This window comes from Triturus cristatus, chromosome 6 (assembly GCF_964204655.1).
Source record: "Triturus cristatus chromosome 6, aTriCri1.1, whole genome shotgun sequence".
NCBI lineage: Eukaryota > Metazoa > Chordata > Amphibia > Caudata > Salamandridae > Triturus > Triturus cristatus.
Window position 1 is genome coordinate 1,896,070,270 of NC_140589.1, and position 144,179 is coordinate 1,896,214,448.

At 47.3% G+C, this 144,179-nt stretch overlaps 1 protein-coding gene across 1 annotated transcript; it reads left to right on the forward strand.

Moving 5' to 3' along the window:
• The first annotated feature begins 25,061 nt into the window (after window positions 1–25,061).
• LOC146822345 (uncharacterized) lies at window positions 25,062–88,112 on the forward strand. The gene is made up of 2 exons (XM_085613430.1): window positions 25,062–25,183; window positions 84,624–88,112. The coding sequence occupies exon 2, from the start codon at window positions 85,039–85,041 to the stop codon at window positions 86,560–86,562; it is 1,524 nt and encodes a 507-aa protein (XP_085469556.1). The 5' UTR covers window positions 25,062–25,183; window positions 84,624–85,038; the 3' UTR covers window positions 86,563–88,112.
• The last annotated feature ends 56,067 nt before the right edge of the window (window positions 88,113–144,179 follow it).

Genomic DNA, 144,179 nt, shown 5'->3' on the forward strand with positions numbered 1-144,179 from the left:
GATTTTCTCTCCACATTGTGTATCCTATTTATTCACGATAAGAAACCCTTTTAATGGGGATTTTAGATTCCATGTACTGGTCTTTATGAATGTTTTTTACTTGTATAGCCTTGAGGAAGTCGTGGGACCACAATCCCTATACGACGAAACACGTGTTGGCTGTGGAGCTTCTTGAATAAAAGAAAAGAAGAAGACTTGACTCATGACTCTTCGACTTGTTTGGCTTGCTATGATTTTCATTAACAGACAAAGACTTTGATGTTTTTATATTCACGTGTGCTGGGGAATTAGAATAATTTGTGCTACCTTTGCTTCCCTCTGTAGAGTTTGTGGTTCTCTACACCTTACAGCACCGTCATAGAAGTAGAGAACAGGAAACTAGAGTGTAAACCTTTTAGCGGCGCCAACATACCTATGAACAATACCACGTTGCAATTTGTAAGTGTCTCCGGAGGGTTTGCATTTTTCCATTTCTTAGTTAGTAAACGTTTTGCCATGATTAGACCTAAATCTCGGAACCTCGAGATGACCCTATTCTTTTTGGATAATGGCAGCGACGTGTCTGTGCATAAAGCTAGAACTATGACTACCTCCTGCCAGTAATTCTGAAGGGATGTGCAAGCCCACAGCATATGAAGTAGGTCAGCGTCAGGGTGTTGGCAGTGTTGGCATGCAGAGGCAGCAGTGTGGAAATATCTATTTATCATGTCATGTGAGAGATATGCCTGCTGTATGATATATGTTTGTATGAGTTTGAACCTAGAATTCCTTGGTATGTATTTGGCGCCCGCTAGTATGACTTCCCATTCCTTGTCAGTCCAGGGCCGGCCTCTATCTGTCTCCCATCTTACTCGGAGACGTTGCATCGGCTTCAATGTATGTATGAGTAGTGCGTCCACCAGCTAGTGTACCATGTGCGATCCCGCTCCCATTACATGTAAGTATTGTATTAAGAGGTGCATCGGCAGCTCAGTGGTCAGACTCCCCCAAGCGGCCGTCAAAGCCTTCAGGATGGAAGTGTGTAAGAGGAATTGTCCCGCTGGTAATTTAGAGTCTTCAACCAGTGTTTCAAATGGTAATAATGCGCCGTCTCTGTATAAGTGTCTAGCTACGCAGCATTCCAGGTCGCCAGGGCTGCCTCCGATGTGCCTAGTGTACCCCTTGGTGTCCCCATCAATGGCAAAATCGGGGCGTATAGAAGTGTCGTGCGAGTAAGATATAAACTTCTTTTTGTAACAGTAATGAGCTAATCCTAAATGTAAATGCAGCGGTCGCGGAAGTTTGGCGACGAGATGGAACAAATGACAAATTTGAGAATGGGTTCAGGGTGGGTGCGTAGTCGCCGTTTCTTCCAGACACCGGCTGTCTAGCTATTTCGTCGCCCATTGTAACTGGGCAGCTAGGTAGTACAACTCCATATGAGGGACAGCCAGGGAGCATGTATTTTCCACAAAGCAACTTGCGGTCTCCCCTTGTTCCATATTAACTCTCGAAATAGCCTTTCCAGTTCTCTGAAAGTCTTGGGTGGAATATAAAGTGGATGGTTCGAGAAATAATACAAGAGTTTGGGAAGTACGATAATTTTTAGCAAGGTAACGCGACTCATTACGTTCAACTGAAGTGTTTTCCAAAATTGCATTAGAGCCCGTATAGCCGAAATTGCTCTCACCAAATTGCCCTCTAATAAGTCATTGGGCGATCGATATATAAAGATGCCAAGATATCTGAATGTGGTAGGATACCACGTGAGTGGCACGCCATTTAAGAACACATCTTCGTCAAATGTGTCTGCGTTAAATGAATAAATCCCTGATTTGGCCCATTGACCAGGATCTCAGAATTTTTCTCAAAGATTGTGAGTATAGCCGCAATGGATGTCGGAATTGCAGTGACATCTCGGAGATATAACAGCAAATCGTTGGCATACAAGGAAACAGTATGTAGCCCGTCTCCCAGCCGTATCCCCCACTCCTCTCCATCTTTCCGAAGCAGCATGGCCAAAGGCTCCATGGCTAAGGAGAACAATAGCGGGGATAATGGACAGCCCTGACGTTTCCCCCGCCGCACACTAATGCAGTCCGAAACTAGCCTGCCAGTACGGACCCGGAAAGTGGGTCGTTGATACAATAAACGGACCATGTTTAAATAGTGTTCCCCTAGTTTGCATTTGCCTAGCACAGATGCCAAATAGGGCCACTCCAAGGAATCGAAGGCTTTCTCCAAGTTCAATACTAGGCAGCCTGATTGAGGCCATCTATGCATTGTGCACTGTTGCACTCGAAAAAACCTGTGTATCTTGAGAGAGGTGCAGCGTGTGGGAACAAAACCGTTCTGATCAGGGTGTACCAATGATTTCACTAGGGTTGAAAGACGTCTGGCTAGAAGCGATGCAAAGATTTTGTAGCCCGTGTTAAGAAACGCAAGCGGGCGGTAGGAACCCAAGAGGTCGGGGTTTTTATTAGGTTTGAGGAGGGAAACCAACAGGGCCTTGTTCTACGTGGTAGTGAGAATAGATTCGAGTGTGGTCTCGTACACCTTCAGCAACTGCGGTACTAACATATGCGTATATGCCTTATAAAATTCAGCCGGCAGCCCATCCGGTCCTGGCGACTTCCCATTGGACAGTGAAAAGATACTGTCTTGAAGTTCCTCAAGATGAAGAGTGGCATTTAAGTCTTCACTTTGGGCGCGTCTGGGTCGCGGCAGATCTAGGTCTTCCAGGTATGTCTGTAACGCTAGTAGCGTGGCTTGTGCGCGGGATATATAGATATATAATGCCTTGCTGTGTATACGCAACCTCCCCATTTGCCTTTCTCATCGAAACTATGGGTGTTGATGTCTCATTCTGTCGGATGAGCCACGTTAGCAGCTTGCCTGCCTTGTCGCCAATATGAAGTGCTTTCGCCGAGTGAGCAGCATTGTTAAGACATCTCAGCCGCTCTAGCAAATTCGCATGTTCTTCCTTGAGGCGGCCCAGCTGCCCCTGGGCACCAACTGCATCTTCCTGTTCAATGGCGGCCAATCTCCACTCTAAAATGGTGAGCTCCTTTTCCAGCTGCGCCCGCATGCCCACCTGTGTCCCCAAGCAGTGCCCCCTAACAACCACCTTAAGGGCGACCCATTTCACCAAAGGTGATGTGGCAGTGCCCACATTATCTTCAAAATATTGCGCCACAGTGGTGGTCAATAAGTCCCGGAAAGGCACATCCAGGAGAACATCTGGCTGGAGGCGCCATATCGGGATCGGCGGCAGCTCCGTCTCTCACTGTAGCTCAATGACGTGTGGGTTGTGGTCAGAGTGTGTGCGCCCCATGTAGTTGGAGTCAGGAATACATGGCAAGAGGTCAGTCAACACCATGAAGCAGTCCAGGCATACGTCGAGTCCGTGGGCCCCAGAATAATAGGAATACACCCTGTCTAGTGGGTTTCTGTGTCACTGCATGGCCCAATGCGCCAACGCTTTCGCAGCTGTGTGTGTAGCAGTGCCAGGTAGGGGGGCAAAGGAGTGGTCTAAGGAGACGTCCAGCACACAGTTATAGTCTCGCCTAAGATCAGAGGGGTGTCGTCCCATGTGGATAGTTTTTGTGATATCCGGTCTAAGAAAGCCACCTGTTGAGTATTGGGTGCGTAAAGTGAGGCCATTACCACCTGTTTGCCATCAAGTATCCCTTTGACAATGACGTATCTACCCTCCTCATCTACTTTTGTGTCCACCACACGAAACGGGGTGCCTGGTCAGACCCACACTAAGACCCCCTGAGCATATGCAGAGTAGTTTGTCGCATACAATTGCCCCCTCCAGAGTCTCAGGAGGTGTGTGGCTTCTACCTGGGTTAAATGAGTCTCCTGGAGCAAAGCTATTTGTATGCGATGACGTTTTAAATATGAGTATATAAGATAACGATGTTCCGCGCCATGAATGCCTCACACGTTCCTTGTACCTATCCTAATGGGCGCCATAACCAGTGAGTGTCAGGGACATAAATGGAGCCACCCAGTCAAGTGGTGAGAATGGCTGACGGCAGGTGTGTGGAGGTCTCTCCAGTGTGTGTTATCCTGTGTAGTCCGATGCTGCAACAATCAGACCCTAGTCAAAAAATGATGGCATAGAAAACAAATACACAACTTACAATCAAAAATACCATGAGTGCAATGTTGCAACAAGCAAGTGCCCAAACTTAAAGTGCAATGGAACACAACTAAGGTCTGGGGGAGACTATTATGCACAGCAATCTAGAGACTTAACAAAAGAAAAGGAGGAAACCATTGTGTGCGGCTAAGCCTACCTCTGGCCATACATTTGTGGGTCAGAGCCGCTGCCCACTCATTATGCATGAAATTCCCATACATTAAAAAAGCTACCAAGTAGGATATGTCGGTGTGGCCAGGATCCGCCCCGTAGAAGCGACATCTAAATGAATGTCCATCGTAAACATTACAGTTCAAAGACAGCGAGTAGAGTCTTGTATACTTGCGTGACCGTAGAGGTCGTGCAGTTCTCAGCCTACGTGGGAGAGGAAAAGCAATCAGTTGACATACACATGTTCAAGCAATATTGTTAGAAGTCTGCGGAGTGACATGCGGCAACACACAGGAGTCCTGAGAGACAGGAAGATTGTCCGATAGTTCCTAGTCACTGTGTGGACCCCGTTGATCAGAGTCCGAACTGGATTCCCCCTCCGGCGAGCCACTGATGTTCGCCACTGCTTGTACTGCCTCAAGTTGTTCACTTAGTATCAACTCTGGTGTTAAGCCAGAGGCCTGGGGGTTCGAGGACTGCGATTTCCTCCGCCTTCTTCGGCGACGTCGCAGGGTGGCCCCTGATCGTGTCTCCCGTCGGCCAGTCGGTGATGAATTGTAAGAGTCCAGCCATTCCTCCACACTTTCTGGAGTGATGAAGAAATGGGTCTTGCCATTTGCGACGACTCTCAGCTTTGCAGGAAACAACAGGGACTACTTAAGATCACACTGCAGCAAACACCTCTTCACCGCCAAATAGGAGTGTCTCTGTTTCTGGACTTGGAAAGTGTAGCCCGGGAAGATCATAACTTTGTGATTGTCCACTTGTATGTCCTGCAATTTACGAGTTTCTTGGAGAATGGCATCTCTCTCTCTGTAGTTTAGTAAGCGGATTAAAAACGGCCTTGGGTTCGAGCCCGGAGGTGGGGGCTTGGCAGGCACCCTGTGCGCTCTTTCAACCACGAAATGTGGAGACAGGGCTTCACCACGCAGCAGCGATCGGATCCAGTCCTAAGCATAGCCCACTGCATTTCTTCCTTCCACTCCCTACGGAAGGCCCACGACGCGTACATTATTGCGGCGGGCCCTGCCCTCAGCATCTTCTACCCTGTCTTCCAGGAATTCCACTTGATTCAATAGGTCACGAATGTTCTTCTCGGCAGTGGACACTCGCAGTGCGACCTCTGTGATTTCCCCTTCCGTGGCAGTAGTGCGATCTGCAAGTTTCCGGTGATCCGCGTGCAGCAGCGTGAGATCAAGTGCCACTTTGTCTATTTTGCCTTTCAGAGAAGTGCGGATTTGATATATCGTCTCTCCAAGCTTCTCGACCGCCGCCAGCACTGCATCTAGTTTATTCGAAATGGGGTCTGCCGTCTCCACCTCTGCCATCCTGTCCGCTTGTGCATGAGTCTGAGAGTGAGGGGCCGCCGCATCCTCAGTGGCAACCTTCGTTCAACCCCCATGTGACATGGGGCAACAGGCAGTGAGCTCCAAGCCGGGCGTCACATGTCTCAGGCACCTCTGGAGCAGTCCCCAGGATCCTCACCCACTGTTCGCAATAGTCAGAGCCCAATATCGAGCAGTCAGGGTGTATGCGTCGCGCCCACCCTGTTCGTGACTTATGCCGCAAGAGCCGAGATACAAAAGCAGCTAGGCGGGTTCCACTACCTCTGAGCCTAGCGCCACTGTCAGGGGAGGCAGGGTGCGCCAGGCGCATAGGCCTCAAGGCGCAGTCAGTCACCAATCCACGAAATCACCAGCAGGAAGACACCCGGGGAGAAGAGCACACAGCGAAGCAGATCACGTAAAACAGGACGCACGCTTACAGGGTAACAACAGCATAACTCACCCTGTACTCCTCTGAGCGATCCCACATACTCCGTCTCTCCCTATGCACACTGTGTCCCAGACCGCTTCAGCAGGGTCGACCGTCACAGTTTAGACAGTGCTTAGCAGGGTGACCAAGCGGTCACGCCACAGGCCGCAGGCGCTGATGGGGGCAAAGCGTGTGCCGCCACCACTCAAGGTCATGAAGGTGTTTCTTTACAGTCTCGCTCAGGGTAGAGCAGTCGCGGTAAAGGACTCCAATTCAGCTGCCCAGTCACAGGGGCAGGGCAGTCGCCGGTGTCAGGTGGATCACGAGTCCCAGCACCTCTCCGTCACTCTGCGCGGCAACAGGATAGCATGTCGGTTCAGTCACTGGATGGCAGCTCCTCCACCACACGCCTCCACAGCAGGGTCTCCCCAGTGCAGTTAGGGCCCTCGCAGCATGTCGCAGTCTCCACGTCGATGCATCCGCACTTCCCCAGGTGAGGTCTAATGGGCGGAGTCAAACCCCGGCTTAACATGAAGCGCCTCAGCCGGTCCAACCGTGTAGCGTCTGGTAGTCCAGTAGGCGGCGGGGACTCACCCCAGTATCAGGCAGGGTGCTCACTGTACCGCCTCCTGGTTTCCTCCGCATCGACTCTGGGCCATCAGTTGCTGGAATTAGTTGGCGTAGCGAGACGAGCCACAGCGGGCACTGCAGCCTAGGGAGAGGAGTCAGTCCCCAGCTTCACGTACCACGCCGCGCCCGATGCCCTGGAGCCACCCACGGCAGGAACGCAGGTAGGAAGGTCCACCTCGGTTTTCTCCGGCAGCTATCTTTCCATTGCTTCACCGGGACGTCAGGGTCATCTCCGGAATAGTTTTGGTTGGCAGTGGCCCCTCTAATTCAGGCATATACAGATTAATGAGGCCAGAGCAGGGAGCCGGTGACGGAGCTTCACAGCAACACGTCCGACTCCATTGCTGGCTAAGCCACGCCCCCAAGTTTATCAGAATCTTATGAAAAGCACCGCGGTTGTCTGACATAGATATGTAAGTATATCAGAAAACTATGGAAATCACTGCTGGTGTTTAACGTAGATACGTCAATATATCAGGGGCCTAAGACAGCACCACAGGTGTCTGACATAGATGCGTAAGTAGATCAGAACCCTATGGAAAGCATTGCAGGTGTCAGACGTAGATATATAAGTATATCAGAACCCTATGGAAAGCACCGCAGGTGTCTGACATAGCTATTTAAGTATATCACAACTCTATGGAAAGCACTGTAAGTGTCTAACGTAGATATGTAAGAATATCAGGTTTCTGAGGGGGGCGTGGCTTGGTCGCGGACCAAGATGGCCGTACTTTAGCAGAGCTCCCGCTTGAGCCCATCAATCCTACCAAAACCCGGAGTACTAGCTGTCCCTATTCCATGGCACGGGAAGAATAAAGAGCAGCGAAGGTGCCTGGCACCCAACGTTCAGCAAAAACGGCCCTCAGGCGTGTAAATAGCAAAAATAAAGCTTGACACGGCTGGGGTGGAGCCAGGGCAGTGCGCTGTTGGGCCTGAACGCGAGACACTGCTGGGTGGACTGGGGTCTCGATTACGTGGGGCAGACCGAAGCGGAAACGCAACGCTACCTGACCAGAGTAGGAAATAGAGGTGCAAGAGGGAGCCCTCTGGGAAATTAAGCAACGAATGCTGACCAAAAGCCCCAGCGCATGGAAGTGCGGAGTAACAACAGCAGCCCTGCGGCCATAATGAGGTGAGGTGAAGACGACAAGCAGAGGGCGGATCAGCATTGTGGGCCAAAGTATCAGGCAGCACAAAAGATGGTGAAAACAGGAGCGGCGACTCAGGTACGAGCGAGGGCTAAAAGCACAACCACCACCCATAAAGTGCCCGCATCTGAAAGAGGGGAGGCCCGTCCCCGCGAGCTCGCGGAATGAGTGCCATACCAGGAAAAACCCTCAAGAAATAGAGCCACTGTAGTGCAGGGGCGGACCCTGCGGCCTAGTTTGGGTCAATAAACAGCACATCATTGAACGCGACGGACCCAAATGGGGGGCCGCACAGCATACACCTCCGAAGGGAGTGACGACACTGGCAGGAGCAAGGCGTGAAACATTGTGCCCAAGCAAATAGCTCAGCAAAGTCACACATCGGCGCTTATTAGGAGCCACGAGTGGCCAACTGCATGGCAGGGTGAGCGTGTCGTGATGGACTAGGAAAGACTTTTGGTGGCAGAGGCTGGCGGCGGAGGTAAAAGGGGAGAGTGCGTGTAGACAGCAATTAGAGCCAGAGTGGCGTGGGCCACATTGGGCCTCCACCCCATGGTGGAGCAGCTTGAGGTGAGAACGTGTTCACTCTCCTCAAAGGAGGAAGAAGTATCAACAAGGACACAGTGATAAGGGTGGGGACGTCATACACCACCCTGTAGCTTCCCCCATGGGGCGATCCACAGAGCCTCGGCAGATAGGCGGCTAGAAGCACACCCTCACAAATTGACAGCGGTCGGATACGACATCGCGAATCGTATAGAGGAAGGCCAGATCCATAGCACTTCCACCTAATCAGCAAGGAAGCGAACAGCGAGGGTCAACGAAGCAGGACACTGGTCCATGGGCTTTGGCTTGCAAGCAGAGGTACCCTTGCGGAGAGCTATATGGAAGACTAAAGGAGAGGGTCCGATCCAATCGAACAAGATGGACAACTATGCAATCGCCAAAGCACCGGACCACTCCACGGAAGTCATCGAGGAAGAGGAATTGTCTCTAGCGGAAATCATCGCAGCGATACGTGACGTTAAAGGTTCTTTGGAGCCCAAGATAGACACAGTCTCGGTGGAGGTCACACTGATCAGAGCTAACCTCTCAAAACTCAATGAGAAGGTAGCCGCGGCCGAAGCCAACATTACGCAATTCCAGTCTCAGGTGAAGCGGCTGGACGGCCAAGTCTCCACCCTCACGCAACAAGCGGCACAAATGGCGGTACACTTAGAAGACCAGGAGGGAAGGGCGAGACACAACAACATACGTGTGGTGAGAGTGCAAGAGGAAGAGGAGGGACAGATTGTTGGCCTGTTCCTCGAGGATCTGATCATCAACAAGCTGCGCCCACTCGCCTGTCAAAATTCTTCTCTATAGAAAGGGCCCATAGAATGCTGGGGCCTAGCCCAAAGCCAGGACAACCGCCTCGCACAATAATAGCAAGAGTGTTGACCCTGCTCTCAGGCAGGTCGCTCCCCATGCTGCTGTGTTGCTCTGTTCTGTACTTGCCTATTTGCACTGCTGCTGTATCGTTTTTGGGTTGTGCTTGTCTGTTGTGATTTGCCTTACTTTGCTTTCTTCCCCTCCTGCTACAGTTTTTATCTTCTGTGTCCTGTCTCTGCCTTCTGTTCCCCCGCCGTCCTCACCCGTTCTTTCCCCCTGCTGCATCCCTGCGGCCCGCCCCCCCCTTCTCGCCCCGTCGCCGCCCGCTTCTGCCTCCCAGCTGCTCCTCCCTCACACCTCCCCTTATATGGAGGCCGCGCAGTGGCCATGCAGCGGGCGAGCCGCTGGCGCGCCCGAAGGCATGCATAAGGCAAGCCTGTCTGCACCCGTCCACGCCTGGACCGCGTCCAGCGCCAGGACCCCTGGCCCCCGCGAACGCCACGACGCCCGCTTCCGCTACAACTCCATCACCCTCCACGCACTTAACGCCGGACGATCACACACCTGCTTCCTGGCTGCCCTGAAGCACACCCAAGAACCCTTCTCCTGCCGTAACTACAGCTTCACCAGCATCAGGCCCGCCAACACACCGACCAGGAAAGAACCCAAGTACCTCAGATGCATTCTTCGCAACACCCGCTCCGCACACAAACACGACGTTGAACTCTGGGACCTACTCGACTCAACCACCCCAGACATCGCCTTCCTGTCGGAGACCTGGCTGAACCCCTCCTCGGTACCCGACATCGCCATGGCCATCCCGGAATGCTACAAGATCACCCGTAGGGACCGCATCAATGGAGTAGGAGGAGGAATCGCCATCGTCCAAAGGAACACTCTCAGAGCCTTTACCAACACCGACGACACCCTCAGCACCACCGAACACCTGCACTTCCAGATCCAGACCGACCCCAACACCACCCTCAGAGGAACCCTCGTCTACAGACCCCCCGGACCCCGACCACAGTTCAGCGACTCCATTGCTGACTTCGTCAGCACACACGCCCTCGCCTCCACAGACTACATCCTACTCGGGGACCTGAACTTCCACCTCGAGAACAACACCGACACCAACTCCACCATCCTGATCGACAACCTAGCCAACCTCAGACTCAGACAACTCGTCACAACACCCACCCATTCTGCCGGCTACAAGCTCGACCCCATCTTCTCCGCAAGGCCCCAAGTCTTCTTCAACCACACCACTAAACTCCACTGGACCGACCATCACTGCATCCACTTCACCTTCCGGAAACCCAGCACGCACCACCGCACCCAACAGATGCCTCGCCGCTGCTGGAGCAAAGTCAGTGAAGACCAGTTAACCACCACCCTCGCCCAGATTCCACCCGCTGACCTCACCGGCCCTGACACCCCCACCGGCAACCTCAGACAGTGGATCAACGACTGCGCCAACACCCTCACCCCGTACAAGAAACCCTTCAACAGCCACACCAGCAAGAAAGCCAGCTGGTTCACTGAAGACCTTCAGGCCTCCAAGCAAACCTGCCGGAAGCTAGAGAAGAACTGGCTCCGGGAACGAACACCCACAAGAACGCCACCAGCAGACACCATCACCTCATCAGAGCCGCCAAAAGAGCCTCCGTCAAAGACCTCCCAGACAACAACGCACACAACAGCAAAGAGCTCTTCAACATCGTGAAGGAACTCTCCAACCCCAGCTCCAACACCAACGACATCCCACCCTCGCAGGACCTGTGTGACTCGCTGGCCACTTTCTTCCATCGCAAGATCGCAGACATCCATGACAGCTTCAACGCCATGACCGCCCCGACTACCACTGAGACCTCTGCCCCCACAACCACCCTCCACACCAACCACCTGCTCTCCTGGACCAACATCAACGACACCATCAAGATCATGAACACCATCCACTCCGGATCTCCGTCAGACCCATGCCCTCACCACATCTTCAACAAAGCCAGCACCACCATCGCACCCCATCTCTGGAAAGCCATCAACATTTCCTTCGAGACACCTACCTTCCCGGAGAGCTGGAAGCACGCCGAGATCAACGCCTTAATCAAGAAAACCAAGGCGGACCCCAAGGACCTCAAAAACTTCTGGCCCATCTCCCTGCTCCCGTTCCCGGCGAAGGTCATCGAGAAGACCGTCAACAAACAACTGACCCGCTACCTTGAGGAGAACAGTATCCTGGATCTGTCCCAGTCCGGGTTCCGCAGCAACCACTGCACCGAATTGCCCTCATCACCGCCACCGATGACATCAGGACCATGCTAGACAACAGAGAAACCACAGCCCTCATCCTCCTAGACCTATCAGCCACCTTCGACGCGGTCTGCCAGCGCACACTACGCACACGCCTCCACGATGCCGGGAACCAAAAGAAGGCCCTGGACTGGACCACGTCCTTCCTCTCCGGCAGAACACAGAGCGTCCGCCTCCCCGCCTTCCGCTCCGAAGCCACAGAGATCATCTGCAGCGTACCCCAGGGCTCATCCCAACGCTGTTTAACATCTACATGGCACCACTCGCCCACGTCGCCTGACTGCACGACCTCAACATCATCTCTTATGCCGATGACACCCAGCTGATCCTCTCCCTAACCAAGGACCCCCCACACCGCCAACACCAACCTCCACAAAGGAATGAAGGACGTCGCCGAATGGATTAGGAACAGCCGACTGAAGCTGAACTCGGACAAGACGGAGATCCTCATCCTCGGACCCACCCCTTCGGCCTGGGACGACTCCTGGTGGCTGACCGCACTGGGAACAGCTCCAACACCCACCGACCACGCACGCAACCTAGGGGTCATCCTCGACTCCACCCTCTCCATGATTAAGCAGGTCAACGCCATCTCTTCCTCCTGCTTCAACACCCTCCACATGCTCCGCAAGATCTACAAGTGGATCCCCACCGAAACAAGAAGAACGGTCACCCAAGCCCTCGTCAGCAGCAGGTTGGACAACGGTAATGCCCTCTACGCAGGAGCCTCGGCCAAACTCCTGAAACGGCTTCAACGCATCCAGAACACCTCTGCACGCCTGATCCTCGACATCCCTCACCGCAGCCACATCACACCCCACCTGAGAGACCTGCACTGGCTCCCCGTCAACAAGAGGATCACCTTCAAGCTCCTCACCCATGCACACAAGGCACTCCACAACACCGGACCAGTGTACCTCAGCAGACGACTCAGCTTCTTCACCCCCACCCGCCAGATCCGCTCTGCCGACCTCGCCCTTGCCACAGATCGTTCTCCCACCTCGCTGCCAAGACCTGGAACACCCTCCCCATCCACCTATGGCAGACCCAAGACCTGCTGACCTTCAGAATACTCCTCAAGACCTGGCTTTTTGAGCAGTAGCAGCACCTCCTACCCCCAGCACCTTGAGACCCTCACGGGTAAGTAGTGCGCTTTACAAATGCTATGATTGATTGATTGATTGACTTCAGAGACAGTGATACAATACTCCAAACGGCCAGAGTAAAGGGAGACCTCCCATATGAGAACACCGTGATCAAGTTCTTTCCAGGCTTCACGTTGCAGGTACAGAGGCAAAGACGTAGTTTTGATCATATCAAAAAGGAGTTGTGCTCAAGAGAACTGAAGTACATGATGTTTTCCCCGCCATATTGAGGGTCATAGCGGAAGGGAAAACATGGCATTTCACAAATCCGGAGGAAGCGGGGGAGTGGCTAGATGGATGGCGCACTACCAGACCAAGGCAAGAACGATACACTAGACGTGGGAGTGGACCTCACAAGGACAGAGAGGGCGCCACCAACAGAATTAGAACTGCACACTGCCTCCTCCGAGTCTACTGCCTTCATCCAGGTGTGAAATAAATGACAAATGGTCTCCGGAAGAACCAAACGGAGGTAAGACTGTACCATGTTGGGTAAGAGGGTGCACGCAGTGAACTTCGAGAGACAATAGAGGAAACTAAAAGTAATGGCCTACACACAATGGGCCACGTGCAGCGGAACAATGGACATAATGCATAGTGCCAGGACTCTTACAGGACATTGATGCAACTTTCTGGGGCACGGTGGGGGGTGAGGGCATGTACCAAATTGTTTCTATGTCCCGCTAGATCAAGCACCCCTCTGATTATTAGTTAGCACTGTTATGCAGGTTTTGGGGCATCAGGCGCTCTGCAGGTTGGAAAGTTGGGGCTTCCTTAACCTTAGAAGCAGGGTAGCAGGGAGGGGGTTGGGGGTGTGGGATAGGGGTAGTATAAATGTTATGGTGTGTTTAGAACTCAATTTGAGTAATGAGAGCAGTTGGGCAACACAGTGGAAACCATATGTAGAGTGGGAAACCCTCCAAAGAATTGGGCGCCTGGACGACCCTCCATATTAATTCACAGTTAGCGCTGGAAATATGGTCCTGGAAAGTAAACAGCTTAAATGGGAAGATCAAAAGAACGACGGTGCTGCAGTTTATTAAACGATATGCCCCAGATATTATTCCGCTACAAGAAACGCACCTTCGGGGAAATCATTTTAAAGCCCCGGATAGATATGGCCATATCCTCAGGCCGCACGCCGGCTACACTTCTGGTTCTAGAGGAGTGGGTATATTGATTAAACTGGCTTGTCCATTCATAGATCACGGTCTGTAGGAGGATGATTAAGGCCGATACATAGCCATCAGTGGACAGTGGGATGGGAAACAAATCAACTAATGCTCGGTCTATTCGCCCCCCCGGGCTGCAGTCGGCCACCCTCGAGGCACTGGGAAAGAAGTTGCTACAATTGCCCAAGGGCAGGTTAGTATTGGGTGGGGACATGAACGATATTCTCTTGGCAGAGCTAGACGTACTGGGTAGGGGCATTCTAGGTGCAGGTACCCATCGGCAATGGGGCCCACTACAGGGATTCCTGGACGCACTGGGGTTGGGTGATGTCTGGAGGCTTTGGCACCCTGGGGTGAAACAATACGCTTATTTATCGGCGGCAACGGGTAGCCACGCCAGGCTTGACTATATTTATAACACAAACGTCCTACATGAGAGAATTTAGAGATGCTACGCATGTTACAAGGGGCATTTCTGATCACTCCACAGTGGAAGTGAGGCCAGCGGGCCCAACAAAAGACTTAATGCTCCCGCCGAGAATAGACTCTTGGTATTTAAAAGATGAACAACTCAGTGAACAACTGAGGGAAGAGGCTGAAAGATACTTTGAAGAAAATCAGGGGTCAGTGGATTCAGCAGTTACCCTTTGGGAGGCCTTCAATCTGTTATGAGGGGTCAGGCCCAAGCTAGAATAGGCGTCACTAAAAAAGAAACATATCTCAAATGTAAAACCTTGGAGAAGGAAATAGTCTGTCTTGAGACACAGGTAGTAGAAGGGGAAACGGAAGATGCCAATGGTAGACACCGGTTGAGACTCAGACGAAAAGAACTTAAGGAACGATCGGAAGATAGTGCTAGGGCACATGCGCTTGCATCACATCACAGAGTGTATGAAATTGGTGATGAGGCCAACAAATGATTGGCATGGCTAGAGAGAAGGCAGACGAGGGGGGTTCAATCCCCGCTTGATAGACAAAGAAGGGAACAAGAATGAAACAGGAGCAGAAATCGCGGGATAATTCGGGAAATATTATGAGGATATTTACTCCCCTCATGCTGAGCCTTTTAGCAAATGAGTGTAGAGACATTCTGAGGGATATCAAAATGGCTCGCCTCTCTGAAGAAAATAGAGAGCATCTCGAGGAAGACTTAACGAGTGAAGAGGTATGAGCTGGGGCACAAGCGCTCCAATCCGGGAACGCTGCGGGCCCCAACGGCCTGCCAGCCGAATTATATAAAGCACATAGATGACATGGTATCCGAACATATGCTAAATATGTTTAGCCAGGCGTTGAATGATGGAATATTACCGGTGGATCAAAGAACCGCAGTGATAGCGGTAATTCCGAAGTCGGGGAAGGACCCCTCTTACTGCGGCTCATACAGGCCAATTTCCCTCCTAAATTTTGAAATAAAGGTGCTTGTATAGCTCCTGGCTACGAGGCTGGCAAACGTTATAGAGTCCCTTATACATCCGGACCAGTCGGGCTTCATGCCACATCGGAGCACGAGGCTAAATCTCCGCCGGCTTTTTGGAATCCTTCACATGAAGCAGATGCAGACACAAGAGCAGACCGCACTACTATCGTTAGACGCGAGCTCGCGCAATAATCAGTCCACGCAAGGTACTTTAGCGTAAAAGGCCATTTTATTAGGACAGGGTTGGACAACCATAACCAGAAACATAACACAAATCCCCAACAATCCCCAACAACAACATTCCTCACTACCCATACTCTCCAAGACTCCAACTACTCCATCCCCACTTCACACCGCAACCTTCTCCCTTCCATTCGCTTCCTCACTTCTCTTCCAAAACTCCACCATCATCTCCATTCGTCGTCCACTGCTCTGACGCACCCCCACGTTTCCCCAGTATCCCCCTCCCCGGAAGGGTGAGTATGCCCGTCATGGACTCCTCCCCCCTCCCCAATCCGCCAACCAGGGAACCCCCGGAGGGCGGTTACCTGCCCCACCCCACACAAGTGCACCTTTCGCCCTCACCTCCTCCTACACCAGATCGACTCATTCCACAGCCCACTGATAAAATCCCTCATCTCCATCATATAGTAAGCGTTTCCCATGTGCGAAAGGTGCACTCCATCGGCCCTAAAAAGCAAGGGCTCTTCGAGCCGCAGACCAGGATGCGCCAGCACCTTGATCCCACAGTCCTCACAAAAAACTCTCATCGCCCTATTTAATTTTCTGCGAGCGCGCTCCACCGCAGCGGGCTTCAACGCCCCCCTCCAAACCCTTCTGGGAATGAACTCTGTCCACACAATACAAGCGCCAGCCAGATTGCGTTTGATCGCTGCCAAGTCCCGCTGCATCAAATAAATCAATGACACCGCTGATTGCCGCACCAGATCGTTCTCTCCCAGGTGAATGACAAGCAGATCCGGACATCCTTGCTGCGAGACCTTCTTCGTGAGCCAAGGCAAAAGTTCCCCCCAGCGCATTCCACTCCTACCCCACCAGAACACCTCATGACTGCAGCTTCTCAGGCCCAGGCTACGCCCGTACACCTGCCTGTCAGAAAACTTGGCAGCCCAATGCACAAATGAATGTCCCACTATCCAGGTAACCGTCTTGGCTCCAGGACCCCCAACACAACCTACGAAGAAAAAAGGAGCATTAGAAACGAGAAAGGTCGCGCCAAACGCTCACACAGCCGCCGCGCACCCCTCCGCCCAACTTCCTAACGTACCGCTCGCAGCAGCGCGAACGCCATCTACCAATCTTCCTGATCTTATCCCAGGACCAACCCAGCCGTGCCGCCGCCGTCGCCGCGCCGATCCGAAAGGAATGAGTCCCATACCCCGCCGGGTCCCTACCTAAGCGCCGCAACGCCATGCGCATCACCGCCAGTAGTTGGTAAGCCGTGACCCTTTTCCCAGAAGCATGACAGGAAATCTCCCCCACCAGACGGCCGCACTGCCCGCAAAAACTGCTCCACTCCCGCACCGGGCACACTGCCAACTCCCCAGACTCACACAGCCACACCCACGTGCCTCTGCCAACCTGATCCGTCTTGGAACGCCTCAACCATATCCCCAGGCGCCCCCCATCCAAACGTACATCCTCGAACCTCATCCCCATCCCCCCCTTACCCCCCAGCAACTCCGAAACCCGGAAAGCCCCAAAGAACATCCACGTCATACATAGGCGGAACAACGCCAACTCATACCGATCGTAACACAGAAAACCCAACTCCCCCAACACATCCACCAACAGGTCAAAAGTGATCGCCTCACGCAACGGCGCTCCCCCCCGCCCTCCCCGCTCCCTGGTCCAGCCCTTCAGCATCTTGCTCAGCAACTCATCCTTGGCCGGATCAAAACCCAGATAGAGCTTCCCATAGAAGGAAATCCCCGCCAGTTTACCTGCAATCGTCACTGACGACAATCCTCTGTCCATGCAGTGCAACACATAACGCACGACACCCGCCTCACACTCACCCTGAGACATCCGCCACTCCCCCCGCGACCAACCCAAGAACACACACAACTCCACCCATGCCATACGATACTTCCGCCGCGTGGACTCGGCAACGGACTGCTCCACCAGATTCACCACTCTCACTCCCCCCAGCTCCAGATACCCTCCGGCACCTTGGTCTTGGCAAAGTCCGCTCCGGGCGCCAACCTTCGGAAACGCTGCCACTGCGAACGAGACAATGCATCCGCGATGTCATTGCTAACGCCCGGCACATGTTTCGCGCGAAACAGCACATTCAAGCGCAAGCACAGCAGCATGAAACTTCGCAGCAAGCGCAGCACTCGCAGGTCCCTCGCCCTCTGATGGTTCACCAAATCCACCACCGTCCTGTTGTCCACATGAAAAAGCACCGAACGGTTCCGGAATTCCTGTCCCCACACCTGCAGCGCCACCAGCAGCGGAAAGAACTCCAGAAACGCAATGCTCCTGCCCTGTGCCAACCAGTGCGCCGGCCACTGCTCCGCACACCACCGACCATCCCAGAAAACTCCAAAGCCGCGCGCCCCAGCCGCATCCGAAAAAATCTGCACCTGCCACACCATGTTGTCATCTGCAAAGTCCAAGGAGACCCCATTGAAGTCACTCAAGAACCCCTGCCACACTCGCAGATCCGCCCGGACACCCACCGAAATCCGCACCCTGTGATGGGGCAACACTGCCCCTGACATGGCCAGCCCCAGCCGCCTGCAAAACGTCCTGCCCGCCCGCACCACTCGGCACGCAAAGTTCAGCAAGCCCAACAAACGCTGGACGGACCTCAAATCGATCTTCCGTTGCACCACAACTTGGCTCAGACAGTCCTGTATCTCCAATACCTTCTGCTGGGGGAGGCGCGCCATCCACTCCACCGAATCCAATTCAATCCCCAGAAACGCCAGACAACAACCGGGCCCAGCCGTCTTCTCCGGCGCCAACGGCACACCAAAATCCCCCGCCATCCTCTGAAAGTGGCCCAAAGCTGCCCCACACTCCCCCGACTGACCTCGGCCTACAAACAAGAAATCATCCAAGTAGTGGGACACCAGCCGGTGCCCCGCCCTGTCAGTGAAGGCCCATTGCAAAAAGGAACTGAAAGTCTCGAAAAGCGCGCAGGAGATCGCGCACCCCATGGGCAAAACCTTGTCCACAAAGATGGCCCCCCCGAACTGCATGCCCAGCAACGAGAAATCCTCCGGATGAATCGGCAGAAGGCGAAACGCCGACTTGATGTCACACTTGGCCAATTCCGCCCCCCGCCCACACAGCCTCACCAACCCGATCGCATCATCCACCGACGCATACAGCACCCGGGAATCCTCCTCCGCGATGAAATCATTCACCGACCGTCCCTCAGGCCATGACAAATGGTGAATCAAACGAAACTCGCCAGGTTCCTTTTTTGGAACCACCCCCAAAGGGGATATGATGAGTTCAGGTAGCGGCCACGTGTCAAACGGGCCGGCCCCGCGACCTTCCAACACCTCCTTGCGCAATTTAGCCTCCACCACCCCCGGCAACTCCTTCGCCGACCGCAAATTCTCTGCCCACCTGCACTCCCGCGGCCCCTGGTACCCCACTCGAAACCCTTCTGTGAATCCCCAAAACAACCGCAGCGCCGCCGCCCGATCAGGGTAGCGGGAGAGCCACGGACCCATGGCCTCCACACTAACTGGTGTAGGAGCCCTTTGGCCCAACCTGCCCCCTTCCCTTTGTGACCCGCCATTGCTCGGACGGGGTGGCCAATGTGAAACACTGCGTGACCGGGTGCTTGCCTCCACACTTAGAGCACTCATGTTTAAATCTGCAGGGGTGGCGGGTGCAGAACCCCTTGTTGAAATTCCAACAAGCCCCAGTGGTGGCTCCCCCACTCTTAGCAGGCTGTCCTGTTGCGCCGGCAGCGGCAGCCTGCCCACCTGCTCCCCCAGCTCCACTTGTTCCCCCACCCGCCCCCCCCGAGGCGGGACGGGACTGAAAAGGCCGATAAGCCACCGGAAGGCCACTCGCAGTATGTGTTGCCGCAGAGGACTGCGTGGAGGCCATCCATTGCACCCACAGCTCCTGATCTACCTCTCCCCAGGGCTTGTCAGGGTTGACGCTGACCCGCGCCCGAAATTCCTCATCGTAACTGAGCCAGGCGAAACCCCCAAAATGCATCTGCGCTTTTCTGATGATATCCATGTATTTAAACAACGCAATCGCCCTATCCTGATGCTTCTCGCAATAAATACTGGCATAAATCAGGAAGGCCGACGTCCAATTTTCCATATTTACCGGCACCCGCGGCCGCCGCGTCAACTCCCACTCCTCCTCTTTAGACCCCTCTTTCGCCTGAATCTCCCGATGCAACAATTTAAAGACATCCACATACTCGTGTTTCCAAATCCTGCCCCTCGTCTTTTCTGACAGATGGGACCCCAAGGGCATCGCCAACCCCATATAAGGCAGCTTCTTCTTATGTTTCTCTCCCCCTTCCTCCTTCTCATCTGCCACCTTCTCCGTCTGAACACCAGCTCCCACCATCCGCTTCTCATCCCCCTCTGGGGCCGCCGCCTTAGCCGGCACCTTTGGCTGCGCCGTCTCTCCCACCACCCTCACCGACCCATCCCCCACCCCCACCGACCTACAAGACTTCTTACGCCCCCGCCCGATCCCTTCATCCCACGCCCCCCACCATGTGCTCTCACCTGTCAAAGTGCGTGGCACCTCCTGCGCCCGTCCGCTGGGACCCGGGGCTGACACCCTCGCCGCTGGCGCCTTGCTGCAGCTGGCTTTGTTGTCCTGGAAAACACCAAACTTCCACGTTGCCACCGGCCCCATCACCTCACGCACCTCGCCTTCTTCCAACTCCTCACTTTCCGACTCGTAATCCAGCTCTTCGACCACCACAGGCTCACTGGGCTCCATGCGCACCTCACGCACTACACGCTTCATTCCTTTTCCTTTCTCTCCTTGGGCAAACTCATACTCCGGCGCCGATGATGCGCACTCCCTCGATGGAGGGCAGGCCGCCGCGGACCCCCCTACTGCTTCGCCCCGGCGTCTGGAGGCCGTCGTGCGCCCCGCCGGCCCACCCCGGCCTCTACCAGTAATCTGCGCTGGCTTGGATACCCCCCCCCCTCGTGACCGGCATAGTCCGAGGGGGCCCCAGCGCCACCAGGTCTCTGCGACATCAAGTCCGTCCCTGCCTCATCCAGCCACACCCAGCGCCCACGCCCCCCCGCCGGCCCCACACTCCCCCCGTGCGCCACCACCTGGACCCCCGCCCGCTCCCCCTCCCTGGCCGCGCACATCTCCTCCCAACGCCGCTCCGTCTCCTCGATCAGCCGCCGCTGTTCCCGGATACGCTCTTCCAGAGACATCTCCGCCCAACTGTCCTCCCACCGCCCCTCCCCCGCGGCCCGTGCCCCACGACCGCGGCCCGCACCCCCAGAGGGGGCAGGCGTCCCAGGCCCCGATCCCCGGCCCCCCACAACCCTGGCCGGACCCTTGCCCTTGCCCCCCCGCCCCCCACCCTTCCCCTTGCCCCCAACCACTGAATCCCGAGCCTGGTCCCCCCACCCACCACCCTCCCCCCCCGCCTACTCACTCCCCGAAAGATATAGGGCGAAATCATCCCCCACCCGGTCCTCTACCTCCTCCTCCAGCTCGCTATCCCCACTGTAATCCACCAAAAACGGGTCCCCCCCCGCTGCCCCCAGCCCCCCCCGGCCCCCCCCGGCCCGGCCGCGCCCCCACAGCACCCCCTGCATCACTACACCCCCCCCCCCGCCCCCCCCTACAGGCACCTCCGCCGTCGTCCCCAAGGCCGGGAGGCTCGGACGCCTTTCTCCAGGCTTCCCCACAGGCCCCGCCTTCCTTCCCCCCCCTCGCGCCCCAGCCGCGTGCTTCTTTGAAGGCGGTTCCTCCATACAGGCCGCCACAGCCGCCGCCACCCCCGCGGACGCCGAACGCGTTGGCCTCGACATCCCCACCCACGCCTGCTCTAACACGCCCGGCCGCAGCAGATCCGCCCTCCCCGCGCGGCCTAAAAGCTGGAGCGCAGCCCGAACCGCCGCATCGTCCGGTGCCTGAGCCCCCCCCGCCTCCATACCTGCTCACGCTCCGCCGCACAACCGCCTCTGCCCACGCGGACCCGCAACCACGCCCCACACAGGCCGCCCACCATCGCCAGATGAGGCCGCCACAAACCGCTCCACCAACCACAACCGCCGCTCACCGTTAGCAATTCCCGCCGATACCAGGACCTCCAAGGACAACTTCAAATCTCGCACCACAAACCGACGATCCCAACACCCCCAACGATCCACTAACTATCCCTCCCTGAGGCGCTGGGGAAAGGAAGAGGAAGGACTTCCTCTTCCTCCCCCTTTTAATCCCTACCTGCGACCCCACCCCTTATCCCACCCCTTCCTCCCCTGTCCTTCCCTTGCGCGAACTCCCCGGGGGAAGACTAGACCGCTGGTCTTACTTCCCCCGGGGGCCTCCATGGCGTTTGACAGTGTGGAGTGGCAATACCTATACACGGCCCCTGAACATCGCGGTCTCAGACCCAAATACATTGGCTGGATCAGGCTTTTGTAAAACCAACCCCTTTTTCAGAGTAAGGGTCAATGCACTAGTCTCACGAAGTTTTGTTCTGCAGAGAGGAACATGGCAGGGATGCCCACTCTCCTCAATCCTTTTCGTGCTGGCCATGAAGCCACTGGCGGCATGGGTGAGGCAAGACCCATTGATCTGGGGAATACCAATTGGGGAGGAGGGGGAAGGCCGGATATCACTCCATGCTGACGATGTTTTGCTGTATGTTAGGAAACCAAGACAATCAGTCGACCGTATACTGCAGATCTTCCGGATGTTCTGGGAATATTCTGGATATCGGAAAAACTGGGGTGAATCCCTGCTTTTCCCTCTGACTGTAGAGTCCCTGACTTTAACATCAAGATGCAACGTGCCCATCCAGGAGAATGGCTTTAAATATTTGGGGATATATTATACCCGTGATCCAGCGGAATTCTATACCCAAAACTTGGTGCGTCAAGTAGACCGGCTTATAAATGACGTAAAACATTGGCGCACGCTCCCACTGACATTCATGGGGTGGGCGGCATTGTTTAAGATGATGGCTCTCCCCGCTTGCTCTATGTACTTCAAAACTCACTGTATGAGGTCCCTCCCTCCCTTGTTCACAGAATAGACTCAGAAGTCCGATCCTTGATATGGAGTGGGGCTGCCCCTAGAATTGCGTTGAGTAAGCTACAAAGGGGGGGGTAATTGAGGGTGGACTGGCGATACCAGATGTACAAGGATATTACTGGGCAGCTCAAGTAACAAATGTAAATGGCTGGATGTTCGATGACAGGGCGGAGCCAGCATACAGGATGGATAGACTAACTCTGGGGACGTAGGGCCCACTTGGACTATTATACACAAAACGGATAGGCAAACAACTCCCCTCACATACCAAAACAGTAGTGAAAATATGGAAGACAGCCACGAAGTACTTGGGATGAGACAAGAGACTATCGGGGATGACCCCATTATGGGTGGGTGACTGCCTGGGAGAAGTCTGTAAATTGAAGGGCTTTGCTAGAGGGGAGCTCATAGGCTTGAAGAAATTGGGAGATATCTGGAGAGGGAGAGCGTATTTAGAATTAAAAAATTTAGAGAGAGACTACGAGATGGGAAAAGGAGAATGGCTGAGATATATCCAGCTGGGACATGCAATTCCAAAATATTTGACTGAAGGTGACACACTGCCGGAAGCCTCGCCACTAGAAGATAGGGTCATGACTGAACAGATCAGGGACAAAACCATTTCCCTATTCTACAAAAAGATAATCATTAACGCCCCAGACTCCACTGCCGCGCTCAGAGCGGCTTGGGAGCAAGATGTAGGTGCACTCGAGGAGATCAATGGGCAGAAGTGCTGCAGAGTCCAAGGGAGGTGGCGATCCGGGCACGGTTCCGCCTGATACAACTCAAGATACTCCACAGAGTGTATTAACCGAGGTCGGCAACGTTCATAATGGGACGCTGTGATAACTCTAGGTGTCACAGGGGTTGTGGGGGGGAGGGGTCTTCTTCCACTTGCTTTGGGAATGCCCGGCTCTTCAGCTTTACTGGACAGAGATAGCCCGCAGAATGACAGAGGTAGTGGGCATGGAGGTGCCGGCTGATCCAAAATGGCTTCTTCTGGTAACAGTGGCAAATGAAGGCTGGCCACGGCACACACAGCAATGGCTATCTCTGGCCGCGGTGGTAGCAAAACGTAACATAGCCAGAACGTGGGGAGCGAGTATGCCCCCAACAGTGAGAGACTGGGAAAAGGATTTAGATTGATGCTGGCAAGCGGAGTTAACAATCTATAAAAGCCGAGGCTGCCCCAAAAAAGGAGAGAAAATATGAGGGGCATGGCAGGCGTACCGGGGTCTGTAAAGGAGGACACAAAGAAAATTTGGTTGGGGCCACTTGGTCTAATAGTAGCAATCATTATCAAAGGTGTAGTAGACGAGGTTATTACCAAAGTAACAAGATTATCTGTGATTGTACCGTTGATGCTCTTTGTTGTACAGATGTTTTATGTTTCAATAAAAAAAGATTATACAAAAAAAAGAATATCAGAACTCTATGGAAAGTACTGCAGATGTCTGACATAGATATGTAAGTATATAAGAAATCTATGGAAAACACTGTGGATGTCTGACGTATATATCTAACTATATCAGAACCCTATGAAAAGCACCGTAGGCATCTGACGTAGATATGTACGTATTTCAGAATATACGGACAGCACTGCAGATGTCTGACGTAGATATGTATGTCTATCAGAACCCTATGGAAAGCAGTGCGGGTGCCTGATGTAGATATGTAAGAATATTAGGGTTCTATGAAAAGCACTGAAAGTGTCTGACACAGATATGTAAGTATATCAGAATCTATGGACAGCACTGCAGGTGCCTGACATAGATATGTACATACAACAAAACCCGATGGACATCACTGCAGGTGTCTGATGTGGATATGTAAGTATATCAGAACCCGATGGACATCACTGCAGGTGTCTGATGTGGATATGCAAGTATATCAGAACCCTATGAACAGCACTGCAGGTGTCTGACGTAGATATGTAAGAATATTAGGGTTCTATGAAAAGCACTGAAAGTGTCTGACACAGATATGTAAGTATATCAGAATCTATGGACAGCACTGCAGGTGCCTGACATAGATATGTACATACAACAAAACCCGATGGACATCACTGCAGGTGTCTGATGTGGATATGTAAGTATATCAGAACCCGATGGACATCACTGCAGGTGTCTGATGTGGATATGCAAGTATATCAGAACCCGATGGACATCACTGCAGGTGTCTGATGTGGATATGCAAGTATATCAGAACCCGATGGACATCACTGCAGGTGTCTGATGTGGATATGCAAGTATATCAGAACCCGATGGACATCACTGCGGGTGTCTGATGTGGATATGTAAGTATATCAAAACCATCTGCAGGGCACTGTCCTCAAATAACACCATGTACCGTTGTGCATGCGGGTAGGTACAGCTTTGGTATGCCGCCCTCCCTCCCCCCGGAAAGCCACATCTGTTTCCTACTGTAGCTAGTTTCAGCTTCGTGTATTGTAACAGGAAGCAGAGACTGACAAGCAGACACTGACACCCCCTCGTGTCTTGTACAGGAACCCCCCCCCCCTCCCCTTCGTGTCTTGTAACAGGAAGCAGAGAGTAAGTAGCAGAGTTCTCATTCTCCACTTCAAGAACAGCCTGGGAGGGACCCGGACTCTACAACACACACCTCGGAGCAGAAAGGAGCAGGAGACGCCGCAGCAAATGAAGAGGGAGCGTCCCTTGAAGGTCAGTCACTTTTCACTCTCATAATAGGCTCGCGCATTGAATAACACTTTGAATTTTGTTTTTAGCAGTTACCTTTCAAATGACGCACTGCTTTGCTCTCAGTGGGAACTGTCACTGTTTCCAGACAGTTTGAATCTTTATTTTAGATTGAACACTGGGGTCACTGCTGGCCTCTGTTTTAACTTCTCCGCGCAGTGCATGCGTGAAGTTTGCAATAGCAGACAAATGAACCGAAGAAACAGGACCTCGGACACGGAGTTTATTGTGTACATGGAGGTAACAACGAGGCGGGAAATACACAACCCGTCACATCAAACGCATCTCTTTTGTGCATGTGTGTAGCGAAGGCTGCAGGATTCGCCATAAGGGGTATTATTTAAAGTCTAAGTAAATACAAGTATTTGCGGCAGAATACTGTTCTTTAAATACGTCACTCGAGTGTCACAACGTCACTTCCTGTATCTCATGCTAATGCTATGCGTTCTTCAGAGCGGGCCAAGTACCCTGTTTCTCCTTACGACCTCACATATATGATGTATTGATTATATGGCACCTGCTAGTGTGGCTTCCTCCTTATGTGGCACCTGCTAGTGTGGCTTGCTCATTATAAGACACCTGCTAGTGTGGCTTGCTCAATATAGAACACCTGCTAGTGTGTCTTGCTCAATATAGAACACCTGCTAGTGTGGCTTGCTCAATATAGAACACCTGCTAGTGTGGCTTGCTCAATATAGAACACCTGCTAGTGTGGCTTGCTCAATATAGAACACCTGCTAGTGTGTCTTGCTCATTATATGGCACCTGCTAGTGTGGCTTGCTCATTATATGGCACCTGCTAGTGTGGCATGCTTATTATAGGTTACCTGTTAGTGTGGCTTGTTCATTATATGACACCTGCTAGTGTGGCTTGCCAGTGTCATAATGAAAGGTGAGGGGGCCGCCTGCAAGGTACACGGAGGGGCCCCAGCTCCGGATTTAATCCGGAGCACTTGATACATGCCCCCTGCATTCAGAAACCTCACCGGGAGGTGTTCTAGTGCTCAATTGTCTAGCTCCTCAACTTAGTGTTGGCAAGATGAACGTTTTTCCTGAAGACTGTGCTCCAAGCATAGAATGGAATGGTCAAAACACAGCAAACTCTGCTGATGGAGCGGAGTTCATCCCTAGAATACACCCTGGTTTTTAGGCTGATGTCTTATGCTTGTATGCTCAAAGCAAGGAAAGATATAGACTTCTTGTCCAGTGTTATAGTGAATCTTAAGAATTAATCCATCTGGAAATTTCTGAGGCTTCTGCTTCATTCCCCTTCCAGAGACAAAAATTTAAACAATATATTGTTTCCAGATTTTTATATTAGTATTGAATGGGTTGTCACTATTAAAGATATGTATGGTTTCAAAAAAGTGTACCTAGGGACATGCTATGCTTGGGGTGAAGGTGCTACCCATTGATGTCTCATATGTCTGTAGGTAGAATTGTTCCTCAAATTGAAAGTAGTTTCGGGTAAGGGCCATATGTGCACAATTGAGCACAAAGTGTATGGGTGGGATGGAGTCCAATGGTACCTTCTTTACTAAAGTCTCTAAAACCTTTAGTGATGTCTCCCGAGGAATTCTTGTATACTTGGCCTCAACATCTAGAATCCTGAGTAAATCGGAATTCGGATCAAAATCAATCTCTTGAATAATTTTTAATATGTCTTTAGTGTCCTTTGCATACTTTTCTTGATCTTGCTGAGGGGACCACAATCTTAGGGTCCACCTTTGGGTTAGAATAGATACTGCCTTCTTCCTTCTACCGACTCTCAGGGGTGATTACTTCCTCCAGTTGAGCCTGCTTCCTTCTGGCTTCTTCCCAGGCTCTCAGGGCTTTCTCCAGCTCCTCCTTCTTGGCAGAAGGACGTGGAAAATGTTCCGTTCCTTTCACAGTGCTCTTAGATTATTGATCCTGTATGTTGACAAGGTGGCCAAGTCCTTTCCATTCTCCATCTTCATCTTTGAAGACTTTTGGCAAAAACATTTTGCAATTTTTGTAACTTTTTCTCTTGGAAAGCAGGTGCCTTGTAACAGAACTTGCAAAATGATTTTATGAACGGAATGCTGAAACAATCTAAAAAATGTACTCCCAGTACAGAGATCTGGGCCTAAATTCATAGTTTTTTTGCACACCATGCCATTCCAGTTTAGACCAGTTTAGACCCACCCATATGCATATCAGTTTTGACCCAGCTCCCCGTTCAAACAGTCCAGCCCAAACTGCTATGTTTGCCCTAAGTGGCCAAGGGTATGGCCCGATGTGGGTCCCTTGCTCACTGTGCCACTGGTTTCAAGCTGGTTTCAAGCTAACCTTGCTGATGAGGGGTGAAACTCAGAAACCGGTCTAAAGTTGTGGTCCAGGAAGGACCTGGTGTGGTATTTTAGGCTGAACTATTCTCATGAAGAGAGGGGCCAAAATTGATTTGCATATGGCTGGGTCCAAACTGGGGTGACATAGTGAGCAAAAGAACGATAGATTCAACCCAGATCTGTGACTGGGGGTGAATGGTTGAAATAATTCACCACTCCGTCCATCATCTTGTTGTGTTTGCTATGTTCACCCTAAGTATCTAAGGGTATGCCCAGAAGTGGGTCCCTTGCTAGCTGTGCCAATGGATTCAAGGTAGCCTGGCTAATGAGGAGTGAAACCCCGAAACCGGTCCCAGGATGCTTGTTTCCAGTCCAGGGAGGACCTGGCATGGCAGTTTGGGCTGGACTGTTTCCATGAGGAGCAGGGTCAAGACTGGTTTGCAGAGAACGATGGATTAAACACAGATCTGTGACTGAGGGTGAGTTGTTGAAAAGTTTCACCACTCCGTCCATCATCTTCTGTTTGTAACAGAACTTGGCATTCTCAGAAAAACCTTTTCTCCATGTAGACTTGGATCTTTTCTTTAGTGGCCACTCATTAATTGTAAGGTACAGCTAAACACAAGTTCTGGATCCCACCGCTGCCACCAATCTGAGGATTTGGGTGTAATATATGATATGGCTGTGGGGCTCTATCGTGCATTAAACGCACAAATATCATCTTGGGTCCAGTCAGATTTGTTTACTTTACTTCAAGCACAACCCTGGATAGCTGCAGCTGCATGCAGTAATGCTTAGCAAAGGAACTATGTATAAAACATTTAACAGCACCAAACAACGTAATAAAGTAACAACACATGAAAGAAAGTAGATAAAAATGTATAAAAATAGATTATATTTTTATGAATTTTTAGAGACCTTGATGAATGAAATCCACTGGTGAGTTCGAGAGATACAGATTTGAAAAGATATCATCACTCTTAGAGGCAAGTGCAAACAAGCATTACTCAACATAAACGTTTTTTTCTTTGTTTTTTTTCATTATGATTTTTATTCATATCTCAGGCCTAAACCTGTACAGTAAACCAAAGAGCAAACCAGAGTCTCTAGCATAGCATCCCGGCACACATTTATAAAGAAATTATAAATATTGTCATTGTTCCTCCCATCCACCGACCTTCCCCCACATTGCACAGGAGATACAATCTGGTGAGTGACTCTATTCTGCATTTGTGGACAGCATATAGGCTACATATGTTGCCTAAAGGTCTCTTGGTCTGGATGCTGGAGGTAGCTCTTCAGTGTATCTTTCCAGTTGAGCCTTACAGTATGCTAAATCATATAACCAGTCAGCTTGCCTTAGCACTCTCCTCCCTCCCCAACACATTGACACTGCGTTTGGCTATTAGCAGTGACACCACTACTAGTGTGCGTATCGTTGGCAAGGACAATTTAATAAGGCCCAAAAGACACATTGTGAGATTGCAATCTATCTGCGTCCCTGCCATTTTGCGTAACCTTCCTCCAGTTCTGGAACACCGGGCCACAGGTCCACCCTAGGTGCAAGAAGTCCGCTTCAGCAGACTCGCACTGCACACACGTCGGCTTTGTTCACAACCCACATTTATGAAGCCTGAGGGGGGAGTAATAGGCGTGCAGCAAATCTTTAAAATGTATTATCTTGAAATTACAGTTTGGTGTAAGCTTGTCCAGTAGGACACAGCAGAACTCTCAGTCTGCCTGTATTATTGGGGTGTCCAGAATGGCATCCCATCTCTCCTTGGCCTTGTCTTTGGGTCCACCTCTCTTTCCCTGGGAGGAGCTGTATAATTTGGTAATACATTTTTCCGATTGGCACATGAGAGCAGAGCCTGTAGTGAGTACAGCGTAGGTGGTTCTTGAGGAGCTTTCATTGCTGCCCTTAGTCTATAGTACACAAAGCTATGCAATGGGATGCACTCCTGCCTCCCCCAAAACTCTGTGAGCATGAGAAAAGATCCAGCAGGGAAAGCATCATCCATAGTCCTCACCCCGTCCCCCGCTATATGGTTAGTGCCCCTGCCTCCTTCGTGATTGATATGGATGGGTGGTGTATTAGTAGTAGTGACGTTGCATACAGTGGAGTATTGTGTGCACGTGTAGCGAGTGTCTACCATGCTCTAGTTGTGCTGTACACTGGGCCAATAGACTTAAGAGTGTTCGACGGCCGCACATGCAGCACTATCATGTAAGGAGGAGCGGGTGGGCTTCATCGTTTCAACAGGGGCGTGTGCCATGTACTGTTGGAGGGATACCAGTAGTGAGTGAAATGGGCCTGAGCACACAAGTTATACAGATAAAATTCTGGAGCTGCGAAACCTCCTCGGAGATAAGGACGTGTGAGCGTCTGCCATCTGATTCTTGGCTGTTTTCCAGCCCATGTGAGAGTTGTCATGCAAGATTGTGATGTTGTGTTAATGGGATTGGGATGTTGACAAACAAATAGAACAAGCATTGGCATAGCCAATAGGTTTCGCCTTTGGGACCTTATAAGTGTTTAGCCATGCAACAGTTGCATAACTAAATACTTATAAGGTCCCAAAAGCGAGACCTATTGGCTATGCTAAGCGGTGAAAGTGAAAGTGATCGCGATCGCGATCAAACATCAAAGCGGCCGTGTGGTCGCGGAAGTGAAAGTGATCGCGATCAAACATCAAAGCGGCCGTGCGGCCGCGAAAGTGAAAGTAATCGCGGCGTGCACGCCCGCGCACATGCACTGTAGCTCTAGGCTGGCCTGGTAACACTTTTTGGAGCCCTCTCAATAAGTCTCGCCCGAACAGCGCATGCGCTGGGTCGGGCGAGACCTAAAAACTTGGGTAGCCCGACCATCTTAATGATTGCTAGCCTGTCAGCTAGTGAGAAGGGAAGATTAATCCAGCGAGTTATCTGATGTATCCAGAACCCTGTTATTTTAGGGGTTCTGTACACCATTCAGTGGGTGCTCTAGCACATGCGGAGTCATGGCGGAGATCAGCAGAAAGACGACCGATTTGGTACAATTGATGATTAGACCAGAGTACCATTTGTACTTGACAAACTCCCTCACTGTCGGATGTAGGTTTACACCAGGTTCCCACACATACACCACCATATCGCTGGCGTATAGTGAGATGGCTAGGGGATGTTGGCAGAAGCGCAAAGCCACAGATGAGTGCTTTTGTCTGATAATGCATGCAACGGGCTTCAGTGTCAAGGCAAAAAAATAGGGGAGAGTGAGCAGCCCTGCCGCGTTCCACTGTATATTCGCAGGGGGTCGGAGGTTGCGCCGTTTATGCGACACATGCGATGGGGTGTGCGCACAGCAATCGAATCCAGATAGGGAAGCTGATAGCATCCCCATTCGGACCAGCACAGTGAACTTGTATGACCATTGTATGGAGTTGAACACCTTAGGGGCGTCCAGGAAAACTGCAGCAGCCAGCATATATAACAGCAAAGAGGGTGCGAACATTATGATGAATACAGGCCCCAGCTAGGCCCGCAGGACACAAGGGTTCGCTCTCCTGTAATGGAATCTATAAGGAAGTTGGCACGGAAACTGCAAAGTACAAAGACAGCATTTATTAACCCTTAAGGGTGGTCCTACAATCCACACAACACTCTTCAGTATTGCATAGAGTAGCACAAAGAACTTGCGTACACAGTCCCCTTTTATACACAACAGAGGGGCTCATAAGTGGGTGGATACAACATGAGGCTGAAGAACATTACCATTTATGGTCATTTTCGATACTGAATCAATATGTGGGCGGAGCTAACACACTCCTTGAGCCCGCGAAAACATGGTCAAGCAAGACTAACTGATAACAGATGCGGTCAAGTCTGGGCATGTGCCAGATGGACAAAGGAGCTATTTATAGACTGTTACTAGGCAGATTACAAGAGCAACTAACACAGAGGTTGGACTCTTCTCGTGGGGAACACGTGGAAGCATGACAATACAAAATGGAGTCCGAACTTCGGTCAACATAACAGAGAAAACATGATCTATAAGAGGGGAATTAATGTCTTTAGTAAATGCTTAATCACATCGTTGTTTCACTTTACAACAGACGACCCTTTCAGCATTTACTGAAGACATCCGGCTTGTTAGAATAATCATCATATATATCAATTATCATCATCTCTTCTACTTCCTTAGCTAAACGTTTCTGATAAGTGACATTGGCAATAGCTTTCTTATCGGGGATACAAAATGATACACATAATGAGCAGAGTAAAGGACCACACTGAACGCAGATACAGCATGAAAACAGAACCGCTACAATAATGCAGAGACCAGTTAGAACCTTCCATCCCCAGGCAGTAATTAACGCCCAAAACCATCCAGAAAAGGACCAAGTGCCGTTTTCCGTATGGATCTCAGCTGCAATCTTATGCAGTTTATTGATGGCATTATAAACTGATGGCGTATGATCAGGAATAAACACACAACAGCTACTTCCAATAATTTTACATGCTCCTCCTCTGTCAGCTAGCATAACATCTAATACCATACGATTCTGCAATGCAACAATTCTAGTGATCTGTAATTCCTCCGTAAGATTCCCAAGAGCAGCAGCAGTCTGATTTGTCACAGCTTCTACCACTCTTGTTAATCTTCGGATCTTCCTACTGTTCAGGGCAGCTCCAACATAGAAAAACAGTCCCAAGTTAAAATCAATATACTGTTGCAGACTGGTGTCAGTCTGATCTACATCATCAATTGATAAAGTACGTTTATACCTATTTACAGTCACATTATTTAATAATTTCAAATCCTTATGATAAGATGCGGGAGCTAAGAATACTGGAGGTAATAGAAATGATACATAGCATACCCCAGACCACCCAGCCGGCAGACGGTAATAACCTTTATTTCCACACACAAAGTACGTATTATGGGAGGCTAAGAAGGTACTATTGTTCAACCCATCAATATTCAAAACAGTAGTGCAATCACTAACGCCAACAGGAATAAAACCCACACTCTGGACACACAGGTCCGCTTGAGCTTGTGCTACTTGAATTACAAACTTGTCCTTTCCCACAGTGTCTCTTGTGTTCGTAAAGATGTAGGGAATGGATTCATTGTCTGGTCGGTACTCTTCCCACTCCCAAATTGTCCCATTCGCTTGTGGATACCCATTTTTGTCTTGATGGCATTCTTTATTGAGTCTGAAGAGCAATCGTCCCACTGTTGGTTTCCGAGTAGCAAAAAGCAAGGTATACCATGCTCTACAAGAGCCATTATGAGAGAAAGGAAGTGGTATAAATGGCGTTCCTCCTTTCTTCTGATGAGCTGGCATCATCCCACATATCCAACAGTTCGTAGCATTCGTAGCAACGTGGGTATGATGCAGCATCTGGATGAAAGTGTTATTCAAGTAAGATTGTCGATGCTTCAACTCTTGATACGGTAATGTATAAAAGTAGTGCTCCTCAGGCACCGGAGTTGTCAACACAAGAATCTTCCGAGCGGGAGTTACATCCTCCACGAACCATGTGGTTATCCCAACAATGGCTACTGTCAACATGAACCCTAATGCGCAAAGTATTTTCTTTTTCTCCATATCAAAGCAAAAATAAAACCCAATATCTTCCTGAAACTAGAAGTCTGTCAGAACTCTTCCCCTTGGGCAGTGGTTGATTTCTTCACCAGCGGGCCAAGACGGGTGTCACTACACTAATGCAGGGCTGATCCCCCCCCCTTGCCTCATCGGCTCTCCGTTTCACTAACCCAAGGGCCGTTCTGACAGTATGTCCCGGTACTGGAAAACTCACTTCCTTGGTCGAAGATGATATCGCCTTCCTCCAGGAGTCGCGTGGTCCGGAAAGAGCTCCTCAGTGGCGTTGGGCTCCGCAGCACGGCCTGTCTCTGCAGCCAAAATTTCTCGTTGATCGGTCAGCACGGCAGGTTCCACCAATCCGGGCGGCACCTTCCTACAATGCAGAGAGTGGATCCAATTATTTCGGTTGGAGACTCGCACAGCCGTCCTCGTTGCGAGGAGGACCTGCTCAGGGCCCACCCATCTCGGTTCCAAGCTGTTCGTCCTGTCGAAAACTTTCACCATGACATGGTCACCAGGCCGGAGACCATGTCCTTCACCGGTAGACCGATCAGGGAGCGCCTCTCAGACCTGTTGATGAATAGAAACCAAGTTATCCGTTAACTGTGCCAGATAATCGTTCATCATTACACAAGGTACATCATACACAGCTTTAGGTTTTGGTGGACCCCAAATATTCATTGGGCGTCCAAAAACAATTTCGTAAGGTGTAAGGCCAGTTCGAGAGTGTGGTACCGATCTAATTGACAATAACGCCAGTGGCAGAGCGTCTGGCCAAGTCAAAGACGTCGAAGCTTGAATTTTGGCGATCTTAAGCTTCAGTGTACCATTATACTTCTCAACTAGGCCTGCAGACTGAGGGTGAAACACGGCGTGGAACTTCTGAGTGATGCCTAGACCCTTCAAGACATACTTTATAACGTCCGCTACAAAGTGAGGGCCATTATCGCTCCACAGAAGTCTACAAACACCATATCGGGGGAAAAACTCCTTCAGCAGCAGCTTCGCAGTAGTCATCGCAGTATTGTCTTTCGTAGGGTACGCTTCAACCCATTTGCTGAAAGCGCAGACCACTACTAGAACATACTTCAGATTATTACAGCGCTCAAGCTGGATGTAATCCATCTGCAGAACCTCAAAGGGTGCAGTAGGTGTCACAAATCCTCCTGCTGGAGTTCGAGTACCCTTTCCTGGGTTGTACCTCAGGCAGATCATACAGGTCTGCACCACCCTCTTCGCTGTGCTAGCAATCTCTGGATGCTCCCAGACTTGGGTAAGCAATTTCACAATTGCGGAAGCTCCAACATGTGCTAGCCCATGTGCCATCTGAACCATAGGCTGTACAAAAGCCGTAGGTAATTTCCATCTATCCATCTGCTTATTTCTCCAGCAACCCTCATCATCCAATTCTCCCTCAGTAGCCCATTGTTCCCGCTCTTTGTCAGAAGCGGTCCTTTGCATTTCTCGCACTTCCTCCTTCGCATCATGCCATCTTTCCACCTGTGACTTCACTACATACACGGCAGTAGTACCGGGCTGCATCGCAGTTTCCCGTGCTACTCGATCTGCCAACGCATTCCCTTCTCCAACTTTGTCAACTACTTTCCTATGGGCGCTACACTTAACGATAGCAATTTTCTTTGGGTATGTCAATGCAGTTAAAAGGTTATGAACTAACTCTCCATGCATTATCTGTACTCCATGTGACGTCAAAAACCCTCTCTCCTTCCAGAGTAGGCCGAAGTCATGCGCTACTCCGAAGGCATAGCGGCTATCTGTATAAACATTCACACATAGTCCTGTACTGAGCTCACATGCTCGTGTTAATGCTATCAGTTCCGCTGCTTGAGCTGATTTCTGTGGTATGCGTGCTGTCTCCACTATCGTTTGCAATGTGGTAATCGCATACGCTGCTGAAGCCGTACCATCTGGCAGCTTCAGACAGGATCCATCCACCCACAGTTCCCCATCTACATCTGGAAAGGGCGTATCCTGGAGATCAATACGACCCTTTGTTTGTTCCTCAGTCACGAGAATACAATCATGCGCTTTCCGCGCCTCAGGCTGGGTTTCGGGGTATGGCAACAATGTTGCCGGGTTTAACGTTACGCACCTTTTTAACGTAATATGAGGAGCCAGAAGTGTCAACTCATATCCTGTTAAACGGGCGCTGGTCAAATGCTGCGTCTTCGTTTGATTGAGTAGGGCATCGACAGCATGGGGGACTAATACCAACAACTTATGAGATAACACAATTCCCTCACTTTGGCGTATTGACACAGCTGTCGCCGCAACCGAGCGAAAACACCCTGGTAATGCTCGGGCAACAGGATCAAGTACAGCCGAAAAATATGCACATGGACGCTGCTTATCGCCGTGCATCTGCACTAAAACTGACAATGCACATCCATCTTTCTCATGCACATACAACGAAAAGGGTTTTGCATAATCAGGGGTTCCTAACACTGGTGCTGAACAAAGGGCCTGTCGTAGTTGCTGAAAAGCAGTATCACACTCATCTGACCAAGGGATTGGGATAGGCGTGTCCTTTGTCAAAAGGGCTAACAATGGCTCAGCTATGTGCGAAAACCCCAATATCCACTGTCTGCAAAAAGAAACAAGGCCCAAAAATGCACGCACATCCTTCTGTGTGGATGGTCTCGGTGTATCCAAAATTACTTGGATACGATCCGGTGTGAGTGCACGTCCCTCCTTAGACAAAAGGTGACCCAAATAAGTCACCTTTGGTCTACAGAATTGCAATTTCTTCCTAGATACCTTATGATTGTGGGACGCTAAAAAGGAAAGTAAGGATAACGTACTTTTTTCACACAACTCCAGGGTGTCAGCCGCCAGCAAGATGTCATCGACATATTGAATGAGGGCGACCCCCTCGAGCAGAGCAAAAGAATCCAATTGTCGTTTCAAAGCCTGACTGTAAATGCTAGGGCTTTCTGTATAGCCCTGGGGAATCCTACAGAAACGATAAGATCTATTATTTAATGTAAACCCAAAAAGATATCGGCTATCAGGGTGAATGGGAATGGAAAAGAAGGCATTCTTCAAATCAATCACTGAGAACATGGTCGCCGTAGGCGGGACCAAGGTAAGCAACGTCGTGATATCGGAAACCACTGGGTATTGAGGTATCACGATCTTGTTCACTTCTCTCAAATCAATTATGAACCGATAAACTCTGGCATCCGTATCCTTTTTCAGTATAGGAAGAATCGGACTGTTACAAATGTTGTAGGGGACTTCCTCGACTACCCCAACCGTTATCAAATCCTGCACTATCTGTATGAGAGCCTCCTCACCCTCCTGGGAAATACGGTACTGTGGGAGGCGAGGTAACACCGCCCCCTCCTGGACGCTGATGTGGACCGGTGGAATCACCATCTGTCCTACATCAGTATCCGAAGTTGCCCACAAAGCACGAGGGAGGGTAGCTAACAGCGCATCCTCTGACATCGTACACATTCGTTCTGATCGGGGGTAATTGTCATTCAATATTACCCGTACACCAGCAGGGGAGCAACGGATCGTAGCCCTAAAATGCTTTAACATATCAAGACCCATAATGTTGTCCGGTGTGTACGGGGCAAGCAGAAACGGACAGGGTGCAGAAAAAGAATCAACCTTAAACATGAGGGGCTGTGAAAGAGGGCTTCGGGAGAGTGTACCATCGAACCCTACCGATGTGACCATTAAGCCGGATGGGGGAGCCCCCGGAACCAATTGCTTAGATAGCGCACTACGTGTCGCTCCTGTATCCACTAGGAACTGATCAGTAGAGCCCAAAACCTCAGCCGATACATAAGGGCCCTTCTGATCGACCGGCACCTCAACTGATTCTAACCCCCATCCAACGCAATCCTATGCATGCTGAGAGTCATGGTACCCCGACCGGTCAATTCCTGATGCTTGATACTGATGCTGGCGATCGAAAACATTTGATCTATCTCGGTGCTGCCCAGCAGAGTCAAAACGAGCCTGTTCGTTAGAATTCCCTCGAAAGTTCGAGAAACTCCCTCTACCTCGCGGGCCACCAGAGGTATGCCCCTGACGCGATGCATGCAACACCGGGCAGTCCCTAGCCCAATGACCCGATTGCTTACAATACGCACATTGGTTCCTATTTAAATCAGATCGGCCCAAGGGAGGACCATAAGATCCTCCCCTACCTCTATTACTACCCCGTCGGGGCGGGCCATAGACTTGTGCCAACATCACCTTTGTTTTCAAATCTTTCGATTTCTTTTCCTCCTGGCCCTTTGCTTCTTGCTCCTGACGCTCATAATACTGGGCGATAGTCAGGAGGGCCGTCGGTGTAGCGGAGGACCAAGAACTGTCGCTCGCTTTTAGACGGGCCGCAACTGCCGGCAGCAGATTAGCCACATATTTATCCGCAAAAAGGTGGCGACCCGTATCGTCAGTAAGCGACTGGCCACTAAAATCATGAAACGTCTCCTCAAAGCGCGTAAAAAAGTCCGCAACTGACTCGTCAACTTTCTGTTTACATGCAGCTAACATATTCCAGTCAATCTTTTTAGGGGGGATAATTGTCTTCAACTTAGTCACAATAGCAGCAGGGAGATCTAAAATACTCTGGGGCGGTTTCTGCGCAGGCTTCCGCTCCCTATCCTCATCTTCCAATTCAGACCATCGAGCCTTAAAAGTGGCAACATCATCTACCTTCCGCACAGATCGCCACATGTCTGGTGGTAGAATAAGCCCAAAGAACAAATCTATGTCTGCTAAAGTCATGACGCAAGAATTCAAGGCCCCCTCGACTTCTTCATAGAAGGCCGCTGGATTCTTGCGGGGGTCGGGCAGCGCATTCTTCAATGCCATAACATCAGCCCTATGCCATGGAGTGTAAACCCAATTATACACAAAATATCCCTTAGCATCGGCGGAGGTAATGTCCGAGCTAGTCCCCGCTCCTTTAGGAGGAACATACAAAGGCGCCGCCTCGCGCATTGGCTTAGCATGCACTAGATCGCTCTTATCTGATTGAGAGGTGGATGAGTGGCCTTCTGCAGTACACGAATCCGACTGCGTCTCCTCCCCTGCTCGTTGGCGCGCTTTTTCTCTATGGGCCAGCACCGCGTCCCGCAAGGCGAATAGCCGCCAAGCCGTATCAGGAGCCTTAGAGGGAGAAAAAACACCATCATGCAATGCTTTGGCATCCGATGTCACTTCTTCAGGCTCAAAGACACTAGAATATTTCCGAAAAGCAGCAATCACTTCCTCAGCGAAATGGTTCAAAAAATACAATCTCTCTCTATCCTGCCACGACCCCCAAGTATGGAACAATTCATCCACGGACACCTTACCCTTAAGTGCACGGAAGGAAATTTGCCGAAGCTCAGCCATATGCTCAGCCGATAACATGGACCGCGTATCTACCTTACCCGGACCCGGGACAGAATCTTGTGGCCTCGGAGCAGATGCGCCAACATAAGGGGGCGGAGAGCGATCTAGTAAATAAAAATCATCATCAAGATTATTAAGGACAGGATAAAGTGGCTGCCGAACAGCGTATTGACCCGAAACTTGTAGCCTACGCTCCTTCTCTTGCCTGTCCGTCTGCTCTCTGTCCTCCCGACGCTTCGCTTCCTGTGCTCGCACATGATCATTCTTCCGTTGTTCTTTATCAAACAGCGCTTTCTCACGCTTCTCTCGCTCACGCACCTCCTTCACCCACAACCGCACACACTCAAACATATCCTGACGAGCACGCCGCTTACACATACACTGTTCCACGTACTCAATCTTACGTATATCAAACGATCCATACAAAGGCCATCGTAACTCAGGATCTTTTTTTGTATATTTCCTCCATACTGTGCTGTACATTATGGAAGAAAGACCATGCTTCACATACATATCCCTATTAGGAGTCCCCTCTGGGGGAGCTGGAGCAGATTCCTCGAGGTTCAACCGGTTTCCGAAACAGCAGCACCACTTACGGAGTGCGCTGAAAGCAGGCATGCTCAGAAATAATGCAAAATATGCAATATTATAGAAAAATGGCACTTAATCGTTGCGCCGTTCAAAGTTACACAGCTCCGGAGAAATCTCTCCACATTACCTGCCTATATGTGTTGCAACGCATATATATTCACAAAGACAAATTCAAAATATGACTAGTCATCACAAATCAAACTCAAATAGCCAGATCAGGCTTCAAAAACTCGGAGCAAGTACCGTACACCGGTTCTTACCAATCAAGAGTCCAGATTCCAACTGCCAAGCTCCACAATCGCCCAAACGGCTTTCACGGCAAGACCGACAGAAGAGGTCTCAGTCGAGGACCGGCGCCACCCAGACGGTCAGCTCGGAAGGGAAGGAAGAAAAACCTCGGGATGCCAGGGCTAAGACGCCGCGGGCAGTGATCACGTCCCCGGTCAAATTCCTCACCTTCGTCGCGACCAGTCCTTCGGGCATCCGAGTCGCCGATGAGCCCCACGTGACGGGCGCCAATTGATGAATACAGGCCCCAGCTAGGCCCGCAGGACACAAGGGTTCGCTCTCCTGTAATGGAATCTATAAGGAAGTTGGCACGGAAACTGCAAAGTACAAAGACAGCATTTATTAACCCTTAAGGGTGGTCCTACAATCCACACAACACTCTTCAGTATTGCATAGAGTAGCACAAAGAACTTGCGTACACAGTCCCCTTTTATACACAACAGAGGGGCTCATAAGTGGGTGGATACAACATGAGGCTGAAGAACATTACCATTTATGGTCATTTTCGATACTGAATCAATATGTGGGCGGAGCTAACACACTCCTTGAGCCCGCGAAAACATGGTCAAGCAAGACTAACTGATAACAGATGCGGTCAAGTCTGGGCATGTGCCAGATGGACAAAGGAGCTATTTATAGACTGTTACTAGGCAGATTACAAGAGCAACTAACACAGAGGTTGGACTCTTCTCGTGGGGAACACGTGGAAGCATGACAATACAAAATGGAGTCCGAACTTCGGTCAACATAACAGAGAAAACATGATCTATAAGAGGGGAATTAATGTCTTTAGTAAATGCTTAATCACATCGTTGTTTCACTTTACAACAATTATGAGCAGTGGACCTAGAGGGAATAAACCCCACTTGGCCCGGCAATACCAGAGACAGTTGCAACGGCTGCAGCCGGTATGCAATGATTTTCGCTAATATTTTAACGTCAGTGTTGATTAATGACAACGGGCGATATTAGTGCGCTTTCTCAGGTGGTTTCCCTGGTTTCAATGGCATGATTAACAGCACCCCCCGGAGGTTGGGGGGTGGAGATTGCCTGTCAAATGCCTCTTGGAAAATTTCAAGAAGGTGAGGTGTTAGCAGGTCTGAGCACGTCATGTAAAACTCACCTGGGAGACCGTCGCCCCCAGGTGATTTCCTGTTTGGATCGAGCGGATGGCCTCGCCCACCACCTCTTCCGTCATCGGCTAGACCAGATACTCCCTCTGACCCGGCGATAGTCGCGATAGTGCGATGTCATTTAGATATGCGTCTGTATCACGTGGAGACGCAGAGGGGCGCTCGCTGTAGAGTTTGGCGTAGAAGTCTACGAAACATTTCAGAATTGCTCGGGAGTCGTGATGTCGCGTCCCTTCCTGAGTGGTGATACTAAGGTATTTGTGGGAGGCCTCGAGGCCCCCTTATCTTGGTTGCCAAGCTGCCCCCAGGTCGGCCTCCCTCTCCACATGCCTGTGCGGACCAGTGATTCGACAAATGACAAATCTCTTGATCTGCTACCTCGGCGTGTTTGGGAAGGGGCGTTCTTATGTCGGCCTGTGTCTTGGGCTCTTGAGTGACTTCGTACGACCTCTAGAGAGACTGCAGTGCGTATTCAAGGTATTTCAAGTGAGAGCGTATAGACTGTAGCACTCCAGCCCGGAGTCCGAGGCATGTCCCATGAATCATGACTTTAAACGCCTCCCACAATGTCCCGGCTTTATCAACCGAGCCCTTATTTTCAGCAAAGTACTGCACGAAGGCTGTCCCAACATCGTCCCTGAAACCCGCGTCCGATAAAGCAGAGGCCTGAAGCCTCCATTGAAAGAGTCGGGGGCCCCAGTCGGCAGCGCCAGAGACAGCAGCACTGGGGAGTGGTCCGCCAGTGTCCTGGGTGGGTAACATACATCTTGCACCCATGTGTTAGCCTCCTTGGTCATCAGCCAGTAATCCAGATGTCACCACATTCAATTCAATTCAATAGTTCTTTATTCGATGGTTAAAAATCATCATAAAAGAGTACACATTTATGCAATTAAAACAGTATTAAATCAATATACAGAACATTGAATGACGCTATATATGTACAAATAATTCATTGCTCACGTACAATCCTCATGGGTGGGGTTCCTAGATCTAACCAATTAACAATTCTACAATCATCCAGATTAGTGCTGCCCTCTGGAGACTCTAAGTCTAAATGCGAATTTTAAAAAACTTGTCACTGCACATAAAGTTAACGGGTCACTGGCCCTTTGTAAAAAAATCAATGCCTCCTTGGCTCTAGTAAATCTTTCCTTTTTAAGAATGCCTTTTAAAAATCTGCGGCTGGGGAGACTGTAAATAGGACATAATAATACAAAATGAAGGGTGTCCTGCGGAGACCTATTGTCGCAGCCGCAGGCACCCTTTTGCTCAATTGACATACTAAAACCAGCTGGATCAGCTAATAAATAAGGTAAAAAATTGAGCCTAAAACGTACCATTAAAAACCTCTCTTGGGCATTATAAAGAACACAGAGGTACGGTTCCATCCCACCAGTCGTTTCAAGCCTACTGTGGGTGCTCACCGACGGTTTGCTCCCTTCTAGTGTACTCCTAGCCGCTACTCTTGATTCCAGGAAGCTTCTCTTTAATTTTAGCTTATCCTGTGCTGTAAACGATAGAGGGTTGAGAAACATCTCTAGGTGACCCATATTTTCCAAAGTGTTCTTAATATAGTTGATCCATGGGATTTTCAGGTGTTTGTCTCTTCCCAAGCAGTCTTGTATGATCAACCTACTCAGTGCAGCTTCAGGGTTCGTCCATAATTGAGGCCAGGCCAAGATTGGTCTAAACTTAATCAAATCCTCTATGTAGGGTCTTCCAAGTTCTTTGTGGGCAATAATAGCTGGCGTGCAATTGGGAACGTTCAGTATTGAGCGAAATATTTTGCTTTCTTCCCTTTGCAGTCCATCCAGATTTATGAATCCCCATACTTCTGATCCATACATAGTTTTTGGGCAACACATCGAGCCATACAAATTTATTGTTTGTTCTGGGCACCAACGGCCAACTTTCCTCCCATAGCCAGAGATTGCACCAAAAGATGCCACCAGTTTTCCACCTCTTTCTTGCACAAGGGATGTAAATTTTAAAGATTCGTCAAATATCACCCCTAGATATGAAAATGTTTGCACCCTTTCAAGAATGTGGGTGCCAATTCTATAGGTGAAACCGGTCAATGGCCCATGGCCTGCTGTCATTACATATGATTTTTTTAAGTTGACAGACAGGTCAATTGTCTCCATAAATTTAACGAACCCATCAATAAGAATCTGCAGACTATTGGGGGTCCGTGCCAGCAGGACCGCATCGTCTGCGTACAGCAGCACTGGAATGTTGCGGGTCCCAACCCTTGGGCAATCTGCTTTTAAGTTATTGAGGCATTGTTCCAAATTATTAATATACAACGAGAACAAGAAAGGGGCTAAGATACATCCCTGCCTCACTCCACTTGTGCAACTAAAAGATTCTGTCAGTCCCCCATCTTTGTTATACCGTACCCTAGCCGAGGTTTCGCTATGTAATTCCCTCAGTATATGAATTAACCCGGGGTCAATTCCGAGCTGGTTCATCATTGCCCATAACTTGTTCCTGTTGACATGATCAAATGCAGCGGCCAAGTCCATGAACCCCAAATACATAGCTTCGTTGCTGGTTTTAGTGTACTGTGCTACCAGCATGTATAGGTTCAGGCATTGGTCACTGGTAGACCTGCCAGTCCGGAAGCCATACTGGACATCTGAGATGATATTATTGTCCTCGGCCCACTCAGTCAGGCGGTTCAAAATTACCCTACCCAAAATTTTGGCAGTGACATCTATCAAAGAGATAGGCCGATAACATTGAGGGTCATCTTTATTGCCTTTTTTGAAAATAGGGACTATAATGGCCGTTGACCATGATCGTGGCAAACCGGCCATTATAGCTGCGTTTAGCACTCTGGTTACAATAGGAGCCCAAAGATCCACTTGGCTCAGAAATAGGTCTGGGGGGATCCCATCTGGGCCCGGGGCTTTGTTCTAAGTAAGTCCCTCGATACCCAATATGATCTCTTCCAGGGAGAATACCACTTGATTACTCACCGAGTTCGTCCCCTTCTCCTTTAATAAAATCTCCTTCCCATGATTATATAGACCCTCAAAGTGAGCGATCCACTGTTCGGGTAGGATATTTGAGGCGATCTCCGGGGCATTATTGTCTTGAAAACAAGGGGAGTTTATTAATCTCCAAAATTCAGTGATATCCCTGTTTTCAGATGCCTCCCTCAGGGACGCCCATGCTTCTACCTGCAGCGTGACTTTCCGTCTTTTTAACTCCTTCCTGTATGCTGATCTACATATTTTTACTACAGCCTGTTCCCTCGGGTTGCCACTCAGGGCCAATTTTAGATTCTTCAGTGCTCGAGTACATCCCCTATCAAACCATTTTGGTGAGTTTGAGTGAGATTTCTTAGGGGCCTTGGCCAACAATAGTCCGTCCACCAAACACGTTATTTGGTCAAACACTTTTATAAGGCGAGCCCCTACCACCGACGGGTCTAAGCACTCATCAATGAGAGACTTGCCTTTTTCCATCAGGGCTTTGTAAAATCTGGGCCCGTCTATTTTTGCCCACTTGAGCCTTCTACCCTGGGCCGTCACACATTCCATGATAGTGCCATCCACTGGCTTAATTTTTTGCCTTCCTTGATACAGGAGCTCCATGACCAAAGGGTTATGATCACTAAATGGGCTCCACTCAATATCTGCCTTGGAAATGCGATTTTTTAAACCTCTTGAGACAAGTATATAATCTAAATATGACGAGCACCCTCTCCCCTTAAAAGTGGGGGGGAGAGTGCCGTCCGGTCCCAGAGTAATCATATCAATTGTGTGCTCAAGGTCGTAGGAGTAAGTCAACTTGCCCCATTCCATGCCTCTAAAAGAGTGACTAAAATGGGGACCCTTTTCTATGGGGCATTTAGACCAATTAGCACTGATTGGGAACAGCCCCGGGCATAAGTGACAGTTCAAGTCACCCATAACTACTAACAAAGGGGCCGAAACGCCCTGAACTGGGACAAGTTCTTGTTTCAGCCTGACATCCAGTTCCTTCAGAATAGTGGAGTCATTTTCCGAGGCAAGGGCATTATACACATTGAACAAAACAAGACCGAACCCTTTATTTCTAAACCTCAGGGCCTGTATGTTCCATGTGAACCAATCCACCTTAGACCACTTGCCTTCTATGTTTAAATCAATGTATGTTAGCAGGCCACCCTTAGCCCTGCCCGAGGAGGTTTTCTGTGCAGGTGTGAAGAAACATTTATAGCCGGCAATTTGGAAGTGAGTGTTATCTGTGGCCCAAGTCTCTTGCAGGCAGATTATATTGAAAGAGGCCATGAACTGTCGCCATTCCTTGTTGTTAAATTTCCCTGCAATACCTGCTATATTCCACGAGATAATTCTCAAGCCCTCTTTCTCAATGGTAACGGGCCCTACCGCTTCCAATTCTTGACTGATGTTAATTCGCCCCCCTGTTTCCTTTCCGAGGGATTGTATCTGTGTGTCACAATCCTGTTTTCTTCGTTTAATGGCTATAGTAACTAGCTCGGGGGGTGTTTGTGCGCAACCCACACCAAGAGTATCTAGGACTCCTCGGGTTTTAACTAAGGTCATGGGCCTGTCCCCCCCTGGTGCTGGATACCCATCTTCAGTGGGAAAACCATGTCCCAGAGAAACTTCCTCTAACGGGTCTACCAGATCAATTATTGTGAGGTCCATATCAGCCTGTACTAAGGAAGAGGGAGAGTCAAATAGTCAATCAATCTCCTCTAGTGACCTTAATGGGGTGAACCTATTTACCCAACACGAGTGTCCCCCATCCCATAACCCAGTTGCTTGTTGCAAGAGATTTGGGCCTCTATTTGAGCCAGAGTGTCGTCCCTCCACACGTCTCCAAACGCTTTGCTGTCCCTCTTTTAGTACCTGTTGCCTTGAATAAAAATAACTAAGTGACAGGGGCCTTATACTTGTCATGCATCCCGGGGGTCCCGGTCTCAGAATATGCTCGACCACCCTGCTGTCCCTGAAATTTGCTATGATGCAGTTTCCCTCGATATTTTTCGGGCTCCTCCCTATCCAGTTCACACGTCTGACCAAAAGAATTTCCCCATCCTGGTTGTTAGAAATTGGTCTATTCTGGTTAAGCCAGAAGATGAGTTTATTTTTTAACTCCTCATGGGATTCTTTCTGAGCCTCTTTTAGTTCTGGAACCCCTGCAAACACAACAACCAACGGGCACGCCTCAGGGGGAAGGTTTATCGTGGGGAATCGCTTATGTGTGGGGAAGGGCCTCTCTTCGTGGGCAGCTTCCTCATTTAAAGGGCCAGCCGGGGGTCGAGACTGTGCATCTAACTTCTGTTTGCCTAGTCCATTATCCGGGCGCCGTTTGCTCTCACTAGAGGTGTTTTTACTCGCCACTTGTCCATGAGGGATCGGAGGGTCATGTATTTGTGCTGAAATTATGTGTGTGTTCCTACTATCATTAAAATTATTCACCCTTTGAGTTACTGGATGGGTCTCTAAGTGACTAATAATGGTACTTGAGGCACCTAATGGGCTGTCTTTTGAAGCTCTATTCTTTAACTCACTTAAAATTTTATCCAGTCTGCTTGTCACCGGCTTTAATTGATTTATGATTAGTAATTCTACCTGGGCCTGAAGATCTAACATGATCTTATTTAACCAGCTTGGGGCCTCTGTTTGGGAATTTGTCTGTGTAGCTCGCTCAATCCCACTGGGGTTTCTATTAGTTGGGTTAGTAAAGGTGGCTAAGCTATTAATAATCCTACGCTTTTTAGGAGCACATTTCTTTTTTATGCGTGTGGTGGCACGTTTGGTAGGGCCTAGATCCTTCTCGTGACTAATTAACATGGGTTGGGCACATGGAATGTCCCTCTCACTAGTTTCCGGGGGGCTAGGGGGTGAGATGAGCAGAATCTCCTGCTCCTGGTCCTGTATACTTGCGACGGGGTCAGGGTCAGGGGTTAAGGAGAGGCGCCTCTCTGTGTGCTCAATTTCACTAGATACAGCCCCTAGCGCTCTTTTTAACATGCGGTCAATGGCTGTGGGCTGCATTATAACTGGGAATACCGAGCTGATATCCTCTTTCTGTGCCTGGGAAACCTTGGCAATACCTCGCTTGGCTCTTAACGAGCATGTCTGTGTTTTGCCAGCCATATTTCCCCCAGCTGCGGGTCAGTATCTATACAACTACCGTGGATTGTTTTAATCACCCACCTTCTGCGACGCTGTCACTATGACTCACATAGAGTTAATAAACCCAACATCCACATCAAGTCCAATAAAAAGTCACGGGAAAGAAAATTAGGCTATAGTCTCAATTTCCACAATGTCTCAACTGGCGTTACTCACATGTAGAGGTCCAAAACGATTGGTCAATAGAGTGGCCCAGCCCAGCCTCCTGCAGCCCCTGTCGGCCACAGACGGCCCGCCCTCTGCCCGGGCTCAGCCCGGCGGCGCCCGCGCGCGTCCCGCGACGCGGAGGGAGCCTCGGTAGATATAGAGCCTCCGGGCGCGTTTTCCGGCGGCAATGGGCGGAGCAAGGGAGGATGCTGGGGCCTGTAGTTTCCCCCTACTGCGGCCTCGGATGACAGAAGGCGGCAGGGGAAACAAACAACCACGAAGGATTTGGGGCTGCAGACTCCTCACGGGTGCACAGGATGGCAGGTAGGTGGAGCGCTATGCTCAGGATGGTAGACTTCGCAGCAAGTGCCCATTTAAAGCACCGCCTGCCTCCGCATACAGCAATTTCCTATAATTACAGACAAAAGGAGTACGCAAGCGGGGGGGATAACAGGCAACGAATTTCAATCACAAAAACGTCCATGGAATTATGGATGGCTGCTCTCCATAGATAAACTACATAGCCAGCTGCGTGATTGGCCGAGTCAGCAAAAACAGACGCCTTCGCTCAATCATAGAACCGTAAAAGTTTAGTGGCGTTATTTGGAACGTGTGTGCTGGAGGAAACACGTCGGAGCAGTTGCCTCCCCGTTTCCAAGCTGTTCTGCTAGCTGCTCGTGCATCACAGCGCAGAACGTCAAGGTTACGAGCACATACGTCAGGCCATCTTTAGAGTCAATTTCAGTTAGGTCTTAGAGCTCTCTTTAGTCATTGGCAGGTCTTTCTAGCTCTCTGCTTGTACACATCGCCTCATCTCCTGCTCTCTGTTTTCTCTTTCCTTTGCAGTCCTCTGCTCTTTTCAATTGACTCTGTAAACTGCACTTCATTACTTTCCCACTCACATATTGTGTGCCATGGAGATGAGCGTGCCTTCTCGGTCCTCCGGGTGACGAATACGCCATAGATTTGTAAGTTCGTAGTCCGCCAGACCCTCCAGAAGCGCCCTGCTCGCCTGTTTGATCTGTCCAGGCGGCCCTGTAGATCTGTCCATGCTTGGGCCTAATGAAAAGTTAGAATCCCCCCCCCAGATAACTGTAGAGGGTTGTAGCTTATATATCTAGGTATAGAGAGTGGTGTAGAATTTGGGATCGTCGGTGCCGGGGCCTTATACATTATCTGGGTATAGAGAGTGGTGTAGAATTTGGGATCTTCGGTGTCGGGGCCTTATACATTGATTAGGGTTAGTGTTGTGTCCCTGCATATCCCCTGCCCTATGACATACCTTCCCTGATCATATATTTCAGAGAGCAATGTGGTAGAGGGGGTTCCTCTACAGACCAAAATGAGGAGCCCTTTGGAGTGGGAGGAGTAGGAGGAGGCCTGTTTCATGTGTGCCCATCGCGTCCTTATGCTAATCGCCGTCTGCGCGGTAAGGTGCATTTATTGTATGGTGACGGTCCAAGTATGCAAATACCTGCCTAACCTTTCTAGGGTTATTCAACCCAAGCATGTTCCATGTGAGTAGGTTATAGTTACCTGTCACTGCACACATGAGACTATCATTTTATGCTATAACAATGTATGTGGGGTCGCATGGTGAGAGGCCCATCTGTGTGGTTGTGTGTCAGATGGCATACAGTCAGACTCAACAGCAAAACAACAATAACATACCCTCCTCCCACCCACTTCAGCGCTGCCAACTTGTCGAAGCAATGCCCAGTACAGTACACAAATACAATTTGATCGTACAAAGCATTCTGGTCCTGGGGAACCGAAACATTTACACATTTGCTCCCAGTGGGTTTTACCCTCTTGGAGGCCGCGAGATGCCATCAGCCCTCCGTTCCAACAGAGGTGGCTAGGAGGACACTAAATGGTTCCTGGCCAGTAGATGATATAGATTAAGGGGTACACAGCTTCCATCATCCGCTAAACACTAGTATGGTGTTGTGTGGAGCGCCTTTACGCAGAGGGTCCTAGTATGAACGCATCTGCCAACCCGTCAGATAGCCGCACTAAATTGCTTACAGCTCCTGACTGTTTCTTCTATAACTGTGCAACACATATCTAGTACAAGAACCCCCCCCCAGTTCCAAGTCATTCGTCAAAAGACTTATCTGTGCAAGCTTCCTCTAGGGGCATATCAGCAACAACCGGCGATAATTATCGCTAAGCGCACTTAGTGCTAGGATAATTATCGCCGACTAACGTGGATTTTTATCGCTGAAATAGCGTGCTATTAGCAACGCTTCTCTCAAAAGCGATAAAAATCCTAGCGCTAACTGCCAAATGTGAGATTATCGCTGGAAACCCAGCGATAATCTCACGAAGGTTGGCGTTAGCTTGATGATAGGGCCTCACATACTTAGCCATGATATCCACCTTCCATAGGATATCATGGCTAAGTCAGTTTCAAAGCAGGTGTAAGGAAAGTAGCGATAACAGGGGTTATCGCTACTTTTCTTGCCGCTATGCTTCATAGCATGGGGCTTGATGATAGAAGAAATGTCGCTTAGCGACATTTCTCCAGTCATGTCACATCAGGAACACCCACTTTGCATCTCATTAGAGATGCAAAGCTGGGCGTTAAGAATCTGGGCGCTAAAGCAAGGTTTCACGCGACAGCGTGACCTTGCTAACTAGGCGATAAAATTATCGGCGCTTTTTGCCCGAAAACGGACGCAAAAGCGGCGATAATTTTATATCGCCTCGTTGCTGATATGCCCCCTTGTTCGAGTCTAAATCATTGATCCCTGGCGTCAGCCGTTGCCGCATCGCCACTCGGGGGTGTATGGCGGGGATGCCCCACAGTCCTAATGAAGTCCATAGCTGCCTTGGGGGAGGCAAGCATAGTTTGACGACCTCGTGGTCTACTCTCAGATGAGCTGGATACAGCGCGGCATATTTGAGGCCCAGGGTCTGTAGTTTTTTTCATCGCTGGGGCGAACTCCCTTCGCGCCGCCTGGACCACGGCAGTATAGTCGGAGAAAAAAGGACACTTCATTTGCCTGATACTGTGTGACACCTTTTTCACATGAGAGGCGCAGGGCCGTGTCCTTGTAATTCAGGAGTTTGGCAATAATCGGCCTTGGGGGTGCCTGAGAGGTGGGCTTGCTTTCAGGGATCTGTGGGCTCGTTCCACTATTAGTACAGCCGACAGCTCTTCACTTCCGAATACACCTTTTCTTCCATGTATTTTTCTAGACGGGCTGTATTTGCGGACTCCCAGACACACATTATGTGTAAATTATTGTGACGTGAGCGTGCCTCCAAGTCCTCGTTTTTGGCTCGAATGACAGCCAAGATCTTGTCCATGTTCAGTTGTTTCCGGGTGATCTTGAATATCATCTTCAGATCCAGAAAGGCATTGCTCCGCCGTAGTGAGACAGATAGCTTGTTTATCTAATTTAGAGGCCATGCTGTCCATGCGTCTATTCAAGACGTCGATCTTACCGTCTTTTGACTGCAGGCTCTGCTGCATGGCCAGCAGAGTAGCTTCCTGGACCTTCCTGGGCTGTGGAGGCGGATCCCGTTCGGAGTCGGAGCGCTCATGTTGTGTAGGCCGAGGTGCTTTCTTAGCCTCAAAGATGAGGCAGGATTGTTGTCTGTCCGTTTTCCCCATTGCATTCGCTTGGTGAATTTTACACTTGCACTTGGCAGGTTGCCTTCTGCCCCTCGCCAGGGGCCAGCTATCGGCTGGTCTCCGCATTGCTGTTGTCTGCTCAGGACTGCTGTATGGTGCTTGAGCGAAAACACGAGCCCCACATGTCATGTACTCGGTGGGCGGGTTCTGATATGAATGGTCCTTACTCAGGGACTCGCTGGGAGCAAACCATGTGCCTGGCCTGCGATGCCCCAGGATCGCAATGTAGGATTCAGTATTTTCGGCCCTGTGGTGTGCCCCTCGACGGTGGCAGCCTCTGTGATCTGGGTCTTGTGAATAGGGATCATCCCTGAGAGCCGCAGCCTCAGCGGTGTTTGTGCTGCAATGACTGAGCAGCTGCACCACAGACCCCACACTCAGCAGGGGGGAGTCTGATAGTTATGGTCCTTACTCGGGCACTCGCGGGGAGCACACCAAGAGTCTGGTCCGTGATGCCCCAGGGCCACAATGAAGGATTCAGTTATTTCGGGCCTGTGGGGCGCCCCTCGGCAACGACAGCCACTGTGCTTGGGGCCTTGTGAATGGGAGCTGTCCCCATGAGCCGCAGCTTCAGCTGTGTTCGCTCTGCAATGAGTGAGCATCAGTGTTTTCACAGTACCTCAGCAGTCATGGCCCCACCTCCAGGGGATCAGCAGAGTGACTTTGGCTGGCCAGTGCATCCTACCGTTGTCCATCGGTCCAGCAGGCTCACCTTCTCACCCATGGACGCCCTGTGCTTGGCAGCGATTGTGTCACAGGGTCAGTGCGGGCCGCCAGCGTCACCGCAGTCCAGCGCTTCCGCCCCACTTGCTGGGTCAGTTCTCTCTTTTCCATGCTGCTACTGACCTCGGCCGCGCGCAGCCATTTTAGAATGCAGTGCCGTTCACTCACTGCTGTTCGTTTCCACATCCATTCGGGCGCCCCGCAGTCGGATTTCACATGGGGATGCAGGTACGGGGGTTTGGAGTGTTTGCCCCCAGTTCAGAGATGAAGATGGCTCATTATTGCCCGGATACTTGGGGGATTTGGGTCCCGGCTGGCAGAGCTGCACTAAGGTGTGGCCATCTTGCAGTGGGCTCTCTAGCACCCCCCTGGTCAATAAAAACTTTTAAAACGTTTGAAAAGTTGGAAACAGTTAGTTCGGCTACTCTGTCCCAGGTTCAGCAACCGATTCTAGCCAGACAGAGGTCTAGGGGCCAGAGTGGACACTTTGGACAGTTACCTGGCCACCTGGGCATTTATGTAGCAAAATCCAAACTTTATGTGACAACTGCCATAGACCTCAATGGAGTAGTTCTAATGCTGAGGGATGCTCAAAGGATGCTCCGATTGTGATGCGGTCAGCGATGTGTCTTTGTGTATGCTTCTTGGTCCACGGGTGGAGTGGGGTGAACTTGGCCATAGAGATCATGGTCCCTTGAAGACCTCTATTTTGAAGTAGCAGGCCAGCTGATGCTGGGCAAGTGGTCAGTCTGTACCGCAGTTGGGGAAACATCCTTAGGTGGGGGCTATTGTCCCTTGGAAGAGACAAATCCGAACTTGGATAGCACTTCTTGGTCAGACAGACTCTGGTGCAACTTTTGGTTACCTCGGATTTGTCCTCTTGAGTGATCGGTGGCTGGTAACAGTGAAACATCTGCAATGGCTACCAACTTGTCTGTTTGGGCTACTTCACCTATTGTGTCCCTGGAGCTGGTCCAGGGAGATCAGTCGACTAATCTTTGGACTCACTGCTGAAGGTTGGAGCTGGGAATCTAATTTTCCCTGAACCAGGAGCTGCAGGCACAGTCCAATCTTTGCTAGCTCAAAGTGCAGCAGGTACAGTCCTTCTGACGGTGAAGCCTCTCTTTGTGCGAGTCCAAGGGCAGCTGGACAGTCATTCTTCAGTCCTCCATCCACATCCAGCATGATCTGAGGATCAGAGTGCCTTGGGTGCCATATTTGTCCCAGGAAATTGCCCTGAGGGGGCCATGCACTCACTAGCCAATGGGCTACTGGGTCCCCTCCTACCTAGTAATGAAGTTCCTGTGATGTTTGGCATCTGGCTATCCCAGAGTGCCACATTCTTGTCCCTTTCAAAATGGCACAACCCTTCCTTGGTTGTTAGGCGCTTGGTAGCCCTCCCTAGGTTTGTGGCTACCAGAGGTCCACATGCCCACGGTAGAACCAGTTTGGAGACCAGTTTTCCCTCCTTGACCCTGCCTCCACTTTGTCTGCAGGAGCCAAAGGCATCCTGCTCTGGGGTTTTGGCTCTACTTCCCTCACAAAGGTAGCTTTACCATTGAAGCTCGCCTTTTGGCTAACACCCTGAGTGGCCATCCTAGGAGAGGAGGTGACGCCTCACTCTGCAGCTACTGCCTTTGTTCCTTTGTTGGGGAGTTGTTCGCACATCTCCCCAGGCAGTCAGAAAGCGGTCTGTGCACCTGGAAATTTGTGAGGCCTCTGTACTATCCGGAGTACAGAGTGGCAACTTTCTAAAAGTTGCTTAACTTTAACCCCTTCGCTGCTAGGCCTTTCCCCCCCTGTGCTAAGCCTTTTTTTGGCTATTTGGGGTAGTGCGCACTTAGGCCTCTGTAACTTTTTGACCACATAAGGTATCCACGCCAAATTTGGGTTCTTTTCTTCCAACATCATGGGGATTTTAAAGGTACCCAGGGTTTGTGGATTGCCCTGGAGGGGTCCCAGAAATTAGCCAAAATACAGCTAAATTTTGGTTTTGTGGGGAACAATTGGAAAAAAGGGCTTCCAATGAAAGCGTCTGGCTTTTTCCCTGCAAATGGTATCAAAAAAGGGTTTATGGGGCTGAAATCACCATTTTCCCAGCATTTAGGGAATGACAGACTTTTGTCAGAAAACCAATTTTTTACACACTTTTGGCATTTTTCTGGGACATAGCCTATTTCTGCTATTTTTTGTGCTTTCAACTGCCTTCCAGTTAATGGTAGAAATGGGTATGAAAGCAATAATGGATCCTGGAAAGCTATACATTTTAGACAAGTAGACAAAATTCTGAATTCAGCAAGGGGTCATTTGTGTAGATCCTTCAAGGTTTCTTTATAGAAACTAACAGTTAAATATAGGAAAAATTGAAAATTAGATGAAAAAAACAGCCTTTTGTGTCAACGTTTTCACCTGTAACTTCTTCTAATTATGACAGCTCTTCAAAAGCAATTAACCATTACATCCGCTGGACCTTTTTGGTTGTGGGGATATATAGGACTTGTAGGTTCACCAAGAACCCGACGAACCCAGAGTCAAAAACTGAGCAGGAGTTTGCAATGGCTTTTTATTATGTACCGGGTATATAGCAATTATTGTGGGAAAATGTATACATGGAAAAATCGGTATGAAAGACAACTATGTATTTCTGAAATGGGAACAAATTATAGAGTTTAGAAACAGTAGATATTTGTACATTTTCGAAATTGGGAATACTCATACTAGCTTGAGAATTATCGGTCATTTTTCAAAATGACCTATTTTTTACACAATATCTTTCATTTGGAAGGCAGAAATGCATCAAAAGTCAATAGGTAATAACAGTTGCTTTACAAATCTGAATTACCCTAAGTCTCCGGATTAAAATGGTACCTCACTTGTGTGGGTAGGCAAAGTGCCCACGACAGGAAATGGCTCAAAACCCAACGTGAGCACACCACATTTTCACAATGAAAAATTACCCTTTTTTTGCAAAGTACCTAGCTGTAGTTTTTGAACCCTAGCTCTACTGGCACCTAGGGAAACCTAGCAAACCTATAAAGTTTTATACACTAGACACCCAGGGGAATCCAGGATGGGGTGACTTGACTGCCTCCCACCAGGTTCTGTTACTCAGAATCCCTTGCAAACCTAAAAAATTGTCCAAAACAACACATTTTCCCCATATTTCTGTGGTGGAAAGTTCTGGAATCTGCTTGGATCCACAAATTTCCACTCACCCCGCGTTCCCCAAAGCCTTCCAAGAAAAATGGTACCTCACTTGTGTGGGTCGGCCTAGTGCCCGAGACAGGAAACGGCACAAAACGCAACGTGGTCACACCTCAATTTCGCAGTGAAAAATGACCCTTTTATGGCAAAGTGCCTAGCTGTAGTTTTTGAACCCTAGCTCTGCTGACACCTAGGGAGACCTAGCAAACTTATACATTTTTGAAAACTAGACACCCAGGGGATTCTAGGGAGGTATGGCTTGAGTGGATCCCCCCACTTTTCCTTACCCAGAATCCCCTACAAACCTCCATTTTAGCTGAAAAATCCACTTTTTTCACACATTTTTGTGTTGGAAAGTTGTGGCATCACAGGGCTGACTCAAATTTGCACTCTGCCCCTCCTTACCATTCGAGTTCGTAGATCCAACGTGTGCTTCTGCACTCCTGCTCCTTCCCCTTTTCGGTTAAGTCGTAGCCCATACGGGGTACCTTGCGGTCCCCGTATGCTGGAAGAACCCAATGATGAAGCATGTCACCCTCGGGTGAGTGAGGGTTTTCGTCCATAATAGGCATATGCCCAAAGAAATGGTTTGTTCTTAGTTCTAAGTGCGCTACCCTATATCATATGTGAGATTTATTTATTTGGGAAGATATATAGGACAACATCTGTTGGAAGTAGCCTAGTCCTTCCTTTAACCCTTCTTTGTGTGAGATACAAATTTCCTACCACCCAGCATTCCCCCGGGTCTCCCGATAAAAATGGTGCCTCACTCGTGTGGTAGGTCCAAGTACCCGCGACAGGCAAGGGCACAAAACATAGTGAGGCAACATCAAAATTGCCTATAACAAAACAACCTGGTTTTGCAAGGGGGTCACCTGGGTTTTTGGCCCGTGCTCGGCGGCCATCTATTGAAACCTACCAAACCCACATCTTTCTGAAAACTAGACACCCGGGGGCTTTCAGGGAGGTATGGCTTGCGTGGATCCCCCAACGTTTCCTTACCCAGAATCCTTTGCAAACCTCAATTTTAACTGAACAAAATCACTTTTTTCACACATTTTTGTGTGGGAAAGTTGTGGCTTCACCGGGCTGACACAAATTTCCTACCACCCAGCAATGCTCTGGGTCTCCTATACATTTTTAAACACTAGACACCCAGGGGAATCCAGGATGGGGTGACTTGACTGCCTACCACCAGGTTCTGTTACCCAGAATCCCTTGCAAACCTAAAACATTATAAAAAAAACAAATTTTCCCCACATTTCTGTGGTGGAAAGTTCTGGAATCTGCGTGGATCCACAAATTTCCTTCCACCCCGCGTTCCCCAAAGTCTTCTGAGAAAAATGGTACCTCACTTGTGTGGGTTGGCCTAGTGCCCGCGACAGGAAACCCGCGCAAAACGCACCGTGGACACACCTCAGTTTTGTAGTGAAAAATGACCCTTTTTTGGCAAAGTGCCTAGCTGTAGTTTTTTGAACCACAGCTCTGTCAGCACCCAGGGAAACCTAGCAAATCTATACATTTTTGAAAACTAGACACCCAGGGGAATCCAGGATGGGGTGACTTGACTGCCTCCCATCAGGTTCTGTTACCCAGAATCCCTTGCAAACATAAAACATTATAAAAAAAACACATTTTCCCCATATTTCTGTGGTGGAAAGTTCTGGAATCTGCGTGGATCCACAAATTTCCACCCACTCCGCGTTCCCCAAAGTCGTCTGAGAAAAATGGTACCTCACTTGTGTGGGTTGGCCTAGTGTCCGCGACAGGAAACGGCGCAACACTCACCGTGGACACACCTCAGTTTCGCAGTGGAAAATGACCCTTTTTGGGCAAAGTGCCTAGCTATAGTTTTTGAACCATAGCTCTGCCGGCACCTAGGGAAGCCTAGCAAACCTATACATTTTTGAAAACTACACACCCAGAGGAATCCAGGATGGGGTGACTTAACTGCCTCCCACCAGGTTCTGTTACCCAGAATCACTTGCAAACCTAAAAAATTGTCCAAAAAACACATATTCCCCACATTTCTGTGATGGAAAGTTCTGGAATCTGCGTGGATCCACAAATTTCCACCCACCCCATGTTCCCCAAAGTCTTCTGAGAAAAAAGGTACCTCACTTCTGTGGGTCGGCCTAGTGCCCGCGACAGGAAAACGTGCAAAACGCAACGTCGACACACTTCATTTTCACAGTGAAAAATGACCATTTTTTGGCAAAGTTCCTAGCTGTAGTTTTTTAACCATAGCTCTGCCGGCACCTAGGGAAACCTAGCAAAACTATACATTTTTAAAAACTAGACACCCAGGGGAATCCAGGATGTGGTGGCTTGACTGTCTCCCACCAGTTTCTGTTACCCAGAATCCCTTGCAAACCTAAAACATTAACATTGTAAAAAAAACACATTTTGCCCACATTTCTGTGGGGGAAAGTTTTGTAATCCGCGTGGATCCACAAATATCCACCCACCCCGCATTCCCCAAAGTCTTCCAAGAAAAATGGTACCTCACTTGTGTGGGTCGGCCTAGTACCCACGATAGGAAACGGAGCAAAATGCAATGTGGACACACCTCAATTTCGCAGTGAAAAATGACCCTTTTTTGGCAAAAAGCCTAGCTGTAGTTTTTGAACCCTAGCTCTGCCGGTACCTAGGGAAACCTAACAAACCCACACATTTCTGAAAACTAGACACCCAGGGGATTCTAGGAAGGTATGGCTTGCATGGATCCCCCAACGTTTCCTTACCCAGAATCACCTACAAACCTCAATTTTAGCTGAAAAATCCACTTTTTTCACACATTTTTGTGTTGTAAAGTTGTGGCATCATAGGGCTGACACAAATTTCCTACCACCCAGCATTCCCCCGGGTCTCCTGATAAAAATGGGGCCTCATTCGTGTGGGAGTCCCAAGTACCCGCGACTGGCAAGGGCACAAAACATAGTGAGGCGACATCAACATTGCCTATCACTAAACAACCTGGTTTTGCAAGGGGGTAACCTAGGTTTTTCGCCCGTGCTCGGCGGCCATCTATTGAAACCTACCAAACCCACATCTTTCTGAAAACTAGACACCCGGGGGCTTTCAGGGAGGTATGGTTTGTGTGGATCCCCCAACGTTTCCTTACCCAGAATCCCCTGCAAACCTCAATTTTAACTGTAAAAATCACTTTTTTCACACATTTTTGTGTGGGAAAGTGGTGGCATCACCGGGCTGACACAAATTTCCTACCACCCAGCAATCCTCTGCGTCTCCTATATGTTTTTGAAAACTAGACACCCAGGGGAATCCAGGATGGGGTGACTTGACTGCCTCCCACCAGGTTCTGTTACCCAGAATCCCTTGCAAACCTAAAACATTATAAAAGAAACACATTTTCCCCACATTTCTGTGGTGGAAAGTTCTGGAATCTGCGTGGATCCAGACATTTCCACCCACCCCGCGTTCCCTGAAGTCTTCTGAGAAAAATGGTACCTCACTTGTGTGGGTTGGCCTAGTGCCCGCGACAGGAAAACGTGCAAAACGCAACGTCGACACACTTCATTTTCGCAGTGAAAAATGACCCTTTTTGGGCAAAGTGCCTAGCTATAGTTTTTGAACCATAGCTCTGCCGGCACCTAGGGAAGCCTAGCAAACCTATACAGTTTTGAAAACTAGACACCCAGGGGAATCTAGGAGGGGGTGACTTGACTGCCTCCCACCAGGTTCTGTTACCCAGAATCCCTTGCAAACCTAAAACATTGTCCCAAAAAACATATTTTCCCCACATTTCTGTGGTGGAAAGTTCTGGAATCTATGTGGATCCACAAATTTCCACACACCCAGCGTTCCCCAAAGTCTTCCGAGAAAAATTGTATCTCACTTGTGTGGGTAGTCCTAGTGCCCACGATAGGAAACGGTGCAAAATGCAATGTGGACACACCTCAATTTCGCAGTGAAAAATGACCCTTTTTTGGCAAAGAGCCTAGCTGTAGTTTTTGAACCCTAGCTCTGCCGGTACCTAGGGACACCTACCAAACCCACACATTTGTGAAAACTAGACCCCCAGGGGATTCTAGGGAGGTATGGCTTGCGTGGATCCCTCAACGTTTCCTTACCCAGAATCCCCTACAAACCTCAATTTTAGCTGAAAAATCCACTTTTTTCACATATTTTTGTGTTGGAAAGTTGTGGCATCACAGGGCTGACACAAATTTCCTACCACCCAGCGTTCCCCCGGGTCTCCCGATAAAAATGTTGCCTCACTCGTGTGGGAGGCCCAAGTACCCGCGACAGGCAAGGGCACAAAACATAGTGAGGCAACATCAAAATTGCCTATAACAAAACAACCTGGTTTTGCAAGGGGGTCACCTGGGTTTTTGGCCCGTGCTCAGCGGCCATCTATTGAAACCTACCAAACCCACATCTTTCTGAAAACTAGACACCCGGGGGATTCCAGGTAGGTATGGCTTGCATGGATCCCCCAACATTTTCTTACACAGAATCCCCTGCAAACCTCAATTTTAACTGAAAAAATCACTTTTTTCACACATTTTTGTGTAGGAAAGTTGTGGCATCATCGGGCTGACACATATTTCCTACCACCCAGCAATCCTCTGGATCTCCCGATAAAAACGGTGCCTCACTCGTGTGGTAGACCCAAGTACCTGCGACATAGGCAAGGGCCCAAAACGTATTGAGGCGACATCAAAATTGCCTATCACCAAACAACCTGGTTTTGCAAGGGGGGTCCCCTGGGTTTTTGGCCCCATGCTCGGCGGCCATCTAAGGAAACCTACCAGACCCACACATTTATGAAAACTAGACACCCGGGGCATTGCACATAGGTATGGCTTGCGTGGATTCCCCAAGGTTTCCGTACCCAGAATCCCCTGCAAACCTCAATTTTAGCTTAAAAAAATCACTTTTTTCACACATTTTTGTGTGGGAAGGTTGTGGCATCACCGGGCTGACACAAATTTCCTACCACCCAGCATTCCCCAGGGTCTCCCGATAAAAACGGTGCCTCACACGTGTGGGAGGCCCAACTACCCGCGACAGGTAAGGGCACAGAACGTGGTGAGGCAACATCAAAATTGCCTATCAAAAAACAACCTGGTTTTGCAAGGGGGGTCACCTGGGTTTTTGGCCCCGTGCTCGGCGGCCATCTAGGGAAACCTACCAAACCCACACATTTCTGAAAACTAGACACCCGGGGGCTTTCAGGGAGGTATGGCTTGCATGGATCCCCCAACATTTCCTTACCCAGAATCCCCTGCAAACTTCAATTTTAGCTAAACAAAATCACTTTTTTCACACATTTTTGTTTGGGAAAGTTGTGGCATCACCGGGCTGACACAAATTTCCTACCACCCAGCATTCCACCAAGTCTTCCGATAAAAACAGTGCCTCACTCGTGTGGGAGGCCCAAGTACCCGCGACAGGCAAGGGCCCAAAACGTATTGAGGCGACATCAAAATTGCCTATCACCAAACAACCTGGTTTTGCAAGGGGGGTCACCTGGGTTTTTGGCCCCGTGCTCGGCAGCCATCTAGGGAAACCTACCAAACCCACACATTTATGAAAACTAGACACCCGGGGGATTCCAGGTAGGTATGGCTTGTGTGGATTCCCCAACGTTCCCTTACCCAGAATCCCCTGCAAACCTAAATTTTAGCTGAAAAAGACACTTTTTTCACACGTTTTTGTGTGGGAATGTTGTAGCATCACCGGGCTGCAACAAATTTCCTACCGCCCAGCGTTCCCCCAGGTCTCCCAATAAAAACAGTGCCTCACACGTCTAGTTTTCAGAAATGCGTGGGTTTGGTAGCTTTCCCTAGGTGCCGGCAGAGCTAGGGTTAAAAATCTACAGCTAGGCACTTTGCCAGCGTAATCGTTGGCGTCTAGTGGGCTTTTTGCCCCCCGTTGGGGCAGATTGGGGGCTACTGCTCCATCTTCCCCCCGGGGGGTATAAATGCTGTAATGGGTGGGGGTGGGGGCATTGGCATGCCCGTTTTGGGCAGCCCCCACCCTAATTAAAAATTGCCAAAAAAATCCCAGGTGTCTACTGGGCTTTTTGCCCCCCCGGGGGGCATATGGGGGGCTTATGCCCCCATCTGCCCCCCAGGGGTGGCTGGAAGGCTGTAATTTTTGCAGGGGAGTGGGTGGGGGCATGGGCATGCCTGTTTTGGGCAGTCCCCACCCTAATTCAAATTTGCCCCAAATAAATTCCTGGTGACTAGTGGGCTTTTTGCCCCCCAGGGGTACAGATTGTGGGATAATCCCCCCATCTGCCCCCCCAGGGGGGGCTGAAAGCCTACTAGACACCAGGGAGTTTTTTGGGCAAATTTTAATTAGGGTGGGGGTTGCCAAAAACGGGTATGCCAATGCCCCCACCCTAATTTTCTCAAATTAAACCCTGGCGTCTAGTGGGCTTTTTGCCCCCCCCCCGGAGGGGCAGATTGGGGGCTACTGCCCCATCTGCTCCCCAGGGGGGCAGATAGGCTGCAATTTTTGCGGGGGAGGGTGTGGGGGCATGGGCATGCCTGTTTTGGGCAGCCCCCACCCTAATTCAAATTTGCACAAAAAAATCCCTGCGACTTGTGGGCTTTTTTCCCACCTGGGGGTGTAGATTGGGGCTAATGCCCCCATCTGCCCCCCAGGGGGGCAGAAAGCCTACTAGACACCAGAGCAAATTTTAATTAGGGTGGGGGTTGCCAAAAACGGGCATGCCAATGGCCCCACCCTAATAAAAATTTGCCCAAAAAAATCCATGGCGTTTAGTGGGATTTTTGCCCCCCCCAGGGGGGGGCAGATTGGGGGCTACTGCCCCATCTGCCCCCCGGGGGGCAGGAAGGCTGTAATTTTTGCAGGGGTGGGGGCAAGGGTATGCCCGTTTTGGACTGCCCCACTCTAATTAAAATTTGCCCCCCAAAAAAAACTGGCATCTAGAGGGCTTTTTGCCCCCCCGGGGGGCAGATTGGGGACTACTGCCCCATCTGACCCCCAGGGGGGGCTAAAAGTCCACAAGACGTCAGGGAGTTTTGTGGGCAAATTTTAATTAGGGTGGGGGCTGCCCAAAATGGGCATGCCAATGCCCCCACCCGAATTAAAATTTGCCCAAATAATCCCTGGAGTCTACTGGGCTTTTTGCCCCCCGGGGGGCAGATTGGGGGCTAATGCTCCCATCTGCCCCCCAGGGAGGGCAGAAGGGCTGTACTTTTTGTGGGGGAGGGGTGAGGGCATTGGCATTCCCATTTTGGGCAGCCCCCACCCTAATTCAGATTTGCCCCAAATTATCCCTGACGTCTAGTGGGCTTTTTGCCACCCCCGGGGGGGAGGATTGGGGGCTACTGCCCCCATCTGCCCCCATGGGGGGCAGAAAGACTGGAATGGTGGTGGGGGGTGGGGGCATTGGCATTGAGATTCTCCCCTTTCCAATGATACCTCTCCCGTCTTTCTACGTGCCCGGGGGGCAGAGATAGCCCCCTGAGCACATAGAAAGTGAAACTGAAATGAGCCTAAAGGCTCATTTCAGTTTCGATTTCTGTGCAATGAAGACAGGGCGATGTGCGCGCTGATCGTCATTGCACAGAAACCAAGGAGGGGGCCTCGGGAGCTGGGGAAGCTCTTTCCCAGCTCCCAAGGTCACAGGGGTTAAATAGAAATCCCTCTGCTTTCGTGCCCCTGGCCTCATGACGGAATGGTTCCGTCATGAGCACAGGGGCACCGATGCTCATGACGGAATCATTCCGTCATGAGCATCGAAGGGGATAATAGTTGTATTGAATTTGACTTGGGCATCAGGTCGGTTTTAATGCCACAATTAATTTGACACCTTACACAACCCAGTTACGTAGTCTAATTCAGAAGTTAGCCGGGCTGGAGGTGCCAACTGCTAATCCTGAGTTAGCCAATGAGGCTACGAACTTGATCCACAGCAAAATGACAATTTGGAAGTGCTGTTGTTAAAACATATTAAACATATATGTCTTACTTAACAAAATAAAACTCTGTGCAAAAGAGCTCTACAGGCCTTCTTTAGGGATGACTTGTATGCAGTGTTAAGGAATAGGATGGCTTTCCCATTGGTGTGAATGTTTTATATGTGAGTCCAGCCACTCACCTGAAACCAGGTCCATCTGCAGGGATGATGACAGTTCCTCAACCCCCCCCAAACACCTCTCAGTGTTGCTGACCAAAAACAGAAGCCCTGGCAGGTGCCCAAAGAGGGAAGGGGATTTGAGATGAGAGACAAGAAAGAGAGACTGCTACTCTTCACGCTTTGCCAAGAAGAGGGTGTGTGCCGTCTGCGCCAGCCAGGTTCTGGAATTTGACACGGCGACCCACTCGTAACTTTTCCTAAAATATACAGAGGTAGAAAAACACAGAAAGCCCTAAAAACTCTTTAGACTACTAGCAATACCAACATTACGTCTTCTACTACTTCTGATTACCTTTTAGGCGTGATGGCGCTTCAAACAGTTTGTCTCTCAATAAGCATTTAAGAAATGTATTTACAGGTTTCTATGAACATAAAACAGGAATTTGTATTAGACTGTGTATTCTATGTTATGGATTCACGTAGTATATTTGTTCTTTTGTAATACCTTATGATCTCACCTGATTGTGCATAAGACTTTTCCAAAGACGTTTCCAAATATATTTCCAGAGTCCAATCCAAGCCTGTTTTAAAACACACTAAGCAACTGTGCCTTAAAATGCTGCCCAAAATATCCAGCAACTTTAAGAATGGCGCACTAAAACGCAATTGCGCACAACAATATCAGAAAAGGCGCACTTTACATATAGTCCTTGGCACTTTACAATGTTATTAAATGTCCCCTTACTACTGCCAAAGAAGTGCACAACCAAAATCAGTCAATTTCAAAATACAAGGAGAGTTGTTGTCCAAACACAACCAGAAAACGTATGCATCAAGCATCAGAAAGCTTCAAAAACACCAGGAAGAATTGTTGCCCATTTTACAATCAAACACATGTGCAACAATATCAGCCGGTTTTCCAAATTGCATTCAAAAGCAATACTATTAATTTAAAAGCCAAGTTCTTCACAATACAATAACAACAAAAAATGTAAAGCTTCAATTGAACACTTAGCTCTTGATCATTTACAATAACAATAAAAAATGTATAGCTTCAATTGAACACTTAGCTCTGAAGCGCTTTTAAAATAAGTCCAGAACTGTTCTTATCTCAGTCCTGAGCTGGCTCAAAGACAGGGAGAATTTCTGCTGGCAGAGGTCACAAGGTGAAATCCTTATCTTTAGCTGAGGCTCCAATGACATGAGGCTCCAGGGAATGCCTGTGGCAGGAAACAGAAAGCCAAGCAACAGGTGTCTGCAGATCGAGGCTATTTATAGCCAAGATCTTGGGCGTTGCTCGGCGTGTTCAATCCATGTGCTCAGTACAGTTACAGCTCACGTGTTAAACCCACTGCAAGCAGCTGTACCTGTGCCCCCTGATCCTCAGATATCTAACAAGAATTGGCAAGGTCTATACAAAAAGAATAAACATTGGCAAAAGCAAATACATTAAAGAAAAAACAAACATTGGTCAAAGTATTTATTGTAGGAACACTGCAATATGATTGATATTCCCACCATATGGGTGTAGACAAACAATGCAGGGGACTCTGTGGATGGCGTTATGGGGGTTCCTGACAGAATGGCAAAGTCGAACCGGCAGTGAAAACACTGTCCTTCCAGTCTGCAATGGCAGGCTGGGAGCGATTTTGGACCTTGTCACACACAGTGTGTGAAGTGCTGAAGCCCTGAGTGGACACTGCCTTACATGCCCTGGGTACCATGCACTAGGGACTTATAGTAAGTCAGTCCTTGCTGTATTGTCTTATGAGTTTTTATAACAGCACCATTTTGGCTCCAACCAGACTCCATAGAGCTAAGTCGTAGGTGTTAGAATGGAATGCAATGAAAGCTTGGTTTGGAATGTTGAGTTTGCAGTAACACGCAGAAGAATAAAGATGTGTAATATTAAGCTCTGTAATTGGTGTCGTCATTGGTAGGTTTCCAGGCTGGGGAGGACACTACAACTGGCGACGAGATAAGTGATAAGTAACCTGAAGATAGACCGTGCTCTGCCAGAAAGTTTTGCCGTCGTCCAGGAAGACTGCTCGTGAAAACCATGTGTGTCACTGTCGAAGTACAGAATCAACTCTTCATGCATGTGGAGTCAAAGAGCAGCTCCAGCCTCAGTGAAACAGTTGAAGACTATGAAAACTATGCAAAAAAAATACACGTCATTGACTGAGAACCTGATGGTTCGACCATAATTAAAGGTACCCCGCTGGCATGCAAGATAGAATTGCACCTTATATGGAGTTTTGCCACTGAATGCAGATTCAACCAGGTTTACAAAGCACACTTGCGAACAATCATAACCTGCCTAAAAACGCTGTTATTGACAGATGCTTGTCAGATTCCTTCAGACAATGGATGCTGAGAGAAACTCTTAGTCTGGAGCAAGTGCTGATGGCTGCCAGAGAAAGAAAAGCTACTGACATAGAGGTGGGAGGTCCCCTGAACAAACAGTCATGAGTGTTAAAAGTAAGCCAAAGAAAAAGACGGAAGGAAACAAAGTGACGTCGACACGTAAAAAAAAGTTATGTTTTAGATGTGGATTTTCATTTCCATACTTAGATAAATGTCCTGCCATTGGACAGATATGTAATGGCTGTGGGAAAGAGAACTATTTTGTGACAGTTTGCAAAGTGAAGCAAACATTAAATGCATCACGGCGTGAAGACAAAATGGCTGCCAGGACCTTCCAAATGCAAGGTTTGGCGCACACCCTCAAGGCAGTGACATCAGTTGAAGTAAACCTACACAAAACAAAGACAATCAGCATCTAAATCTTCAAACTGTTAGTCAGCCTAAATATTGAGTGAAAGTGAAGATGGTTGTGCCATGTGGATGTTTACCTCAGAGAAACGTGCATGTTGGACTGTCTGCATGTGAGGAAAAATGTCAGTCGAGGAAAAGTGGACCTGACAAAAAACAGAACTCATACAAACATTGTTCAAAGATTACATTGAAAACAAATGGATGTTTGATACCCTTTATCATCGACAGTGGTGCGTCAATAAACATAATGCCTGAAGAGAAATGGGCTGCTGGAATTATGTAGCAGGAGAGGGACAAATTATGTGGCATGGTTGAGTAAATTATGCAACAAGAAAACGCAAATTATCTGACATTATGCAGCACATTTTGTAATAGCATTACTTCATTTTTCATAATTTTTAAACTTAGTAAAACTCTGTTGGCATCGGTTGCACAAGTTTAACATCCACATATATATTAATAGAGCAACAGAATGGTGATTAGTCCAGCTTTACAAAGGGCCTTTCACTGTGCTATAACATGTGCAGTCGCATTTTGAGTACGTTTTGAACCATTTGTGCTAGAAACTATTTTTTGGTTAAAATGTGCAGAATATGCGGCAGATGATGAATTAAATGGCAAATGCGGCAAATCTATAACTTTGCAAAAATCTCAGCAGCCACACAATTACATAATTCCAGTGGCCCTGAATATAATGAAATTTCTCCATTACCGCAACTGACACCATTGAAACAAGTGAATGGCGGCAGGGGGCAAGGCAAGATGGCCGTTGACTGACCTCCGCTGAAGGCAGCGTCGACATCTCTCCCTTCCTAATGATTTACTACGGTAAAAGATAACCCCAAGAGCTATGCTACAAGTCCTTATTTCTTCGTTATCTACATTCTTCTCAGCGAATACCTCCCCAGCCGGCTCTCGCCTTAAAGAAAATCTGCAGTTTGAGCTGCAGAGATTACTGAAGTCTCTGCCTGCCTACCTTCGCGGTCAGCCTGCTCGATGTGGTAGAACCAGCGGGTCCGGACATCTCTCCGCCTCATCTGTTTTCCGGCTGGTGCAGAACATCACTTCACGTTCCCAACGTTGGGAGCAGTGGGGGATGGCTCCAAAGATGATTAAAACGCGGGAGGCTGCTGGGTCCGGGGACCAGAAAGAGCAGAGGAAGGAACGGCTGCAGGGCTCGGCTACCGAGACTGGTTCAAGTCAGGGACGGACACGACATGGTGGTCCCAAGAGGAAAGGTGAGGGGGGCAGAGTGGCTGACGGCGGACTACTGGAGTAGCGGGCGGGACAAGACTGCGGGCTGGTAAAACCAACGAGGGCGTTCTCAGGCAGCCTTCAGTCATTGAAGCATTTAGCGTGGTGAACATCACAAAGGCACTCCCGGGGGGCGATACAAAAACACTCATATGTCCCTCTGATGTATCCCTGCAATCAGAAGCAATTTCCCATAAGCTTGAAGCAGCCTTATTAGGTGACAACTCGGCTGCTTCGATCACTCTACCAGTGGATTCTGGGAAATGCAGTCCACCTATGTCTATCCATCAACAAGCTGAGTCTATGGATTTGGACACTAGTATTATACAGCAGCACGTGGATATAATATCGGATGGTTCTTTTGGAAATCGTACAGCGGTGGTTACAGAGGGAGAAAATCCTGTGTTAAAACCCCATGTTATAAGCAGTTACAATAGCAGCCAAGATAGCAGCGATGTAGAGGAGCTAAATAAGGTTCGAATTGGCTGTCAGAAGGTGGTAACAGACGACTGCTATATAGAAGGTGCGGGTGAAGTAACGGATTCGCTCTCTGAAGCAGGTCAAGATAACCTTTTGACATCTGCACAGTCTTATGGTAATATGGGGTCCCCGCTCTTAAATCTGGTGATCTAAATGGCACATCCAGTAAGATAGATAATCAGGAGTCTAATATTCTTCAGGCATGTGCGCCATTGCTTTCTCCGGATGGTGATCGATTCTTTTCACTGAATGATGACTCGGAGTCATCTCTGGAGAGTGATCTTGACTCGACACAGGAGTGTGTCTCTGGAGAGGAGTCCTTGGTGGCTCAGCAGGATACTACTCAGTCCAAGCTGAAGTCCAAGACTATCAAGCGTCGAAGCAGGGGAAAAGGTCAATCTTCGGATTCAACCAGTAGGCGACTTGAGTGGGACTACTCTGCCTCAACCCTCATAGCTTGCTCAGGTAGCGGGCCTGGGGGTGGCAGTGGGACAGAAGGTGCTAACAACCCGGGTAGTGTACCCTCACCACCAACGCTGGAGTTGCTGTATGCAACACTAAAGCAAATGCAGAGCGAGGCCCGACAGGAGAGTAAGAGATCTCAGCTTGCTACTAAAAAACTACAAGGGGCAATCCGCAAAACAAATAAACTATGTTCTGATATGTCTGAGCGGATAACCCAGGTTGAAGCAAGGACTGTTGCTGTAGAGGAAGACGTAGAGAAATTACTTGTGGGTAAAGGTGCTCAGGAAAAGCGCTCGCAGGATGTGGATTGGAAACTTGAGGACTTTGAAAATCGGCAGCGTCAGAACAATATCCGACTTCTTGGCCTGGAGGAAAAAGTGGAGGGGGAGAACACTTTGAGTTTTGTGGTGAAGCTAATGAAGGCAGCTTTCCCAGATCTGGATCATTGGAACTGGGAGATGGAAGTGCAGAGGGCACACCGTTTCCCAATGTTTAGGAAACATCAGCCTAATAATCAAAGAGAACATCCTAGAGCGATCCTTTTTTTTATCGGAAATTTTTTGCTGAGACAGGCAATTTTGGACCGTGCTAGACCTGATTCTAAGATATCAGTGGAGGGGTATACCTTCTTTGCTCGGCCCGATTTTTGCCATACTACGGTCGAGCGGAGGTGGAGGATGCGTCAGTTGATATCTGCATTTAAAGGGGCAGGATGTGATGCCTTTTTGTTGTTTCCCGCTAGACTTAAGGTTATTCATAGAGTTCGGGCGAGAATCTTTTTTTCAGAGATTAAAGCCCAAGAGTTTCTCACTGAACTGACTGAAACACGCGGGCCGAGGGCACTGTCTGGCATGGGGGAAACTAATAAGGACGATCAAAGAAAAGTGTGATGTGATCTCTAAATGTTGATTATATGCTGAGATTTTTTTTTTCTATATGGTTGGATCTATTTGGTGGTGATGCATACTATTTGTTGGGGGTTACACTTATTTTTTTTGATGGGAGGAGGGTGATGGGCGCTGCCTTTACGAAAGATGTCTCGGTCATGTTTAGGTCTGTGTGACCTAATTGCCTGTAAGGGAGGTAAGGGGGGGGAGGGGGGTGGGAGGGTTATGGGTCAGGTTGTAGGGGGTGGAGGGGGATCATGGCAGGCCAAGGTGTTTCATATTGTTAGGCAAATAAAGAGGCAATTAAAGAGGCAGAAGAGTGGTGGTAAATGTGTGCTGGATAGGATAATTGGTAAGGTTTGGAAAATGAAAATCAGTATAGATGGAAAGGAAAGGTCTGTCGGACTAGCAGCCAGATGGGCTTACTGTGCGAAGGTAAAGAGAGAAAAATTCAACTGTAAGACATGAATCTCCGGATTTTGACAATTAATATCTGTGGGCTAAGTGATCAGAGAAAGAGGAACAAGGTAGCAATTTGGTTGAAATCTTTACAAATAGATTTAGTATGCATTCAAGAAACCCATATAGAGGGTAATAGAGCTTATTTGATGGAGCACCTTGGCTTTAGATTGATTGTATATACCACACAAGGCGCTCGAACCCGTGGGGTGGCAATCTTCACTCGGAGAAGTGATATAAGAGTTCTTCATAAATCAGTTGATAAATGGGGACGTTGGGTAATAATTGAATGTTTGGTCAATAACTTCAAATTCACACTTTGCTCACTGTATGGTTCGACCGGTGACGATCCGGAATTGATAGAGTATTTAGATGGAAGATTGGCATTATGGTCTGTCCCAGTTGTTTTATGTGGTGATTTTAATATTAATGGTTTAGGGGTACAATGGGATAGTCAAGGGAATAACTACCTAGGAAGGAAAAAGAAATCTAGTACTGCCCTATACAACTTAGTTTATAATAATGGTCTGATAGATGTTTGGGCTCATTTAAAACCTACTGATTTAGGTGGCACCTGTTTTTCAGCTTCACATAAAGTTATTTCCCGTTTGGATTATTTTTTTGTATCCAATCAGCCTCTTATTAATTTGGGTATCGAAAAGCATCCACGCATTTTATCAGATCACAATCCCTTAGTTTTGACAATTAATATTAATTTGCTGGAAAAAAAGAATATTGGCTGGACCTTTGAAAGGAGGTTATTATATGATCCAGATTATGTTGTCAACATGAAGGGGTGGGTTAAAGAATTTTGGGAGTTTAATCGAGGGAGCACACGGGTTGGAGTTGTTTGGGATGCCTTTAAGGCAGGGGTCAGAGGTGAAACTTTAAGTTTCAGTTTACGGCGACAAAGGATGGAAAGATTAAAAGAAAGAGAGATAAGGGAGGAATTGAATCATCTCGAGGGAATCTTAGCTTCAGCCATTAGCTCCGGTGAAGGAATAGATAAAATACTTTCACAACTGGCTATTAAGAAGGCCGAGATAGGTGAACATTTGGCTAAAAAGGCAGCAGAAATGTTTTTGGCTAAAAAAGAGCTCTGCTATGAATTTAATGAGAGAATAGGCCATACGCTGGCAGTAAGAGCTAGGCAGAAAACCTCGGCAGGGATGATCTCTGGAATCTATGATAGTAGAAGAAAGGTTATTACTGATGCAGTAGGTATTCGGGAAGTTTGTAGGTTATACTATCAGCAATTATACTCTGGTGGACCTGCCGCTATACCTGGTGGTATTCGTGAATATTTAGATAATATATCCAGTCAGAAGGTTGATCCTATGGATAGGGAGGAACTTGAGAGGGTTTTCTCCGAGGAAGAAATAAAGGATGCTCTACAAGAATTACCGTCCGGTAAGGCTGTCGGCCCAGATCAGATACCGTTGGAATTCTATAAAATTTTTATTGATTCATTAGGACAGGATCTGGTGGAGGTTATGCTATCGGCACAAAGGGGGGATTCCACCCCCGAGTCTTGGGCGGGGGCAGATGTCGTTATATTTTTGAAAAAGGATAAGCCGGATAAGGATCCTGGCTCTTACCGCCCCATCACCCTAATGAACAGCGATGTTAAAATATTTTCAAAAATCTTGGCTATGAGATTAAATGGTATCTTGGGGAAAACTATCCATCCGTGTCAACATGGGTTCATTATGGGCCGGGGAACTACGCAACATATAAGGCGATTAATCACCCTCTTTGACGTAACAGAGATCTCAGGGGACCCTATGTCTGTGTTACTATTAGATGCTGAAAAGGCATTTGATAGGGTCTCCTGGGATTTTCTCTGGGAGGCAATGAGGTGGTTCGGATTGGGAGAAGGATTTATTAAATCTGTTCAAGTCTTATATCTGGCCCCAACAGCTCGTTTGAAGATTAATGGCAACTATACATCCCCATTTTATATACAGAGGGGGACCAGGCAGGGCTGCCCCTTGTCTCCATTGTTGTTTGCCATCTATATTAATCCCTTGTTACGATTATTTGAGGCCAATGGTGGAATTCGACCAGTTGTATGTCAGGGGATAGAAACTAAAGTGCTTGCATACGCTGATGACGTGGCTATTGTCACAGCGGATCCGCAATTGGCTTTGGAAAGGGTAGAGTTAATTTCTAGTGAGTTTGGTATTTTTACAGGATACGCATTAAATAAAACTAAGACTCAAGTTATTAAGAATCGCTTTATTAATTTTGAAGATGCTCGGGTTGTTGATTCGGCAGTTTATTTGGGGATACGTGTCACATCAGATCTCGGGAAACTGGTGGCCGTTAATATGGAGCCAGTAATTAGCAAAGCGAGGGTGGATTTTGTTAGATTAAATAATCTCCATCTCTCTCTTGTGGGTCGATGTAATCTCATCAAGATGCTGTTTTTACCAAAAGTATTGTATCTATTTAGGTCAATTCCTTTAGAATTTCAAAAATCCTGGTTTGTTATTTTAGAAGGTTTAGTTAATAGGTTTATTTGGGCACATGGGAAAACTAGGCGGGCTCTTCGGTTTATGTGTTTATCACCGGAGAAAGGAGGATTTTCGGTGCCGGATTTTCATAGCTATTATTGGGCAGCAGCTTTGCAATATATGAGGATATTGGTCGGGCCGCGTTTCGGGGAAATAGAAAGGGAAAATGATCTCCCGGATGTTTATAGACTATTACTGGGCCAAAATGCTGAATATTGTTTTCTCAAATTTACAGAACCCAGTTACTATAAACGCACAAAATTTAAGACGCTGATAGCTGCTTTTAAGATTTGGGGGGGACTAAAGAAAAAGATTGGATTAGGGAGGCTTAATTTCTATACAGTTTTGTTTAAAAATCCAATGCTTCCCGAGGTATTTTCGGATGAAGCTATGGCTGGATGGGCTAGCAAGGGTATCCGTCAGGCCGGGGATTTAATAGAGAAGCAAGGCTTCCGACAATTCAAAGATATACAGAAAGACTTTGGGTTGGAAAGTTGTAATTTTTTTAAGTATCTACAACTTCGTAGTTTTTTTTGTAAGAAAATTGGTGGGGCATGGGGGTTTGCTAGTAATAGTATAATTGACATTATGAAAAGTGGTGCTAAAGGGACGATTAAGTTAATTTATGCAGAATTGATTAATTTGAAACAAGATGATTTACTTAAACATGAGGGTAAGTGGGCTAAGCGTGTTGGGGCTACCCCCGGAACAGTTGTGAAATCTTTAAAGCTGGGTCAGTCAGCTCTATTTTTGGCTGGGCGTCAGGCACAACATTTTAAAACTGTTTTCTCTTTATATTATACCCCGGCCAAAATAGCACAATGGGGCGGCTCTACAGGGATTGTATGCCCACGGTGTGGGGGATTGGAAGCAGATTTGGTGCATATGTTCACTTCCTGTCCGCGGCTGCAGGCATTGTTGGATTCAATTATGGAATATTTAGATCATATACTTGGGGTAAAAATAGCATTAACCCATGAAATTATTTTGTTAGGATTAAGCTCTTCAAACCAAGATAAGACTACTTATCAATTTATTTTTGTTGCTATGGCGGTTTTAAGGATAAACATTGCCTCTGCCTGGTTAGATCCCCTTCCCCCTACATTTCAACAATGGCTAGCTCGTTTACTCTCCATATATACAATAGAAAGTGCAATTTATGAAAGGAAGGGAAAAAAAGCGAAAATTATTGGGCAAAAACATTTTGGCACCTTTAATAAAATGGAAGGAATCATTATAATTTTATTTATTATGTTTAGCAAGATAATGATGGTTGTTAAGAAGGGTAAATTGGGTTTTCCCTTAATCCTCTGTAGGAGTGTTGTTTTTTATTTTTTTAATCTTTCTTTGCTCCCCGCTCTTTCTTTTTCTCTTTGTGTTATATGTACACTTTTTGTTCCTTAAGATTTGCTATCTGCCTTATAAGACATAATATTTTGTGGATATTTGCTTGCTGCATGATATTATGTACCTGCACTGATCTCTCATGGTTAATGGGGGATTAAAATCTTAATACAGATATTTAAAAAAAAAAAAAAAAAGAAAACAAATGGATGTTTGATACCCTTTATCATCGACAGTGGTGCGTCAATAAACATAATGCCTGAAGAGAAATGGGCTGCTGGAATTATGTAGCAGGAGAGGGACAAATTATGTGGCATGGTTGAGTAAATTATGCAACAAGAAAACGCAAATTATCTGACATTATGCAGCAGATTTTGTAATAGCATTACTTCATTTTTTCATAATTTTTAAACTTAGTAAAACTCTGTTGGCATTGGTTGCACAAGTTTAACATCCACATATATCAATAGAGCAACAGAATGGTGATCAGTCCAGCTTTACAAAGGGCCTTTCACTGTGCTATAACATGTGCAGTCGCATTTTGAGTACGTTTTGAACCATTTGTGCTAGAAACTATTTTTTGGTTAAAATGTGCAGAATATGCGGCAGATGATGAATTAAATGGCAAATGCGGCAAATCTATATCTTTGCAAAAATCTCAGCAGCCACACAATTACATAATTCCAGTGGCCCTGAATATAATGAAATTTCTCCATTACCGCAACTGACACCATTGAAAACAAAAGTGTTTACATGGGCTACATCAACACCCATAAAAAGTCATGGTTTGTTTGTTGCATCGATGAAACATAAGAAAATGATGGTGCAAGCACCCAACCATGTGATTTAAGAAACAGCAACAAGTACCTGTTTACTCGGCTTCAGCACAGCTGTGGACATGGGACTGATTTCGGTGAATTACAACATGAATGCTCATCATGAAATCGTAAGTCCATTCCCTTTGTTGTTTCATGGTTTAGGAAAACTATAGACTATGAAAACAAAATTGCTTATTAAGAAAGATGTCCTTCTGGTTGTTCAGAGAAACAGACACATTGCTTTCCACTTACATGAAGCTGCTAAAAAAGACCTTGAATCGTTATTTTAACATGACATTATTGAGCGTTCTACTGGTTCCTACGCCACAGGTTTCTCACATAGTGGTAGTGCCTAAAAAGGACCCTGAAGGAGCTGTATGCATAAGTGTTGCTATACATCTTCCAAACAAGGCAATTGAAAGAGAACGACATTGATGCCCATATATTGCTGACATGTTAACAATTAAACGCGCAAAAGTGTTCTATCGCCTTGAATTAAATAAAGGTTATCATCAGTTGGAACTCGAAGACAATTGCAGGTACATTACAGCCATTTCTACACATGTTGGTCAGTTTTGATACAAAAGACTCTGTTTTGATGTGTCATCGGCTGCAGAACTTTTTCAAGACGTCATTCGACGTATCATACAGCCTGTTGTAAATTCATTCAATTATAGCTATACCATATTGGTTTTCGGAGCTACAAAGAAAGAGCATGATAATGCTCTCTAACAAGTATGATATTTACTTCCTGATGCAGGTTTGACATTAAACGCAAACAATTGTGAGTTCCATAAAAAGAAGCTAAAGCTCTTTGGTCATATCTTTGACACCCGATCCTGCCAAAGCACAAGCACTGTCAAATGCTGATTCCCCACAGGATGTTTATGTGCTACGTTCATTTCTTGGCATGTACAGTTACTGTTCACGATACATACAAGACTTTGCGACTTTAAGTGCTCCATTACGAGAGTTGACGTAGAGAAATAATGAATATAGGTGGTCACATGAATGCAATAAAAGTTATAAGAAAATCAAACAAGCCATTGAAAATGCTACTGAAATGGCCTACTTTAACCCAAAGCTTCATTCAGAGGTTGTTTTTGATGCTAGCCCTGGTGGGTTTATGTGCCATTCTTGCACAGCACAGTGTAGAGCCAAATGCATGGAGGGACATAGTGTGGCATATCCCAGTAGAGGTTTGCCCAGACAGAATGTGCTTATTCACAACCTGAGAAAGTAAGCTTCGCTGTGGTATGGGCTTGTGAATATTTCCATGTGCTCTTTTATGGAAAGCATTTTATGCTGGTAACTGATCGTCAAGCTTTACTGACTATCTTTGGCAATCCAAAAGCCAAGATGCCTCCTTGCATTGAAAGATGGGGATTATGATGGAAGGATTACAACTAATCCATTGTGCATCGTCCAGGAAAGGATCTAAATCCTGCGGATTTATTTTTGCAGAGAGCCTTTAAAAGGTCAAGGTGCTCCATCCAAGATGGCTGAAGCCTGCATCAAATTTATTGTCAAACTGAACATATCTGCTGCCATTTTGTTAGCCCAGACCATAATTACATATCAGTCATGGAACAAACATACTTGACCTCTAACAAACGATGGTAAATATCAAAAATGCAAACATGCCAAAGATGCACTATCCGTAACTCAAGAAGGAGTCGTATTGCGAGGGTTGAGAATACTAATTTCCTAGAGTCGGCAACAAAGAATGATTGAAGTGGCTCGTGAAGGATATCTTGGTATTGTTGCCACAAAGAGAACTCTCAGAGATAGAGTTGTGTTCCCATACTAAGATTAGAGGGTTGAAAAGAGACTCCAGGCCTGTCATCTATGCAACTGCCTTTCTACAAATGTGTCAACATATGTTGAACATGTCAGAACTCCCTAAGCATACCTGAGAGAGAATAGCCATCGATTTCTTTGTTCCACTCGATAGCAGACATAATTTCCTAGTAATTGTAGATGAATACTCCCGCTTCCCACTCATAGAAGATCTTTCATCCACAACTCATGAACAAGTCATTGAGAGAATGTTTAACATCTTTGCGACTTGGGGCATTCCAGCCATTGTGAAGTCTGTTAATGGCCTGCCCTTTAACAGTCAATACTTTAAGCATTTTCTGCAGCATCAGAACATAAAGCTTTAGAAGAGTTTGTTTTAATGCAAATATTTATTTAATAACTTACATGATCCAGGTAGGTAGTCCCATGCAGGAGTTAGACGGGTTGGGGTGCCAACTGCTAGCTCTGTGTTAGGCAATGGGGCAATTAACGTTATCCACAGCAAAACAACAATTTTGTAGTGTTACTGTTAAAATATAAAAATATCTTACTTAAAAAAAATATAGCTCCCTTTCTTAGGGCTCTATAGGCCCTCCTTAGGTGAGACATATATAGTGTTAAGGGATAGGCTGTCTTTGGAATTGGTGTGAATGGCAAAGTTGAACTCGCAGTGAAAACGCTGTCCTGGCAGGCTGGGAGCCATTTTGTACCTTGTCACACACAGTGGACACCCTGTCTTACATGCCCTTGCTACCATATAATAGGGATGTATAAGTATGTCAGTCCTTGCCAATTGGAAGTTTACAATTTGACATGCAGTTTGAATAGGGGGAGAGCACTGGCACTGGGGTCTAGTTAGAAGGCCTCAGTCCACTCTCAGATTAAAAAAACTAGCAGCATCGGTCCAAAAATGTGGGGGTGAACTTGCAAAAAGAGGCATTTGCTTTCACACTCTTGCTGCAAGTAATGGGAACAGCGATGTAGTAACTGAATGTAAGGGACAGGCAGTGAACAGACCCCCTGGGTGCAAGCCATGGGGACATGAGAGAGGTATGGGAGCAAGATATTTGCTAGACAGAATCCATGGGCACCTCTGATGGTCCCTTATACTCTGCTGTGACTACCACAAACAAACCGAGCGTCATTCCACCTTCAGAAGCATATAGGACACGCTTCTTATACACTGCACCTAAGAAAAAACTCTCAGACATATTGATAAAGATAACCCTGCAGGGTGCTCAGTCAAAATATCAAAGTTTAAATATCGACCTACACTAATATTGAGTTCTAAATATCGTAGGGATGGAATAATGAAGTCAAGAATGTCGTTGACCAGAATGTCGACTTTAAGGTAAGTAATATCGATTGTTTTAATATCGAAGTATGTATTATCGAAGTTAATAATATCGTTTGCAAAAATATAGTTGTAAATAATATCAATGTTTTTTTTAGTGTTATGTATTTTAGTATGTATTTTATATGTATGTTTAACATTTTTTTAAGTTTTTACATTATATTGAAATATATGTATTAAATGTTTAGAAAATAGTATTTTTTTTTAAAGTAAATTTTGCGTTTTAGTATCAGAGCGGGATGTGGGTTTATAGGGGAATAGGGTGAGAAGTAATTGAAATATAATTAATTAGTTAATATGTGTTTATTTCTTGTTATTGTTAGTTAATTTATTGTTAATTAATTATTAACTGGTAATACATTTTTATTAATTGGCTAATTTATAATTATATTAATTATACATAATGTATTATTCATTTTTATTTATTGTTATTGTTAATTAATTTATTGTAAATTAATTACTAATTGGTAATTAAATGTATGTGTAGCGTGTTGTGTGTTTATAGGGGAATAGGGTGGGAAGTAATTTTATGTTATTTAAGTAAATATTAATGAAATGTAATAGGTATTTATTAATAATTATTTTGTTAAATAAATATAAATATATTATTTATTAATTTTTTTTATAACTATGTTAATTTAACCCCTACTCTATCCAACACTTTCCCTACTGTTGCACTCACTGGAGTGGGAATAGTAATTTTTACCCCTACGCTATCCAGCACTTTCCTTACTGTTGCACTCACTGGAGTGGGAGTAGTCATTTTTACCCCTCCACTACTGCTCGGATAGCCAGGTCTTGAGTTGTTTCCTGAAGGAGATATGGTCCTGGGTCTGCCGAAGGTGGGTGGGAAGGGAGTTCCATGTCTTGGCTGCCAGGTAGGAGAAGGATCTTCCTCCGATGGTGGATTTCCGAAATCGTGGGACTGAGGCGAGGGCGAGGCTGGCGGAACGTAGCTGGCGGGTGGGTGTGTAGAATGTGAGGCGGCTGTTGAGGTACTTCGGGCCCGTGTCGTGGAGAGCCTTGTGTGCGTGGGTGAGGAGTCTGTACGTGATCCTTTTGTTGACGGGGAGCCAGTGCAGGTCTTTCAGGTGGCCGGAGATTTGCCTTCGGCGCGGGATGTCTAGGATGAGTCGTGCTGAGGCGTTCTGAATGCGCTGGAGTCTTTTCTGGAGTTAGCAGTGGTTCCGGCGTAGAGGGTGTTCCCGTAGTCCAGGCGGCTGGTGACGAGGGCCTGGGTGACTGTCTTCCTGGTTTTGGTGGGGATCCAATGGAAGATCTTACGGAGCGTACACAGGGTGTTGAAGCACGATGATGAGACGGCGTTCACTTGCTTGGTCATTGTGAGTGAGGAGTCCAGGATGAAGCCCAGGTTGCGTGCGTGGACCGTTGGTTTGGGTGCGCTGCCCAGGGCAGGGGGCCACCAGGAGTCGTCCCAGGCGGACGGAGAAGGTCCGAGGATGAGGACTTGACTGAGTTCAGTTTCAGGCGGCTGTTCTTCATCCACTCGGCGACGTCTTTCATCCCTTCGTGTAGGCTGGTTCTGGCGGTGGCAGGGTCGTTGGTGAGGGAGAGGATCAGCTGGGTGTCGTCGGTGTAGGTGAGGATGTTGAGGTTGTGTTGGCGTGCAATGGCTGCGAGGGGGCTCATGTAGACATTGAAGAGGGTCGGGCTGAGTGATGATCCTTGTGGTACGCCGCAGATGACTTCGGTGGCCTTGGATCTGAACGGGAGGAGGCGGACTCTCTGGGTTCTTCCGGCGAGGAATGAGATGATCCACCCCAGTGCCTTCTCTTGGATTCCGATGTTGCTGAGGCGCTGTATTAGGGTGCAGTGGCAGACGGTGTCGAATGCTGCGGAGAGGTCCAGGAGGATGAGGGCCGCTGTTTGCCCGTTGTCGAGCAGGGATCTGATGTCGTCGGTGGCTGCGATGAGGGCGGTCTCAGTGCTGTGGTTGGCTCGGAAGCCGGACTGCGAGTGGTCAAGGGATCAGGTCGTCTCGAGGAAGGCGGCAAGCAGTCTGTTGACGGTCTTCTCAATGACTTTGGCAGGAAAAGGGAGAAGCGAAATGGGGCGGAAGTTCTTGAGGTCGGTGGGGTCCGCTGTTGGTTTCTTCAGGAGGGCGCTGAGCTCGGCGTGCTTCCAACTCTCCGGGAAGGTGGCGGTGTTGAAGGAGGCGTTGATGATGTCCCGGAGTTGGGGTGCGATGATGGAGTCGGCTTTGTTGAAGACGTGGTGGGGCCAGGGGTCTGTTGGGGATCCGGAGTGGATGGTGTTCATCGTGCGGGTGGTGTCTTCAGTGCTGACCTGGGTCCAGGCGCAGCGGGTGGTGGTGGGGGGTGCAGGTTCGGTGGCTGGGTGCGTGGTTGGTGCGCCGAAGCTGTTGTGTATTTCGGCGAACATGCTGTGGAAGAACGAGGCGAGTGAGTCGCAGAGGTCTTGCGAGGGAGTGATGTCGTTGTTTCCGGCGATGGGATTGGAGAGCTCTTTGACGATGCTGAAGAGTTCTTTGCTGTTGTGGGCGTTGTTGTCCAGTCGTTCTTTGAATTGTGGTGCGAATCAGCTGGTGGTGTTCGCGGGTGGCGTGTTTGAGGGCAGTCATGTTGTCAGTGGTCTGGTCGAGGCGCCAGGCTTTCTCGACGGTGCGGCAGTTGTTCTTGGAGTTCTTCAGTTCGTCGGTGAACCAGGAGGCTATTTTGCTGCCGTGTCTGCTGGGGGGATCTTCAGTGGTGCGAGGACATCTGCGCAGTTGGTGATCCACCGGGTGAGGTTGCTGGCTGCTTCGTTGGGTTCGGTTGTGCTGGCTGCTGGTTTTCTGAAGCTGAAGTGGACGCAGCTGTGGTCAGTCCAATGAAGTCCGGTGGAGTGGCTGAAGGAGATGTGCTTGCTAGAGGAGAAGACTGGGTCAAGCGTGTGGCCGGCGTAGTGGGTGGGGGTGTTCACCAGTTGCTTGAGCCCGAGGTTGGCGAGGTTGTCCAGCAGGGTGGTGGTGTTGCTGTCCTTGTTGTTCTCCAGGTGGAAGTTGAGGTCCCCTAGGAGGATGTAGTCGGCGGAGGGGAGGGCGTGCGGACTGCCGAAGTCAGCGATGTCCCGGGGGTCTGTAGATGAGGGTGCCTCTGAGGGTGGTCTTGGGGTCGGTGTGTATCTGGAAGTGGAGGTGTTCGGCGTCGCGGAAAGTGTCGTTGGAGCTGGTTGTGATGCGGATGGTGTTCTTGTGTACGATGGCGATGCCTCCTCCAGTCTGGTTGACGCGGTCCCTCCGGGTGATCTTGTATCTGTCCGGGATGGCGATGTCGGGCACTGAGGAGGCATTCATCCAGGTTTCCGTGAGGAAGGCGACGTCTGGTGATGTTGTGTCGAGCAGGTTCCATAGCTCGACGGCGTGTCTGTGGACGGAGCGGGTGTTGAGCAGGATGCACTTGAGGTGGTTGCTGCTGGTGTTGGGCTTTGCGTGTGCGGAGTAGGTCTGGAGGCAGGTGAACTTGCAGGCTTGGCAGGTGAAGGGTCCGTGGGTGCGTTTTGGGGTGGCTTGGTAGCAGGCAGGGTGCCGGTCGGGTTTGAGTGCGATGAGGGTGGCGGTGTCGTAGGTCCGTCGTTGGCTCTGGCGGGGGCCAGGGGTCCTGGCGCTGTGCGCGGTTCAGGGGGCGAGGGAGGGAGGAGCAGCTGGGAGGTGGGAGTGGGGCGGTCAATGGGATGCAAGGGGGCGGGGCCACCGGGGCGCAGCCGCGGGAAAACGGGTGGCGAGGGGAGGAGAAGGACGTGGGTTACAGAAGAAAAGGGGGCAAAAACAGGGCACAAAATGTACAATTAGAGCACAGGCACTCAGGATACAGAAGTCAAGAGGGATCACAGGCACTCAGGATACAGAAGTCAAGAGGGATCACAGGCACTCAGGATACAGAAGTCAAGAGGGATCACAGACACTCAGGTTACAGAAGTCAAGAGGGATCACAGGCACTCAGGAAAAAATGCAAACGGGTTGGGAGAGGCACAGAGACGGCAGAAACTCAAGGCTGAGGCTGCAGCGAGCGGTAGCGAGGATGGAGGTCACATTGGGGGCCGCGTGGCAGTGCGGGGAGCGACCTGCCTGGAGAACAGGGTCAGAGGTCGCTCTTTCTATCACTTCGCGGCCTCCATATGAGGGGGCGAGGGAGGGAGGAGCAGCTGGGAGGTGGGAGCGGGGCGGCCAATGGGATGCAAGGGGGCGGGGCCGCCAGGGCGCAGCGGCGGGAAAACGGGTGGCGAGGGGAGGAGAAGAGGCGAAGAACGAGGGTTACAGAAGAAAAGGGGGAAAAACAGGGCACAAAATGTACAATTAGGGCACAGGCACTCAGGATACAGAAGTCAAGAGGGATCACAGGCACTCAGGATACAGAAGTCAAGAGGGATCACAGGCACTCAGGATACAGAAGTCAAGAGGGATCACAGGCACTCAGGAAAAAAGGCAAACAGGCGGGGAGAGGCACAGAGACGGAAGAAACCCAAGCCTGAGGCTGCAGCGAGCATTAGCGAGGATGGAGGTCACACTGGGGGCCGCGTGGCGGTGCGGGGAGCGACCTGCCTGGAGAACAGGGTCAGAGGTCGCTATCCAACACTTTCCCTACTGTTGCGCTTACAGGAGTGGGAATAGTAATTTTTACCCCTGCGCTATCCAACACTTTACCTACTGTTGCACTCACTGGAGTGGGAATAGTAATTTTTACCCCTCTGCTATCCAACACTTTCCTTACTGTTGCACTCACTGGAGTGGGAGTAGTAATTTTTACCCCTCCACTATCCAACACTTTCCCTACTGTTGAACTCACTGGAGTGGGAACAGTAATTTTTACCTCTACGCTATCCAACACTTTCCCTACTGTTGCACTCACTGGAGTGGGAATAGTAATTTTTACCCCTCCGCTATCCAACACTTTCCCTACTGTTGCACTCACTGGTTTGGGAATAGTAATTTTTACCCCTACGCTATCTAACACTTTCCCTACTGTTGCACTCACTAGAGTTGGAATAGTAATTTTTACCCCTACGCTATCCAACACTTTCCCTACTGTTTCACTCACTGGAGTGGGAATAGTAATTTTTACCCCTACTTTATCCAACACTTTTTCTACTATTGCAGTCACTGGGTTACGAATAGTAATTTTATTTCTTCCGCTATCTAATATTTTTTGTATTATTTTAACTAATGTACTGTATAATTAATTTTAAAGAGATTAAAAATAATGTTTATTGTTTAAATTTGTTATATATATTTTTTAAATTTTTATTTATATTATTGTTTTATGTGTATAGATGTATTTATAATTAATAAAAAAATAAACATGTAAAAGTGATTAAAACAAATATTAAAACATGAATAAGTAAGTATATATATTATATATTATGGTGCCGATTCCGATCCGTTAAAAAACTTTCCCGTACGACTCGTATCCGTATATTTTTACGTACGAATCGTACAAGTCCCGTACGAACGGCCAAGTACGAATCATATCCGTATTTTGTTACGTACGAATCGTACAAGTCCCGTACAAACGGCCAAGTACGATTCATACCGTAAAAATACATACGAATGACCTCGGGAAAAGTGTACGACATGTCCCCAGATAGTTTTACGTACGATTCGTAAAACTGAAGTCCGAGCGCACAAGTACGATCCGTACCGTCGTTCCGAAGACACATTCGTATGTAAAACATCCCGTACGGAGCGAACTGTGTACCACCCCTACCCCGGGTACACCTGGGCAAGGGGTACGAGTCGTACGGCCGCCCCCAGCCTCCCACCCCTCCTGCGTACGTCCGCACCGTACACCCCCACCGCATGTACGCACCGTACCCCCCACCGCATGTACGCACCGTACCCCCACCGCATGTATGCACCATACCCCCCCACCGCATGTGCGCACCGTACCCCCACCGCATGTATGCACCGAACCCCCCCACCGCATGTACGCACCGTACGTATGTACGCACCGTACCCCCCCACCGCATGTATGCAACGTACCCCCCCACCGCATGTATGCACCATACCCCCACCGTACCCCCCACCGCATGTACGCACCGTACACCCCCACCGCATGTAAGCACCGTACCCCCACCGCATGTACGCACCGTACCCCCCACCGCATGTACGCACCGTACCCCCAGCGCGTAGCGCGTGCGTACATGCGATGGGGGTGTACGGTGCGTACATGTGGTGGGGGGCTGGGGGTACGGTGCGTACATGCGTACATGTAGCGCTGGGGTACGGTGCGTACCGGGCCCCCTTTTCCTCACGCATCGCGACGTACTTAGCTTTTCCGGCTCTTTTTGGCTCCCATAAAAATTTTGCCGTGTGGAGTGCTGTGGGTACGAATCGTACTTGCTGGTCCATAAAACGCTGCCTGACTCCATGCGAATGTCGCGTTCGCGCTTTCCCGGATCACATTTGTACGTGTTTTTTAGCCGTACGGTCTTTTCTACGATTCGTACGGAAACAGGTTTCCGTACGATTCGTACTTGCTGGTTTGTACGGGTTATTTACCGGGTACGAGTCGTACGGAGAAAATGCTCCGTACGACGATTCGTACCCGGGTTTTACCGGATCGGAATCGGCACCTATATGTATATGTTTAATGTATTTTTAAATTATATGTATTACATTTAATTCTTAAGTATTTTAAATTATTTTTAACTATGTTTATTTTAATTATATTTATTATTTACTTGATTTTACATTTTTTTTAACTTAAATAAAAAATGATATTTTTAATAACGATATTTTTGACATCGATATTGTTTCCGATATTTTTGTACTTACCTTAATGTAGATAGGATGTCGGTTTTCTTGTCCTCAATATTTTTGCTGCAATATTTTTGTAGGTCAATATATTGACCTTCGATATTTAGTCAGTGATCCAACACTGCAGATAGAGATAGATAGATAAACTTGAAAAGATAGATACATTGATAGATATAATGATAGATTTGCAAAGATAGATAGAATTAAAAAAGATTGATAGAGTTGCAAAGGTAAACGTTGCATAGATAGAGGGACAGTAGATAGATAGGTTGATAGACAGGTAGATACATACATAGAAGGACCGGTAGATAGACGGGTTGATCGTCACACTGAGGTTGATAGATAGCATTGCAAAGACAGACAGCACAGCACAGATTCAATTAGTAATGTAATAATTAAATACCTGTATAAGCACAGTAAACAAGAGCATTGAAAGCAAACTAGAAAGACCTTAAAGACCAACTAAGTTGGTTTACAAGCATAGCTGAAGTCCTCAATTAAAATACATACAGGAGTGCAGTTATAAAGGCATCTCATTGCGGGCATTCTAAAAAGTGAATTATGTTATAAAAAATACATTCAAATGGACACCAACTGGTATAATCTGATATAGAAACAAACAGGTAAACAAAGGCAGCTCCAGACGGATTTTACAACTTCATTAGCAGGCGGCAGGAACTAATAAAGTGGCTGAAGTAGGCAGGCTACTGCTCCATGCTGTATTGTTTGGTGGGCGGACGCAAAATGTGAATGGCACAACAACAGACCAGTGGATGGAGAGCTGAAACCGCTTTAAGTAAGTAAATCATATATGTATTTTGTAAAATAAAATTTATTGGCTAACACCAGACCAAATGGAAAACTGTGCATGTGTCATTCTGTAGGAGTGCACATTTGTGGAGAAAAATGTGTATACCTACAGAATGATGTAACAGACGACACCTCATTGCACCTTATGTTTTTCTTTTGTTGATGCTGTGCACCCAACAGCAACTTTCTCTGGTGTCTTGGTTTCTCCTTGAGTCCACACTCCTAAATAGAAGGGAATCATGGAAGGAGTATATGCCCTTACTCTGCCTACTGCATCTTTACATTGAAAGTGTAATCTAGAATTTCTTCAAAGCACTAGTCTATATGGACAGTTAAAAGTCTCATTAAATGGCAATAGATTTTTCTGATGGGCTCTGCATTTAAGCGTGTTCTGTGTTTCCTTTTCTTATTCTAACAGGTGAAACGGATGCAGTGATGACTGAAAATGGAAAAGGCATTAAACATCACGTGTGTTGGAAGTGATGTAAAAACAGTATACCTCAAAATCTCTTCCCTTGAAGGCTAATGCCTCACCAAGCTCTTTCTGCAGCAGAAAACCTACACTGCCCAATGAAGTCTGTACTTGGCTCTTAGGCATGAGCTTATGAACATGGAAGACATAACACACTGACATATTGAAGCAAGTCTGAGGTGCTCATTACAAAGGAAGAGCCAACCTGGTATGAGAAAGAGCACACAGGAGAGAAGTTAAATGAATATCTAGAATGTGGCAAAACATTTATTTGGCAGAGAAATAGCACGCGCGACTTCAGAAACTTCCTGCTGGAGAAAAACCTTATCGATGGACAGACTGTGGAAAAGTGTTCTTTGCAATGAAAGACCTAATGCAGCATCAGAGTGTCCACGTAAAGGAGAAACTATATACATGTACAGAATGTACTAAATTGTTTCGAAGGAAGCAGAACCTAAAGCAACATCAAAAGATCCACACTGTTGAGAAAGTTTATGAATGTAGTGAATGCTGTAGGGCATTCATTAAAAAGGAACAACTTGAGCTTCACCAGAAAGTCCACACTGGGGAGGGACCATATCATTGTACAGAATGTGACAAGGCATTTATTACCAATGGAGACCTATCGCATCATCAGAAAATCCACACTGGGGTGAAACCATATAAATGTACAGAATGTGACAAGGCATTTATTACCAATGGAAGTCTAATAAATCATCGGAAAGTCCACACTGGGGAGAAACCGTATGAATGTACAGAATGTGACAAAGCATTTATTACCAAAGGAAACCTAATGAAACATCAGAAAGTCCACACTGGAGAGAGACCATATCAATGTACAGAATGTGACAAAGCATTTATAACAAATGGAGACCTGAAGCAGCACCAGAAAACCCACACTGGGGAGAGACCATATCACTGTACAGAATGTGACAAGGCGTATACTACCAATAGAAACCTAATACAACATCAGAAAACCCACACTGGGGAGAAACCGTATAAATGTACTGAATGTAATAAAGTATTCGGAATTAAGAAGATTCTAAAGCAGCATCAATACATCCACACTGGGGAGAGACCATTCAACTGCAATCAGTGTGACAAGGCATTCATTTCCAGCGGAAACCTATTGCGACATCGGAGGGTCCACACAGGGGAGAAACAATATCAATGCAGTGAATGTGAAAAGGCATTTATAACAAAAGGAGAGTTGAAGCGACATCAAAGAGTCCACACTGGAGAAAGACCATTCAACTGCTCTGAATGTGAGAAGGCATTTTTTATAAAGTCACGTCTAATGCAGCATCAGAGAGTCCACACTGGGGAGAAACCATATCAATGTACCGAATGCTGCAAGGCATTTATCGCAAAGAGAGAGCTGAAGCAACATCAGAAAACCCACTCTGGGGAGAAACCATATCAATGTAGTGAGTGTGACAAAGCATTTATAAAAAGTGGAGATCTGAAGCGACATCAAAATGTCCACACTGGAGAGAGACCATTCAACTGCACTGAATGTAAGAAGGCATTTATTCTAAATTCACGTCTAATGCAACATCAGAGAGTCCACACTGGGGAAAAACCATATCAATGTAATGAATGTGACAAAGCCTTTATTACAAATGGAAATCTAAAGCAACATCAGAAAATCCACAACAGGGAGAAACCATATGAATGTACAGAATGTGACAAGAGATTTATTTGTAAGCAAAATTTAATTCAACATCGGAAAGTTCACTCTGTAGAGAAACCATATCAATGTATTGAATGTCACAGAGCATACATAACTAATGGAGAGCTAAAGGAACATCAGAAAATCCACATAGAGAGAAATCCTGTGTATACACAGAATGTAATAAAGTCTTCTACAGGAAGAATAAGTTAATACAGCATCAACAAATCCAGTCTCGGGAGAAACCATATTAATGTACAGAATGTGAAAAGCATTTTAACTAATGGAGAGCTAAGACAACCTCAAAAGTCAAAAATGAAGACTACACTGAATGTGGCAAGGCAATTATTAGAATGGGAGAGTTAAAACAACATCAGAAAGTCCACATTGGGAAAAATCTGTATGAATGAACAGAATGAGACAAAGTGTTCTTAATGAAGCAATCACATGAATGTACAGAAAGTGAAAAGGGCATTTATTAGAAGGTTACAGCACAGGCAATATACCATCAGAAAGTTCACACATGGGAGATCGCATCTCAGTGCACTTACTATGACAAAGCAATCATTTAAAATTTTAAAAAACGAACACTATATCATAAAGGCACAGCCAATGTTCCATCAAAGTCCACACAGGGAAGACAGTCATGAAACAGAGAACTCATGTCACAACAAATGTGTCCTGGCATTTTACAAAAAAGAAAGACATAACACAACATAAAAAAGTCCACCTGGGGGTGGGGAAGAGGGGGAGAAAACATATAAATGTACTGAATGTAACAATTAATTTATTGGCAGCGCATAGCTACTACAATAAAAGGGAATTCAACACAGAGGAGAAAGTCATGATGAAAGAGAATGCATATCACTGCACTCCAAGCAATAAGGCATCCTTTACAACCACAGAGCTAATGCAACATCAGGAAGCCAATACTAGTGGGACACCTGTCCTCCACACAGGAGCAACACTGTAGGACTATTCTGAACATGACAAAGCAATCAGTACAAATGGACTAATAATGCAACATCTGAAAATAGACAGTGGGAAGTAACTGAAGCAATAAATGTGACCAGGTGCTGATCCAACTTTTTGTTATAAAGTGTTTTTTCACTGGAGGAACCAAATTTGTCAATATGCATTCCAGAGCGAAACTGTGTCTGTCTTCAGGGTGACAAGACATCCATTACAAAGGATTAGCTTATGTTTGATCAGAAATTAATCACTGGGGAGAACCATTTAAGTATTATTAACATGAAAGAGCATTTCCTTCAAACACTCTCTGATGAGGCATCAAAAAGGTTACCTGGGTGTACGATGTACTGATTGTGAAGACTTTGATTTGAAACAGTTATCAGTTGCTACAATCAAGAATCCACACCTCCTCACAGATTTAGGGGATGAAATACCTGAACAAAATCTGGCACAAAGGAACAGAAATAGTGGCAGTCATCATAGATGCCGAAGGATTAGTCAAGAAAAGGTACCAGGGCAACTTGCTCCTCACCCGCAGAGGTGACAATATGCAAACTCCAGAGAGAATCAAACTTTATCAGAATGCAAATGTTACAGAAAGCAACAGCTATATTTCTTTCCCTGTTCCCAGCCTACTATGGCATAAGGACTATTTTGGCCACCTCGTGATAAGACCTGGCTCTGCCTATTTACTCAGTTATGTGAGATTTGTTCTGCAGGGCCTTCTACGGCTCGTATGCACAGTTTTGAGGACATTTGTGATAATAAAATTCAAAGAGTTTGTTATCTATGATGTTATGTTCATGCTGTTTATGGTTGACATTTTGTTTCTTTCATTAATAATACTACCCGGGAGAGGACAGGTGGAGTTTTGGAGTTGGTTGAAAGTCAGATGCAGTTATAAAACAAAAAGATCCACCTCTAGGGGAAGAGGGGAGGGGGGGGGTTAAGACATGGGTTCAGATCACTAAGGTGGTGATGTGTGTGTATCCCACTATGGTTGGACACACACTGTGTGTGTGAGGGGTATTTAAACAACACAGTGTGTGTCCAGCCATAGTGGGATACACACACATCACCACCTTAGTGATCTGAACCCAGGTCCTTACTTCCCCCCCCTCTTCCCCTAGAGGTGGATCTTTTTGTTTTATAACTGATTCTGCATGGAGGACGTATCCACCTCCAATGCCTGTGTAGGGCTTTCCCTCTGCACTCCCTAATCTTGTTATTGATAGCTGAAAGTCAGACGCCACTGACCTTAGAGGTTTGAAGCCCTCAAAGTACATGCACATCAGGTTTATGGTTTCATGTGGGTCAGGAGCTGCCACCACTTGTACAGACATTGCAGGATAGATTGCTGGCCAACCTGTGAATAAGAGGCCTCTACTTAGATCAGTGATTACAATCTCCTATATCACGTGTAGGAAACCATTGTATCCTTTCTACTTCTGTACAGTGTATTTCTTAACACGCTGATCTGGAATAAAATGAACATCCGCTGAAAGTAGCAACTGCAATCCTATATGTTTGAACACTGTAAACTTTCTTACACCATACTGTGTATATAGTTATTTACTTTCTTAAAGCACGCTAATGCCCATTCAGGCTATGCCCGTGCAATAGAAAAAAACAAATAAATAAATCTGTTTGCCTGGACAGGGAAAGACAAAGCAAAGGTATTTTCTCACCAGGCACCTTGTTCCAAAAGGATAAACTCTGTGGACACCATAGGGTAAAATTGGGAGGGGGTCAAACTGAGGATTTATGTTTGGAGGTCATGGAGAGGGACTCGAAATGTCAGCAGTGTATACCCGACCCCTTAGTCTCATAAAATATGAGCACCTAGTCGATGGACCATCCTGAAGACATTGATACTTGGATAGGTACTATAAAAAACAGAAAGCTTCTCTTCACTTGTTTATGAAAGGCAAACTTATCTTAATTCCACAATGAACAAGGCTTGCTCTCGTGCTTTAAAGATTGTAAAAGAGGGAGGCACTCTGTGTGTGAGCTAGAAAAGGTCTCCTCCGCCCATAATTCTCTAGCTACACATCCTCAATGAACACCCACAGTCTCAAGACAATTTAAATCTCTCATCGATATGGAAGAAGGACCGGCTTCTAACACTACTGTCATTTACATCTAACACTGTGGCGCATCACATGAGTTTGGGCAATAATGTGGTTGATTCTAGTTTAGCCACCTTGTGGCTAGACTGTAAAGCTCTGCTAAAGTTACTAAGGCAATGTGGGTAGGTGTTTGTTGGGAGGGCTGTTTGGGCGACTATTACTAAAACACAGGTGACACAGAGGTTTGATAGCAGAAATACTTCTGACCCGACAGAAAGGCTTAGTGAAAGGAGGGTGGTCAAAAGTGCAGATTAGGCTGCTCGCCTGTAATGTGAGAGTGGTGAATGACCACGACAAGGTCTGACTGGTGACTGCATACCTCAATAGGCCTAAGGTGAATTTTGTATTAATTCAGAAGACGCATGCTGCTTCTGTGGGGGTAATCATTTTTCCAAAATTTGGAGCTCGTACCTCTATTTCTGTTCCTCAATCACTAAGTGGAAATATTGGTTAAACAAGGCTTAAGGTTCAGGTCTCTGGACGCGTTCTGTAATGGAGAGGGCCGGTACGTGGTTGTGCAGGGTTTGTTGGGTTCGGCACGCATTACATTAATTAATACATATGAGCAGCAATTTGCTGATCCTTCTTTTTTTCAGTTTTTTCCACTAAAGTTAGGAACAAACTTGTGACCTTTTACCCTCGCTTTGTAATTTGTTGAGAATACTTAATGCTGCAAACTGATTTCAATAGCACTGGCAGCGGGACCAGGTGATACACCCAGAGACAATCTAAGGCATATTATGCACCAGTACAAACTGACAGTCTTATACCGTGTGGACTGCCCCAAATCCAGAGGGTATAAATTCCATTCCGTAGTACCTGAAATATCTTCCAGGATCGATTCCTAGTTAGGATCGACAGATGACATTGATGAGTTGAAACTATAACACATTTACTTAGGACTTTGTCTGATCATTCTCCGGTTCTGATGGTCTTGACCATCGCCAGCAATGTGGGGATACATGGAATGTAGTGAATGCGCTTCAATTATTGTAATAGGAAGAAAGGCACTCAATTTTTTAGAAATCTGTTTGAAAAACTAATTTTAGAAAATCTTAAAAGGAAGGGGTGCTTCCGAAATTTGGGCTGTCTGTCTGAACAGACCCTGAAATGAAGTATTTAGTGATGCAAGTGCTTCGCCTTGCTTCGGAGCAACGTACCCACCAGCCTCAGCTGGAAAAGTTCTAAGTTACTTATTCAGTTTCAACAATTTCATGACAATGTGGATAAATCATACTTAACTTAACAAAGGAGGAGCCATTGTTATTATGGATCAAACATTCTATCATCAAAAAGTCATGGAACATATTTCAGATTCAAGTACGTATCTCCTTTTAGACGGAGATCCCATTAACCAACTTACAGTTACACTCAACACCATTTTAACCAAAGCTAAAGAAATGGGATGGATCACTGACAACACAAGATTATTCTTAACTCAAGAGAATCCAAGTACACCTGGATTATACATGCTGCCAAAAATTCATAAAGATCTTTTCAATCCGCCATTTAGACCCATAGTCACCGGGTGCGGGACCATTTTTGAACCTATTGGTAAATACATCGACTGTTTTTTACAACCTTTTGTTCAGGATTGGAATTCCTACATCAAAGATACCACCCAATTTTTACAAAAACTACAAAGGGTTCAGATCACTCATGAAAGCTTATTATGTACTTTGGATGTGAAATCGTTATACACTTCCATCCCTCATTCTGGGGGGATGGAAGCTGTAGAATGGGCATTATTGAAACAAACCACCTTGAAAGCAGACAAAATCTTTGTACTGGAAATGTTGCATTTCTGTTTACATCATAGTTACTTTGAGTGGAACGATCTATACTACTTACAACTCAAAGGCACATCTATGGGTTTTGCGGGGGCGCCCGCATACGCGAATACCTACATGGCCCATTTTGAAGACCAGTACATCTACCTAGACAGTGAATGGACGGATAATGTTCTCATGTACGTGAGATATATAGACGACATCTTTTTAATCTGGAAAAACAGTCCTGAAATGTTGGACAAAAAGATATCGGAACTCAATCAAAAGAATGAACATATACAATTCACTAACACCATCAGTAAACACTCATTATCTTTCTTGGATGTATTGATAAAAATCAGGGATGGTACCATTCAAACAGAAATACATCATAAACCAACTGATAAGAACAACACTTTGAGATACACAAGCTTCCATCCACAGAATTTATTGAAAAATCTTCCTTTTTCACAATTTCTACGCGCTAAAAGGATATGTTCATCAGAACAAACATGTCAAACTAACACGGAGTACATGAAGAAAAGGTATCTATCCAAAGGATATCCTGAGGAAATTTTGAACGAAGCAATCACCAAGACTCAACAAAGGTCAAGAGAAAGTCTACTACAACAAGCACCTAAGAAATGTTCCACTAGACAAGTTTTTGTTTCTAAGTATTCCACAAGTTCCAAACAAATCAAACAAATCATCTTGAATAGATGGGACATGCTACAAAACGAAGAGGATTTTAAAGATCTTTTCAAAGAGAAACCTTTATTTGCATATAAAAGATCCAAGAACATCAAAGAAATTCTATCTACTTCATTCAAGACCACCACCTTGGAATTTAAAGGCACGCAAAGATGTGCCAATTGCGTACATTGTAACAACGTAATAGCAGGTGACATAGTACACCACCCCACCACGGGGGAAACTATCAAACTACATCACAGTTCTACTTGTGACTCAACCAACGTCATCTATGCTATTAAATGTCCGTGTGGACTTCTTTACATAGGGAAAACAAAGAGAAAAATAAAAACTCGAATCTCTGAACATAAAAGCACTATTCGTAATAACAACCAAAAGAGTAGTTTAGCGGTACATTGGAATAGGTGCAAACATTCCATTTCCCAACTGAAATTTCAAATTATAGATAAAATGGTCCCAGTCCCGGGTAGGAACTTATCAAAATCTCTTTTACAAAGAGAAATATTTTGGATCAGGAGGTTGAATACACAAGATCCCCACGGGATTAATGAAAAAGTTGATTTAGCATGTTTTTTGTAAAACGATGCTTTGGCAAGCTGCAGGAGACATACAGACGTCCATATTATGAATGTCCTTAATAGTTTACACTGTTTCAGTTACTATCTCTTTAAAAGTGGTATATTCCGAATTTTCTCCTCTCTTTTCTATTTAATTTTGCACATTATTTTCACATTTTCGTTCGTTCACTTTGTTATGGGATCCCGTTTCCCATTGAAAGTCGTGGCTGTATTTATCTATTAGGATTATAGTAACAGGTTCCCATTCGTAAATGGCGGCCCGTATTTGCAGTAGAGATTCATAGTCCTATTTCTCTGACGATTAGAAAGGGTCCGTATAAGGTAGACGCCGATTAGACGATTGAGCACGGCTTTGAAGAGCTCGGTTAGCTGTTCACCTGGAGGTCACGAGAAGTCAAGATATTTTCTCAGTAAAGGTGAGGGTCACCGCTGTTGAGTTCAGATGAATACGTATGAGTGGTGTAGGCACGCAGTGAAGTAAATTAAGCCTTGCCAGTAAGCATTCTTTTGTGTACGCTTTTCCTACAGTTGATCCGGTGAAGGAGTGTTTACGAGGATCAGTATCATTTCGCAGGTTAGTTGAATTGAGGGACGGCCCTCCGTTTATCATCTTTTATTCAAGGAGGAAGTTTGTTTAGTTACGGTAGTTGTTTTACCTTTTTGCAGCCAGGGAGAGTACCAGATAATCAGGTACACTGTTTTGTTTGATTTGCACGATTTTTTCACCACACTGGGTGACTGGTTTTACCGTGGATCATTCTTATCACAAACCTTTTCTCTTTAATACAAGGACATTTTTTCTATGTAAAAAACTACGTGGAGTTTTTAAATATGTATTACTTGTATATGTAGCTCTCCTGTACACCGACGTTATTATGATTGTATTTTTTTCATTTGCAGAGAAGCCCCTGACGAAGGGCCGCTAAAGGCCCGAAATGCATTGGGCGAATCAGATCATATTGAAATTCTGATACCTGTATACTATGTAAACATCACTGTGAAATGTATATTTTGATTAAATCAATTACTTTGTAAAATCAATAGAGCGAAGTTAATATATGTTAAGTATGATTTATCCACATTGTCATGAAATTGTTGAAACTGAATAAGTAACTTAGAACTTTTCCAGCTGAGGCTGGTGGGTACGTTGCTCCGAAGCAAGGCGAAGCACTTGCATCACTAAATGTAGTGAATGCGACCATTTGAGCTGTTAGATCCAGTCTTTAAACAGAAACCCACCAAGTGGTTTTATCCTACATGTTGAACCAGGGCTTTGTTACCTCTGTGGCTACTCTTTGGGAAGTGTTTAAACAGAGATTAGGGGTGAACGCATATCTAAAGTCACAGGATATTAGGATCACCGTGATATAGAATGTCATGCTATGAGCTACAGATATAATTGATAGAATGAGACTATGGTAGTTTTTCAGCCCACTGTGTTGCTTTTAATCCCCGTGACCTTAACAGTTGCTCATCAGGTCTTGTTGCTGAGTCAGCTTTCTGCGCTCCTGAGGAGACGTGTTAACGACTCCCAGGAAAGGATGCAGTAGGGGCCTGCACTGGAAGGAGGTGTTATCTCCCTCCTGCAGGAAGTCGCATGGGCGTTGGCCCAAAAGGCAAGTTTCAAAGGAGAAGCCTCCTTTGAAGGGCAAATGGGAAACACTTGGGAGAGGGGCTGCTGTATTGTTTGGGGAGAGAGGCTGGTACTAGGAGCAGGAAAGGGGAAACCAGTTGCCAAACCAGTTTTCCAGGGGAGTGTAGCAGCATCTCTTGGTTGAGCTAGAGAGTGCTGGGAGCCAAGAGAGGGGTCCTGGCATATATTGGGAGTGGGCAGAATGGTACTCCCTAGGGCAGCTAGATACCACACTTCCTAGTAAGTGGTTTTGAGATGGGAAGGAAGCGGGTAGCCAATTGGCTACCAACAACATCCGACCCTGAGGGCATTTTCTGAAGATAAATAGGGCACCATTGGCACACTACACTCAGATCACGATGGGACTGGAGGAAGGATTGCACTCCTGTACCAAGTTTCTGGTGGAGACAGGCAGCACCGATGTGGACTGCACCTGCTGCGCTTGGTGGCTAGCAAAGGAGAAAGGACTGTACCTGCTGTGTCCTGTCCTGTGTCATGGAGAAGTTGTTTTCTGGGCCCAGCCAAAGCAAGAGGCTGGCTGACTGCCTGTTCACAACAAAAAGACACAATAGCTGAAAAAGTCTGCTAAGAGTAAGTGATAGCCCAGATTCCCAGATAGCTGCTCCTCATCGCTGTGCAGGACAAGGACCTGAGTGTCAGAAGTTGCACCCGAGTCTGCTGGACCCGGGAAGGTGGTCTGTTGCAGCTTGGTCACCCAGAAGTCAAGCAACAGTCTAAATAAAGTTGTAGCTGTGACAATGACACCGGATGACTGGCAGTTCGGTGGCAACTGGACTTCTGCCAGGCACAAGAAGATCTTTAGGGACGTCGACCCCGTGTGGCCAGGATCACCTCACCAAGCCAGTTGATCAAGAAGCCGCTACCGGAATACCTCTTTTGACCATGTCGCGGACACAGCATCTTTGTGCAGCTTCAGCATCCTGCATCCTCAGCATCAGGACCACTTCCATAGGAATCCATTGCAATGTGGATAAAGTGCCTGGAACTTTTGGAAGACTCCTTATTCTGTGCAGGTAACTGCTTCTAAGGGCCTTGCGGGTCCCCTTCACTGCCTACCTGCCGGAGTTGGTTTCCCAAAGTAACTCTGACTCATTACAACTAGTCCAACTTTTTTGTGAAAATTCGTTAAATTTGCCACTGTTTGTTCGTGCTTAAGTGAATAGTTCTGATTTACTACACCTCTTAAATTCCAGAGCTCCAGAAACCTCTAGGGCAGTGGTTCCCAAACTGTGCGCCGTGGCTCCCTGGGGAGCTGCCAAACCTAGCACTTTAATACATTTAACGTTGAAGGGTCTGTTGGCTTAAGGTAAACTAATTAGACTTAAACGCAGGATGTAGATGATTTGTAAGTGACATGCCTAAAGCTGTAAACCAAGTGCTTAATTGATGGCATGTTGAGGGGGATGACCTCCATATTTCACTGGATCCCCTTGTTCTAACACTCCCAAAGTAAGTGGAAGATGCCTGATTAATTTTGTTAGACTTGTTAATAGTTTCGTTTTTTTCCAAATCATTTTACACCATTGCAAGTTATCAGGAAAGTACAGTTGTCCTGGCGATTAAACACATTAAGTATTATTAAGTATTGAAACTTGTACTTGAACCATAGGTACTTCCAGTACATATTTCTTTCAGTACACACATTTCCAGGCAGACCCACTCTCTCCTTGAGCACTGGGAAGTAAAACACCATATACGGCATAATGCCATCATTTGGAAGAAAGAAAGAGGGACATTTAAAAAAAATCTGAAGAATGTATTTGGCTTGCATTGATTTGGAGGCAGTTTTAGGGAGGAGACAGCTAATATAAAGCTGTATGTAGTTTAAAAATTGTGAGTCACCCTGCTGAGACAGGTGTGTTGGCACGTATGACATGGGTAGAAATGTGAAGTACTGGGTTTTTCAGAACCAACCCAGCGGTGCCAGGGGACACACCCGAAGACTTCGAGTTCTTCCTGTTTCAGACTACAGAAACACAGAGTTTTCTAGATGAAGTCAAAGATCGTATTTATTGGCTGCAGACCAATCACAGGTATACGAGAAGTACAGCACAGTGTATGTTCTCAGGAGACTGCTCCCAACCAAAAACCAGTCTTTTCTTATATACAGAATATTACGCTCTGGGCAACACCGCCCCTATTTTACAAGTGGTCGTTCACATATTTTCGCTTCAAAGAAAGAGCAAAGTCATGATGATAATCCCACATTTCAGCTCGGTCAGCCCATAATTATTTACCCAGCGAGGCTCAGAACCCTCATCAGATATCAGCAGACCCCAATAAAACGGACACCTCCTCCTCGTAAAACAAGCAATAAAGTAGGAAACAGAGTCAGGTGTGAAAGAGATTAGTCAGGGTTTGTGTGGGATGCACGACTTTATGATGTGTTGGGCCCTGATGCCAATCCCATTTGGCCGCAGTAAAAGGAACCGGTCGGGCAGGACTGACCTCGAGCAGCGGAGTCAGTTTGCACAGGTCACAAAGAAGTCACAGAAAGATTGCGTGTCCTTTAGGCCTAGGCATGGCCTCAGTGCGCAGCCTATGTGAGGGCAACCACAAAATGGTTACCGTTTTAAAATGGAACCCGAGGGTTTAATATGTAGTATTGCATACACGGTGAGTACATCGGGGAAATGTGACAAAAACACTCATACATACCGCATTAGTCATTTGCGGTCCGCTGATACCAAAATCGGCATGGTAGGACCACCCTACCAACATGGTTCCGAAATTTACAGTACCACAGGCCCTCCTTTTGTCCTTACATAGGCAATAACTATACTCATACTAATCGGAGTCCAGGTCCATATTCATAAAGTCATGAAGATGTTGCTGTAGCATCATCCTATTGCTTAGCTCGTCCCTTGATACAGGGTTCCTTACACATGATGCAACACAGAGGCTACACATTGCAGGAGCACACTGTATACATAGACAGAACAGGAAAAGAATGGCTAAGATCGTCCCAGTGACCATTAGAATCTTCCATCCCCAATCTGATATCAGTCCCCAGAACCACCCCATCTTCGACCAGTCTCCTTTATCCACATGAATGGATTCGGAAATCTTATGCAGTTTGGAAATGGCCTGATAGACTGTCGGAGCGTTATCTGGTATGAAAATACAGCAGCTTGTTTGGATAACCTTACATACCCCACCACGGTCTGCAAGTATGACATCTAGAACCATATGGTTCTGCAACGTCATGAGGCGATCCGCTTGGAGCTCAGCTGTCAAGTTTCCAAGGGCACCAGCCGTTACATTAACGGTGGTTTCAACTACACGAGTCAGTTGTCTCAGGTTCCTACTATTGACCATCGGTCCCCAAAACGGCAGGAAACCCAGGAAAAAGTCTCCCGCTTCCTGACCGGCAGTATCCTCCTTACTAACAACGCCTCTCACAACTCTGGTCTTGTGATAATCAGAGGCGGCAGTAAATGTCGGCGGCAGCAAATTTGCAACATAACACGTGCCCGAGAAATCAGGGGGCAACCATGTATATGCTCGGTCATTACAAACAAAGTATGTACCCTTGGCAGCCAAAAACGCAGGGGAAAACTGTGATGGAAAAATGTACGTTTCAGCACAGTCACTCTTCCCTAATTGAGCTCTTGGGTTCCGACCATTACCTTGTAAACAGAACCGACCTATGTGGGGTACTACCCAAATCGGGGATGAACTTTTACGCTGTTTCTCGCCAAGACTAATGCTATACCCCGTCGCGTTCCAACCCACATAAGCTCGCAACTCATCCTTGGGAATAGATGAATATGCATCGATGTCTCTACTCATATCAGCAACTCCTCTCATCAAGGCTTTATTGTTCGTGCTAGGTCTAGTGGAACGCGGTGGTCGTGAGGAATAGGTCTCAAGTGCAAAAAGAAACATAGTATGGAATGCCCATGATGACCCATTATAGCTAAACGGCAGCACTAGATACGGGATACCCTTATCAATGGTATGCGGCATCAAACCACACACCCAGCAATTTGTTGTGTTCATAACTAGTTGGTGCTGGTGCAGGAGTTGAATTGTTTACGAACTCAGAACGTCTAGCTTGTTCGTGTTCAGGCAGAGGGTGGAAAGAGTGTGAGGGAACAGTAGGAGGAGGTATGGGCTGTATAGTGGGTGCAAACGGCACTTGAAAAGACAATAATACATAACCTACAGAAAACATCATCATGCTAAATAGTACAAACAGACATAATATTACAAAACGCTTGCTATTCATTACTTTACATATTCTGCTCTTAAAATTTATTTCCTCAGCGGGTCTCTCCATCTTGAAAAACTCCATCCTCTAACCGTGCTGTTCGCGGCGGGTGAGTGTCTTCTGCTAAGGAGTACACCTGTCAGTCCAGGGAACGCCCTAGACCAACCAGACCGTTGACCTAACGTCTCCGGCTTGTACCCCAAAGTCTTGGCACCGCAACCCTACAACAAACAAATGATGGACGGAATGCTGACAATGCAGACATTCTCCCCCAGTCAAGAGATCTGGGTTAAATCCATCGTTCTTTTGCCCACTACGCCACCCCAGTTCAGACATGGCCATATGCAAATCAGTCTTGACCCTGTGCCTCATGGGAACAGTCCAGCCCGAACTGCCAAGCCATGTCTTCCCTGGACCGGAATCAAGCATCCTAGGACCGGTTTCTGGCTATCAGCCGTCATCAGCCAGGATAGCTTAACTCCAGTGGCGTAGTGAGCACGGGACCCACGTATGGGCATACCCATCCCACTTAGGGCGAAAAGCGTTACAACAAACAAATGATGGACGGAATGCTGACAATGCAGACATTCTCCCCCAGTCAAGAGATCTGGGTTAAATCCATCGTTCTTTTGCCCACTACGCCACCCCAGTTCAGACATGGCCATATGCAAATCAGTCTTGACCCTGGGCCTCATGGGAACAGTCCAGCCCGAACTGCCAAGCCATGTCTTCCCTGGACCGGAATCAAGCATCCTAGGACCGGTTTCTGGCTATCAGCCATCATCAGCCAGGATAGCTTAACTCCAGTGGCGTAGTGAGCACGGGACCCACGTCTGGGCATACCCATCCCACTTAGGGCGAAAAGCGTTACAACAAACAAATGATGGACGGAATGCTGACAATGCAGACATTCTCCCCCAGTCAAGAGATCTGGGTTAAATCCATCGTTCTTTTGCCCACTACGCCACCCCAGTTCAGACATGGCCATATGCAAATCAGTCTTGACCCTGTGCCTCATGGGAACAGTCCAGCCCGAACTGCCAAGCCATGTCTTCCCTGGACCGGAATCAAGCATCCTAGGACCGGTTTCTGGCTATCAGCCGTCATCAGCCAGGATAGCTTAACTCCAGTGGCGTAGTGAGCACGGGACCCACGTCTGGGCATACCCATCCCACTTAGGGCGAAAAGCGTTACAACAAACAAATGATGGACGGAATGCTGACAATGCAGACATTCTCCCCCAGTCAAGAGATCTGGGTTAAATCCACGACCGCGACCCTACAGCTGAACCCGGATGGCGGTTCGAAAAAGCAAAAATAAGAAAGTTTCTCAGATGGAAGAGAGAGAGCTGTACTTCTCAAAAAATAAAAAATATATCAAAGAAAAAGAATTTTTATTTGTCCATAGTTCTCAGCCTCAAATCGTAACGGCTTCTTGTAGGTACTGTTTGGTCTTGAAACAAGAGTTCAGGCTCTGTAGTGTCCAATCGAATTGACGGTGGCACAGCTTGTTGCAAAATGTCATCGCTTTCCTTCTCAGGAAGCGTTCCTTTTACTCGTGCATCGCTAAAGGGCAGAAAACGAGGCACAGTCTCAGTCTCTGAGTCAGCGATTCCTTTCTGGACCCACTGGTCGTAGGGCAAAGGCAAAGGGACCCTCTTGCAGTGAACGCCATGCATCCAGTTCTTTTTCCCTTTTACTCGAACAGCCGATCTCGTTGAAAGAAGGACGAGATGGGGGCCGGTCCAACGGAGCTCATCATTCTTTGTCCTCTTGAAGTTTTTGACCAGCACCCATGATCCAGGATTGATAGGATGTCTTGGAGCTTCAGAGACCTGAGGCAGAGTATCATGCACCTGTTGGTGTAAAACACGCAATTTAGCCGTCAATTCATACAAATAATCAAGCAGTACTGGATGTTCGATCTCACTAAGTTTTGTAGGCCTTGGCACTCCCCTTGACAAGGGCTTTAGCTGTGGATAAGTCAGTATTGTCTTTTAGGGGATAGGCTTCTATCCACCTTGAAAAAGCGCAGACAACAACAAGTACATATTTCAAATTGTTGCACCTTTCCATGTGGATGAAATCTAGCTGCAAAACCTCCAACGGATACGTTGGAGGCGCAAAATGACCAGCTGGAGTTGGGGTTCCCCTACCAGGATTGTATTTCAAACATACCATGCAATTTTTGACCACATTCTCTGCACACTTGGGAATCCCAGCATTCTGCCATACTGGAGCTAACAACTTACAAATCCCTTTTACACTGATATGCGCCATTCCATGTGCCATCGCGACCACTGGAAGCACATATGCATCAGGTGACAACCATCGCCGGTGCTCTGACAAATCAACCCAACAACCATTTTCATCCAATCTACCCTTACTTTCTTTCCACATACTCAATTCTTTCTCTGTGGCTTCAGCTTGAAGGGACTTCACACTCTCTATCGTGTCTTCACACATTCCAACATCACCAACCCATCTTGCAGGGCCTGCAACATACATTCGAGTTGTAACATCTTTTGCTGTTTCTTTCGCAACTTCGTCAGCAAATGCATTACCACGACCAACATCATTGGTAACTTTCTTGTGTGCACTGCATTTCACAATCGCAACTTGTAATGGCAAGGTCAACGACTCAAGGAGATCATTCACCAACTGACCATTCTGAATCTTAGTACCATGCGAAGTCAAGAACCCACGTTCTTTCCACAAGCGCCCAAAACTATGGGCCACGCCAAAGGCATACTGACTGTCAGTATATATGTTCACTTTCATTCCTTTTGACAACACGCATGCTCTTGTAAGGGCAATTGATTCTGCTGCTTGAGCCGAATTATGTGGTATACGTGCAGTTTCAACAATCGTGTGCAAAGTCGTGACAGCATATGCAGCAGTCGTTTCACCATTCGGAAGCTTGAAGCACGAGCCATCCACCCATAAGGTACCATCACACTCAACCAAGGCAGTATCTTTAAGATCCACTCTCCCCTTTATTTCTTCTTCTGTTCTGAACAGACAATCATGTTGTTCAATCTCATCTGTGTCTGCTGAAATCGGCAATGAAGTAGCTGGATTCAACGTGTTGCACCTCTTTATGTGCACATGACTCGCTAACAGTGTTAACTCATAACCTGACAATCGAGCACTAGTTAAGTGCTGTGTCTTGGTCCTTTTTAATAACGTGTCCACTGCGTGTGGAACCATCACAATCAACGTGTTGTTCATCACTAACACAAATCTGTAAACAGGTGGCTGAGAAGGGTCAGTACGTTTTAGAACAGGCAGAACCGGACTATTGCAAACGTTGCCTCTTGTCTCTTCAATTACATCCTTTTCAATCAAGTCATAGATGATCGCTAACAACGCTTTCTCACCTTCATTAGAGATCTTGTACTGGGGAATGCGTGGCAATTTAACATTGGCTTTCAAAGTGACCACGTATGGCGGTATTTCTAAGAGACCCACATCATTAAGACCAAAAGCCCAAAGGACATCCGGAAGAGACGCCAATTCAGCTGGCAGTTTATCCTTCGACAAATACATTGAAGAAATCACTTCCCTACCCAGTGTAAGTTGTACTCCAGAGGGGGAACAATATAATGTCGCATGTAATCTCTTTAACAAATCCAATCCTAACAGGTTTTCACCACATCCTGTCGTTAGGATGAGGGGTGCTTTCAGCTCACAAGGTCCAACAGAAAGGGGCATAGGACTAGAGATCGGGTTCCTAACCGGGGCGCCAGAAAAGCCTACTGAAACATTCATTTCGCCAGACAAAGGCGCACCAGGGAGTTTTGAGTGCATAATAGAACTCTTTGCAGCACCAGTATCCAATAGAAAAGGTTCTGATACACCCACTGTAGTCACCTTGACATACGGTCCACTCTGGTCCACTGGCATTGAAACAACTCCCTCTCTCTGTCTATGGCTGTCCTAGTAATCATTACCTTCCGCATTTTCATCTTCCGCATAATAGTCATCGTTATAGTACTGAGCTGTCCTACCAGTTGCATTGGCTTGCTGATCAAAACTATTCATCGTATTTTGAGGCGGAAGAGGACACGCGTTCTGGGGAACATTCCCACGGCCTCTACCTCTAGGAGCTTGCTGACCACCTCTACCTCTCGTGCCATAAGCATTATTCGTACGCTGCAACAATATAGGACAACTATACTTAAAATGACGTTCTTCTTTACAATACGAACATTGATTGGGACCTACCGGAACACGCGGTTGGGAATATTCGAACCTTTGCATGTTTCTTTGAAACTGCTGAGGTTGCTGATAGTTACTCTGACTTCCGCGTGGTGGGTAGGCCTGCTGTAACAGAACCTTTGTTTTTAATACTTTTGTTTACTTGTCTGCTTTATCTTTCTTATCTTTATCCCTATTTTCGTAATACTGTGCAGTAGCCAGTATTTGTGCTGAAGAGGAAACAGCCCAGGAACTCTCAGAATCTTTCAATTTCTTACACAACTCGGGAAGCAAATTATGCACAAATTTGTCAACAAATAACCGTTGACCACCTTCCGTACTCATATCTTGTCCACTATGGTCGATAAATGTTTCTTCGAACCTGGTGAAGAAATCGGACACTGACTCATCTTTCTTCTGCTTGCATGCCGATAATTTATCCCAATTCACACGCATCGCGGGCATTAAAGTTTTCATATAATTAATTATTCTACCAGGGAGTTCTGCTACCGCGGGCTCAGGCTTGGCACCACCAACTTGTCTAGTGTCTGCAGCAATGATATTAGCCCATGTGTCACGTAGTTCTGCAGCATGATCTGCATTACGAATCAATCCCCACAAAGGCTGTGGAACAACATTCCCGAACAACATATCAATGTCAGCTAAATTCATAACACACGATTCTGCGGTCTGTGATAACTCCTTATAATATCCTGCAGGGTTTTTACGGGGGTCAGGCAATGTCTGCTTAAGCGCTATTACTTCAGCTCGCTTCCATGGCACGTGTACCCAAACACGCTGAAAATGTGGCTGAACAGGTGGGTTAGCATTTAAATCACCAGGTCTCCAAACTGGAGGAACCTCACGCATCGGATATTGGCGCGCTTTTACCTTTTTCCCTACAGGGAACTCCTGTTCGAACAACGACTGATGACAATCCCCATTCCTGAAGGACAACAATGTCGTAACTGCTCTATCAACATCGGGGCCCACAATCATGCCTTTCTCAAAATCGAACCGTACCTGACACAACTCCTGCGGGCTTGAGTCTAGACCTTAATCTTCCAATTCCTCACAGAGGAATTCACACATTTTCTCGAAAACGTATCTCTGTTTTGGTGCTTCCCATTGATGAAAAACATTTACAACAGATTCCACATCATATCTTGAAGGATAAACAATCCATTTATGTGCCATGCGGTCTAATACTTCTTTCTCTTCAGAACCAGGCAGCTGACTACGCAACTGCTTACGTTGTGAACCAGGGGTCGTACTAGATGACCCGAAGAGAGGCGATATAAAACCAGTGACCGCACTAGCTATTCGTTGTCGTGTAGAAGGTGAAGTTGAGGAAAGAACAGGGGGAAAAACAGAGGGAAGAAAAGCGGGCGTGGAGACAGGTACAGGTATCGTATCAGGAATAGCGCCGAGAGAGGCAGCTGATGTACTAGGTAGAGTCGCAGGAAGCGCAGAAGAGATAGGTAGCGAAACCGGCGGCCATTGAGAGGGCTGCGCCGTAGAGATAGGAGCCGGCTGAGGAGGAGCCGGCGGCTGCGGGAAGGCTTGCGGCAAATTAACTAGAGGCTGTACATTTAAGGGTTGCGGAGGTGCTGTAGCACTCTGCGCATACAGGGGTGGTGAACTCAGCAAATGTGACATTGGGGGATCTTTCTCCTTTTCTTTTGACGCATCTTGCTGAAGGGGCGGCAAAACTGGGTAACATTTATCAATCACTAGTTTACGTTGCCTTCGCTGCTGCTCATTCATTTGTTCTTCATTATCTTTAAACTGTAAGGCTGCTTGCATTATCGACATACCTTTCTCTCTTTTATTTTTCTTCGCTAATTTGATTTCTTTCTGTTTGGCTTCCTTTCGCCATAGGCGGAAAGAATCAAACATCGCCGGCCCGGCTTTCTTTTTAAATAATTTAACCTCTAAGTTATCCAAAATCTCTGTGTCGAAACTACCATATTGGGGCCATTTTAAATCACCATCTTTCCTGGTGTATCGGATCCATACTTCATTGTACGTAATGGGGCCCACGCCATGTTTTACATAAAGCTCATAAGTTGGAGTTCCAATTGGAGGAACCGGACACGAATCCTCTAATGGGGAGTCCTTATTACAACCCAGACAAAACAAATTTCCAAATATACTAGAACCAGGCATCTTCGCTCACTAGTCTAGTTTCAAACGTCAAAGGATTATCGAATACGGTAATCTCGTGAATACAGGAGTCCTTCGGCTTTGGCACTTGCAAGTTCCAAATCAAAGCGATCCCAAAGGGATACCAAACTAAGAACCAAACTAAGGACTGGGAGACGCTCCACTTATACTTAACTGAGGTATCGATGACGTCACCAGAAGACTCGTTAAATCGTTTCGCTCTACCAAATCATCAAGGGTCCAAAACAGGGCGATAGTCAGGGCAGCAGTCCTTCGTAGCCGTCGGGACGCGGAGAACCTCGCAGTAAAGACTTTCGGACCACGTCGACATGCAGGGGTCGATGAAGTGGCGGCCTTCCTCCAGAATTTTCACACGAAGCTCCTCACGAACCTCTGGCTTGGACCGGTACCGCTGAAATCGCCCCACGTGGGCGCCAACTGAAGTACTGGGTTTTTCAGAACCAACCCAGCGGTGCCAGGGGACACACCCGAAGACTTCGAGTTCTTCCTGTTTCAGACTACAGAAACACAGAGTTTTCTAGATGAAGTCAAAGATCGTATTTATTGGCTGCAGACCAATCACAGGTATCCGAGAAGTACAGCACAGTGTATGTTCTCAGGAGACTGCTCCCAACCAAAAACCAGTCTTTTCTTATATACAGAATATTACGCTCTGGGCAACACCGCCCCTATTTTACAAGTGGTCGTTCACATATTTTCGCTTCAAAGAAAGAGCAAAGTCATGATGATAATCCCACATTTCAGCTCGGTCAGCCCATAAATATTTACCCAGCGAGGCTCAGAACCCTCATCAGATATCAGAAGTCCCCAATAAAACGGACACCTCCTCCTTGTAAAACAAGCCATAAAGTAGGAAACAGAGTCAGGTGTGAAAGAGATTAGTCAGGGTTTGTGTGGGATGCAGGACTTTATGATGTGTCGGGCCCTGATGCTAATCCCATTTGGCCGCAGTAAAAGGAACCGGTCGGGCAGGACTGACCTCGAGCAGCGGAGTCAGTTTGCACAGGTCACAAAGAAGTCACAGAAAGATTGCGTGTCCTTTAGGCCTAGGCATGGCCTCAGTGCGCAGCCTATGGGAGGGCAACCACAAAATGGTTACCGTTTTAAAATGGAACCCGAGGGTTTAATATGTAGTATTGCATACACGGTGAGTACATCGGGGAAACGTGACAAAAACACTCATACATACCGCATTAGTCATTTGCGGTCCGCTGATACCAAAATCGGCATGGTAGGACCACCCTACCAACATGGTTCCGAAATTTACAGTACCACAAATGGAAGTGCATGCAAATATTCTTCAAGCGCAAAAACACTTTGGCAATGGGGCCTACATGCATAGGGGTGCTATCTAGCACTGTAAGTGGGATAAAAAGGTTTGAGAGGATACTCTAAAGAAGGCATGGGCAAAGAAGTGTAACTAAGAATATTTTATTAGAGGCACCGCCTTAGAAATATGAAACGACCTGCGTATATGATTATAATACCTTCATCAGCTTCATCCCAATTATTTTCAGGGAGAAAAATGCAAGTACTCCAGAGGCCGGGCTTACATCACCCCCACCTTCCACAAAAAGTAAAAGTGGGGAGCCATGGGCAATGGCCAATGGGTCAAGGAAGCCGTGGGTCGAAAAAGTTTGGGAACCACTGCTCTAGGGGATATTGTTCAATGTGGTTTGTAGAAATATATAAAGTCTACCTTATTTTCATAAATTGGTGTCAGATTTCTTGAGTGTCTCAGTTATTTCTTCAATTGTTTTGGTGCTTTTTAAAATTATTAACACTTGTTTGATTGTGTAAGCCTGGCTTTCAGAGCCACAGTTACCCAGGGTCGAGCTAACGTTCAAAAAACGAAACATATTGATCCTAAAAGGGGTTGGTTAGTATATTACATGGCGAGGTTGCACAATCACACCAAATAAAGCACCCCATTTCCTCACAACCACACACCAACATTCTAATACATCCTTCACTCTTAGCTTTCCAGACACCAGCTCAGACATACAGGAAATGGGAGCACATGATATGACACACATTCCAGACACCAGCTCAGACATACAGGGAATGGGAGCACAGGATACAACACACATTCCAGACACCAGCTCAAACATACAGGGAATGGGAGCACAAGATACCATACACATTCCAGACACCGGCTCAGATATACAGGGAATGGGAGCACAGGATACTACACACATTCTAGATACCGGCTCAGACATACAGGGAATGGGAGCCCAGGATATGAAAAACTGGTGTGACAAAACGGGGACCAACTCATTGGAGTACGTGTGGCAACAGGATGGGCCCTCTGCCAGAAACGCATGATTGATGAATGAGTGAAAACAAAAAGTATGCAGTTCCTAACGTTAAAGCAAGGTGTGACAAAATAACAAGAGGGTAACGCAGTGATGACAGGGAACTGTGGTGAGAAACAGGAGTAAAGGTTACTCCTTATTTGGAAAAGAAGACCCTCACACACCCAACAAGCGGGCGTCTTTGCTCCTTATCGGGCCGGCGGGTGCAATGCCCGATCAGGCACCTAAAAGGGCCTTCCTAGCGGAGATCTTTTATTCCAACGCCGGTGAGTGATGTGTGTGTGGGGTTGCAAAGACAATATTAAGACATAGGTGAGTGTAGGTGCAAATGGGGTTAAAGTGAACCAATTAAAACAGGGGTAGGTGATCCACTAAATAATTTTAATAGTGTGGTCACCATCCTGGTTAAAAAAATATACAGTCTGCACATGTGACACCAATAGTTAAGTGAGTGTATGTGCTGACGTGATCAATAGGTCAACATGTTTCTTGCCTTTGTATATAATAAATGGCAATTCATCAGGACCAGGGAATTAATGCGGCTACCTACACCTCTTTGGTGGTGCCCAATGTCTATAAGAGACTGAGTAGTGAGCACGCATACAGCACCCTAAAAAAGTGTGGTACCGTAGTTAAAATGCACACCCTCCTGGGTTGTGCTGCATACAGGGCCGGGGGGAGTACACACTAAATTATAGTGTCGGTTCCGTTGCTCCACAGACGCCGTCCACCTAGTGACGCGCCAGCCGCTGTAGACTCGCATGATTCGCAACAAAAGAATAGTTAAAGTACCCCTGAAATACAGAAGACTCAAGTTCAGGTGAGAGCCTTCTGCCTCATTAAAGTGCATGAAACGCATGCAAAAAAGGCAGGGACACACACATATAGCCATGAAGAAGCCCCAGACCTGTACGGGCTCTTTGCGATGGCCGAAACATGTTGCCAAGAATCAGGGGTGATTGAGACAATAATGCTCGATTAGAAACCTGTACTTATACTTTAATTGACCCACCGTACCCTACTAATAAGTAGAAAAAAAACTCATGGTATACCCAGTCAGAATTGCTAACTTTCTTCTTTCAACTGGATCCATGTTTATCCAAATGGATATTTCATATAAGAACTTCTCGGTTCAGTTCGCCCTGGTGATATTACCCTACCAGGATGTGGATAGGCGTAGATGAAGAAGTATGCCACTATTTAGTGGGTGAGACGTCTATTCCAAAAACGTTGGCTTTCCCGGTAGAACCTTCAAGTTGTTTCATTGTATTATTTTTTCTTAAGAGCCTGGTTGCTCTTTTGTGTGTAGATATGACTTTCAATCTTTGCAACTAGGTTGGTCTTCGCTTGCTTTCCCTGTGTGAAGTAAGCACAGTACACAACACAAATTCCAGACACCAGCTCAGCTCATGCAGGGTAAGGCAGCACAAAGGATACCATAAACATTTCAGACACCAACTCAGACATACAGGAAAATGGAGTAATTGCATTTATATAGAGTTTATTTTCCCTGATGAGGCATCAACGTGCTTTTTGGTGCCTAGCACGCTACCTCAGAACCCAAAAATGATTAGTGGTGAAGTAGTATAGAGAAATATGAAATTAATTTTAGCGGTGGACATGTAAGTCTGTTAGTTGGGTTGAAAAGGATAGTGGAGGGATAGAAGAGGGAAGGGTCTAGCAAGTGCTTGATTATTTGGAGATCATAGCAGTAGGAGGAGGTTTGGGATGAGTAACTCAGAGATGGAGGGGGAAGTCTCTCTAGAAGTGGATTAGGGAGAAAGATGAGGTATCAGATTAGTCTAGGGGGGATACATGAGAGAAGGGTTTAGAAAGGCTTGTTTGGGAGATTTGAATAGCAAAAGAGGTTTGACGTGATGCAAGGAGAAGTAGAGGAGGGAAGAATCTAGAAAGGGTTATTCTGGGGATCATAGCAGTAGAATTGGGTTTGGGATGCGTCATAGAGTGGAGGTAGAGGATCTCTTGAGAGAGGCATAGGGTGAGATATATGGTAGTGCATTGGAGATGCAGAATTATGAATAAGGTAATATAAAGATACATAAGTACATGGAAGGTATATATGTATACAAAAGTTAATATAGCTAGATTTTAGGTTATATTTTATAAATGCACACGTTGCTGCTAATTTATAACTATTGTAGATAAATAGTTATGATAAAAATGTACTTATTTATGTAGTGACCTATATACAAGTTATAACCCTAGCTAATATGTACATTTTTGTAACCACACCTAACAAATATATATTTATAAACATAATTATTTTACACATTTATACAAAGGAATACACATATCTAGGTACATAAAAATAATCCAAATAAATGCTTATATACACAGGGATGTACTGTACATTTATGTTTGAGTATTGTGGTTATGTGGGGAAGAGCCAACTCATGAGTAGTCTTTTGAAGATAAGATAGTTCTCCATGGATCTTATGTTTGGGGGCAAAGAGTTCCATAGTTTGGCTGCTTGAAAAGAGAAGGTTGTGCCACCTATGTTTTTTTTCTTGCAGGGCGGGATTTTGAAGCTAGGTGGCAATCTGGAGCGGAGGTTAATTTATTTATTTATCGAGTTTTGTGTAGCGCAAACTTGACAAGTAGGTATCGGAGCGCTTTACAGAGTAGATGATATAGAGGTAACACAAGGTAAATATGGAATAAATACAGTTACATGAAATAGATACAGGTACATAGTCACAGTGTATACAAAGAGCATGGGTGAAGCAGTGGGATATGTGAACAAAACAGTCCTGAGGAAGTTGTGGTAGAGTATAGTGAGGGTCGGGAGTGGAGGTGCAGTTTTCCCCGAGGTAGTAGGTAGTGAAGTTCAGACTTATTTAGCGGGTCTGGTGGTGGCTTAGTAGGGAGGAGGTTTAGGTACTTCTTGAGAAGTAAAAGTTTGTTTCTTCTTGAATTGTTGGAATGTTTGAATGTCACATAGATCCTGTGGCAGCGAGTTCCATAGACTGGGAGCGTTTCCGGGAGAAGAAGCCGGTGCAAGATTTTTCTTTCTTCAGTTTGGTCGGAATCAAGAGTAGGCTGCTTGAGCTATGAAGAAATCTCTTGTGGCCAGCTTTGGAAAGTTTGTTTGTGTGGTTGTGCATTTTTTCCGTGTTGAGAGCTTTGTGTGTTTTGCAGGTAGTTTTGAGTATACATCTCTATTGGAAGCAAGTTGAGTTTCTTAAGTGAGAGTGATGTGGTCAAAGTGACTCTCCTCCCCGCAGTAGTCTGGCTGCTGCGTTGAGTGTAGCTGTCATAGGGGCTAAGTGTGTTTTTGGGGTGCCCGTGACTGTTATGCTACCATAGTCCAGCCTGGAGAGGGCTAAGTACTGCACCACTGTCTTTAAAGTCTCCGATGGGGATGAAGGGTTTGACCTTTTCAAGGTGTTTCATCATGTAGAATGAATTTCTAGCTGAGGCATTAATATGCTCATTCATGTTCACGTTTGTGTCAAGTCCAATCCACGAGATTTGACCGAGCTGGAGATGGATTGTTTGCAGTTTAATGCAGTGAGGTTGTCGAGCCAGATAGCTAAAAGAAAGGACTTATCTTTTGGTTGTATGAGGAGGAGTTCGGTTTTGTTGTTGTTGAGCTTAACATGGTTGTTGGTTAGTCAGGACTGAAATATTGAGAGAGTACAGTTGAAGCACTAGAAATCTTTAGTTGAGGAGATTTTAATGTAGAGTAGGGTGTCATCTGCATACAGATGATAGGCAATTCTGCATTTCAGGACCATAATGTGGGGTTCCAAGTAGAGGTTGAATAGTGCAGGAGACACGATTGTTCCTTGCGGTTGCTTGGAGGTGTAACTGTTTAGCTTGATTAGCTGTGATCACTGGTTCAGGAAAGGAGCAAACCACCGAAGGACAGTTCCAGTGATGCCTGCATCCTGAGTGAGGGTGCTTAGGAGGATACCAGGAGGACTAGGAGGCGAGCCTGTCCATCATCCATAGGTCAGTGAAGGCCATCTATGATGTTCAGTATTGCAGTCTCTGCACTGCAGCCTCTCTTGAACCCGGATTGGAAGGTGTTGTAGAGTTAGTTATCAGTCTGTAATGTCAGATTTCATATAGATGCCCTAATATAGACCTGATCCTATATGCCCTAATTTAGGCACAATCCTAGATGCCCTTATATAGGCATGCTCTTTCATCTACATTAGTTCCCTATACTACACAATAATGAGCTCTGAGGGTTGAACCATATCTAGTCTGTGGTCTGGGTACAGAAGGAGGGCTTTCCCTGAACAAAGGCCTCCTATAACATCTCCGATGTGCTCATACAGTATGAATGAATATTCATGAGGGTTCTTGGAAACCAGGCAGAGGCAACATCCACCTGCATAACATCTACGTACACGGTTCATCCATACGTCATCCTCTTCCCCAACAATGGCTAACACAAGGGACAAAGGCACTCTATATACTTTTCTGTATAAATACAGCACCTCCTGCTAGTGTTAGACAGAGGGAACCGAGACTTCCAGGCCGACACACTGACCAGAGACGCTGAGGCTCCTACATTCAGTCGCTTCGGCTGACAGCGGTCTAAACATCCCTTGCGGGGTGTCCAACTCGAGACCAGGAGAGGGTCCCACCCTCTCTCTATTCAGCTAATGGGGTTCAACTAAATCCTAGAGGGATTCTTGGCTTTTACACCTACTCACATGCCAGGTACACTTGGGTACATCTAGATAGGCATCGTAGGAGTAAGCGCCCTTTTATCATGAATTTTATACTCTTATATATCACTTTTATAATCACCGTACTGCTGATCATATATCTCTTCTACTGCCTAACGATTGTAGCAGCACATATATTTTACGCTAGAAGAATAACTGTGCAATAAATCCTTATTGTAACATGCCCAACTGTTTCTTCTGTGTACCTCCCTGAGAGAGACAGAAACGAAGCGAGCACGAGTGACTGAGCGAAAAGTAGTACATTGTTTCCACGATTCTGAGGGATCAGGGTTGTCATGTTCTGAGGTTGCCAAAAACAAATCTCTCTCCCCGATAAGAAGAGATTCTAGTGGCACTGTGAGGTAGCTAATGCAAAACAGGCTAACATACGCAGTGGGGGTGCTCAGAGTTAGTCTGCTACCAATCCCACAGTTTATGTTATCCAAAAACGCAGGCCCTGCATGGGTACTATAGGAACTACAGTACATGGTGCCACCAACGTTGGTTGAGTACTTATTTAATAGTAGAATCTGAGTAGTTCAGTCGTGCTTATTCTCAGAGACCCGTACTCAACAAACGCCAGAGATGTCTGGAGTGTGTGGGCACAAATTCCACCACAGCTTAGTAGGCGAGATATCCTATTTATTGGCTGTTGGTTAATCAAGCTTGAGGGACAATTCTTTCTCAAAATTGTGCAAAACACCTTATCTTAGTTCTTTGAGAAAGTTGCATTCATATTTAGGAAAACAATGACTGAAGACGACGATAATAATGCAGCTTCTGTACTACAGTTCTCAGAAGACGAGGAGGATGCAAATGCAGTACATATTGCACCCAATGGCAGGCATTCACTCACACTTACATTTCTCAAACATGGTTTAACAGCCAGAGGAGGTATAGTAATATTTGTGATAGAGGCACATGAAGATTTCCAGGCAGAGGTATTTTATTCATGGGTTACATTCCCAGCAGCAAATGCAAGAACAAAAACTTTTCATTATTACACGCATGAAGAAGTACCAGCAGTATACACTCCGTATGAGGAGATTGAAATTCTGCTCACCTACCAGGAACATTTATACTGGTTTAATGGCACCCTACCCCACTTAAGAAGAAGAGTAAATCTCGGTCCGTTAGGAAGACCAGGAGCAACACGGCCAATATTAGCGACCTATGCACCACATCTTGACATTGACACGATGCCACAAGATGAATTACTCTTACAACACAAAGATTTAATAAAACTTTACAGAAACATGACGCAATTTGTCACAGGGACACTTGCGGTCCAACCAACAGTAATTACAACAAATACAACTCCTACACAGAGCACAGCAACTAAAATCACTCCACAACCCTTACATGCAGTAATGGGCAAAATGCCCACGAAATGTGAACAAATACCATTCTGGGTATCTCAGAAAATAACTCAGCTTGAGGCTGTATATCCAAATACTACCCCATTTGAAAAATACAGAATGCTAAGAATCAGCTAGCCCATGGGGATAACACCACAATTAGAGGATTGTACCTCCTGGGGTACAGTCTTTGCTGCCATCTATACCAGAACTCATAGTATACCATCCTTAGCAGTAGTACCGGATGTATTAAGACAAATGCAAAATGAGTCCAGGGCAGAACCTGCTCTGAATTTAGGGATGAAATTACTTGGTAATTACGCCCAGGTATCAGCCATAATACTAGCTAATATTAAAGGAGAGGCAGCATCAGTGGCAATCCGCCAGCACCTACGGGAGTTCACCCCATTAGAACAGGAGACTGAACTACCCAGAATAATTGAAACTGTAAATGCAGAATTAGACAGAGACAGTTTGGGTGGGAAAGCCGTAAAACCTCAACTGATGGGCAGTCCTGAGAAGGACAATGCCAAGCAGACACCTGCTTCTCCGAAAAAGAAGTGGGATAATAGTAATAAAAAACAACAACATTTTAAAGGAAACAGATCTCAATCCCGAGGTAGATCTCCTCAACAGGAGCCCTCTGAAAAGAGGCATAATCTTAGGAATAGGGATAATATTAGGAAACCTGACAGGTATCAGGATACTGATACTGATACACTTTCCTCTTGTTCCTTTCAGGGTTCATCGAGGAGGGTGGTCAGAATACAAAGAGGAGTGCACAAAGTCCAGGGACAAGCAGGGACAAGCAGCACGCTCAGACTATACTTCCAAAAAAGAAGGGACGCCAAAATCCAAACCTCAGTTTAAAAAGAAGAAAGTTGCAGGCCTGAAGATCAGACATGCCCAGAATTCTGAGGACACAACTTCTGAACGGGGAATGGGCTCAGACGATGATAGACAGTGCGGCAGAAGTAACAATAGCTCGCCAGAACCTGAAGGAATTTCTGGTGACAGCGGACTTGAGTGATTGCATCACGGAGGAAACACCAGATACGAGGGTAGGCGTCCCACATAAGTTATATGAAATAACACTCCGGATGGAGGGGGACAAGCCCAGAAAAGTAAAAGGTTTCTTTTGGAAGAACCTATCATCTGGTTATAACATCCTGTTAGCTGAACAAGACAGGCTGCCAGCATTCGTGAGGGAGTTCCCTAGGAGAGAAAATATACTTTTTCCAGCATTTTCCGACCATGTTCCCATTCACCTTAAACATACATATGCACGGGAGTGGGCAGTCGCCCTAGCTCCAGCGTTGTACAAGAATCATGCCGGATGGGATGAGAATTCAACCCACCATGTGATCCTGTCGAAAGTTTTACCAAATGCTCAGAGGCAATATCCCATAAAGCAAGAAGCTAAAAAACAGGTCAGGGGGATCTTAGATCAACTTGAATATCAAGGGATGATTGAAACATGCACCTCACCAATGAACAATCCTTTGTTTCCCGTCTCCAAACAAGACAATAAATATCGTCTAGTTTTAGACTACAGAGATTTAAACACTTGCACAAAGACATTTGCTGTCCAAAACGAACATAGTGCTACATTAATGAATAACATTGTGCGGAAAAAATACAAAACAACACTAGACATCTCAAATGGATTTTTCTGCCAAAATATAGTGCCTGAAAGCAGGTATCTGACTGCATTCTCAGCGTTAGGGTCTCAGAGACAATTTTGTTGTCTCCCCCAGGGGTATAAGAACAGCCCGGGGTTGTTTTCAGGAAGAGTAACTGAGTTACTACAACATTTTGATGAGTAAGCATTGTCCTATGTGGATGTTATTTATCTAATGGACAACGACTTACCAAGGTACTTGACCAGGGTGAGCACCATTATAATAGGTTTCGCCTCTGTAGGTTACAAATTTAACTTTAAAAAGTCAAAAAGTAGCCCACCTCAGTGTCCTGTTTTTAGGATACGAGCTGTCAAGAGAGGGAAAAAGTCTGGCAGCTAACTTTTTAGAAAAGTGTGCGCTGCTCCAAGCTCCAAATCCATTAAAAAATTTACAATCAATACTGGGATTCCTAAATTTCTGCAGAACATACATTTTGGATTATACAGAAAGAGTAAAATATTTCTACAGTTTAATAAAATTTGACTTTTCACTTAGACAGTGGACACAGGAGCATACAAATATCCTACGTTCACTACAGGAAGACATGATAGCTTCAAAACACTTACAAACACACGTAAATGTACGCCACTTGGTGATCCGTATAATAGTGGGTCAATGCGGGTACACCTACTTAACATTTAATGAAGGCGAAATAGTACCAATCGCATACAAATCACACCTGTAAACAAACGCAGAAATGCACTTCACTTCAATGGAGAAAATACTGACAGCAGTTCAGACCGCTGTAGCAAGAAAAAGAGCACTGGCTCAGGGGAAGCTGACAATTGTTGTAACCCCGGTACCAGCTTTAGAAGCTGTTACTAAGGCTGGCACTCCAAACGCTAAAGCCTTCTATCCGAGATGGATACAATGGGCTAATTCTCTTACTGCAACGGACACTGAGTACAGATTTGATCCAAGTTTAAAAACACGGGCCTTCCTGCAACACGAACAAGAAAATCCTCCACCAAATGAAATCTTGCCTCTAGATCAGTATGAATAAATTATTTACACCGACGGATCTGCTCAACTGGCCATAGGGAGTAAGCAACAATATAGCGCGGCATGTGCTATCATTAAAGGATGCATGCGGGATGGAAAGTTCCATCCGAGTTGTACCAAGACGCAATCTCTAGGAGACTGCACGGCACAGTTGGCAGAGTTAAAAGTATTAATACTAGCACTTGTAAATACGGATCACGAATTCCCCACACTAATAGTGTGTCATTCCTTTTACTGTGTGTAATTGTATAATGAATACATATACCATAGGGAACAAAACGGGTTCAAAGATGCAAAAGGTGGCACAATTAAGCACAAAATGCTATGGGAACAGGTAGTTGAGTTGAAAAACGAACTACCAAGGGCTCACGTGATTCATACACTGAGTCATCAACGTGATGGCGTTCACGTTGAAGGGAATTCATTGGCTGATGAAGCCGCGAAGGGAACTGTACGCACGGCTTCTGTAGCTGCAATCACTTGTTCAAAAACGAGGATAGACGGTGAGATTATGACTGCTGTCATTGCTTCACGGAAAGGCAGCTCAGCGGTACCAAAGAAATTTCGACTCAAGTACTCCTACAAGTTAGATGCAAACAACATTCCATATGCTCAGATTCCTGGATTGGCGGATAGAGTAATACCAAATATGGATCGTGGGCAAGGTTTAATTTTCACAGCACACGAGGGTGTGGGCTCTGAACATACAGGGTTTACAGCAACTATTTCTTTATTGAAGCAGCGCTACTGGTGGCCACACTTAATCAAGCATACTAAAGACTATGTCTTGAATTGCGACATCTGCCAGCACACGGCCAACACAGACACCATTATTAAAATCTGACAAGCCTCGCACATGTGTGTATTTGGACCATTGCGGCCCCTTACAATCTGATGGAGCTTACAAGTATATCATGGTAGCAGTGGATTCCTGCTCTAGATTCCTATGGGTATGGCCTCAGCGCTCGGCTGACGCTGGAACTGATATCAAAGATTTGCGAGACTTTATCGGGACAGTTAGCACATTACATTCTGACTGCGGCCGGGCGTTTAGCTCTTGGGCTTACAAAGAGGCCATGGAAAGTATGGGCGTAGTATTGCAATACTCCTCTCCGCACCATCCTGAGGGAAATTTGGTTGTGGAGAGGAAAACCGGGACTTAAAGCAATCTTTAACAGCTAGGGTATTAGGCAAGGGCAGTAGTTGGGTCTAACACCTTTATGGGGTACAGCGAGCACTTAACCACCAGCCAAAAAGCTCTCTAGGGGGTGTCACTCCATGTGAGGCCCTATGTGGGACAAGAATGTGGGTACCTCATCTTGATTGTGAAGGCACAGTTGCGGGTGAGAAACTATTTGATATCCATGATTGTTTGGCTGTTTTACAGGATCTAATTCAGGACACAACAAAGTAATGTCGACTTGAAACAGACCATCGCTGGGGAAGTCAAGGCAGTCACAGCAAGACCTGTCTGGATCCCAAAAGTCGGGGATCTAGTCAGAGAGAAAATAGCGGACAAAAAAGAATTTGGACCATCATACAGAACAGCTGTACCAGTCTTAGCAGTACAAGGAACAAGAACTGTACTTTTGCCGCCTCTTGCAGGGAAAAAGGCGAAAAGATTTGTCTCAATCGACTTAATCAAACCACACTATGTGGCCAATACTCAGCAGTAGGCCTCCTGGACTTGACAGTAGCCGACTCTCTCCTCTCGTTACTATCCAAGAGGTTCAAACAGATAGACTAGTCACGTTTGAAGAGCCTCATGTACAGAATGAAGGACTAAGCAACAATGCTACGGAACTCGTTTCTCTTGAACCAGAAGTTCGACTTCATAATGAAATTCAAAACAACAACCGAGTTGCAATTCGACCTAATACAGATGTTTACATCAACATGCCTCGACAAGAGCAAAATGCGATTTTAACAAATCCCGATGCAATTCCTACAATTGATCGCACTGCTTCTGGCTATTTCATGAACTTTGATACGTTTTCCTTGGATCCAAGTGAACCAGAAACGGCGCCAGCCCAACAAACTCGCAAGCAACAAGTCAAGAACTTTCTGCATTTTCTAAAAAAGACATACCTGGTATCGCCTTGGGTAGAACTATGGATAATTACTGGGATACTGTTTTTTCTTTTCTGGCTAGGCTTAGTAATAACTTTTAGCATGCTTATTGATGGACAATATCTTAAACAAAGTTCAACAGACCAAAAGGTCAACATACTTCTGAAGCCACATCCATTATCACATCGTGAACAAAGAGACTTGTCATCAGTGAACATCACACCAGTTCCTATACCGGATGGTATAGTATGGGACAAGGTTGATTTTGACATATTCGGCCCGACCGAGCTTTTAAAAATTTCTCATGCCTTTAAAATTTCATTAAGTGATATCATTACCTCCAGTACATTTTCTGATGATTGGGACACTGAAACTGTTAATAACACGTTGTCTTATTTAGAAAAAACTGCTGCATTTCTGACAATGAAATGTTAGAAGGTACTTCAAAATGTGACACATTGTACTGTTACCAACTTTATGGTCATCATTTCCTGCATAAATCTATTTCACCTAGAAATGTTTTTGGATACCACCACTGGGAGCATCGCCCTACACCACCAAAAAGTAGATCGCAAACATTTGCACAGAACTTTTCATATTTTTCAGGGATTAATACCACTGACCCAGCCTCATATTAATATAAGGTTGCACCAACATCAGCACGGAAAATGATGCTTACTAACACCAAACAGATTTACTCTGCTTCCTTTATTACCCAATTGTCTGGACAGGGGTTTGACCTATGGAAGGACGAAATAGACTTAAAATCAGTCTGGGGTTCAAGGGACTGGCAACAGAAGCGCTATTTAGAGCATGCCTCTTTCCACGGCAGATGATATTTCAAAATGATACTGTGCAACAGACATCCTGTCTTGGACTAGCCAAGAACAAGGACCTGAAAACACCTCTATTTCCAACACCGTTACAGGGATGGCAAAATTCAACTACACATGAAGGGGCAACAGTAGACATTTTTCAGCACAATAGAACAGACCCGATATGGAAAAAATTGTCGATTTGGCCGTTAGACACAAACATATGGCATAGTGGATTCCTGACTATCACCGAAGGATTAAGAATCCATAGGCCAGACCCACGCTATGTACAGAGAGAACATAGTGGCATCCTATAGTGTTGGGAAGTTGTGCCTTGATTGGCTAGAAACCTCAACACTCACTGAAGTAAAGCAACACTTATCTTTACTCTCACATGACATGGATCTTAGGGATTTTTTACTAGGACCCAGAAAACAACGACAAAAACGTTTCATATATGCTGGCATTTATACTGCCTCTAATGAAAAATGGAAAATATCACAAGAGGCCGCAGAGAGAATATGGGAAATAGACCGTATACATCTAGAGAAAATACTAGCTGTGGTAGACAATGTGTTAACAACTTTGACCTCCAGGATATATTCCTTAGGCAACATTGTATCTTCTGCGATAGACATACTGGAACAAGATTTGGCCATATTACAACACGGGCAATCTCAGTTACGTTCTATTATGTTGTTAAGCTGGACACTGCAATCTTTGCACGCAAACAGGCACATGCATCATCATAGGGTTTTGCGATTCCTTAATAGCGATTATTAAGGAATCGCAATTAAGGAATAGCAAAACCCTATGCATGTAGGAATCGCTAAAGAAATAGCGAGTCCCACAAATTCCTTAATTGCGACTAGCAAATTGCGAGTCGCAATTAAGGAATGTCTTCCCATTCATTCCTATGGGCCTCCGGGCCCATAGGAATGAATTGGAGATTGCGGGAGCAATTTGCGAGTACCAGTAGGTACTCGCAATTTGCTCCCGCAATTTCGATGGTGCAAGGGTGTCAAAATGACACCCTATTGCACCCATGTATGTTCACACTGCACAAATGTTGCATACACACATGCTCTAAGGGCATGTGTGTGGGCAACATGAAACTTAGAAAAATGCAAATAAGTGCATTTTTCTAATTTTTCGCAAATTACCATGAGGTCCAGCCTCATGGTAATTTGCTCACGCTAATAGCGAAATCGCTATTTTTTAAACTGTAATGCATTGCTTTTAAGGAATCTCAATTAGGGATTCCTTAAATGCAATCGCTATTTAAGAAATCACAATAATTTGCGATTTCTTAAATTGCGAGTGGCAAGTTGTTTCATGCATCGCAAAAGCTATTTTTGCGATCGCAAACGGCCGATTTTTGCGATTCGCGCCGTTTGCGATCGCAAATAGCTTTGATGCATGTGCCTGTATGTGCCTTAGCGTTTTATCAACAGTACGTCTCTGTTTTCTGAATACAATCTAACAGATAAACAGGTCGGAATGGCACAAACAGGAGCTGAATATACAATTCTGCGTATTGAAAACCTGGATAGATTACCATTCACAGTAGCAGAATCACCATCGACAGAATGGCTAATCTATGGCCACACTCTACCGGTCACAGCCTTTCAGTTTCAATATTGCCCTGAGCAAAGGCAGGCAGGCAAATATGAAAAATTGGGTGAGGAATACATTAAGGAATCCTGGGAATTACCATATAGATTTCAATGCCGAAGTGGGGATCGAGAAGTGTTTCTTAGTGGTACGAACTGCAAGAACGCTTTGAGTGGTTCTCTCATTTGCCAGGACATTTCGTTGCACGGAGCATGTAATGGTTCAGTAGCGAATTTGTCTTGCCACATGAAAGGGACTCCAGCTGCCGTGATTACACCAGTATTTGAGATACTTTTGAATGGGTGTTACTTGATGCTGAATGATCAAGGTTGCTGTGGCATGCTTCCGGGCATCGCCCACCTGGTCACCGTGAACTCCAGGGTTACTTGCTATATGCAAGTAATGTTTCCCCCAACAAGTACAGTCAGGGAGGCACCATTATGGCCTTCACTGAATGTTTCTTTTATACAATTTGATACTTTGAGCAGACTGAAAGCCATGCTTTTGCAGCAAACTGTACCCTTAACCTCCGCTCGAGAGACCTTTGATCTTCAAATCGCAAGGACCTTGACTGAGATACAGGCACTTATACGTACAAACTGCCCCTCTCATTTTGTAGAAATGGTGGGTCGTATCTTTAACATGTCTGATACAAGTTGTATTGTACACCTATTTAAAGACCATAGGGTCAGGATTTCTAAGCACCTTTCAGACGGTCCTCGGAGTTATCCCAAATTTTATACACTCCGTATCTGGAAACATTTTTGGAGGTCTACCTCAAATCCTGCTCCTAATAGCTGGAATCCTGAATGCCATCCTAGAGCGGAAATACCGTAAATGCATGGTACAACATCTGGACACACCACACCTACGGGAACTCAGCGCCTCTTGGTTCCTATCGTATAGACCAGTCTGGAAGGACTGCATCTTACCTGTTCTTCGATACCTGTTTTGTGGTGAAGAATGCGTGTTGGACATCTGTCTGACACTTGAAACGGACACGCCTACAGACTTGAACATCAGGCTGGAACCGCTGAGGTCCCATGCTCGGCAATGTCCCCAGCGTATTCCAATTCTGATGGCTGCATTCCTCGAAAACCCGCAGGTGCCGTCTCCTAAAAAACGAGTTGAGCATTAGCTCATCCACTAGCACTACCATCAGCACCACTAGCATATGTTTCCCCCTTCTGATGTGGCCTTGGTGGCTAAAAATCTTGGCGTTAAGATGGACAATTGTCTCACTCTGAAACCACAGATTATGAGCCTAGCTGGTCAATGCTTTGGCATTTTAAAAATGTTAAGAAAATTTCTTCCTTTTCTTTCCATCGCCCATAGGAAAATCACGGTGCAGGCCATGATAGGTTCTAGGCTAGACTATGCCAACGTCCTGTATCTGGGTCTCCCGAAGTTCCTTCTTTCACGCCTACAGGTTGTGCAAAACTCGGCTGCTCGGGCTATCTTTGGCCTTAGCCACCGTTCCCATGCCACGGGACTGCTGCAATCTCTGCACTGGCTCCCTATTCAGAGGTGCATTGAATTCAAGGCACTTACTATGGCAATCAAGACTCTTCATGGCACCGGTCCCCTCTATATGAGGAAGAGGATCGGTTTTCATTGGCCTGCCAGAGCCTTGCGTTCTGCGTCACTGTCCCTCACCACGGTCCCGGCAATTAGGCGTGCCCGGATCGGAGGGCGATCTTTTAAATACCTAGCGCCTCAGGCCTGGAATTCTCTCCTACTGGCTCTAAGGAAGTGCGACAACTTGACGACCTTCAGAAAGAAGCTCAAAACATGGCTGTTCAGCCTATAAGTTTTCCTCCCCGCAGAAGCTTTATGGTCTCGGGTCTGTCAGCGCCGGGACACTCTGCTTGAGTAGCTGAGCGCTTAACAAAACCCATGATAAGATAACATAACATAACTAGCACCCAGATATCGACTACAGCACCAGCTGCCTCTGCACCAGCTATTGGCAGTACTGAATTTCATCTGTGCTCCATTGACGTACTCTGAGAGGTGTTACAAGGTCCATCCCCTACAGCAAGCAACAACTATGTTGCGTCTCCCAGTCAGGACATTTAATCTATTATTGGCTCATCGTGTGCTGGTAAACAATTTGACTTCCAACTCAACTAAATTTGGAACACTTCCTAAAAATTGACACTTTTGCTACAAAAGCATGGCCTTCTAAAAGAGCTTGTAGGGGTTTGAATTATATAAACAAACTCAACTAGGAATTTGGCTTAAGTGACAATTCCAATACAGACTTAAATGTTTTTTAACCCTCTTAAACTGTTTTTATAACGCTTTTAATGTTTTAATTTTTTTTTTTTACGTGGCTCATAATATTTTTATATGCTAGTACCTAGAAATATTAGTAGTATGCTGGCATTTTTTATTATTGCTAACTATTCAAAAGAGGAGTAGGTGTTATATTTCATATAGATGCCCTAATATAGACATGATCCTATATGCCCTAATTTAGGCATGATCCTAGATGCCCTTATATAGGCATGCTCTTTCACCTACATTAGTTCCCTATACTACACAATAACGAGCTCTGAGGGTTAAACTTTATCTAGTCTGTGGTCTGGGTACAGAAGGAGGGTTTTCCCCGAACAAAGGCCTCCTATAACATCTCCGATGTGCTCATGCAGTATGAATGAATATTCATGAGGGTTCTTGAAAACCAGGCAGGGGCAATATCCACCTGCATAACATTTACGTACCCGGTTCATCCCATGCGTCATCCTCATCCCCAACAATCACTAACACAAGGGACAAAGGGACTCTATATACTTTTCTGTATAAATACAGCACCTCCTGCTAGTGTCAGAGAGAGAGAACCGAGACTTCCAGCCGACACACTGACCAGAGACGCTGAGGCTCATGCATGCAGTTGCTCCCGCTGACAGCGGTCTAAACATCCCTTGCGGGGTGTCCAAATCGAGACCAGTATAGGGTCCCACACTCTTTCTATTCAGGTAATGGCGTTCAACTAAATCATAGCGGGATTCTTCGCATTTACACCTACTCACACGCCAGGTACACTTAGGTACATCTAGATAGGAATTGTAGGAGTATGTGCACTTTTATCATGCATTTTATACTCATGAAGGTATTCATGACTATTGCAAAATGGTAGAACTGTACTATCCTTTTATATTCACTGTACTGCTGATCATATATCTCTTCTACTGCCTAACGATTGTAGCAGCACATATATTTTACACTAGAAGAACAACTGTGCAATAAATTCAGCAGAGAGAGTTCAATGTTAGATATTTTTTCAGAGAAGAATGTTGCAAATTCTTTAGAGCGCTTGGTAGAAAAATTGCATAAGTGTTGAGGGAGAGAAAAGGTTTGCTGCTTGATGATGTTGAAGAGGTCTTTGGTTTTTTGTGATTTTAATCCTGATGAAGAGCGTTCCTGTTCCATTTATTGCTTTCTGGGTGATACAATGTAGCTTAAAAGTGGATGTTCTGGCAACCGGTGGCCAATGCAGGCAGGAAATGTGGGCTTGTAAGCTTGTGGCTTTACATGCAATAGTAGTGTAGCAGCAGAGTACTGAAACCGTTGTAATCTTTTCATAGTTGCTAGAGATGATCCGTGGTAGAGGCTATTGGCATAATCAAGTTTAGACTAGGGGTAGGTGAAGAATTCCGCTCCACCCTCGGAGTTCACAGAGTTTTGTCCACTTTCCGCTCCTGTGGAGTTCCGATAAACTCAGCAAAGTGACAACATTAAGTTGGTGGTCTCTAGCGGTAATAAAAATCACATGCTACACCTCCTCCCAGAGAGATTTGTCCTTGTGGGCGGTTGCGGCAGGTCAAGATCGCGCAGGTTGAGAAATCTGCCATTTGCCCTGAGGAAGCTGGTGCTCGAGTAGAATATCTAATCGAGTGGCACAAAGCAGCAGTGCCCTCTCGTGTGATGCGTAGTGCTGTTCGTGCTGAACAAACTGCTGGTGCTAAAAATCAGTGCGAGCAGCACGACTTAACAGACTCCGCCGCTGGCAGAACTCCATGGACAGCGACAGAGTTTTTCTAGCACTTTACAGAGTTCTGCAGAGTAAAACTCTGCGAACTCCACTGAGGCATAGTTTAGACAGTACAAGAGAGGTGGCATGGCCGAGCCAGTGATCAATATGGCCGTCTGACTTCGAAGCTCCGGAGCCGCCTTCACCTTTTTTGTCCGCTTGCTGTTCCATTGCCTCTCTTGGGCTGAGACTGTCAGGATCCGTAGGTGGAGCGCCGGCCGAGACTACGCGCCTGCCGAGCCTACGGTTCCCAGAACCCCAGGAGTAGTGTGGGAGGAGCCACGGGCATAAAAAGCCCGGAACGTACGCACGACGTTGTGCGTAATTAAGGATTTTCCTGTGCTGACGGGCGGCGACCCGTACAACACTTTCCCGCGATATTGGTGGGCTGCATCTTTTGGCCAAGAGCTTCGGCGTTTCCTGACTTCAATTACCTCGAAGCCCTGCCTCAGGGTCCTGAGTTCCCAGCAGAACGATTGGGAGCTGCTGCACATGTTTGGCCGAGAACGTCGGCATTTCCGCATTCGTTCAACGGAGAGTTGTCTCCGGTTCCAGAGATTCACTGCCGATTGATGGGGAGCTGATTGGCTTCACCAGAGCAGCGGAGCCTACCGCAGCCATAGCAGGAGGGTTCCGAGATTCCCGCTCCCCCGGCGGCACCCTAACAAGCAAACAGCAAGTATCTAAAGAGTGGGTGTGTCGTTGACATACCGGACGAGCAATTGTGCTACATCAGGCGTGTATGGCCGGCTGGCCGTTGAAAGTTGTTTTAGTTGCCATAGACTCTCCCGTAAATGGTCTGGAGTAAGACCAAATTCTAACAGTGTTTGACAACCGAGTGAGAAGTCAAAAAAGTAGCCTAGAGGAGATTTCTTATGCCTAGATAGGTGGGGTATCAATTGCTTTACTTCCTTTTTTGGAGCTAACGCTGGAGAGAGCATCCAGCAAACTTAATGCTATATTCAATACAGAGACTAAAACATAAAACCCCACCAAAGCATCACGGCGGAGGGCTCGATTCTCGAATTAATGCCTACTCTGTATTAACACAGAACTAGTGTCCTGTTAGGTTCCCCTGAGTACGTGCAGTACCGTCCATCACTAATTAGCTGAGAAGGAGACAGCCAACCCTCTCTCTTAGATGGGGGTGTAATACGAAAGACCCATACCTAATGTGTTTTCTATTGCTTAGTTGATGTGATGAAAGTGGTGTATGGTTATGACAAGAGTGATGTTATGAGTGTTTCTGATGACATAAGGAGGCTCTTCATCATCAAGAGACAAACTAGTGAGAATTACTGAGAGTAGGTATTTACTGTCTCGCCTTGTGTTATGTTATGGTTTGTATGTTAACTTTCTTTACAGGTTCTACTCCCCGCTGTTCCCATCCTTCCCTTCCCTCGCTCGATTGCTCCAGTCTTCCGTGCCTTTAGTGCAGGAAGTTGGTGACGTCGAGAGGTGGACCCCATATAGCGTCGCCCGAATCCTGAGGAGTGTTTGGACCTGGGACTGATTCTTGACAGAATTACGCACCCACGTATTGAGACTCCTCCCGGTTCGGGGGGTAGTTAGAGACGCGTTATGGAAGAAGTTTTAGTTGCACTTGCCGCTGTGCAAAGGGAGTTGGCAGCATCTAGGGCAGAATCGGCGGATTTACGGGACAAAGTGGAAAGGTTGGCAAGGAATCCTTTTGATGTAGGATCAGGAATGCATCCGATACAGGTCACGGTACCCCCCCCCTATTCCATTGGCCAATCCCGAGAGGTATTCAGGAGATCCCCATAAGATACAAGTATTCCTCACTCAAATATTGATGCACTTCTCTTGTAGGCCCTCCTCCTTCCCTACCAATCATTCTAGGGTGGCGTTTGCGATCTCCTACTTGGCTGGGGATGCAGCCAATTGGGCGGTGCCCTTGGTACGCCATAACGATCCGGTTTTATCGGATTGGGATGATTTCAGAACCGCTTTGGAGGGCGTTTTTGACAGAAGAACTACCACGTTTAGCACGGATAGGGAGCTTCTGGAATTAAAACAAGGAAGGATCGCTAGGAAAATACCGGAAGAAGTGTTAGCGGTGGATGGCAAACCTCTCACCTCAGGTTTACTCCTCGAACAGACCGAAATACTAAGGCTAACTTGTAAAGCAGGTGAGATGTGTCACATCGACTTCTTGGCATTGAATATTATCGATGCTCCACAGTGCGAGATAATATTGGGGATGCCCTGGTTCAGCCTTCACAATCCGACCATCGATTGGAGAGGTCGAACCGTTCAGTTCTTGTCTGAGGAATGTCAGGAGCACATGTTGGTAGGAGGGAGTTCGGGGGCCACAGCAGTGGCACACAAATGGGTAGCAGCCACGGCAGCCGAAAAGAACATTAGGCTACCCGAAGAATACCGGAGATTTGCAGACGTCTTTAGCAAGGAACAGGCCGAGTCCCTTCCTCCACATCGTCCGTATGACTGCCAGATCGATTTGATTGAAGGAGCAGTGATCCCTACGTGTAGGACCTATGCTCTATCAGAACCGGAGACTAAACACCTACGAGAGTATCTCGATCATTTTTTGGATAGAGGTTTCATTCGCCCGTCCCGCTCACCAGCAGCCTCGCCTTTGTTCTTTATTGCGAAGGCAAATGGGGATTTGAGAGCCTGCTGTGACTATCGCATGCTCAACAAAAATACCGTTCGTAACCGGTATCCGCTACCCCTTATTCCGGTCCTATTGGATCAAGTACGGGAGGCAAGGATCTACACGCGGTTGGATCTGCGCGGGGCGTACCATTTAGTACGCATTCGTAGCGGGGACGAGTGGAAGACCGCGTTCAAGACCCGCTATGGTCTGTTTGAGTACCTGGTAATGCCGTTCGGGTTGTGTAACGCCCCGGTGGCCTTCCAGTACTTCTTGAATGACGTCCTTAAAGACTTCGTCGATAGAACAGTGGTCGTCTATATCGACGACATATTGATTTATTCGGAGTCGGTCAAGATGCACCAGGAACATGTGTCACAGGTACTAAAGGAGTTAAGAAAGCACATGCTATTTTGCAAGCTGAGCAAGTGCGAGTTTGGGGTGACGGAAGTGGAATTTTTGGGAGTGATACTCCGTCCGGATGCTATGTGTATGTCAGAGCGAAAGGTTCAGGCGGTACAGGAGTGGCCGGTTCCCCAAAATGTGAGGGATGTACAGTGCTTCCTGGGGTTTTCTAATTACTATCGGAGATTTATACAAGGGTTCTCCCAACGGGCTATTCCTATTACAAGGCTTTTCAGAAAGGGCGTGGCATTCGCATGGACCACCGAAGCCAACCAAGCCTTTGAATACCTGAAGGAGGCGTTTACCTATGCACCGGTCTTGCGGCACCCACAGTTGGATGTGCCTTTCATAGTTGAGGCGGATGCGTCCAATGAAGCGATCGGGGCCATCCTTTCACAAAGAGACAAACACACAGGGCAGCTTCACCCGGTGGCCTATCTTTCACAGAAACTGTTACCGGCCGAGAGGAATTATAACATTGCGGAAAAAGAACTCCTCTCTATCAAAAAGGCGTTCCAGGAATGGCGCCCGTATCTATGGGGGGCCAGGTTCCCGGTAACGGTCTATTCCGATCATCGGAATTTACAGTATTTAAGAACCGCCAGGCGTCTGTCACCCAGACAGATGAGGTGGATGCTTTTCTTGGAGGAGTATGATTTTATCATTACCTTCCGCCCTGGGGCAGACAATCGAAAAGCTGACTCTCTATCCCGAGTAATGGCCGTGGAAGGCAACGATGAAGATCAAGAAGAGGCTATCATTCCGCCGTCCAAGGTGGTATGTGCCTTACGAGCAGAAGAGTATTTGGAAAGCATACGAACAAACAGGAGTCCGGAGGCTTGGAGAGGTTGGGCGGACAAGGGCCCGGCACGCATGATCCAGGGAGGGCTGCCGTTCCAGAACAAGACATTGTTCCTACCCACACACGCCCTTAGAAGAAGAGCTTTTGAGTGGTGCCACGATTCTCCTTTGGCCGGACATCCGGGCATACTAAAGACCACGCAATTGGTGCAAAGATATTTTTTTGGGGAATCTCTAGTCAGGGACGTGAAGAATTGGGTGTCGAGGTGCGAGGATTGCGCCGGGGGGAAGACCGACACAACCACCCGCAGAGGCAAACTGGTTCCCTTACCAACACCCCAGACCCGTGGCAAAATATCAGCCTGGATTTCATCACCGGCCTCCCGGAGGATCAAGGGCATTCGGCCATACTGGTGGTTATCGACAGCCTCACCAAGATGGGCCACTTTATTCCGTGCAAGACACTGCCTACTGCGGGACAAACAGCTCAACTGTTGTTACAAAACATAGTAAAGATGCATGGGATTCCTCAAGTTATTGTGTCCGACAGAGGCCCTCAGTTTGTGGCACGGTTCTGGCAAGGATGGTGTAAAGCTCTACAGATCGACTCGGCTTTGTCCTCCAGTTTCCACCCCCAGACGGATGGACAAACCGAAAGGTTAAACCAAACGGTGAAGAAATATCTGAGGTGTTATGCTGAAAGCGCTCACGAATCCTGGGTGGCCCTGTTATGGATGGCAGAATTGGCATATAACAACGCCTACCACAGCTCCATCGGTGTCTCGCCTTTCAGGGCCAACTTCGGGTATGACGCTAGAATCCTGCCATTAGTCATGCCGGGCCGGGTTCTGAATCAGCCGTCACTACAAGAACACATGAGAAAGGTGCGTCAAGGTCACTCCCGAGTGCAGACACACTTGAGGGCGGCCAAACTGAGGTATAAAAACTGGGCGGATAAACACAGGGCGGAGGGCCCACAGTATAAGAAAGGGGACAGGGTGTGGTTGTCCACGAAGAATTTCCATTTTAAGTTGCGAAGTGTTTTCCACCCACGATACATCGGCCCCTATCGTGTGCTCAAACAGGTGAATCCGGTGGCTTATAAACTCCGGCTTCCTGGATCGTTGCGCATTCACCCAGTGTTCCACTGTAGCCTTCTGAAGCCGGCCAAAGGAGGAGTGCGCAAACCTCCCCCTGCGGTTTCCACGGACATCGGTCTGGAATATGAAGTTCAGCGCGTGGTGGATTCCAAGTTCAGTGGAGGGAAATTGTGGTATCTGATCTCCTGGAAGGGGTACTCGGCTGAGGAGGATTCGTGGGTGCCCAGTGTCCACGTACATGCTCCGGCCAAACTCAAGGCGTTCTATGGAAAATACCTGGATAAACCGGGTTCTAGGAGGCGCCTGGAGGGGGACCTACTGTCAGGATCCGTAGGTGGAGCGCCGGCCGAGACTACGCGCCTGCCGAGCCTACGGTTCCCAGAACCCCAGGAGTAGTGTGGGAGGAGCCACGGGCATAAAAAGCCCGGAACGTACGCACGACGTTGTGCGTAATTAAGGATTGTCCTGTGCTGACGGGCGGCGACCCGTACAACACTTTCCCGCGATATTGGAGTCGTAGGGTGGGCTGCATCTTTTGGCCGAGAGCTTCGGCGTTTCCCGACTTCAATTACCTCGAAGCCCTGCCTCAGGGTCCTGAGTTCCCGGCAGAACGATTGGGAGCTGCTGCACCTGTTTGGCCGAGAACGTCGGCATTTCCGCATTCGTTCAACGGAGAGTTGTCTCCGGTTCCAGAGATTCACTGCCGATTGACGGGGAGCTGATTGGCTTCACCAGAGCAGCGGAGCCTACCGCAGCCATAGCAGGAGGGTTCCGAGATTCCCGCTCCCCCGGCGGCACCCTAACAAGCAAACAGCAAGTATCTAAAGAGTGGGTGTGTCGTTGACATACCGGACGAGCAATTGTGCTACATCAGGCATGTATGGCCGGCTGGCCGTTGAAAGTTGTTTTAGTTGCCATAGACTCTCCCGTAAATGATCTGGAGTCAGACCAAATTCTAACAGTGTTTGACAACCGAGTGAGAAGTCAAAAAAGTAGCCTAGAGGAGATTTCTTATGCCTAGATAGGTGGGGTATCATTTACTTTACTTCCTTTTTTGGAGCTAACGCTGGAGAGAGCATCCAGCAAACTTAATGCTATATTCAATACAGAGACTAAAACATAAAACCCCACCAAAGCATCACGGCGGAGGGCTCGATTCTCGAATTAATGCCTACTCTGTATTAACACAGAACTAGTGTCCTGTTAGGTTCCCCTGAGTACGTGCAGTACCGTCCATCACTAATTAGCTGAGAAGGAGACAGCCAACCCTCTCTCTTAGATGGGGGTGTAATACGAAAGACCCATACCTAATGTGTTTTCTATTGATTAGTTGATGTGATGAAAGTGGTGTATGGTTACGACAAGAGTGATGTTATGAGTGTTTCTGATGACATAAGGAGGCTCTTCATCATCAAGAGACAAACTAGTGAGAATTACTGAGAGTAGGTATTTACTGTCTCGCATTGTGTTATGTTATGGTTTGTATGTTAACTTTCTTTACAGGTTCTACTCCCCGCTGTTCCCATCCTTCCCTTCCCTCGCTCGATTGCTCCAGTCTTCCGTGCCTTTAGTGCAGGAAGTTGGTGACGTCGAGAGGTGGACCCCATATAGCGTCGCCCGAATCCTGAGGAGTGTTTGGACCTGGGACTGATTCTTGACAGAGACTGAGGAAACTAGCTGAAATCGCTGTTAGCATTAGCTGAAGCCATTTTGTTTGTGGCAGCCATTTTAGTTAGCCATGTGCTCGCTATGTGCTTTCTCCCTCTTCACTGTTGCCTGCCCTTGGATTCTGCTTGAGTCATCAGTTACTGTTAACTCCTTCAGCATTGAGCCAGAGCACTGCAAATGCTTAGAAAGGCCTGTAGCTGCCAGAATGCACCTGCTCTTAAAGTAACTGTCAGGCTATTTTAACTAATGTCAGCAATATTGTAACTCCTCCCACTCTGTTGACTAAGCGATTCTTATGTATACTTATATGTAACTGGCTATTTGTGTGCACACTTGTACTGCCTCTTTTTGGGTCTCCATGCTTACTCAGCGGTAAATAGGGTATAAAAGGCCCTTGGTTTCTGTACTCCTTGGACTGCCTCGTACAGTGGCCTGAGGGTACTGTATTGAAGCAGTCTCCCTCATGTGAGGTGAATAAATTTATTCTCTTTAATATTACAGCTTCCGTGCCAATCTCTTCTTTGTTGGTTTAAGGACCGGTGCATCAGTGAGCCCCTAAAAAGGCTTCTTTTATTCCACAAATTGGCCTCCGAACGTGGGACTCATCGGAGACGCGGCCATCCAAGAGTGCGGTCGTGACGGAAGGCAGGAATCCACTGAGGAAGGTACCCTGCATGAGGAGACCCTTTGTCTTTGCACACCGACGTGTTCCCCTGTTTTCCCGATCTGATTTGCTAGGTGATGGCCGGTCTCGACTGAGATCTTCTTTGGCGTGAGTATTTCAAAACGACCGTTAGGTCACTCAGAACTTGGCAGTTGGAAGCTGGAGACTTTTGTTTGATAAGGTCGCTGCACCTCATATCCATTAGTGCCATGTCCAACACTAAAATGCACAAATTCACTGACACAGAGTTGAAAGTACTTGTAGAATAGATCATCAGGGTAGAACCAAAAAGGCATTAAAATTTGGAACAATAGACACTCACTGTCCGCAGAATATCAGGTGTTGGCTACGATCTACCACAAGGTCAATGCTGTAGCGAACACACCATGCACACTGCATGACAACAAAAGGCAGTGTGCCGACCTCAAGCTCCGGGACAAGGCACGGCCACAGAGGAACCACCATTTGGCACAAAGAACTGTCGAAGTGCCTCCCATCCCACCAATTAGAATCACAGAATAGAATGAGAAGGTGCTTGCCATACTGCATCCAGAGAGTCTCACCGGAATCGAGGGTGGAGAGGAGGTCGGCAAGTACAAAGAAAATGTACACATACCATTGCACAGAACTGTTGTGCTCAACAAATGAACCACAATTTCCAGACACAAATGAACTCATGGAGAATTCACGTTCCTATAATTAATGTCTCACAAGGTCTCCATTCCCCCCCTCTGCCTCACAGCACAGGTAGATAGGCAACATACTGGGGAGGGAGTCGGTGAGACCTGACAGCAAGACCACCACTCCCACAAGGACCCCTGCCTACCCTCCCACACAGCATGGAGCACCATCCACACCCCAAAGACACGTGGCAGCCATAATCCATTCTCTGATGCACATTACAGGTAGATAGTCCACTCATGCACCCTGGCCCCCCTCCCAAATACCAGTGAGCTATATGCCAACCACATCCCACACTTGTTTACCAAGTGTGAAAAGCAAATAAAGTATCAGCCAGTGCACACACAGATAATCGACATGAAGAGGACACATGAATCATAGAGCAAATGATGAAATCACATATAAATGCATAGGCAATCCCTGAATCACAAAGACATACAAAGCATAAAGGGCCACATCAAATCCACACATACACTGAGACTCATCCACACATCAGTAAACAGAGGAGGCACTACCAAAATGGAACAACAGACAGAATGTAGCGGAGGCATACTAATAAATCCATAATTTAATAGATTTCCAAACATAAGTACAAAACAGTATCATCCATAGCGCTCGATGCCTGCCACCGCAGTGGCCAAGCACGACCAATGCAAGAGTCCTACATAAACCGAACTACAGCAACCAGGAGGTAGCGGCAGAGCAGACAGATAATCAGAGGGACATTGGAAAGTTCCTATCAGCAGCTGCAGTGGAAGGGCATAAAGTTGCTACCCGAGGAAATGTCCTTTGAATGACAAGATCCACACATGGGAAATAGTTGATCCTGCAATGTCATAGCGCCAATCACAAAATATGCACCTCCACATCAGCTCCGAAAGATGTCAAACCGTTCACAATGCTGAGTCAAGTCACTGACAGAAAGTCAGGTCATCTCTAAACAAAAGAGACATACAGTTACATCGAAGTTGTGCTGTCTACAGAACATGCAGACATATGTACCCACATACAACGGGTGATACGATATCAACACCAGGCCGAAATGTGAGCATCCATCCCAAACAGCCCCCCCCCGGACGATGATCTCTCAGATGCAGTTACGCTATGTTTGGCAGGGGAGGAGGACCAACCTGGCCCTTCATGTGTGGCCTGCAAAAATCTGTGCCCGGGCCTCACTGGCAACACCAACACCACCTCGACTCACACATCAGCAACCACGCTGATCCCTGCAGACATGACATGTGTGCCAGCCAGCACAAACACCACTACCACTACCTCCAACACAGTCCCCGCGGCAGTTGCACCCAATACCACAGTCCCCCGCGAGGATGCTGGGGACAGTGTACGGGGGCCTCGACTGGTCCCGCCACAGGCCTGTGTACGCAGCTCATGTGGGAGGGCACCCCTGAGACAGTCACAGGATTTAACAGACACTGAGTCCCTGGCCACGGGGAACACTGTCCTTGGTGCATGCCTACAGACCCAGGGACTGATGTGTCTCAGAGGAGCTGCGAGAACTCCGCCTGCTGCAAAGGCCCATGGACACTGGCATGTGTGAAATCACTGAGTACATGTGCCAGCTGGTAGGTGTTCTGAGGGACTACACGCTGCTCGCGTTGCAAACCGCCCACACACCGGCCATCGGAACGCAACTAATGATCCCACAACAGCGGCCACAGGGAGGGGTGAGGCAGAAGGCACAGACTCAACAGACACCTCGGAGCATGCAGCAACTTCCCCCCCACCTAACGGATGAGGAGACATCCAAAGAAGACAAACAGGGGATCGTGTGGCAAAGCAAATCATAAAACACGTACCATGCGTTAAATCTGATGTCACTCTTGTGCTGTTATCCTCTGAGGCGGAAGCCGGAGGACTGTATTTGACACTGTTTTTAAAAATTGCACTGTCCGCCACTTATATTGGTTTTAATCACCACTGAGCTCACCTGCTTAAAAGCGCCGATCTTAACGCTCTCTGACAGCCCTTCGTGACCACCCCTGAGACAGCGACCCAGCGCTGAACTGGGAACGCCCAAAGGCGGTTGCCACGCCCACTGCGAGGCCACGCCCCCTCTACCGAGTACAAAAACGCTGATTGAGAGCGGATTTGGCACTCTTGTGCTGTTATCCTCTGAGGCGGAAGCCGGAGGACTGTATTTGACACTGTTTTTAAAAATTGCACTGTCCGCCACTTATATTGGTTTTAATCACCACTGAGCTCACCTGCTTAAAAGCGCCGATCTTAACGCGCTCTGACAGCCCTTCGTGACCACCCCTGAGACGGCGACCCAGCGCTGAACAGGGAACGCCCAAAGGCGGTTGCCACGCCCACTGCGAGGCCACGCCCCCTCTACCGAGTACAAATGTGCCGGCCATACCAGCGCAGCGGACGAGAGCAGCGGGAGCGCCGTTTGCGCGCCGAAGGTGCGCCTAAGGCAAGCCCGTCTGCGCCCGTCCGCGCACGACCGGGCCTAGGGCCAGAATCCCTGCCTAATCCCACCGCCACAAAAGTAAGCTACTCTCGCAGAGAGCTCCTCAGCCTCAGACCCTCCAAAAACAGCACCTGTCACGTAATGCACGACCCTAATGGTCCTTTTACCAGCTGCAGCACGTGTAAACCAGGAAAGCTACTCCTTCCCAAACCCTCAGCCCCACCCCCTGTCATTAAAATTTCGACACTAAATTGCAGATCGCTTCCTAAGCATGCCCTGCTCATTAACCACCTTATTGTCGATCTTAGCCTGGACATACTTTTCCTTACGGAAACGTGGATCACCGAGCACTCTAACTCGGATATAGTACTGGCTTTACCCCCAGGCTTCCTTATCACGTCTCAACCACGCCCCTTAGGCAGAGGAGGTGGACTAGCTATTATCCACAGGGATCACTTCTCCTGTCGATCCAACGAGATTCAGACCCAGGAGTCAGAGAGCTGCCTCTTCACGATCCAGTTATCCTCGACTAGCTCCCTGTCAGGCCTCCTGGTGTATCGGCCCCCCGGCCACCCCGGTCCCTTCTCGGCCACCCTTTTGGAAACCGTCTCTTCCTCGGCCCACTTGACATCTAACTTCCTAATAACAGGAGACCTGAACATGCACTTCGAGGACCCTTCAGACACAGGCGCATCGGAGCTAATTCGCGACCTAGCAGCCTATGACCTTCTCCTTGCCAACACCGGGGCAACACACACGAAAGGACACCAACTTGATCCAGTGTTTTCTAACATCCCCTCTCTCCAATTCATTAATTCCCAACCACTCCCGTGGACGGACCATTTTCTGGTCACAACCCACTTACCAGGGGCTTTTAAGAAACCCCAAAAACCCACCACCCTCACCAGAGACAGATCGGGGGCCAAACTCTCGGTGGAGGACTGGTCCAAAGCCCTGGACTCCTCGACCCCTAGTCTCTCGGAGGACCCCTCCACCGCTGATACCCAATTTAGAGAATGGATCTCCTCCTCCCTCGACAGTATCATCCCCATAAAAAATCGTGAGTACAAAAACAAGACAAAGGGCCATGCACCATGGTACAACTCTGAACTCAGAGCTCTTCGCAAAGAGTGCAAAAAGGCAGAGAGACTGTGGAGAAAGGACTGGCTCCATAACAATAAGGACATGTACCACCGCTCGGTAAGACGATACAAATCTGCCCTAAAGCTAGCCAAGGCCGCATTCTACGACAATAGAATAAAAAATGCCACCAACTCCTCCAAAGAATCTTACCTTATAGTCAAAGAACTTCTTAACATCCCTGTGGCACCCGCTGCCTGCCCCCCTCCCCCAGATAGAAGCAAGGACCTGGCCTCCTTTTTTGTCTCCAAAATATCGCGTATACTGGACTCCCTCCCTACCATCAGCCCCCATAACCATACGGTTATGGAGACTTGCACCAACAGCCCGCAGCTGCAGTCTTTCAGAGCAGTTTCTCTTACGGAGGTCACCTCCACACTGGCCAAGATGAAAAGCGGATCCCCCCTTGACCCAGCCCCGGTTAGATTCCTAAAAACCGTGTCACCCAGTATAGCCCCCTCTATTAGGGATCTCATCAACACCTCTTTTTCCCAAGGCACAGTGCCTCCCAATTGGAAGAACGCCGTTGTCAAGGCGTTACTGAAAAAGCCCCAATTGAACCCGGACGACATGGCCAATTACAGACCCATATCGCTCCTTCCGTGTATCAGCAAGATGGCCGAGAAACTAGTGAATGTGCAGTTATCCCAATTCCTTGAGACTAACAAACTTCTTCGTCAATCTCAAACAGGATTCCGGCCCGGCCATGGCACGGACACTGCCCTCCTCTCCGTCATCGAGGAGGCAAGGTGCATCCTGGACTCAGGAGGATCAGTGGCAGTGATCCTCCTGGATCTCAGTGCCGCCTTTGATACGGTGGATCACCGTGTCCTTCTCCACCGCCTGTACAGGGCTGGAATCACGGGAACTGCACACGCATGGATTAACTCCTTCTTATCCGGTCGTTCATTTCAGGTGTGGGACGGCAATTCACGATCAGACCCACTCCCACTCACGTGTGGTGTCCCTCAGGGGTCTTCGCTTAGTCCCACCCTGTTTAATGTCTACATGGCCCCCCTTGAAGACATCGTGACCCCTTATGGGATAAAAATAGTAAACTATGCCGACGACACACAACTTGTCGTCTCTTTGTCCCACCTGGATAAACACCCAGACAGCCTGCTGAACTGTCTCCAGGATATTCACACCTGGATGTGCGAATCTTCCTTGAAGCTGAACGGTGCAAAAACCGAAATCATGCTCTTGGGCAACAAATGGACCTCCATCCCACCATCAGTATGGCCGGATGCCTTTGGCGAAATCCCCAAACCTAAAAAAGAAATTAAGACACTAGGGGTATGGCTTGAACCTGAACTCACCATGAAGACCCAGGCTACCAAAACTGCTGGAACTTGTTTTGGCCTCTTGCGGTCAATTCGCAAGATTCTCCCCCTCCTTCCTCCCCTATCCAGGAAACTATTGGTTCAAGGGCTCATCCTAGCCCGGCTGGACTACAGTAACGCCGTTTACCTCGGCGCACCCGAATTTACCCTGGCCAAACTCCAACGGACCCAAAACGCGGCGGCGCGGCTCATCATGAACCTTCCTCCCAGAGCCTCTGCCAAGCCTGCTCTTAAAGCTCTTCACTGGCTTCCTGTCCGCCAGCGTGTAGAGTTTAAAGCCCTGTGCACCACCCATAAACTCATCAACGGTGTTGGTCCAGCAGCCCTGAAAGACATGGTCACCCCCTACAAGGCTCCCAGACTCCTTCGCTCTGACGGCGAACATCTGGCCACAGTCCCCAGGTTTAAGAAGGCATGCACCGGTGGCCGACGTTTCTCTGTCAAAGCCTCTGTAGGTTGGAACTCTCTTCCTCGCAACCTGCGTCTGGAACCCTGTCACGCTCCTTTCCGAAAAAAATTAAAAACCCTCCTGTTTCCCAAATAGTTCGCTCTGTCTTCCTCTCTTGGTTCTCACAAAGTTATAGCGCGGGGATGCCTACGGGTCACCAGGCGCTTTATAAATCGCAAAATAAATAAATAAATGTCACCAGTGTTGCTTACAACATTGTTTATGTCACATATCCCAGCCCACATGTCCACAGTGGTGGGAGTGTACTGTTGGACTGTGTAATTCCAGCTTAGTGTGTCCTACCCTGAGAAACAAATTCCCAGCTCTTCCAAAATCGTCCCTCACCTGTCACACATGTACAAATACACAACATTCACAACACTGAGATTTTGAGTCAGTCCCATCTTCATCAGAGTAAAGAGAATGTTGCTGACAACCTTTGGCATCGCAGCTACTGCACAGCACCAGGTAACGCTGTATGCGATGTATTCAAGCCTACACTGTCCAACAACATCAACATGGACAGAAGGGGGGTGGGAGCACAGTACAACACCGCCCAGCACAGAACGCACCTGAGCAAGCTGCGACATGCACTCCAACCTTAAAGCTTACATGGTGAAACACCAAGGTGTTAGTGGGTCATGGCAGACTTAACGCCCCTCCCATCACGTCAGTGCACGTTCATGGATGCTATGGGATGAACTGTGCTGGTAGGTGAAGCTGTGTCCTCCCACCCCCTACAAACATCCACATGGTAATGACACACAGCGCATCACTAAGTATCACTCTGCAGTGTCACAAATACGGGCACTGCACTAACGATTCATTTTAAACACAGACGGTGGACATCATAGCGTTCAGTAAGTCAAGGACAGTCCCACGTGTATTGTAAGCTAGCTTTGTAAAATCCAATACAAATACTGTATTGAACCCCTGCCCCAGCCACCAGTCCCACACAGACCTCTTGCCCTAGCCACCAGTCCCACACAGACCTCTTGCCCCAGCCACCAGTCCCACACAGACCTCCTGCCCTAGCCACCAGTCCCACACAGACCTCTTGCCCTAGCCACCAGTCCCACACAGACCTCTTGCCCCAGCCACCAGTCCTACACAGACCTCTTGCCCCAGCCACCAGTCCCACACAGACCTCCTGCCCCAGCCACCAGTCCCACACAGACCTCTTGCCCCAGCCACCTGTCCCACACAGACCTACTGCCCCAGCCACCAGCCCCACACAGACCTCTGATTAACCAGAAGAAAATGATCGACTCGTGTTCATCACAAGCAGAGCTTTGGCCTGTGCATGGTACACTAACACCCCAAGTGTTTCACAACGTGTCCATGGCTGGAGGGATGTACTCATCTCACCCACATATGTGAATGTCAACAGTTCTTTGTGGCCTCACAATCCCACTATGTAAGCAGACTTCAAAGTATCTACTGGGCTGAAAGCTCCTTTGTCTGAACAAGAAGGCGGACTCATGGTGTGTGTAACCTCCTGCGAGATACAGACACAGCTGACTAAACATCTCCCACTAGCTACCGTTGAACTGATACACCAAGGTTTATACACCACACACACAGAAGTCCTTGATCATATCACTAATTCACTTGTGGAAATGGCCTTGTTAGTTCCGCTAAGACCATTTCAGGAGTACAACCGTTGCTAACTCCAAAACCTTATTGTCAGACATTTGGCTTTTCTGCAACATTCCAAACGCTGCTCAGAAGAGTGCCGGTTCAACGACAGCTACAACGCAATGCATGCACCTCCTGTGACCCTGCACATCCCCCGTCATGTGCAACTGTACCGCGATCGAATGCTGTATTTATTGGGAGCGCTGCCAATGGCTGGGCTGCGAATCAGTTTTAGGCTAAGCTTCCGCTATTCCCATTTCACCTGTGTGCAGCCTGTCTTTGACTGTCGCAGATGCACCTTTCAATGGGCCATGGATGTCTGCCTATCCATCGCATAGATTCCTGAACTGGATTTTGACCTGTGGGTGAGTTCATTGTTGGACCAGGACTGTGCCCGGGATACATGTATATGCGATGCCTTACAACTTGGTATACGTGCTGGCAGCTCCGATTGCACAACTTATTGTGTGCAATGACTACATTGATCCGCCCTCCTATTGGTCTGGAATGCTCCTTACGGGCACGGGGTTTGAGGAGCACAACTGTTCATTCATACTACTGGATTGGGTGGCCGTCCTCTTTGCTGAAGATGAGCATGATCAACTCTTGGAACTGACTGTCTACGAAGCAGCAATATCTCTAATGGATGAGTAACTACTTACCTGCATCCACAACTGATTGAAACGAATGACAAATGTATCAACATGGAGTTGCATCTATCGTAACTGATGACAAATTTAGCACGAACAGTGGACATGTCTGCATTCGCTTGGACTAGGATTAGCTTTGCACCCTGCATCGCTTGCTGGCACACACCTGTGCAAGGAGAGGCTGTTGCATGCCCGTAGCGGACATTATCGCATAATACTAGTCTTGCTGCCATCATGCATGTATCCTGCTATTTAGGACACGTTAATATTAATACAAATCTTGAAGATTACCTTTAAGACAACTGTGATCAGTGTTGAGAAGCATGAGAGTGAGGACGAGAGTGCGTGTTCTGTTAGCTGGATCACAGAGTGACCTGGAAGAGTTGTGTCATGTGGTGTCTTGACGCTTGTTACACTGTCGGTGAGTGACAGAGCTACTGTGGCAGGATACACAAAAACACAATGTTGCCAGTGCTAATGCTCAACCATATTTTTGTGTGACTCTTCCACGGCCTGCCCAAATCCAATTTTTACAAATATTTATCGCTCGAGCCTGAGCCAGCGCGCATGCGCTGCTCTGCGACTCGTCTTGTAAGTACTCTAAACGACTTTGTGTGGGTCTGACTCCTCCCACACATAGGATTGGTTTAGCGTGTGTCCTTTGATGATGAAAGCACACAAATGGCTAAATGCGGGTGCATGTCCCACCTTATTATTGAATGTTCACTCCCACGGGGTTTTGCTCTCGCGTCGCGCAGGGTGGCAGCAGCATTCCTCGTCGTGGATCAGATGACTAATTGAACTGAACGCTCTGTGCTTTCAGGGTTGTTTAGCCCGCAATGTCGCCTTGTTCACGAGAAGCAATGCACATACATTTTTCAATTTTAGCTGGCTTTGTGTGTGAAATTTTTAAAATTATTATATCTGTAACCCATTTGCAAAAGGGGACGGGAAGCGTCAGAGATCAATGCTCTAGTCCATGGGAAATGCCGGGCGGTCAGTGCGCAATGCCTCTTTCTTGTATCCCACTGCACCACACGGCAGAAGTGGTGTTTCTTGTCTCACTTCCACTGCTCTGGTACTCAGTAGTGGGCACTGCACCCAGAGAGGAACAAAGGATGCGTGGCTCGGGACAGCAGAGCCAGCTGGTGCCACACGGAAGGCAAACCTGAGGAGGGGAAGATGACCCAGGGATGTATGTTTAGTGAAGCACAACAAAAGAAAGTTAGTGAAACTGTTGATGATCTGCAAGTTGCGCACTGTCCATATGCAAGGTACAGGTTCAATTTGCAATAACTAAGCACACTATGAGTGTGCACACTACGGTTACCAAGGTGACACATTGCTCTGAGATTATACCCCACCCTCTCCGCAATCCATCCCCCATTAAAGAAAATCCATCACCTGTCCCAGTTCTGCCGGTCCGAGTCACTGCAGCGTACAGAGGGGACCTGTGCAAACACACCCCCCTCCCGTGTCCACAGGGAGTGAGATCCGCAGGTGCCCCAGTGTCAGCACAGTGCCCAGTGAGATCAGATGCCGTGCCCAAACAACACTCTGCCGCTCTGGCGGCTGCTGTAAGTGAACATCTGTAACAGGGCGGAGCGGAGGCACAGTCAAGGTAGCAAGAAGCGTGCCTCAACTTGCGGTTCTGCAACGCAGAGCAAGCTCCCTGTTCATTCAATGACTGGGGCAGGATACTACCCTCTCCTGCTGCCACTCTCAGTCTGTACATAAACCATTCTCAGCCTCTCTATCGCCCCTACCCCACATCCACCAGTATGAAGGACCCCCAAACACATTACCCCAACAGGATAAACAGCCCTCCACGGCACACATGTACACTTCATGAGCACACACCACAGAGACACCACACCCCCATATCAAGCTGCATATACAGTGATATCGTGCCCGCACACATCAAATACTTCCGGTACAGTATTAAGTAAAGACGCACAATACACACATGATCACAATCCATTCTTATCGGTCACAGCCTGTTCCGCACAGATTATCTGTATGTATGTAAATGTGACTTGCATGATCTGGGTGTAGAATACCCATCAAATGTGCAATGCAGCTGTTGCGCAGAATGTAGTAGTCATGTGCCGTCCATGGATACTGGGCACACACGTGTGTACTGATCTTGTTCGCTTGGCATACACTTTACACTTTAACGGATTAGTAATGTTTCAGGTTTCTATATATGCATTTCGCCTGCCTGCGGTGGTACTAGGCCTGTTGCGGGGATTCTGCTCATGCACAGAACTGTGCACAGAGACCCTGGACCTCAGTGAATTGTGGTGTACCAAAAAACTCACCTCAGTACCTAGAACCCCTAACCGACTAGCATCAGTGTCTCATTAGCTCTCCGTCCTATAGCAAAGTTACCAAGAACATGCGACTTAGGATACTCTCAGGAATGGTGGGAATCAAAAACACTCTTTCGTTTTATTCTCATACCAGTCCACAACGTGAGTTATTAGAGACACGGAAAACTTAAAAATGTTTATTTTAACGACATGCTCTAAGATGCAGTATTTTTGCTAGCATAAGAAGGCATATGATTACAAATAATACGATCAGCATTGTTACAATTCCGTAAAACACATAGGGAGAAATCATATTATCATGATAGTGGAAACAGGCCCTATAGTGCCTTGTGAAATACCCTCCCCTGCTAGGAACTAGGTTTTATAATAATAATAGAAGGTCTCTTAGGCTTGAATGGGGAACCCCATACCTCCAAGATCAGCAGAAGTGAATCACATCAGGATCAGCAAAGCACTCTCTCTCTGGAAAAGGATTTTCTCCAAGTACCAAAAACATGCATGCAGTGCAATATTAAAGGCGCTAGAATTTCAATTAGCTGCAGCTGTGTTCGTGTTATGTCTAGAGCGGGAGCCGATTGTAGGAGAGTAGGATCTACTTCACATGGGTACCCCCACATTTTGCTGGTGTTTCACTGTTTTTTGACCTTAGTCTGGCTGTGGACCTGCTAATCAGGACCACAGCCTAGCTGCTTCCTCTCTAAAATGGTTTCCATGTACATTAGGTACATATCTGATTGGATTCTGGAGTGCCTTATAATCCCCTAGTATATGGTATACTATGTACCTAGGGCATAGGTACCTCAGAGGCCTACCAGGGGCTGCAGCATGTATTATGCCACCCCTGGGAAGCACTCCAAAATGACACCACAGGTCTGCTACTGCAACCTGGGTAAGGGTGTGCATGCACCTCATACTGTGGTATAGGCTACCTATATCACTACCTTATACAGACACATATATACCTATAAGTCACTCCTATGGCAGGCCTTGACAATCCTGAAGGCAGAGTGCTTGGTTTTATGTGAGAGGGTGCCCAAGCATGAGCTGAGCCCCTCTGCAGCATTCGGAAATACTTCCTTATTCCATCCCCTAAACTTAGTATAAGTATCGGAATCCAGTCCCTAGGACTTTAGATTACCCTGGACGAACCTCTGCAACATATATTCTGGACCTTCGACTTTCTATCACGACTAGAAGACGGAAGAAATCTCCCTTGGGGTCAAGGAGTGGCTCCCCTGCTTGGCAGGCACCAAACAAGCAACTGACTGGTCTGCAATTCTGAAGCTCCCGCCGGACACCAAAGTCTCTGCATCCCCAGAGGTGGATTTCCAGACTTTTCCGAGGCTACCCTGAGTCCACAGCAAAGCTGAGGCCTGTGGCTTTTGTGGGTGATGTGGAACCGTGACCCCTGGACACCATGAACTTTTGCAGCAACACTATCTTCCTGGTCATCCTCGAAGTTGTGCTTTGGGCTCCAAGTAGCCCCAGCCTTGAGCACCTTCTGCACCAAAGATTGTTGGCCTCCACTCCACGAGTGACCCGTGGGCCAGCTCCAAGTGCAACCGCTTGAGGCCCCTTTGCGATCACTAGCCTGTTGGCTAGCAGGCCCCCACGAAGGCAACTCCTTTTCTAATTGGGTGTTCCTGGTTGCTCCAGACTTGCCCTGACTTACCCTTGCTGGGTGAGTCCCTCAAAATTTGCTGGTCTGCACCGCAGTCCTTTCTCTGATTTCCAGTGACTTGCCGTTGCCAAGTCTTGTTGGGTCCTTTCTGGTCGCCGACACCGCAGCACTCAACAGACTTTATGGAACAGCTCGAATCCAGCTCGTGGACTTCGTCGACGCCTCCTGGACCTCGTGGCTGAAGAGTCAAGACACCCATCAA

Bases quoted from the DNA above. Each gene is read 5' to 3' on its own strand.
- LOC146822345 (XM_085613430.1), top strand. From the start codon at position 85,039: ATGAAAGACCTAATGCAGCATCAGAGTGTCCACGTAAAGGAGAAACTA.